At 48.1% G+C, this 126,814-nt stretch overlaps 9 protein-coding genes across 20 annotated transcripts; 4 read left to right on the top strand and 5 right to left on the bottom strand.

Annotated features, from left to right (window-relative positions):
• Window positions 1-3,838: 3,838 nt before the first annotated feature.
• On the bottom strand, window positions 3,839-6,694 carry LOC125701515 (uncharacterized). The gene is made up of 2 exons (XM_048963628.1): window positions 4,813-6,694; window positions 3,839-3,921 (listed from the first exon to the last, which is right to left on the bottom strand). The coding sequence occupies exons 1-2, from the start codon at window positions 5,900-5,902 to the stop codon at window positions 3,845-3,847; spliced, it is 1,167 nt and encodes a 388-aa protein (XP_048819585.1). The 5' UTR covers window positions 5,903-6,694; the 3' UTR covers window positions 3,839-3,844.
• Window positions 6,695-9,575: 2,881 nt separating this feature from the next.
• On the bottom strand, window positions 9,576-36,686 carry SSH1 (slingshot protein phosphatase 1). 3 transcript variants are annotated; one of them, XM_048963622.1, is made up of 15 exons: window positions 36,433-36,686; window positions 33,663-33,703; window positions 23,519-23,622; window positions 22,081-22,145; window positions 21,371-21,492; window positions 19,254-19,322; window positions 18,859-18,924; window positions 17,421-17,615; window positions 17,073-17,166; window positions 15,987-16,115; window positions 15,077-15,123; window positions 14,070-14,216; window positions 13,164-13,364; window positions 11,652-12,267; window positions 9,576-11,249 (listed from the first exon to the last, which is right to left on the bottom strand). In XM_048963622.1, exons 1-15 carry the CDS (start codon window positions 36,496-36,498, stop codon window positions 9,972-9,974), a joined length of 3,240 nt encoding a protein of 1,079 aa, XP_048819579.1. In that variant the 5' UTR covers window positions 36,499-36,686; the 3' UTR covers window positions 9,576-9,971. The 3 variants fall into 3 exon arrangements, with proteins under 3 accessions (XP_048819579.1, XP_048819581.1, XP_048819580.1); XM_048963624.1 differs by lacking the exons at window positions 33,663-33,703; window positions 36,433-36,686 and adding an exon at window positions 25,049-26,698; XM_048963623.1 differs by lacking the exons at window positions 33,663-33,703; window positions 36,433-36,686 and adding an exon at window positions 24,461-25,022.
• A 1,152-nt stretch (window positions 36,687-37,838) lies between these two features.
• Window positions 37,839-45,363, top strand: DAO (D-amino acid oxidase). Its single transcript, XM_048963629.1, has 11 exons — window positions 37,839-38,115; window positions 38,954-39,158; window positions 39,517-39,631; window positions 39,802-39,878; window positions 40,151-40,216; window positions 40,457-40,511; window positions 40,861-40,965; window positions 41,044-41,126; window positions 41,986-42,103; window positions 42,293-42,391; window positions 43,231-45,363. Exons 2-11 carry the CDS (start codon window positions 38,965-38,967, stop codon window positions 43,351-43,353), a joined length of 1,035 nt encoding a protein of 344 aa, XP_048819586.1. The 5' UTR covers window positions 37,839-38,115; window positions 38,954-38,964; the 3' UTR covers window positions 43,354-45,363.
• A 107-nt stretch (window positions 45,364-45,470) lies between these two features.
• LOC125701513 (SV2 related protein) lies at window positions 45,471-66,907 on the bottom strand. 2 transcript variants are annotated; one of them, XM_048963625.1, is made up of 16 exons: window positions 66,617-66,904; window positions 63,675-63,835; window positions 62,100-62,185; window positions 61,319-61,417; window positions 60,683-60,754; window positions 60,050-60,174; window positions 57,615-57,678; window positions 56,276-56,401; window positions 55,757-55,885; window positions 54,465-54,538; window positions 54,069-54,145; window positions 52,907-53,014; window positions 51,362-51,473; window positions 50,696-50,777; window positions 50,390-50,479; window positions 45,471-49,870 (listed from the first exon to the last, which is right to left on the bottom strand). In XM_048963625.1, exons 1-16 carry the CDS (start codon window positions 66,649-66,651, stop codon window positions 49,664-49,666), a joined length of 1,647 nt encoding a protein of 548 aa, XP_048819582.1. In that variant the 5' UTR covers window positions 66,652-66,904; the 3' UTR covers window positions 45,471-49,663. The 2 variants fall into 2 exon arrangements, with proteins under 2 accessions (XP_048819582.1, XP_048819583.1); XM_048963626.1 differs by lacking the exon at window positions 50,696-50,777 and having other exon boundaries at window positions 49,760-49,870; window positions 66,617-66,907.
• A 1,980-nt stretch (window positions 66,908-68,887) lies between these two features.
• Window positions 68,888-77,339, top strand: USP30 (ubiquitin specific peptidase 30). 4 transcript variants are annotated; one of them, XM_048964142.1, is made up of 13 exons: window positions 68,888-68,953; window positions 69,135-69,244; window positions 69,718-69,900; window positions 70,449-70,552; window positions 71,386-71,484; window positions 72,221-72,263; window positions 72,524-72,618; window positions 73,346-73,405; window positions 73,910-73,996; window positions 74,552-74,632; window positions 75,610-75,829; window positions 76,000-76,108; window positions 77,075-77,339. In XM_048964142.1, exons 2-13 carry the CDS (start codon window positions 69,145-69,147, stop codon window positions 77,337-77,339), a joined length of 1,446 nt encoding a protein of 481 aa, XP_048820099.1. In that variant the 5' UTR covers window positions 68,888-68,953; window positions 69,135-69,144. The 4 variants fall into 4 exon arrangements, with proteins under 4 accessions (XP_048820099.1, XP_048820096.1, XP_048820095.1 ...); XM_048964139.1 differs by having other exon boundaries at window positions 68,925-69,025; window positions 72,224-72,263; XM_048964138.1 differs by having other exon boundaries at window positions 68,925-69,025.
• On the bottom strand, window positions 71,981-82,322 carry ALKBH2 (alkB homolog 2, alpha-ketoglutarate dependent dioxygenase). Of its 5 annotated transcripts, none has more exons than XR_007380341.1 (5): window positions 81,986-82,322; window positions 81,552-81,750; window positions 80,988-81,425; window positions 80,251-80,349; window positions 71,981-72,282 (listed from the first exon to the last, which is right to left on the bottom strand). XR_007380341.1 is itself a non-coding variant. In XM_048964144.1 (3 exons), the coding sequence occupies exons 1-3, from the start codon at window positions 82,200-82,202 to the stop codon at window positions 81,110-81,112; spliced, it is 732 nt and encodes a 243-aa protein (XP_048820101.1). In that variant the 5' UTR covers window positions 82,203-82,322; the 3' UTR covers window positions 80,646-81,109. The 5 variants fall into 5 exon arrangements, 1 of the variants encoding a protein (XP_048820101.1); XR_007380340.1 differs by lacking the exon at window positions 71,981-72,282 and adding an exon at window positions 77,224-77,328; XR_007380339.1 differs by lacking the exon at window positions 71,981-72,282 and adding an exon at window positions 79,981-80,093.
• Window positions 82,323-82,412: 90 nt separating this feature from the next.
• Window positions 82,413-86,781, top strand: UNG (uracil DNA glycosylase). Its single transcript, XM_048964143.1, has 7 exons — window positions 82,413-82,566; window positions 83,138-83,338; window positions 83,421-83,516; window positions 84,022-84,119; window positions 84,843-84,931; window positions 85,094-85,272; window positions 85,747-86,781. The coding sequence occupies exons 1-7, from the start codon at window positions 82,477-82,479 to the stop codon at window positions 85,885-85,887; spliced, it is 894 nt and encodes a 297-aa protein (XP_048820100.1). The 5' UTR covers window positions 82,413-82,476; the 3' UTR covers window positions 85,888-86,781.
• A 277-nt stretch (window positions 86,782-87,058) lies between these two features.
• Window positions 87,059-107,121, top strand: ACACB (acetyl-CoA carboxylase beta). Its single transcript, XM_048963701.1, has 53 exons — window positions 87,059-87,256; window positions 87,996-88,404; window positions 89,743-89,875; window positions 90,021-90,159; window positions 90,296-90,405; window positions 90,801-90,882; window positions 91,099-91,197; window positions 91,464-91,573; window positions 91,785-91,895; window positions 92,068-92,277; window positions 92,573-92,743; window positions 92,916-93,077; window positions 93,254-93,417; window positions 93,952-94,102; window positions 94,181-94,284; window positions 94,869-94,950; window positions 95,407-95,552; window positions 95,622-95,772; window positions 95,853-95,987; window positions 96,383-96,529; window positions 96,635-96,823; window positions 97,037-97,137; window positions 97,211-97,299; window positions 97,376-97,500; window positions 97,892-98,005; window positions 98,088-98,201; window positions 98,581-98,670; window positions 98,769-98,887; window positions 99,065-99,202; window positions 99,291-99,390; window positions 99,491-99,598; window positions 99,674-99,730; window positions 100,287-100,328; window positions 100,399-100,614; window positions 100,698-100,853; window positions 101,421-101,624; window positions 101,719-101,874; window positions 102,175-102,297; window positions 102,493-102,762; window positions 103,056-103,153; window positions 103,267-103,387; window positions 103,482-103,592; window positions 103,994-104,137; window positions 104,222-104,342; window positions 104,500-104,596; window positions 104,772-104,868; window positions 105,100-105,235; window positions 105,325-105,502; window positions 105,733-105,845; window positions 105,947-106,101; window positions 106,221-106,391; window positions 106,659-106,795; window positions 106,900-107,121. The coding sequence occupies exons 2-53, from the start codon at window positions 88,004-88,006 to the stop codon at window positions 107,024-107,026; spliced, it is 7,125 nt and encodes a 2,374-aa protein (XP_048819658.1). The 5' UTR covers window positions 87,059-87,256; window positions 87,996-88,003; the 3' UTR covers window positions 107,027-107,121.
• Window positions 107,122-108,028: 907 nt separating this feature from the next.
• Window positions 108,029-124,384, bottom strand: FOXN4 (forkhead box N4). 2 transcript variants are annotated; one of them, XM_048963694.1, is made up of 10 exons: window positions 124,343-124,384; window positions 123,863-123,948; window positions 114,329-114,492; window positions 113,352-113,467; window positions 113,158-113,268; window positions 112,901-113,028; window positions 112,368-112,464; window positions 112,082-112,289; window positions 110,725-111,108; window positions 108,029-110,122 (listed from the first exon to the last, which is right to left on the bottom strand). In XM_048963694.1, the coding sequence occupies exons 2-10, from the start codon at window positions 123,943-123,945 to the stop codon at window positions 109,872-109,874; spliced, it is 1,542 nt and encodes a 513-aa protein (XP_048819651.1). In that variant the 5' UTR covers window positions 123,946-123,948; window positions 124,343-124,384; the 3' UTR covers window positions 108,029-109,871. The 2 variants fall into 2 exon arrangements, with proteins under 2 accessions (XP_048819651.1, XP_048819650.1); XM_048963693.1 differs by lacking the exons at window positions 123,863-123,948; window positions 124,343-124,384 and adding an exon at window positions 119,232-119,338.
• Between the last annotated feature and the right edge of the window lie 2,430 nt (window positions 124,385-126,814).

The following is a 126,814-nucleotide window of genomic DNA, read 5'->3' as shown; positions in this document are numbered from 1 at the left end:
GGCCACGCTGTTTTTACCATACATGGCCAAAACCTGAGGCTGCACGGCTTCCTCGTGTGTTTCAGCCAATATTGGTGAATCTGTTTGCATGTGGTTAAGGGGCCTGGCTGTGCAGGGGAGCGACACGCCCGTGGCTTCCTCTCTGTATGGCGCAGAGCTGGGTGAGGTGGCTGTGGGGAGATGAGAGCCGCTTCTTCCCATGTGAAGGGCCTGCAGAAAGCCTCCGAGCTGCATGTGTGTGAAGCGAGGAAGCGACATATGCCTCGACTACAAATTCAACCAGCAAACGCCATTGAATGTTTGCTAAACTTCTACACAAGTCCAACAGCCAACCAGCAGGAAAATCTCCATTTCATACCCAGCAACATCTTGGGACAAAACGATAGACCTGGAGATCAGAGCTGCATCCCGGCCGGCTCCCACCCTTGGCAGCAGTTAACATGAAATTAATGTCTTCCTCCCCAGAGCTCAGCCCTCATCACACAAATAATCTCTTGAAATCTGAAAAAAGAGGAAAACAAAAGCAGCGTGGCAGCCCTACAGGGGGCAGACCTGTAGGTAATCTGCAGTTTAATGGGTTTGGATGGTGATTCATGTTTTCCATCCAGGTACGTGACTCAGTGAAGGTCATACAATGAGTCAGTGACCAGCGCCGGTCCCGCTGCCATTGCTGTGCTGCGCCTATTGAGCATCTGGGGTAAAAGTTGATTGAAGCTGCTCATGCAAGGGGATAATGGTACTGATAATAACATGATCTTGCATGCGTATAGCTCCTTTTAGCTCAGGATGTGGTGTTTTAATCATTACTCTGGTCTGAAATGCAACAGGCAAGGTGGAAGGTACCCAACACCACACACGGCTTAGAACAGAAACCAGGTGAGGTGTTGGCATCTACCTACAGTTTGAAACTAAAAGAGGGGAGATTCAGATTGGATATAAGGAAGTTTTGGCACTGAGGGCAGTGAGGCACTGCACAGTGTGCCCAGAGAGCTGGTGCTGCCCCATCCCTGCACACAGCCACGCTCAGGGCACGGCGCTGTGAGCACTGCTGGAGCTGTGGGTGTCCCTGCGCACTGCAGGCACTGGGAGCAGACGGCCTTTCCAGCACTAACCATTCTATGACTCTATGATGAGTGATATGCAGAGGGGACAAAGTGAAATTTGCCCTGAGAAACCCAACCAGAGCACAGCCCTTGCAATAACCGCCCTGAGCGACGTGTTGTGCGCTCCCTGTGCAGGGCAGCTCACTCGACACATGGCTGGAAGAATCACTCGCTCTGACTCAGAAGGAAGCGATACCTGTTGGATTTTCACTGGTGTTACATTAAGAGTTTGGGTGAAAACGCTCCAAAGATCACTCGGCCCCTGACCTGTGTTAATGAGCCGTGTCAATCCCAACAGACTACCATAGAAGGCGATGAAGAAAAGACAGACATTTCAGGCTGAAGCCTTCAGCAACAGGAAAGGATGGCCAAGGTTCTACAGACGCTCTCTGGTTCCTCTGTAAACAGTAATCTTCATCACTTCAGCTGAATGAAATCATTCTAACAAACCGTACATAAATTACAGCCGAGCCTAACAGCTTGTCAAAATATGTCACAAATTCTAAGTTTTCTAAAGGAAAATATCCTATTACCAGCTACAAGGGATCTGACAACAAAGTTTGTCCCTCTATTTTAGAAGCTCCAACACACCCAGTAATTAAATTTTGCAGGAAAAAATCAGAATTAACTCAGATTCATGTTCTGCTGCTTTCGGCCATCTCACCTATCCTGCCCTCTGCTACATGGATGCACAATTGCTGCCGAGTCTGTCTCACAGCCTTTATACGGAAACAGCACCGTGGCTCCAGACTCCATCTCTGGAACTTAGGTCAGCAGCTAAATTTAGCTTGCTTGCAAATATGCATCAATTCCATGGGTGCAATAAATCACCGCGGCGATCCCGACACGCCTTATAAGTAACACATTCAATACAGCCCACAACGCTCCTTGCCAGCGCAGCGATGCTCGTTTTAGTTCAGAAAAGGTGAAGAAAGCAACAGCAGGAGGCACACAGGGCTATTTGCAAAGCTCTGAAGCGTTGCTCCTCATCATCTGCCCAGAGCTGTGGCTCTCAGCGCTGCTGGAAAATTGCTTTGCTCGCAGCACAGCGCGGAATCAGCTGCAGCATCAGGAGCAAACCTCAGGAGTGCATCTCCCCCGGGCATCCCACTGAAAGAATAAGTGCTTAAGACAGCTATAAATGAGACATTAGAACATGGAAAATAGGGTGGCACAGACTGCCTGCTGCCTCCACGGGGGCCTGAGCTGCTCCTAAGGGCAGGGCAGGGCAGAGCCATCCCTGATGGACGCGGCCCAGCCAAGCAGTCTCTAGGAAGTCACTTGGGGGATGCATTTGTTACAAACATTTCAATTCGCCCAAATCCTCGTGGCTAAATATATTCTGAATGAAGGAAAACGGCTTACGGAGGGTTTAGAGAGATCAACAATTTAAAAGTCCCATTTTTGCAGCTTAACTGCTAAGTCACACAAAATACACCAGACAGGAGAGTTTGGGACTGTGGGCATCCCAACTATACAACTTGTCCAGGACATTTGTGTCCACCATATTTCTTGAAGCCTTTGGACTTCCCAGAGACCATGGGCACACGTTGGCAAGAGCAGCTCTAGCCATTGCACAAGCTTTATTTTTAAGGGACGCCTCAACGGCCACCCAAAGCAGGGCACAGTGGTTCTGAGGCATTTCTTGGTGCTGGCCCACCCATCCCAGCTCAGCCTTCAGACCTCGGGACCATGCAAGCAAATCCTTTTTATTCAGTCCTCGGCCAGAAAGGGGAGCTGTGGAATCACAGAGCAAAGCTTACATGAACAATGTGTTCTGTCAGGTTTGTGGAATAACAGCTAGGAAAGGGAGAAATGTGAGAGCACATCAGTGATGCGGACAGAAGGAAAGGTGAATGAGTGAGTGAAAGTAGGGCTGAGGAGCTACAGCCCCCCAGTTTTAGCTCTGCCCACCTCCGCGTGGCCCCATCCCTGCACATGAGCATTAGGCCATGGCATTATCCATAATTCATATTGCCTCTATGAATGATTTAACACACATTTGATAAAGCACATCTATTACTACATATGCACGCTCTCACACACGTTATGTGTAGCCATAGAGATGTCACAGCCATCCATTCCAGCAGCTCCATAGGAAAGGCACAGAACACAGCGCTGCCCAGCTTTACAGCCAGAGCTGATCTTTGTATTAAATCTGAGCTCGGCTTTCTCCTCCTACAGTTTTCTTCTCCATCCAGGATCACTCAAAGACCCGGACCTGCAGACACCCAAGGTCAGGGGATGGGTCTGTGAGCACTGCTGGAGCTGTGGGTGTCCCTGTGCACTGCAGGCACTGCGACCAGATGGCTTTGGGGGTCCCTTCCGACTCAAACCATTCTATGGTCATGTTATATATTTTCCTTTTTCCTCATTTCTTTTGCAATAAAAGACTGGTGGTCCCTGCACCGAACTAAACTGTTGGGACACCAAATAACCACAAAGCAATCGGTTGCAACAGATGGGATTTTTCTTTGTTGCTATCTCCACTACTCCAGATGACTGAACATGGGAGAGAGACAAGAAAGCAGAACACACACACACACAAAAAATAGCAGTAATGAAAAAAGCAAGCTGTATTTTATTTACAACATGGATATCCCAGGACTGACACTTCCTATCGTTCTGAATAGCAGGAAAAAATCAGGCAGGCAGCAGGGAGTGAGCGGGGCTGTGAGCGGGGCTGGGCGCTGCGGGTCTCCGCGTCACAACATCCCACAGCCCAGTCTTGTCCTCATTAGTCAACCAGTTTGGAAGCCTTTTGCCATCTCGTTCTGTTTCTCTCCCTGCTGTCTAGGATCAAGTTGGGCCAAAGGTGCTGGAAAAATCAGAGGTATAAGAAAGGCATCACACGGCGGTACACAGAAGCGAGATGTCCTTGTGCAGCGCGAGGCGTGGGAAGATGTGAGCTCGGCAGCAGGTTTGCTCAATGGGCTGCAGGAACAGAACTCTCCCCCCTGCTCTCTACCACCCCAGGAGGGCTCTCATCTCAGTGTGATTGCCCCCTACGGCGCCCGGCCCTGTGGGGTAACAGCCCCTGGCTTTTAATAACAGCGTTACTCCATTCCAAACCAGCACAGATTTCCTGCGCCCTGACATTTATTTTCCTTTATAAGGAAATCCCCAATCGCAGACTGTCAGTACGCCGAAGGTGCAGCTTCACCATCACGGTCCGACACGTCCTCAAGCACACTCACTGCTAACCTCTCCCTGTTTCTGTTTCACTGCTAAAATCCCAGCACAGCTCACTTATTCACAGCTTCGCAGGGGGACGGCTTCCAACTGATGTCATTCTCCTGCACTCACCCAGCCAAGTCCCAGCACAGGAAAAAAGAACCCGAAGATGACAATACCTGCTGATTACACCATAATTAAACTGGTATCAGATCACCCAGTGCGCAGAGAGACAAAGAAGGACAGGTGAAAGCGTGAAAAAGTACCATGCAGTCACTCTTATGTTAGATCTGTTCATGAAATCATCTGAACTAGACGTGGCACTCATTTACTAATTGCACCAAAGGCTCCAGGAGAGCCATGACATAGCAAAACCCCATCTCACTCAGCAGTTCCACTGGCACCTGTCAGAATTCCATCCCTGATACAACCACAGCTCTGCAGGATGGAGCCTTGCCCCGCAGCCCTCACCCCACTGACCCCTTTCCACCCATTTTGCAGACCTGTGCCCCACTCCCCCCGTTGTCCCCCTCACCTTTCCGGGCACTGCTAGCTGCTGCCTTCCCCTCTGCTTTCGCCTTCTCAAAGGTTTTCTTCGCATCGGCAACTTTGAGCACTTTCTCCTCCTCCTCTTCCTCCTCCTCCTCGCTCTTCCTCCCCTGCTCCTTTGGGCCCCCTCCTGTTGGCTCCTTCCCCCCTGGCCGGGCCGCAGGGCTGCAGGGCTCCAGCAGTGCCTCGCTCAGTGCTACGGTCTTGCTCATGCTCAGTGCCAGGCTCTCCTTACTGTGTGACCTGGCCGGTGGGGCCGGAGGTGACTTTTTCTGGCTGTATGACTCCAGCATCTCCATATCCACATCTGCTCCAAGCCATTCCTTGTTCTCTGGCATCTGGGTGCTGTTCTGCCTTGTAAGCTTACCAGCATCTCTCGCCGCCCGGCTCTTTGTGAGCTGCCCATCCTCTCCGTTCTGGCACGGTGCAAAGCCCAACACCTGCATGAATCCGTCTCGGGGGCTGTGGGACAGCGGTGCCCCCGCCTCCTGCCTGCTCTGCAGGATGTAATCCATCAGCTCAAAGCTGTCTGACCTGGCAGGGACGCGGGGTTTGCCACCCTCCGTGGGGCAGTCCGGTGCTTTGCTCGCCACCCGCAGCTCCACGCTGCTCTCCGAGTACGAGCGGATCAGTGGGGCTCCCCGCAGGACATCAATCCGATGGAGCCTGGGGCTCGCCGTCACCCCATTCCCTGGGCAGCCCTCCTGCGGTCCGAGCCCCTCATTCTCAGGCTCCCAGTCCTCCTCGGGGCCTTCTTCTGCCTCCTTCAGCAGCCGCCGATACTCTCTCTCTTCCAGCCTGTACACCACCGGCCTCACCGTGCGCCCGCTGCCGGCCCGCCACTGCCCCACCTGCATCTCATACACCTTCGGAGGGCTTTCTCCTTCCATCCCCGCAGAGCTCATGGTGGGGCAGTGTGCCCGGATCGTGGCACCCAGGCCCTGCTGGAGAGGCTGTGGGCTGCACTCCTGCCGTGCTACTGCCGAACCTCCCCGGGACGTGGCGCAGTCTGTGCCTCGTGCCTGGCTTGTGTCATCCCGTAAATATCCACAGGACTGCCAGGTGGAGGCTGCCATGCTCAGCGCCTCGCTTCCACCAGGGCTCACTGCCTTCTCCTTGCTCAGTGCTGGCGCTGTGGGGGCTTCTCAACCTCGTGGCTGCCCGCTGGCATGGCACAGCTCCTAGCGCTGGGCCCGGGGTCGCTCCTTGCGCAGTGCCCATCACCGCACCACGTGCTGCCCCATGGTGCTTTATGGGCAGCGCTCCTTTCGCATCCTCCTCCAGGCTCTCTCCTCCTTTCCCCAGCAGTCACAGCTCCTCGCTCCCCTCTGCTCTCAGTGATTTTGGGGTCAGGCCCAACGTCAGGGCAGGGTCACCCTTTAGCAGGAGCACTGGGTTCACCCCGTAGCTGCCGCCCGCCTGCTGCTCGCTGGGACGCAGCAGTGCTGGCGCAGGGCCCCCAGGAGGGCCGGGCCGGCTGCAGTGAACGCAGGGACGGCTCAGTGCTAAGGGAGTTTCTGTGGCATCATTAACAGCGGGGCTCAACGGCAGCCACACTCAGAAACAATTTTCCTATAGGAGACTCCAAAGCATAACTTCGCAAAAATCCCTACGGATGTGCTGGGTGCTTCTCTAAACAGTGCTGTGAGCTCAAAAGTTCTTCCCTTCGGATGTGGCTACCGTTGCCAAGCGGGCTCCAGGAGCTCGGCCACGGGGGGAGCGGGTGCCTGGCACTGGGCTCCATCCCAGCACGTCCCCAGCGCTTTGCCTTTTATGGTGCAGTGCTGCCCTGGGGCGGGATCCCAACGAGGGATGCAGAAAAACTCCCAAATTGGCCCAAAGGGCACTGAGCCGGTGCTGCGCTCCCACTCCTTACAGCCCTTCACAGGGACGTGGCAGAGCATATCAAAACCATATCAAAAGCAAACTCATCATTTTCTCTCTCCTACAGATAAGAGTCCCCACCCTGAGCTTCGGGCTCATGTCCAGCCCACAGGAGATGCTCAATGGAGGCACAGCACTGCTACCCAGCTCTTCCTGCACAGCCAGGGCAAGGGGCTAAAAATCTCAGGCCCCACATAAGGATGCGCTGGGGCAGAACACACTGAGAAGTTTCAGCCCCGTGAGCCGCCGAGTCCTCACGTCACTGCAGATGTGGTTTTGCCATAGCAACGTCCCAACAGGATGCAGCACCGACCACGGCCAGCATGGCGCTGCCAAAAGTGACGCTCAATCAGAAGAGGAACAAACTCACCTCCACTCCCAGTGCCTCCCCAGTGCACAGCTTCATGCGTGCAAAGCACTGCCGTGGAGATGCCACGAGCCCAGGGCTTCCTTTCCCCCCCGGTGAGCTCTGCACGCACATATCAGCGCCTCGCCCTGCACGCAACTTCCAGCCCGCAGCAAACGCGGTGCAGAAAACCTCCCCAAAGCGCCCGTTTCTGGTGGGGGTTAAGGACTTATTGAGGCACTCAGCACAGTGTGCCAAAGCCAGAGAGCATCTCCAGCCCTGTGCTTTGCTTCCCTGCCAAGGTAAACACTGACATGTTCCTCCTGATGCAGCTCCCAGAGCGAGAGCAGCACCCGGCTCCTCGCAGGCGTGCGGCACCGCTCTCTGTTTGCCTTTAAAGGCAAAAACGCAGTGGGTGCTGGGGAAGGGCTGCTGGCGTGGAGCAGGGCGGAGGTTTTCCTGGGGGGACCCCAGGGCAGCTCCTCGCACCCAGCCCAACAGCTCTGAAAAGAGAAATCCCTGCCTTGTACCCCTTGTTTCTCCTTAAAAACCCACAGTCATGCCCACGCCGTAGCTCAGGTGTGTTCCTGACGCTGCACCCTCGCAGCAGGGCAGGGAGAACGTAACCAGCACAGTGAGGATACAGCTGTGCTCGTTCTTTCTCCACCTCCACAAACACCGCCAAGCTTATTTGTAAAAGGGGGGAAAAAAAAAGTTTATTTTTCTCACAAGAAGGACATACAATATACAGAACGTTTGTACAAACAAAAGTAAAAAAAAAAAAGTGCATTATGCATCCCCTACCGTCAACGCACAGTACAAAAGATACGGCTGATTTAAATACAAAACCAGACTTCAGAAATACAATGGAATAAAAAGAATGTTGTTACGAGAGAGGACAGCGGTGCACTGGACGCGGCACAGCGCCCACCCCTCGCTCTCCTCCCACAGATGCTGAGCCAACCCAATGGGGATCAGGTGGGAGAACAGGGCCCCGTTTGGGGTCTTCCATTGGGATGGGGTTGGGTTTGGGTTGCGGCAGGAGTTTGCTGTGCGCCCCCTGGGCAGCAATGAAATGGGGAAGGGCTGAGCGGGGCTGGAGGAAGTGGCAGCAGTTCAATGCCGCCGGATACACCGAAAGCACCAAGAAATGAACAGCAAACAGCAGAGTCCAACAGCTCAGCGTAAATACACAGTATTTGTAAACTAGTCGTAAGGCACTCCATTGTAAAAGAACGATTACGATACGTGGAAAACAAAAGCAAACCATCTACCTTCTCATGCAAACACATCCAAGCCTGTGAGCATCACGGATTTGGCTACAAACCCCCCCGGGATGGCACAGTGCACCTTTCTGATGGCAGTGCCATTGGTGGCACCACCAAGCTCTTGGTGATGGCAGTGGGCATCAGCATCTGTATAAACCCGTGTTCTCCCAAGCCCTACAGGAGGCAGAGCCCCACGTGTCTCCTCCAGGGCCCCACGCATAGGAGCTCTGCTTCAAATGATGGTTTGTGGGAGAAATAGGAAAAATGCCCTTAAAATGCATGGGGAATTTAAGACCCTTTAAAGAGGGACGTTTATTCACTGATTCCCAGTCCTTACAACTCCTCACACTGCTAGTATAAAAAAGTACAGCCTTGAAAAAAGGTAATTCTGGGCATGTAGGACAGCAAAGCACACAGCTCCCTTTTCTCAAGCCATTGAGGTTTTGATGAACATGGGCTGAGAATGACAGTTCACAGTCCTGCTTTTCCCTCACCTCAACGAGAGGATCGTTAAGAATGGCTTTGATGGGGCTCTACAGGATTTTAGAGGTTTGGGGCTCACTCTCAGCCTGGGAGTTCCAAGAGCATCTGTTTGCCATCTCAGCCCTGTGAGCTCTGGTCTGACCCCAGCCTGCTCCACACTGCAAAGGGAATGCAGGCAGCCAGGCAGCCAGGCGCTGCCCTTCCCCACCAGGTAGGGAATAACTTCACTGTCCTGTGTGCCACCAGCAGGCCAAAAAGGGTCCCCACGACACCAACACAGCATCACACATTGAGAATCACTACGGTGCACGGCCACTCACTGGTTGGTCATCATCACTGGGACATCACAAACCAAGACAACAGCAAAAAACACCCAAAGGGCACAGCACCTCTCCAGCTGAGCACGATGAACCTTCCACAGCAACACAACCTGGATGCACTCCATCACCAACAGGAGACGACGACAATTCACGTGGTCATGCAGCAAAGGTCAACGCCAACGGATCACAGTCGGTACGAACACAGCTTCACACTCCTTCACTTGACATTACAGCAAGAGCACACAGTGCAGGACAGCCCAGCACTGCTCCTCCAGGAGATCACAGCTAACAGTAAGGGAACGCCTTCAGGTAACAGTCAGTATGGTGGGAAAAGCCTTTAAATACCCAAACAAGCCACAATTACAAGCTGGCAGGAACAGAGGTAGTGTTCGTGTCACTGCTTTAAAGGTTTTCCCACAATTGCTTGTTTTAGGAGACATTTCAGTTAAAAAAAATTAAAAAAAAAATGAAGTAATGACTAATTGTTTTGCTGAGACTCTCAATTCAGCATTTTATACAGGTAGATGGAAGTATCTATCCATATACAAAATGCATTATTATACTTGGCAAACATATGAGAAACAGCATCCTGCAGGACAACAGGCGGATTCACACACACGGTCCTCTTCTAAGCCATGCAAAACATTTTATTTTTCCCTTGTGCCATCCATGACCCAATTACTTTTTTCTCCCCACTTAAGAGTACAAGGAAGGGAAGAAGAGGTGGCATCAGATGATGGGTGCAAGTCAGATGATTGGTGCAATGAATAAATGCCTTAGAAAAATAACAAAGAAAAAAAACCAACAACAAATATCCAGCCCCCCACTCCCCGCACAGAAGGCATCAACTTTTGCCAAGCCAAAGCGGAGTCTTCATGTTCCCAAGTGCCGGCTTGGCTGACATCTTGGAGCCAACATCTGCACCCCTTGGGGCAGAGGGTGGCTCACAGAGCCCGGAAGACTCGCTGGAAACGGCCTCCTTGGAGCCCGTGATGGTCGACACGTCCACGTCGCTGGACAGGTCCTCGGAAGACAGGTTAAGACACCCCAGCTTGGCAAGAGAGTTGGATCTCTTCAGAGGGGAAGAGACAGTCAAGCCGGCCAGCCGCAGCCGGGTCTCGATCTCCTGAGTCCGCTGCTTCACCAGGCCTGGCTTGCCACGCACGCTGTGGATGCTGTCACTGCTGGAGCTGCGCGTCAGATTGGAGCTGCGGGAGGACGAGGGGGTGTAGCAGATGGTCTTCAGGAAGTCCTTGGTGAAGCTGCTGGTGTGTTCCAGCCTGCACACCATGGGGATGGAGGCTTTCTGAGAGGTCCCCCCGTCCAGCACGCGTTTGACCTCCAGCTTCTCCAGGTCGCTTTCAGCATCTCCGGGTTCAGGTGGTGAAGGCCTCAGGAGGGGCACGAGGCCGGGATGCGGAACCAGCTCCTCGCCTTCCTCTGCGATGCTGGGCTCTGTCCTGCCCAGGGCGCTCTCTCGGAGCAGCACTGAGGTGTCTGAGGGCAGGCTCCTCAGCCGCTCCAGCTCTTTGGTGTGCTTCCTGACCAAGCCTGCCTTCTGCAACTGAATAAGGGACTCCTGATGCTGCATCAAGTAACTGTTAGCACTTGGCTTTTCCAAGTCTTTACTGAACAAGTACTTTGGATCCTTGGTAGGTTTGCTATCTTTTCTGGTCAGAGACTCTTCTTTCACCACTTCTGTGCTAAGCAGGCTCTTGTCACAGTGCGAGTTCCTCCTGGGCTGCAGTGTTCTGACAGGGATTTCTGGTGCATCTTTTCCTTTTTCTGAAAAGCCACACTGATGAGCAACCATTGATTTGCAAGCACCGGCTTCCAAAGCACCTCCTCCTGCTGACAGAGGAAGCAGTGCCTCAGTATTTCTAGTCCCAATTCCCTCCTCCATGCGTGCCCTGCTGAGAAGGTGCTCCCCCAATGGGGGGAGGTGGGAGAGGAGAGCTGGCTGCGTGCAGATGGTGGAGCTGCGGTGTGCAGAGCTGGAGTTCAGCTTCTCACACTGTTCCCCAAAGGAGTCTGGAGCCAGGCTGCCCGAGGAGTACATGCAGTCAGCACAGGACTGGTAGGAAGGCTTGACTTTACTGAGGATCCCAAACACAGCATCATGCTGCAAGAAAGAAAACAAGGACAAATCAATGGGCACAGAACAGTGAGAGGCAAAGGTCATGAGATCTACGCAGCTTTGAAAGGCTGCCCACTGCCCTGTCTCTTCATGCCCTGCAGCAGGAACAAGAACTCCCAGTGGAAGGACACCTACTGTCTCAAGTGATGGTCACGCAAGCAAGCTGCCCAGAGCAGTTTACAGTGCACTCATGTGCGTGCTCTGTCTGGCATCTATATCCATAGCTTGGGCAAGCAAAGCCACGTTCAGAAGCACTTTGAAAAGGAAGAAGCTCATCATGGAATGGAAGACTTTATCCAAGTCAAACGAGACTGTGCTATGAAGATGAGTAGTTCTGCTTGCAGTAGTCAGCCATGCTAATCACCTACACATCAGATCCATACGCACCTCAAAATCCTCTGGGCAACTCCTTTTGCTGTTGTTGTTATTCAAGTTCTCCCTATTAAGCCTGCTCTCCTCCTTGTGCATGGACAACCGCCGCTTCCACTTCTCCACCGGGTTTTCCTCCCTGATACCATCCTCCCCTGCTTCCACGGCGCCCAGCACCATCCTCGCCTTCCGAGGGCTGAACTCTCGTTTCTTCTTCACCTCCTTGTCACAGAAGCTGCTCAGCTCTGCCAGAGGCTCTGCTGGCTCCAGGCCTTTGGCCATCTCCGGAGGCACAGCTGGAGGCTGCCTCGCCAGCGAGGCCGCACGCTCTGTGAGCGCATCCCGTTCCAGCTGCTCCACGTGGCAAAAGCTCCCCCTGTCCCCAGGCACCTTGTTCTCCAGCAGCGTGTCCGAGAGGCGGCGGAAGCAGTAATTGAAGCCCATGGGCAGCTCGGTGCCTGCTCGGTTGTCCAGGTAAGCTGACTGCGATGGGGTGTCCAGGTCAGCCAGCCGGTTTTCAAGGTCGATGTCCAAGCTCTCAAGTAAGAAGTCACCTGACCCTGCGGTGCCATCTGTGCTCTGGGGGAGGTTGCTCTCTGCCTGCTGCTTCCACAGCTTGTTGTGGCGTTGCTTGCTGGAGGAAGGACAGAGATACAAGTGAGCACAGAGGAGCAGCTGCTGATGGCTGCGGCACAAGCTGAAAGCGCTCAGCTCCAGGAGCATCCCTCCCTCTCTATGCACAGAGCAGATTCACAATTCAGAACAGACTGATTGGCAGGTCCAGCCCCACCAGGGCAAAGCCATCCTGAGCACTGAAGGAGTTTGCCCACTGCACCTGCTCCAGCATCTCTTTGGCCCAGCAGACTCATAGTAGGGTCCTGCACTGCAAACACAATGGGTACAGAGACTTCTGCCAGCATCAAATGCTCTGAACCAACATCTCTGCATGTTTCATGGCACGGCTTTTGCCAGAGTGGAAAATTTTCCTTCTCTACCTCAGCTAGAGCAGAGGCCAAGTGAAGTGTGGAGCATACAGAAACCCTTATTAGATACCACAGCCTTTGCAACGACAAAGCCTCATGATTGGCATGGTCACCCAGAACGCTCCAACACTGCCCAAGCTCAGTTCTGCCTCATAAAACAAGAACAATGTTTTGCTGAACAGCCTGGCTGCTGAGAAACACCAACACAAGCACAGAGAAACACTCAATGAATTACACCAGAGCTGAAGACAGCTAATTTCCATCTGGGGTGGGCTGGCAGAGAAAAGGTTTAGAAAAGTGCAGTTAGCCCAGGCTCCTGCTTCTGCCCTTCCAAAGAGCCCCTCTGCACGGTGGTGTGGCCTTCAGGCTGCAGCACCACACACGCTGTCACTGTCTTTGTCGTGTTCATTGCAAGAAGGGTTGATTGCCTGAACAGAAATCCCTGGACCTCAGTATTTGATGATATACTGAAACTCTAAAGGTGCTGCCAACAATGAGGTCCTTTGATTTCCTGCAGATCACCTTTCCGTTCATTCTGTCACCTTACCTTGCATCTAAAATGCCTTCATACTCCAGAAGCTGTCTCATGAAGCCTGCATTTGGCCTTGCAATGCTGCGTTTCTGCTTCACGTAGTTATAGGCCTTTTCCAGTGACCAGCCAAACTCTTTCATTGCATAAGCTATCACAGTGGACGCAGACCGGCTCACGCCCATTTTGCAGTGCACCAGGCACTTGGAGTGATTCTTCCTGCAGAAAGATGAAGAAAACACCTCTCTAATGTTTCTGCTTATCCTATGTGGTGTTGACATTTTAAATGGTGGAGGGGCAGTACTTTGTTCTGCTAACCACTCTAACACCACAGCTCTGTAGGTCATGAATGTTTTAGACTAAGATGCCCACGAGAAGAATTCTCCTCCAGAAAAGGCAGGAGGTGGGAAGGCCAGTCTCAGCCATGCTGTCACATCAGAGGCCACCATGAAGCCTCCCACCCACTTGCCCAATGCTTTGGGCACAGGGATAAGCAGCAGCCTGCATGTGACAGCAGCAGGGTGTGATGGGCTCTGTGACCATCTCTTGGGCTCGTTCAACAAGGACACACGTTGGAATATTTCCAGAACATCTCAAGTAGAGGAAATGCTCTCGTTTCCTTTTAGAAGCAAAACAAAATAATTACTATTATTTAAAAAAAAAAAACAAAACAACCCCATGGGTTAGAAATGGGTTAAAACCAGCACAGGAAGACACAAAGTACACGGAAGCTCCAGGGACACAGAACTCCTGGCAGCAGATGTAACACAAAGCCCAGCTGCCACCTCCAGCTGCAGAGCTGGCTGGAGCACGTGGGGCAGTGTCACCTCCTCCAGACCTCAGGCAGCTTCTGCTGTGGCTTGGATTGGATGCACTCTGCTTGGACGCACTCTCACATCAAGCCACGTCCCCCAGCCCACTTACTTGGCCTTGTTTATGAAATGATACGCCTCATTCCAGTGAGCCAGGAGGTCAGTCGTCTCCTCATCATACACCCGGATGTTGTGATAAGCAAACAAGCCAGGGAAAAAGTTATCTATTTCCCTGGTCACGTTCAAAATGTAGTCAATGCTGCGGAGAACAAAAAGAAAAATAGAGTTGAACTGCCACGGCCAGGAAAAGGAAACTGATGCACGTTGTGAATCTCCTGATTCCTGCCAAGCACTACGGCAGGGTTTACAGTGTCTCTAGGGAGAATGAAGGCCTGTATTGATTTACTATTTCATATCATTCAGATAAATCAAGGCTGCAGGATATTTGTTTCAGTTTGCCCAGCTTTGACTTCTAGGCACCGCACGTCAAGATGCCCTCATCATAGATCAGAAGCACTGACACGCTGGTTGATCCACTTGCTCAAAGATGTTCAGACATCTGTTCCCAAGGATTCCAAATTAAACATTTTTAGTCATGCTGTTGAGCAATCATTTTCAGTTTCTCACATCAGAGGTGGTGCATGCCTTGGGAAAACAGCAAATATTATACGTAAAATTCTCACTCATCTAAAAAGCCTGAAAATAAATCAAGCCAAGAAGTGGTGTGGTGATGACAGTGTGGTGAAAGACAGCCCTGCAGCTGCCTGTCCAGGCAGGTGAGGTGGGGATTGCTCATCCACAGCAAATTCTGCTCCATTTAGATGGAGTTTTTCCTGAATGCTGCACTGTAACATTCGCTCTTCTGCAGCCTGCAGGAATTTACACCTGATGTCTGCTTCATACTTGGCTGCTACACACTGGGAGGGTGGTTAAGAGGTCTTGAAGTTTTGTTATTCCCACTTCGTATGTGAATATGTGATGGAAACAAGACAGGAAGGCTTTCCTGCCCAAAGTCTTGATATCAGTTACCCACATTGCTGGGAACTCTTCTTACCATCTACAAATGCCACATGGCATCTCAAGAGACCTGACTCACAGCCTGGAATGTTCAGTACTCACCCTGAGCCCTGCAGCTCCTCCAGGTTAGAGGCATTCCACTCCGACCCCTGCAACAGTCACACAGATAAAAACATCTTTCAAAGGAGCTTCCCCATTTCTAAGATTCTGAACTGCCCCAGTCTCAGCACTACTCCTCAGCTGCCAACTGCAATGCTGCTAATGGTTTCTAAAGGGCACAATTAGTACCACCAGCTTCAGACTGATGTGAAGAACCATCAGATGCTGCCTGAATCATTCTAGCAGCCAGACCAGGCTTATCCTAACAGCCTCAAATTCAGGCATAAGGAAGTTCACAGTTCCTCTGAAATCAGAAGAACTGTGGATAAAAAGTCATAAGGGCTGTACAGCAAGAAATCCTGTAAGATGCAAGAGTCAGGGGTAAGTTCAATCCCAGATCACTGTGCCCTGGCCATTCTGGATTTTTAACCACTGTGATCATAAGTATATATATATATATATGGGGAGCATGAGGCAAATCCTGCAAGTTCTAGAGGTGGCTACACTGGATCTCACTGTATCCACATAACAGAAAGCTAAATTGGATTTAAAAAAGCAGGATTTGCCCTCAGACATCAGCACTTCCTCTGACTCTCTCCAGGAAAAAAAAACTAGAAGTGACCCCAGCATAACAGGCACAAATGTGCTCATCTCAAGCAAGTCTTTGTTCCAGATGGCAGCGTCTGGTTTTGCCTGGAGTTCCATCTAGTGGCAAAACATTACATAGAATACACATCTTTGCTTCTGCTTAAAGTTGAAGGACACAGCACCTTCATCCAGCCTTCCTCTTCATACAGCTTTGGCCACGCACGCAGAACTTGATACCAAATGCAGATCCCCACAGCCCAGTGACCCATCAGGTCGCTCTCACTGAGCCTTCAGCTCTGCTAGAGCTCCTAACAGGGCAACTCACCAGATACAAGTGATCAAAAATCAGAGAGGGTTTGTCCATCTGACCCAGGATAAGCAGCATTTCATTGTCTATGAATTCCTTGAATTCTTTCAAGTTGCAATTCATGTGTTTTTCCAGCTCATTCCGGATCTGCAGAGCAGAAAACAAAGGATGCCACCTAGAATCATCTCTGTTCACTAGCAACATTTACTGGCACTCTTTCACAAAGCACTTTTTATGTACTTCATTAAAGACAGCAGGAGGGATTCAGCCTTTTGGAGACAAAGAATCTCACTATGTGGCATCTTAGGCCCCCATGTTTGAGATCTGTGAAGAAGACTTCAGATAACATCCAAGTAAAACACACATATATCATGCACCTCCTTCCAAAAAATAACTTGAGATGAACAAGACCCAGGAGAGCAACTAACAAACATGAAACTCAAAACCCAAACCTACACAGAGCTATTGCCATTTGCTCCAAGTACATCTGCACTGTGTCCCTGTGGGACAGATCCAAACTCGTTTTAGCCTTGACTTGTGACTCTTCATCCATAGACATAGCAGCAAGGTCTCACCAGTGAGCCTCTCTGACATTGCTCAGGAACAAAGAAAACAGAATCTTAAAGTGAAGCCAACAAGGAGAAAGGAAAACACTGCTTCTTAGCACCCTCTGTGTCCAAAAACAAGTGAAGATCAGCATGCTCCTCTAAAACAGCCATGTATACTCACAGCTGGGAGGACACAAAGCCACTAACTGCAACTTTTCAGAGAGCTATCTTTGCTTACAGCACCGTGAGGAATAAGGGGCTCCAAATTCACTGCTTGGATATGCCCATAAGTGCTGCAAGTTGGAATGAAGTATCACCTCTGATGCCACTCCGGCTTGTTACTAAGATCTTGAAAAACGTGCTCTAATATTGGCATTACTCTGTTTTACAACTAGGGAAAGAGGTGCAGCAAAGCCAAAGAGCAGAACCTTTGAGGATGAGTTGGCAATACACTCAACAGTCAATGGCACCTCATCACACAATGTCTCTTTGTCAGTATAACATTCTCTGGAAAAGGAGTCTAGCAGGAAGAATAATGAGAAGTTTTTCTATTTACCTCCTTGGAAGTCACATTTTCCAGGTCTTTGCTCATCATGATGCTCCGGAGCTTGGCTTTAATCAGGCGTTCTGTCCGTTCCCTTTCAGTTGGCCTGGAAAGGAAGAGGGAGAGGATGTCTCCAAACCAGCAGTAAACACTCCTGAGACAATGCAACAGACACACAGCACACAGTGCTGGTGGGAAGGACTTGCATTGAAAGCATCTCGACCAGGAAAATGGAAGAGAAACATTTGAAGGCATTTAAAGTAGAGAAAGGAAATTAACTGCCAGGAGAACAAAAGAAACAAAAAAGGGGATTTCTCTTGTGAACAAAGTCAACTTTTCATAATAAAACTGAGAACTGACTTGTCAACAAACAGAGCTGGAGAGTCGGGGCGGGTGGACTCCAGGTCCTGCATGGCATTCCACTCATTGATGCAGCTCTGGTCAGAGCTGATGCAGCTTTCATAGTACGTGGCCCAGACCAAGGCCATCCCACCTGGGAAGTAGTTGTACCTTCTGGCAACCTCACAGGCCTTATGGAGGATTTGTAGAGCAGACCTGCAGGATTGGGAACAAAATTGTGCAGGCATAAGTACACACACATCAGGATTAAGAGATTTTCATAGAAGACTTTTGGCACTGTGTTGCAGTCACTTTTTGAGAGCTGCAGCTTTACTGCATCAGAGTTCAGTGGAGCATCTTGAAGGTTTTCTTAAGAGCCCATCTGAGATGGAGGCTCAGATCTTCTCCTCATCAACTGACAAGCACGAGGCACAGCCACTCCGGGACCTAATCATTAGCTAACTTGTAAAGTCAGACCAAAGAAAAACAAAAGAACATGGACAATTTTCAAACCACCTTCAGCAAGGAATCAAATACATATTTACAGCATTCTTGGCCCCGACACGCTCCAGGGACAGGACCCAGATTGGGTCATTTGTTTTTGTAAATCTTAGCATTACTTTTTCTTTCCTCCCTTCCCTCCTCCATTATTTTTTTTTTAAGGCCCTGCTCTGCTCTGAAGATGTCACTGTAGTGAACATATTAACCACATCTAAGGCTGCCAACAGGAGGGGCTGAGTTCAAAACAATGACAGGATCAAGTTTGGTTTGTTTCTGTACCAAACCATCCCTGACATTCTCTACACCTTTATCTTGTCCCTACCAGCTATGACAAGCACAGGAGTTTCCTGAGGCTCCACAAAGAACTCAAGGAGAGGCATTTGCTCTGTTTGGGGCAGGATAAAGCCTCTTCAAGAAGGCATTTGCTGGCACAGCTGCTGCTGATTCAATCGTCTCTGCTTCAGCGTTTTGGAATCCCTGCACATGGGAGGGGTGACAGGAGCTGAAAGGTGAGCATGATTGCGGAGTGGCACAGAAAGTTTCCATGCAGAAGCAGCCCCAGCCTGGCCCCAGGAATGGGGCAGAGTTGGAAATGCCATCAGTTTGGCAATGGGTCACAAGACTCCCTCATACTTGGGAGGTTATGCATGGAGAGGAAAGACCGGGTTGGCACCCTGATGAATTCACACTGGGCTTTCATGTCCATACATCTCATCAGTGCCATTTCCCACTGCCCTCATGTCACAGAGCACACAGCTCCAGCAGAAGATGCTGGCTTTGGATCAGTGCTCCCAGAGCCCCTTTATAACATTGCTGCCAGCTGACACAGGGAAGCAGCATCTCTGCTGCAGCTCGCTGAATATCAGCTATGGAAAATGCTAAAATGCAGTTTGTTTGTTGTTAATTTATTCACAGAAATTACAGCCTCTTTCTCAATAAAGCTAATTAGCACACATACCACATGGCTTGCACCGACACTGGCTTGAAGATGTGCATTCTCCCAGCAGTGCTCACACTGAAGCCACTAAGAAAGAGGGGGAAAAAGTCACAAACTGCACTTCTCTGCTTTCAGGCTGCTGCAAGTTAGCTCTAGGAGCACCCACAATCAAAAGGAATAAGGGATGAGAATTTCCATCACCAATTTTCCATTATCCCCCCAAAGAAAAGTGACAAGTGGACACCTGCCATACAGCACCAGGAATGGGAGCTCCACCCCTGGAGCTCCCTGAATTAAAGGACTGCAGCCACGAATCTGAAATTGGGACTTAATTTGTATGGTGACAGAGTCTCTCTCCCACAGCAGCCCCAGAAGGGAAGGCCACTCACATCCATGCTTTCAATGGGGCTTCTTACCCATCGCCATCAAGATGGATCTTAGTATCACTCCACAGACGAAGAACCATTCCTATAGTGCAGCTTTTACTGGAAGAGAAATGTTATGGATGTTAAATATAGGCCACAATGCAGTCATGCCAATATCCTCAATTATTAATAGTCTTTAATTTTTAAAATCCTCTAGCCTTGCTTTAGTAATTCCTCATATCATCTTCAGCTATTTCATGTGTAGCACATAAGGAGATGGACAACTAAAGTGTAAAGGTCTTCTCTGATACCAGCTGGAGAACCAACAGCACAGAATCAAGAGTCAGAACCACCATAGCTGCCAGAATGCACTGCAGTATTTGTCTCATCACCTCTCCTCCTCTCTCACCTTCATAAGCTCAGTGCAAGGAACATCCCTAACAGGACAGAAGAACAGGATATAATCTCTGAAAGCAGAGATTCAGCTTTCAGCAAGTGCTGGCAGATGCTTTCCTTTCTGCTCTTTGCAGAGAGGATCCTGAGGGCCTTTCAAAGGTTTGTGTGCTTGGTTCTCACTTCATTGCTTTGGCTGATAGAAAAGAAAAAGAAGCATTTTATGGGTGTACCTCACCCAGAAGAACACTTCTATTTCAAAGATGCAATTTGGCAAGGAAACTACTATAATTGGGGGCCAGCAACTTTCAACCACTAAATAATTCAGTTGCTGAGATATTAAAGTTTTAAAGGAAATCAGGACGCATCCAACAACCAGCAGCAAGAACTCAGGATTGTTTTGGTTTCTTTTATTCTATTATTTTTAAAGCCTTCAGCCACTGCCTACAGTGAATCAAAGGCTATTACAAAGCCAGTTTGAACTCACACATAGACAACATAACACTCTCGAGCTCTGTGAGAAAAAAGTTTCTTATTAAACACACATATAAGGAATAAAGCCCACAAAAGCCCAACCAGCCCAACTCTCAGCAGCCAGCACACTCACAGCTGAGAAGTGCCATTTCAGCCTCAACATGGAGCCTTGGAGTCCCTCAACGAGTCATTAATGCCAACAGACCTCTTTATGCATGACACTTTTCCTTAATTAACAAATCCCTAAGTTTTCAGAGGCAACTGAATGAACCAGCAGAACCTCGCAGTTGGGATGGATGTGCCTTTACTTTTCCATCTCTCCTCTTGTTTCACACCAATCACCTCCAGGAGGAAATCACTGGATGGTCACCTTGGATTTGGAGAAGACAAGGCCAATGCTGCCTGCTGTTGCAGATGTGCCAGGAAGGAATGTAATGTTGGAATTTCCTCCCTAACACCAACAGCAGTAATTTAGAGCAGACACAGAAGCAGCACCAAAGCCAAGTCAATAATCTCCTTAGGAAGGCACTGCTAGGAGTTCACCAACAGGACTCAGCAGTGCAAAAGCTCTCCCTTCCCACTTCAATCCACAGAGGTTTAACCAGACAAAAACACAAAGCCCCATTGGCTGTGTCAGCTCAGCATGGCAGCATGCTCAATCTACCCAGGGAACAGAAACAAATCTGGAAGTCTGCCTTCTAACTCTAGCTCTGCCAAAGCAGCCTCACCTATTCCAGCCAAGAGCTGTTCTTGGTTTCCTCACCTACAACTGGAATTATGTGAGAAGGTCTGCAGCAACGTTTTATTTTCATTTCAAAACATTCTGTGCTCTTATCAGTCAGACAAAAGGAACAGCTCATTACTAACACATTTGTTTGTTGGTTTTGGAGGTACTTCTGCACTATTGTTGTTGATACTATTTGGCAACTAACCTACCTGAAACAGCTCCATTGCATCATGCCACGAACAGACTTGAAGTCTGATGGAGCAAATAAGTTCCACTTCAGGAAACATTTCCACAGAAGCATTTTGTTGTGAGGAGAAAGCAAGCTACCACAAATGAGTTAGATACCACAGCCCTCCAGATGGATTACAAGTGAATGCTTTGCCCACAGCTGCATAGAGTGCCTAGAGATTCTAAGGAGACTGAAAGTTCTCTGGAACAAAAAGCGCTCTCACAACGGTCAGAAGAATTAACAACTATGTCTCTTCTTTTGCTGGAGTACATGAAAATTAACTGCTTGGGGACAGTTGTTGACAAGCTTTCCAGAGAAGGCCGCCTGCCTTTGCCCTAGACATACCTCTCCTTGCTGGAAAAATCCACACCCAGCAAAATATTCTCTTCTGTGTCCTGCCTCCCGTTGCTGTACACAACCACCATGTACCGCACTCTGTCCGTCCATACGCTTTCCAAACGGACAGCCTAGGAACAACAACAAAAAGACATCAAGCTCTGCACAACAGCTTTTGGACAATCTGCACTTCCATTGCTGCCTAATATTTTACAAGTGTAATTGTGCCTCAAAGCTTTATTCAGCTGCAGGATGAGAGACATTGAGAGAGGTAGTCCCTCATCCAAGCAAGGCCAGTTTGTCTTGGAATCAGGAGAGGATTAGAGATAAGAGCAGTCTAGATGACCTGTCCCACGCTGCAGAAGCATTACCAAATACCATCTGAAGGTTTCCTCTGAAGATGTTCAACTTGAAAGCAGGTAGAAGTACTGATTGTGCACTAAGCTGGAGAACCTTAGAGGGCTCTTCCACACTGACAAGCCTTCACTGAAACATTCTATCTAGCCATTCCAGAGAGGGTAATTAACACAGACTCAACTCATAACCTGGATGTAAGGATCAGCCCCAAAGTTGCATACGGGGAAGCATGGTGGGGCTGGCAACCAAGTGCAGCAGTCTGAAGCTAACCATGAATTTGCCAATGCTTTCTGTGACCCTGTAGAGATCTGGTTCAAACTCCTCCAAGAGAAAGAAGGGCAGGAAAATGCACCTGTTCTTACCAGTTTGATTCTATCCTCACAGCGAAGGAGGTTGATCATCACCTGGAGGTGCTGGGGCAAATCACCTGCAGTGAGAGCAGAGAAAACATCAGAAAAGGTCATCCGAACATAAGCAGCTTCTGAGGAGGAAGGGCTGCAGGAGTGGCTCTATTCAGGTGATGCATCCCTTCTGCAACAAATAAAGATCTGCTCATGCAACTACTCCAAAGCGGTGGGTATATTTCTGCTCAGCAAAAGGAACAAAGAATCTACAAGAAAACAAACCAAGTTCACATCTAATAACTTGGTAACACACTCATAACTTTCCATAGAAGATAAAATTCCTTCCGTAGGATGTTTGCTGGGTATACCAAATTGCTGACAACTGAAGAAACCCAAAGCCACGCTTGGCATTCAAACAGCCTCTTTGTGCTTGGAGTGTTTACTAAGCAGCAGGCACACAGTACCACACTGTGCCTTTCCCACATGCTTCTGCACTCAAAATGCCCTGATGAGCTTAATTCTTCTTGCCCCTTAACCACTTATTACAAAACCATCAATGACAGAAGGCATAAAAATACAGGATGAGTGGGATCCAACTTCCTCAAACCCCGTCTGCTTATCAGTCCTTACAGACCTTCACCACACAACTCTCCTCCCACCATTTTGGAACACTGGAGTGTGCCTGGAGGAAGGACAAGCTGTTCTCAAACCACGAGAAATGCCCACAGGCCAGATTTAGATTGGTTAACTGAAAAGGGGATTTCCTGAAACCAGAAAAGGGGCTGTAAGGAGATAAGAAAAGGGTGTTTGTCCAGAGGCTCAAATCCCACTGAAAGCGTACCTCACTTTTGAGAAGTAGCACTGAACAAAACCAGCAACAGGTGGCTTAAAAATAATAATAATAAAAAGAAAGATGCTGTCATATGAAGTCCCAAGCTTCAGACTGTGGGAGGATGGGAGAGCACTCAGGAGAAACATCCCTGACACACTGAATCAGGAGCTCAGTAACCACAGAAGGGGTGCTGGAGCCATATGACTCAACCCATTGCATTTTCCTCCCCACAGGCCAAAGGAGAAGGCAAAGATCAAACTACTGAAGCAGAAACAAGTGACATTTCTTCACTGTAGGCTGCAGAAAATAGGGACACACATACAGCACAGACCCTGGCTTAGAGGGCTTTCCTGGCTACAGAATGCCACAACGTCTGCAGAGAATAAACTTCTGCTCCAGATACACTTCCAAGCAGATGACAAAAGTTTAAACAAAGACAAGATCACCATATGTTCCCATTCATGTCAAGTGGACTGAAAACCTGCTTTTCCCCAGCAGGTTGTACAAAACCCCCTGTGACAGAGGAGCCAACCACCGCCACACCTGCTGTTGGGCTGCCAGTATGAAGGAGAGGAGTGGGGAAGAAAGAGGGAAAGGAGCATCAGGCCATGCTTTAATCCATACCTGCATGTTTGTGAGGATGCTGGAGACTTCGCTGGCCCTGGGAGCTGTTTCCTTGTTGCAAGAAGAGGGCTGCTCCTTTCACCATGAAAAAGCTCTCGCTTAGGCTGGAAAACAAAGGACACAGGAAGTCAGCTCAAAGGAAACAGCAGCAAAACGTGTGCTCCAGTCAGTGTGCCTGGAGAAGGAAGGACTTGTACTCATTAAAACACAGCAGGATTTGCCACAAGAAGCTGCTCCCAAAGGTAGATTCTGCCACTTGCAAGGCACGGCTCCAGGATTATTCATGAAGAATGGTGTCATTTTCCACCAACATTTTATTGCTTGGCCATAGCAGGGTATGCTTGCCTGAGCTGTCATGGACTGAAAATGACTTTATCACTTGATTATCAAATTCTGCAACTTAAAAACAGTAGAGGGTAAGAATTCCTACAGGCATAGACCTGTAAATAACTCCAGATCATCTCTTGAGTCAATCAGTCCCTATTAATTTCAGTTCTTGAGATTTCTTTGGAATGCAGAAACAGGAACACAGAGCTATAAATCACAGATATACAGGGCAGGGAGGGAAGGTGAAAAACCTGCACAACACAGCAGAATGAAATGAAACTTCGGGGCGAAAAGCAACAGGCACAGCAGCAAAGGCATTTCTCTGCTCTGCTGAGACACAACTGACCTGGGAAACAGTGCTGATAAGAAGGGAGGTCACAGCGTAAGCACACACAAAGCTGCATTCCCAGATCAAATGAAACATGGCTAATGAGAAAGCCAATCAAAACCAGCAGTTAGAGCAAGGAGCAGCACAAGCCTAATTACACAGTCCTGTAATGCACTGCGAGCATTTCAGAAACAGACAAGGACAGAAGTGGTAAAGTTGGCGTTTCCCACAGGGCTGGAAATGAACATCTCCTAAGCCACGTTTTAGTTGCCACAGTAAGTGCTTACCTTGCACTTCCTACCCCACTCCAAACATCAGGCAGGAGCATCACAAGAGACATTCCTTGCTACAGAGCCCAACTTTCTGCCATCCACACTTCCCAACACAGACAGCTGTTCGTTACTGGCTGCTATCAACTAAATATAAAAGCTCCACTATGAGGCTGTGTGCCACCAGAGTTACTTATGCTACAGAAAATGATCCCATAGCAGCTGCTGCTCCCACTGCTCGTCTGTTCTGTGCTCTGTCCCTGAGGTCTTTGCCCCTGGCTAGCAGTGAGAACCAGCAGTGTGGTAAAGAGCCATCAATTCAAGCCTTCCCAGCTCCTGCTCCAAGTCAGGTCTTCCCTCCCCCAAGGACAGAGCCAAGGTTTGCAGTTGCTGCCTGAATTTACAGCTTTCTTCAAGGCACAAAGCTCCCAGAAAAGCTGGACTGGGTTTACATTTGAGACTTCAGTCCCCCCTAAAAAGCAACCTAAATTCATAGCACAAGCTTCAGGCTCCCTCAGCCCCATCTCAGACCAACAAGCTGTCGGCAGGACAATTGCACTGCGATGAGAACAAAGCTCTCCCCATTTCTGCTCCCACAGCACTCACCCCTGGCTCACCGGGAGCTCCCAGCGATGGCCCCGCAGCCCTCACCACCAGCACCCACCAACAGCAAGAATCCCTGCAGGCAGGCACTTGGTCCATCCCATAAGCAAGGCAGGAAGAGCCCTGTTTCCTTCTTACTCCAGATCTAACAGGAAAGCATTAAAAAGAAAAGGACAGAAGTGACATCAAAGCTGCGACACCAACACAATGTATAGGATGTTCACTAGATTGCAGCCTCGTGCATAGCCAGCTGGTTTATCAGCAAGAGGAAAGGAATGGTTAGATAACATGCAGCTCCTAACGCTCTCGTTCACAGCAGGCAGGAAACCTTCACAATAAGGCAGAACGTTCCCAGTCAGAGAGCTGTGCTGGGGGAGCAGAAGTGCCCGCAGGCAGAGGTTGACACACACAGCACACGTTTTGCCACCAGGTATTTATCTGCATGGCAATGAACTGAAGAAGTGATTGAGAGCAAACTTTCTGTTCTAGCTGAAAGTGTTCTAGCTGAAATGCTTGCGCCTCCATCTGCACAAAGCACACTGCTGAGTAAGTCAGCTTGTGCTCCCCAGCACTGCAATTTCCCCCCAGCTGCTGTTGGATGCAATGGCTCAGTGCTGCACAACAGCCACCGTGAGTTGTCCTGGAGCACCAAAATGGTGAGGTTACCCAACGCTGACCCTTAACTCTGCTCCAGGAACACTTCACCCTCAGCCACTCCATGCGAATCCTCTAATAGCTAACAAAATAAAAGTGAGAAAAAGGCATGACGTGACATCCCATGACATCCCAACCCAGCGTTCCAACACTCTGAAATCCTGCAATCCCAGTAAACATCCAAATTCCAGCTTTTTTTTTTTTTAAATCTCCCAAAAAGCCAAAAAAAAAAGTCCCATCGTTACAGAGCCCCCCAGCTCCCTCCCCAGCAGCAGTGCTAAATGCCTTAGCAAGCAGCGTTTGTTAGTGACATAAATACGAGTGGTTTATACATACTAATTTGGACTGGTTTTCTTTGAACAGCAGAAGCATTGTGCTGGCCCAAGAGTCAGGCAGAAGTCAGTAAATTCAAAAAGATTCATAACTAGCTGTAAAACTCACATCCTTTTGCTTCTAAACCCATACAAAAAGAAAAAGAAAAAGAAAAGAAAGAAAAGGTCGGTCGTATATTCTGTGCAGAGCAATCGCATCTGTTGATGCTACCCAGGAACTGGATGACTTCTACAGAACACTGTGTCTTCCACTGATATCCTGGCTTGAAAAAGCACTTGTCCTAACATATCCTGATGAAAGAAGGCCTTTCAGGAGGGGAAAAAAACAGCTGAAGCTCGTCTAATCACTTCCCTCCTACAGACTGGTGCGAGCTGTTTGTTTCCTCCCCATGCTCACAGAGCAATGCAGGGCAGGACGAGGTGAAAAGCACTGCACTGATGCTTACTTTCCATATTGCCCAGTGCCTTACTGATCTTTACATTTAAAGCCCTGTAATAGAATGTCTGTGTGGCAAAGGCATCGCAGTCAGATCGGGACACTTCCTTGCTTACGGTGCGGCCAGGTGCTGGTGTGCTGCTGAACAAGAACCTCTTTCAGGTGGTTTGCAATTCCTCTGTCAGGGACTGCCTGTAACCAAATTCAATGAGGACTGATTTCTTACTGATCCTTGGTTAACTCCTTCACCACAGTAACACCAGTCCCCCCAGAGGAAGAAGCAGCTTTCTGTTCCTTTTTTGCCCTGCCCCACTGGCACACACACAGCACAACCCACCGATTTGCTGGATGCCCTCCCAGAAATCCCAGCCAGCATCACTGCTTTCCAGCAGCCCCTTTTGGCTCTCAAAGAAACACTGAGCCCAGGGATTTTGCTGTGGCATGGGATCTGGGCGCTCCAGAAGGGCTGCAGAGCATCTCCTTATCAAATGATCTCAGTGGAGCACATCAGCCCCTTAAGAGGGGTAAAACCTACACTTACAGGCACCTGGGAGCTCCAAGTGTCAGCAGGAGGATGCTGACAGAACAGCTGCATTTCTTTGCTGGCCATAAACCAGAGGTCCTGCTGTGCCTGGAGCTCTGCAAGGAGAGGATGGTTCTTGACTACAGCACCTCTTTGCTCTGTCCGTTGGCTCCACGCTGCTCAGCTTTAAAAGGAAATATTTCTTCCCCTTTGGGAAAGCTCCAGAAGAACGTGGCTGTAACGCACATCAATTACACTTCAAGTTGCTTCAGAACACAATAGGCAGTGCCTCATAATCATTTCAAAACACCGTTCTCTGAGTCTGCAAAGGCAAACAAGCAGTGCGCAGTCATCCTCCATCCTCAGCAGTGCCCACGCTGTGTGCCCTGCAGGGTGCTGTGCTCCAGCAAAGCTCTGCAATGGAGCCTTGCTAGGCACAGGGCCATGCCATGCTCTCCTGTCACTAGATGTTTGTCAAATTAAGTCTCTTAATTTCTCCCTTGTTAACAGAATGACACACACAAGTGGCATGAGGGCAGAGGAAGGCATCAGTCCATTGGGGCTGAGCTAGAGCTCTCTGGGGACAAAGGCTGCTTCCAGACTTCAGCAGCCACACCGAAATAACACCAGCTACACTGCAAAGGAGCACATCAAACAGAAAGGAAACTCTGGGAAGAGAAGGAGCAGGAAAAATCCCAACCCCAACACAGCAAAGGTTGTCCTACAACAATGTAGAGATCTGTGACACGTTGATGAACTGACCTGAGATGGGAACTGCAGGCATCTAACCACCTCCTGACGCTGCACTGCTGAGGCAGCTGCCTATAGGGTAACTAGGGAAAATGTTTGCCTTCTCAAATAGTATTTTATTACCCAAAAATGTGAGGCAGGAAGGTTCTTTCCATATTTGTGGCTACATTAGGGTGTGACTCTGATGGGTTATAAGAAGCCATCACTCTAAGCTGAAGACATAGAATTGACCAAATATCAGGCAAGGCGCTCCAAGAAGAAACCCAAAACACCAGAATCAAAAACACCAGCTGCAAATCACAGCACAGCCCGGAGCTCATCCCCATCATCCCCACAGAGCCAGGGTATCCCGCATCCATCCCATCCAAGGAATGGTAAGGAAGGCAGAAGACTCAGCAGGACTCGTGTTTTTAAGGCTGTGGAGACACAAGGAGTCTGAGCATGCATTGTTTGGCTGAAGGCGTGGGCCACATTCACAGCACAAGAATGCTGAGAAGGGCTGGAGACACTGCAGGCCATTCACAGCACCAGATACTAACTCTCCTCCGGCACAAAGAGGAAAAAGAAAAATGAAATCAATCTTGGAGCCCACAAAAGCTGATTTCCTAAGATAACTAGATTGCTTCCAGCCACTCCTGCTCACTCCATGCAGCCTTCAGTCCCGCTCTGTGAAGACAGTGGGGACAGGAGGGGACATGGCAGCTCCATCCCCATTCCATGGCTTTGTGCTACTCCTGCTCAGCTCCATCCCAGCACCATACTGGCACGGAGCAAGACCCAGATAACAGCTGGAGCCCTGCCTGAGAGAGGTGCAGGAAGAGGGAAGTGAACACAACTCTCCATTTCAGCAGAGACTTGCGCAAAATAAGTTAGCAGAACAGCTCCCAATGGCCTGGGGAGAGAAAATCTTAGGAATCCCTGGTACGTGACGGTGAAAGGCCAAATAAAACAGAGATTGTTTCACAAGGAAAAAAAAAAAAGATGAAATCCTTTTTGCACATCCATTAATTGCAGAGTTCGGAAAGGCACGGGGCTGAGCGCAGCATCCCCAGCTATGCAACATGCTCTGAGCAAACTTCGAATGGCAGCAGGCATTTCTGAGATTCCCACTGGAAAATGAGGTCACTGTTGTAACAGCCGTAGGGCCAAACCCCCACAGACCTCAACCCATCCAGCAGCTGCTTATTCCCCAAATGCTGGTTCCCTTCCCTTGCAATGACAAGTCCCAAAGCCCCGTGTTGTCCTACCCATTCTTTTCTGTTCTTTTTCCTTACAGTTCTGTTCTTCTTTCCATGCTAAAGCCATAGCTCTTCCAACCTAAACCACTCTACGATATGATTCTACGAGGGCAGTGAGGCCTTCTTCCAACCCAAGGCACTCCATGATATGGTATGAGCCCTCCAGGAGTAGCTCCTGCCCAATTCCAATCCCATTCCCCAGGTGAGCTGGTGGAAATGGCCCCATCCTCCTACATACCTCCCTGTCAGCTTATGGGCTGAAAACAACACGCTGTGTCATTAAGTCACCCCAGTTCACCCACTGGCAGCGTTTCCCAGAGACAAGGAACAAGTGGGAACTTTCCAGCCACACTGATGGAAAAGAAAAGGAAGGTGAAGAATGCTTCCATGGCTGGAGAACGCAGACCCCAAGCAAAGGTCAGCCAGGACACAGCCAGCAGCATGGGAAGCAGCAGTGGCACAGCAACACACAAAACAGCTCAGCTGCTGCATTTCAGAATGACTCCAAAAAAGGCAGCGGAGACCAGGCAGTACTTGACACATTGGTAACGTGTCAAAAGGAAATAAAATAAATCTTGATGGATCACGCAGGGCAAAAGAAGGGCAGGAAAAGTTCTAACCCAACACAGGCACCCCCTCTAGCGTTTGCTGCAGGCTGCCTTCACCCATCGAAGCCCAGGGACTGGGGTGAGCAGCACGGTTTTGGCAGGGAAAGATGAGTGCACAGGGGCTGGGTGCAGCCCTCAGGCCTTCCATCTGCCCTCTTCATGGGGCAGAGAGGCAAAGCAAGCTCTGCAGAGGGGTCCTTCTGATCCCACTCACAAGCACATGATGTGCTTTGCACTGTGATCCATTCATTTGAGGCTGCACTTATGCCTGCCATACTTTGCTTTTCAGCGTGCCATTAGAGAGCTTCCACATCACAGATCTGAGCACTGTGTGAACGCTGATGAAATAAAAACCTTTGTGCTTTTCACTGAAAGTGAAGCCATGCCTCTAAAGGTGTCCTGTCCATTCCACATCCTCCACAACCTCCCAAGGGCATTTGTCAGGCTGGCAACAGCCCCATTTGTATGAGAAATCCCTGACTTGCAGATCTTGGCAGCTGATTATCAAAGATTAAGGTATTTAAAAAAATCAGGAGGCATTTGAAACCAAAATATTTTTCTGACCCGGCTCTTAGTGCCTAAACAAACAGTAACCACATTGGCCTTTACAGGAAAAAAAAAAGCATTCAGCACGCAGTCGGTTCCTTTGATAACAGGGCCAGAGGGTTTATGCCAAACTGCTGAGGTTCTGGGGGGAGGAAAAATAAAAAGAAAAAAAAAAAAAAGGGAAAAAGATTTTTATATAATTTCTAAATCTTCTGATCACTGCATCTCCAAACCTGCAGCCTCCTGCTGTCCAAGCAAACTCATCCTGCTGCTCAGCATCGAGCCTGCAGTAGTTTCCTGGAAAGGCCAAATCCCAAAGAAGTGGGAGAGAAGTGCAAGCTTCCCCAGCTCTCCCTGATATCCTCACAACTCACTGCAGCATGGCGAGGCCCAATGATATCCCCATGGGCTCACATGGCCACACCTCAAGCCAGAAGCACCAGCAGGTCACCAGCCTGTCACTTTGCTGCTCCATTGTACAGAACAGGGCAGGATGCTGCAGCCCGGCCAGGATGTGATTCAGCGTCCTGTTTTGAACAGTGCACAAAGCCAGGAGCTTCTGCCCCAAGACCTCCCTTCAAACAACTGCCATGCAGCTGCTCCAGCCCCAGGTACCCCCAGCACCAAAGCACAGCTGCTCAGCTCCACGCCGTGCTGCCACGCACAGAAATCCCTGCAGGAGTTAAAGGTTAAAGCATTAATAAAAAATGGTTGTGCATTAAAATCCAAGATACAACAAAGCACAATAAGATCCTCCCAGTGCAACACGTGGCTCAGAGTTTCCCTAACCAAAGCAGCCACAGCATCAGGCAGAAGCCTGCTTCATTACAATGAATTTAACCTAACGAGCTCCTCCTAACGAGGCTGTTTTGGATGCCAGCAGGACCACGCTCTGCAAGGAGCCTGCCTGTGGTGATCCTCCTCTTGCTGGGCTGCAAAGGATTGGGGTTGGGACTCATAAACCTGTAGGCTCCACCTCATTTCCCACTGAAACTGAGCTAATGCACACCCCTGTGTGCTTGACGAAACCTCGCCTTGGTTGAGATTTCTCAAGACCACGTGGGTGCTCTGCAGGAGAAAAAAGAATCAGGGCACAGCATCCCATGGCTGGGCAGCATTTGGGAAGGAGGATTGCAGCAGATGATGCAAAGAAGGAGCGGAGGCTGCTGGAACGCCTTTGGGAGGATTCCTAAGCACAGTAATGTCTCTAAAAATGCAGATAGTGAAATCTTTGGAGGAAAAGCTGAACATATTCCTTCTCTCTTTTTTAGCATAAAAGCTTTTTCAGGGAGAAAACAGAAAGAAAGGCATTTTGGAATGACACAAACCATACAGGAACTCAGAGCAAAGTAAAAGACACAGCCAGTTCTAAATCTGGGACACAGACCACTTCCTCCAAGAGTCAGAGAGAAAGTCTGATAGCTTCACATCACCACATCCAAATGCACAGCCCAGAATGAAAATCCTCAAGTTTTTTGGACAGAATGAAAAGCCTCTGTTCGTGTGGAAGAAAAAGCTATGTGATAACTGAGCACATCCATTCTGTATCCATGAAATCCAGTCGGAGCTGGCAGCAGGTTGGACTCTTGTTTCCAACAACTCTTCCTTCTACCTATCAGGGCCTCTGAGGTCTGCAAAGCTGTGTGTTGGAATGCTGACCCCTGTGCTCAGGGCAGATGTGACAAAGCACAGCTGACACCCAAGACTCCAGCAAGGCTGCTCCAGGATTTAAAATCCATCAAAACCATCCCAGCCCACTCCTAGGCTTATTTCAGAGGACCTGTTCTCTGCTGCTGCAGAAGCAGCACGATGAAGTTGAGCAATTCTGCCACCCCATGGGCACCGGGTAAAGTTTCAGGAAACTGATCCAGAGCAGCTCTAGCAGGAGGGGTGGGATTCATCCAACCCCTGCACAGAGCATGTGTCATCTATCACCAAAACTGCATCTGCATCAGTGCCACAGATTTCCCACATGTCCTCAGTGCTGTTCCCCTGAGCATAGCAAAGGCTCAGCACCAGAGCCGACCCATTCTCCAGGTCTGTTTCACAACCTGGTTACCAGATTCTTAACCTAAAAACTGTATAGGAAAGAGCAACCCAAGAGGCTGAAGGACAGGGGAAGCTGTTGGGATCTCAATTTAACATCACTTTTCAATGACGTGCAGAAAAGCATTTGGATTTTAAGCTCAGCCCTGTGCTGTCCATCCCCACAGGATCACTCTGGTCAAAGATGGGTGCACACTTCTGGCTTGCAAAGTGGTCAGTCAAAGGTGGCCCTCAAATTCAGCCACTTCCCAGCCATCCCTCTGTGCTTTGCCATCAAGCTGACTTGTAATGTGAAGGAATAAAGTTGTATTTCTTCATTTGGTACAAATATCATTCACACAAGCAAAATATCAGCCTGCTGTATGTAGACTGTTACTATTCAAAACAACACAGAAGAAAGCACAAGGAGCATAAGAATGTGCTGCTGCCCATGATGTCAGTGGGTTCCTGCTTAAGTTCTTGTGTAATGAGGCCATAATCAAGATGGGAACAAAACCAGGAATCCTGAATTTTGCTTTAACATCAGTTGCACCCACGTCACATCACCTCCTACCTTCCTCTCTGAGTTCCCTTGCTGGATAATCACAGTTGTGCTCTAACATCCACACACTGCACAACCCTGCTGGGTGTCACAGGATCCAACCCCAGCCAGCTCTGTCCTCAATACAGCCAATCCACCAGCCTGCAGTAGAAAGCTGCCACCACAGTCCAGGTTTTACATCACTGCTGCAACACATCTCAAACCACACAATGGAATGGAAAGAACAAGAGCAGACTCAAAGCAGCAGCATTTGTGGCTTTGCTTTTCTCTCAAGTAGGAAGTCGTAACGAGAAGCACAAGCACTGTTGTGTTTTTACATTTTGCCTCTCAGATGGTGGTTGACAGGTTAGAAGGTTATCTACAGCAGCTGGTTTTAGAGTGAGCAACCCACGTCATTACTCAGAGCCCCGCCAGGTTGGTGTCCCACCAAACTAACTGTGTTGTTACTGCTCTTGTGTCTGCACAGTGTCACCAAGGGAAGCCTTGTTCTTTTCCAGCAGGGCATCTCAGCCTTCCCCTCCTCCTATAAGCAAAATCAGTACAATCCCCAGAACCCAGGAAGCAAAATTCCCTTATGGGATGGCTCTACATCCAGGAAAGCTCAGAGCTCTGCTCCCTTCCCTTCTCTACTCAGAGCTCCAGAGCAGCAGCAAAGAGAACTGCTGAGATAACAGCTAAGTGTTGTGACCAGAATTGATGAGCAATTTTCCAGTTTCTTCCCATCAGGAACAAAACAAACTCCCTCTTATGCTTTCAGTTCATTAAGCCCTTGCCTCAAACCCAAGCAGATAAGGTGAAGGCTGTGTCCAGTGCAGAGCTCCCACAGGGCTGGCCATGAAAGGGGAACGAGAAGCCAGAACTTTGGGTGGGACTGGGACTCCAATGCATGGCACACAATTAACAACAGCAAAAACAATGCTTACAACCAAACAGCTCTGCTTACCTCACATTTAATTTGCGCTCCTCATCACTGCCAGCCTCCAGCTGAGGGAAGAAAAGGAGACAGAGAAAGTTACACGCTGGTTGTTTCCACAGGACTAAAAGAATACATTCTTTAAAACCATCCTAACAACAGTGGGTGGTTGCACCCCATGTTTTTGCAGTGCTGGGGATAAAGGAGACACTCTGGCAATACATGCCTGCTGACAAAGGGGCTCATGGGGGCTTTAAGGCTATTAGGCCCTAATCCTGCAAGCTGGTCCTGCAGCGTGCACCACTCTGAAGCACAGCAACCTGTTCTGTGCATACAGGAGTGCTGGGAAGGGCTGGGTCTGCTTCCACCTCCCCACCAGCTCACAGACCAAATTCCGCATTAAAGGAAAACAGAGTTTTGGTTAATTGCATCCAGAGCTGACTGGAAGAAAAAAGCTCAAAGATCTCTCCTTTGCTTTGCTTCTGCATGACCAGAATGAGGGCCAGCAGCATCCCTCTGAAGGGCTGGCTGTGCTGGAGATCCAGGACCTTGTGGATTGTGTTGCAACAGGGAAACTTCTGCTCAGACCTGCAGCACACAGGACACCAGAGCCTGGATAACTCAGAGCATGCTCTCCTGTGTCTGTGTCTCCCCAGTAGCACCAGCAACGTTTTCTTATTTATTAACACTGCTTAAAACCCACATCAAACAGGGTCCTGGGAAGGGTTAGTTGTTTTCAGGTGGTTTCTCACAACTCAAAAACAAGCAAGTAGTTTCACGCCACACATTTAAGCTTAAAATTTTGAGAGTGTGCACATAGGGACCAGGTTGTTCTGCATCCTCCTCCTATTATGACTCAGGGATCAGAGTCTGCAACCTGCAAGAACCACACGACCACTCAGTGTGGGTACTGAAGTACAGCCACGGGGAGTAGAAAGAGGCACAGATCCCATCTCAAACAACCACAACGGACGACGATCTGGAGGAAAGCATACCAGCTCTATTTTTAGTTTGTTTACATGGCGTGGCCAGAGGCAGAGCCAGAGGCAGCCGCAGTGCTCACAGCACCCTGAGCCCCTTGCCCACGGCCCTGAGAGAGCTGCAGGGTCCAGTGAGGTCACTGCTGTGTTTGTTTGGGTCAGTCACGTAGCAACAGGATGGAGAGCAACGTTTTTTAAACAAGCAGGACTGCAAAATCCCAGATGAGGTTCAGCAGCAGAGCTGGGCCTGGAGCTGCTCTGAGCTCAGCTTTTGCAGCCACTGACTTGGTTTCAAGTCTACTTTCCTTGCTGCAGGAAAGAAACAATGGAAGAGAGAAGCAGCCCACAGCACAAGCACAGCATCTATCCACATTCTGAGGCATTACCCACAAGGGGTATGGAATGAGCAAGTGGGGCCAGAACACACATCGTGACGCCACCACTGCTCTGATGGATCGCCCCTATGGATTTATGGTGTTACAACAGCGAGTCTCGTGAAGGCAGCAGCATCCATTTCCTACATTCCTTCAAGCTGAGGAGTTAAGAGAGGCTGCAGCAGCTTACTCACAATTAGCAAGAACATTTGGTCATCATTTTCCATTTTAAAAAGATCTATCTTCTGGTAATTAATCACCATACGCTAAAAACCCTGTGAATCCATCCCTGGGAGAAGGGGGAGAAATGAGGCACTTTTGGGGGGGGATTTTCCTTTGAAATCTGCTATCAGGCTGAATTCTGACGGTTTGTAGCTCTGCAGGGCTGCATGCCAGGAGGGAACATTCACATGGGAGAGGGGACTCCTCCAAGCGCCACCAAGGCACAGCCAGGAAGCAAGCTTGGTGAAAAACCAGGGGTCGCATGGTTACCCCACCAAGAAACCACTGGTGGGCAGTGAGCTGCATGGCACGAAACCTAACCCAGGTGTGCATGGGCAGGGAGTGAGCAGCCCACCTGGACCTTCCCTCCCAGTTAAACCCAGCCCAATTGCACCAGCTGCACCTGGTGGTGGCCATCTGCAGAGACAGGATGGTTGGCAGGTTTTCATAGAATCATAAAGCCCAGAAAAGGCCTCTAAGACCACCAAGTCCAGGCCCAACCCACCACTGCCAGGCCCACTCAGTGCAACATCTCCATGTTCCTTTAGCAGCTCCAGGGACAGTGACACCACCATGTCCCTGAGCAGCCCGTGCCATTGCATCACCGCTCTTTTGGATAATTTTCTCCCAGTATTCATCCTGACCCTCCCCTGGTGCAAACTGAGGCCACCACCTCTCATCCTACTGCTGTTACCTGCGAGTAGAGGCCGACCCCTCCCCACAACCTGCTGTTAGGAGTTGTAGGTAGCCATGAGCTCTCCTCCCCTGAGCCTTTCTCCTTCAGACCACACTGCTTTGTCCCGTTCTGCAGCTCTGAGCAGCAGGATCCGTGCCAGAACCCAACACGCTCCTTCTGCAGGGCACAAGCACCATCCCCACATCCCTCAGCCAGGGCAGGGCTGCTCCGGGCCCCAACCACCGCACGGAGCTCATCGCCGCACAGCTAAACGGGGGCCAGCGGGCCCTGACAGGTGACAAATAGGATTGCGCACCTGCGGGGCCAAGGGCAGGGAGGAGAAGGATGGGGGGCGGGGGAAGAAACAGCTTTTTGGGGTCACCAAAGAGAAAGACGGGAGGAGGGGAGCGGTGGGGTGCAGCAGGCGGCAGCGGGAGAAGCGGAGCCAGCAGAGCGAACCGCCGCTCGGCGGGGCCGGGTGCATCCCAGGGACGGCCGGGCCCCGCGGAGGCCTCGTCCGAGGCCCACCCCACCCCTCCCCGCCTCACCTCGCTGGTGCTGGCCGAGGAGGCGGCGCTGGGGGTCGGCGAGCGCTGCAGCGTGACCAGCGCCATGGCGGGGAGGGGGCGGACCGCGGCGACGAGGGCCCGGCTACAACGGCGGCTGCGGGGCTCCGGCCGCCTTCATCCCGCCTGGCGGCTGCGCAGCACCGAGCCCCGCCGGCGGCCACCGCGCTGCGGGGAGGAGCGAGGGCTGAGGGGCGGGGAGAGGGCCCGCCAGGGCGGGGCCGAGCGGGCCGGGAGCGAGAGAGGCCTGGGGCCGGGCGGGGCCTAGCGGGCTCGGAGCGGGGCAGGCCTGAGCTGGGCGGGGCCTAGCAGGCCCGGTGGGGCCTAGCGGGACGGAGTTGAGGGCGGGGCTGGGGGGTTCAGGGCCTTTGAGGGGATGGAGCTGCTGGGTGCTCGAGGGATGGAGGAGCTGTGCGATAGGGACGGGCTGAGAGATTGTGGGTGCGGCCCGCGGGAGGGAAGGCTCTGCAGTGCTTCTCTTTGTGGGGATTGTAGTGGTGGGAGTAGGAGAGCAGCTGTAGCCTAGCAGAGGTGGGTTTAGGTGAGATGCAAGGAGGAAAATCTTCAATGTGGGGCTGCGGAGATCATTCTGAGAAGCTGTGGGTGCTCTGTCCGTGGGAGTGCCCGAGGCCAGGCTGGGTCTGCCTGGTGTTGTTCGGTCTGGGTGAACTCGTTGCTCCCTGCGGCTCCCTGAAGGCACAATATAGCAAGGGGGGGGTCCCTGCTCCCAGCTAACAGCGATAGGACGTGAGGTGATGGCCTCACGTTGCACCAGGGGAAGATCAGGCTGGGTATTAGGGACAATTCCTTCTCAGAAGGAGCAGTGATGCAGTGGCACAGCTGCCCAGGGAGGCGGTGGGGTCACCGTCCCCAGAGGTGTTCAAGGGATGTGGAGATGTGGCACTGAACGATGTGGTCAGTGGGCATGGAGGGGGTGAGTTGGGGTTGCACTTGGTGATCTTAGTGGTCTTTTCCAAACCTTAATGATTCTGTGATTTTATGCAAAATGTTCCATGGCAGAGAGTAGACCTGAATGAGTTTTAAGGCCCCTTTCCAACTCAAACCATTCCATGGTTCCTTGGTTCTATGAAAAACCAGTTGGCTGCTGCATCTACATGCCCCGGCCATCCTGAGGAGGTGCCATGGGGATGAAAGGGCATCCATAGAGCATCTGCAGAGCCTTCATTTCCAGGTACAGCATCAAGGAACCATACTAGAGCCAGGCTGAAGAAAGTGTGAAGGGTCAGCAATGCCAAAAGCAAGAAGCAGGCAAGTAATAGGTAATTAGTTTAAGAGGCTTTGCTGATTACATGTAAAGCTTTTAATAATTTAGGCCTATGAATATCTCTTTTTCCCCTTTTTTTCAGCACTGTCTGCCTATCGCCACCTTTCCCCTGCCTCCTGTGGGACTATATTTCTGCTGCTGGCTGCTCTGACATGGACCACTGTGACCCTATGGGCTTCCAGAGGATGGACAATGGGGCACCAGAAACTCCACCTCCCAGGTCAAAAGCAAAGACTTTGACCCCGTTGCCCAGCACAGGGTACAGCTGCAAGCTCTGGACACTCAGACCTTGGACTGTGAGGCTCCAAACAAGCTACGCTGCACCAGGGGCTCTGCTGAAGCCTCCAAAACCTATAGAGGCTGCCTGGAGAACTCTGCAGGTAGGTCAGTGGAAGGTTGTGTTTCTGTTATTTATTGACCAGCTGAAGGCTCACGGGGCAGATGGATGCCTCCTCAGGGCTGCATTTGGCAGAGGTAGCCCTGATTTCTGCTGGCTCTGACCTGTGAGTGGCAGCAGATGGGAAGCAGCATGGCCCTGTCCTGCTGCCCATCGTCTCTGTGACTCATCCTGCAGCCCAAGCAGACGTCAGTCCTGCTGTGAGCTGAGCAGTGTCACAGGGGTGCTGTGCTTCACCTTATCCAAATAAAACTGGTGTCAAATTAATAATCTTGCCCCAGACCAGGTCTGGCATGCTTCTGGCAGCCTAGTGCCCACGGCTGTACCCAATGCTTTAAAATATGAATTAGATAATCCTAGTAGTCTTTTCCAATCTTAATGATTCTGTAAAATATGGAGGTGTAATACTTAGGGATGTGGTTGCAATTGGTGAGCATTAGAAGTCTTTTCCAACGTTAATGATTCTATGATGACTTCAAGATGATCTTGCTGGAGGCCAACCCCAGGTCCATGGGCAGAGCCAGAGCTGTTGGCAAGAGCTCAGGGGCTGCAAGCAATGCTTGAGAAGTTTTCCTGCCACGATGGCACACTGCAAACCTACATTCATGATTTCAGTGCCTGCACAGTGCAGGCAGGTGTTGAAGAGCACTTTGGAGACTCTGTGGGGAAAACAGTGTTTGCATGTGAAGTGCCCTTCACAGCTCAGCCCCTGTGCAATCCTCCTGCGCTCTAGCAGCCAAACTGGCATTGTTTCGATACCAGGAAGCCCCATGCCACCCTGGCCCCAGTGCCTTCTTCCAGGCCTTTTTCTCACCATGCAGAGCCCAGAGCCATGCGCATCGCTGTCATCGGGGCTGGAGTGATCGGCCTGTCCACCGCCCTGTGCATCCATGACCGCTTCCATGCACTGGTGCCCCAGCTGCAGCTGGAGGTCTATGCTGACCGCTTCACGCCGCACACCACCAGCGATGGGGCTGCAGGCCTGTGGCAGCCCTACCTGAGCGACCATGGCAACCTGCAGGAGACGTGAGTTGGGGGGTCCCTTTCAACCCAAGCCATTCTGTGATAACTGTGCGGATTAGGGGCTGAGCTGTCGGAGAGGAGCTCTGCAGAGAGTGACCTGGGTGTCCTGGTTGATCATGAGCCAGAAGTGTGTCTTTGTGGCTAAGAAGGCCAATGGTACCCTGGGCTGCATTACTAAGAGCACAGGTGGCAGGGTGAGGGAAGTTCTCCCCTCTGCTCTGCCTGGGGGAAGCCATATCTGGAGCACTGGGCCCATTGCTGAGCTTCCTGTCTGTCTTGAGCTGGGGAGCCACTGAAGAGAGTCCACTGGAGGGCTGCAAAGATGGCCTGGAGTGTCTTCTGATGGGGTTTTTCCACACAGGCTGTGGAACAAGGAGACCTTTGAGCACCTCCTGGGGTACCTCAACTCACCAGAAGCAAAGGAAATGGGACTGTTCCTGATTTCTGGATACAACCTGTTTAAGCAGCCTGTACCGGTAAGGAGCAGGGCACAGGGGAGGCAGGAAGGGCTCCAGCTCTGGGCAGTGTGCAGGTTTGAGTTTCTGGGCTGGAGCTGGGCAGCAGGGACGTCTCTGTCACTCCTGCCCCTGCAGTACCACAATTGATTACTGTCATTTGAGTGACATCAGTCCTTCTCCCCTTGCAGGATCCATCTTGGAAGAACATTGTCCTTGGCTTCAGGAACTTGACACCGAAAGAGCTTGAACTCTTTCCTGGCTACAGGTACTTTGAGGCCCTTTTTCTGAGAGTTTCTGGGCTCCATCACAGTTACTTCCCTTAAAAGTAGTACAGATCACCTCAAAAAAAAGTGGTAACAATGCATGAAAACCATTTCAGCTTCCTCTCTCATTTCACTGCATACCATTGAACTTGAGAAGAAAATAGCTATGCAGTAAACGGGGAAAAAATAAAGCCCTGGCTCTGCCCGTGCATGAGGCAACCACCCTTGGGCAGCTGTTGTGGTCTTTACTACTTTCTATCCTCATGTCTTTCAGCTATGGCTGGTTCAACACGGCGCTGATGCTGGAGTGCAGGAGCTATTTGCCCTGGCTGACCAACAGGTGAGTACTAAGCCCTGCTGCTGCTCTTCCCTGGTTGACCTGGAGGGCTCAGCAGGGCTTTTGGCCATTAGGGAAATGAGCTAATAATGGCTGGAGAGTATTTAAGAACTGCTGAGAAGACCATGGATGTTTATTACAAGGAGCAACAAGCCATACTTACCCTGTGAATAAATTACAGGCATTAATTTGAATGGTACATTGGCTTTTATGTGCTGGTAAGAGATGAACTTGCTCTTCCAGGCTGGCACAGAGAGGCGTGAAGTTCTTCCACAGGAAGGTGGAGTCCTTCGAGGAGGTGAGCTGGGAAGTGGGGAGCATGAGGCTGGAATTTCTGCTGCAGAAGGTTCAGTGAGGCCATCCACCCCAAAGCACTACGCTTCAGCAGAGCTTAGGGCTGGTGGGGAGCCAGGATGCAGTCAGGAATCAGCAGTGGAGCTTTGCCTTAAGCTGCAAACACTTTCTTTGCCTGTACACTTGGGAGCTGTGCTGAGGAAGTTATGCCTTGGGACTGGCCCTTCTGTTCTATTCAGTACCAGAGTGCTGGACCAAATGCGTGGTTTGGTGTTGATGCAGGAGTCTCGTGCTCACTTGGGTAGCATCACTGCCTGCATGCTGCACACTGCACCACCTCTGTCTCTTGGTAGATGTTTTCCCAGGGAATTGATGTTGTCATAAATTGCACTGGGATCCGTGCTGGGGAGCTGCAGCCAGACCCTGCTCTGCAGCCTGCCCGTGGGCAAGTCATCAAGGTGAGGCTGCACCCTGCTCCATATGCATCCCGTGTCCTGCCTGTCACCCGATGTCATCCTCCTGCTTTCTTCCCCCAGGTCCTGGCCCCATGGGTGAAGCACTTCATTATCACTCATGACATGGAGTCAGGGATCTACAGCTCACCCTACGTCATCCCGGGGTAGGTAGCAGCAATCCTGGAGCTAGCAATGATGTGCACTCAAAGCAACCCCCAGCACTGCTCCCTGTTGACATCTGCACACGAGCTCTGCCTTCCCTGCCTGTCTTTTACTGTGGAGCAGAGCTCAAGGAGCAGCAGTGCCAGGCAGAGCCCAGCTGCCAGCACTTCTCCAGCATCTGCTTCCCTCTGGCTGCTTTCTTAGAGATGCTGGGATCTGTCTCAGAGGGCAGCAGATGCATGTACCCAGGGAGCTAAGCAGCAGGGTACATAAATCCATGTCTGCTGTGCATCCCTCCTGCGTCCCCCTGAGAGCAGCCATCCACTGCACTTTGGCAACGGAGAGGTTTTTGAAGCCGTAACCTGAATGCTGCACGTCTGGCACTTCCATTGTGCTAATATCTCAGGATTAGGCAAGAAGCCCTGATGTAAATAGGAACTTTGAATGCTCACAGCTTCCAAGTGAAGTGCTCCAACTGATCTCTTATCACAGTCCCAACCCCACAGAAATTCCTCTCTCCATGTGTTTATTTTTGCTAGCTGTTCCATAGCTGGGTATAGGCTAGCTATGAGGGGAGCAGAAAACGGTGGGAATCTGAGCTCCTTGCCAGGAGCATTCCATTCCCTCACCCTGTTGATAGCAGATGAAATCAGCCCTTTTCTTTGCCAAGGCCTTTCGGGTGCTGATAGTGTTTTTTAATGAACAACTTTCCCATGAGCAGACACTCGGGCAGACCTTCCTGCCTGCTTGGCTCCCGAGGGTGCCTCAGGCAGGAGCATGCTGCGGGCACGGCAGGACCCACATGGAGTGCCTCCATCTGGTGGCACCAGGACCATTTACTGCCCTTTGCTCTTGGTACAGGAGTGAGTTCACAGTTTTGGGAGGCATCTACCAGCAAGGCAACTGGAACGAAGAGAACAGTGCTCAGGACCACAAGTCCATCTGGGAGAGGTGCTGCAGGCTGCTGCCCACACTGCAGGTGAGTGACCCCAGCCCAGCACCAAACCCCCAAATCAGCAGCACATGGTGACTGCCTTCAACAAACCCTGAGAGCTGGAGGGTTTTCTGTGCACCCCCTCATTGCTTGCACCTTCCCGGTGTGGTTGCTGGGAGGATTTTGGCTTCTGTGAGTCAGAGCAATGCTGGGCTGATGGGATTCTGGTTTCAGAAAGCAGAGATTGTGCAGGAGTGGAGTGGCCTGAGACCAGCACGTCCCAGCGTCCGCCTGGAGCGGGAGAGCATTGGCCATGGGCGTTCGAGGACAGAGGTACTGTGCTCATCAACTGTGGTGCTAATTGGGTGCTGATGGCTACAAACTTGGCTGCTGCTCTGCAGCCACACTGCCAGCGCTCAGCTGTCCTCGCTCCATCTCCCCTCTCCCAATGGCAAATCCTCAATTCAGTTTCAGCCTGGATCAGAGATAAGTGTCAAAAACATTGTGATGGATTTTATGGGGAGAGCATTCCTGCCAAAGGAAAACTTGTAATTGGAGCTTTGTCCTTCACGGACAGAGAAAAATTCTGAGGCACCAAGCCCTGCCTATTTCTCTTTTAAGAGAAAGGAGTTGGGAATGGTACCAGCTGCTGCGTGCCACTGTCCTTGTGGCAGACAGAGATGGTGTTGTGCTTGAGGCTGTTCAGCATAACACCATCCATGTAGGATCCCATCACTCCTCAGCTCTTCAGCCTGAAGCTCATCTGCAGTCCTACAAAGGGAACTGTGGTTTGGGTATGTGCCTCTGTGCAGCTCTGAAGAAAAGATTAGAGCTCCAAAGGGGATGTGACTGCAAAATGTAATTAAGTGTAATGAAAATAGATTTAATTTTTAGCTGGAAAGCTTTGGAAAGAGCTCAGTGTATTTAGGCAAACGTGGTTCAAAGTGAGGCTGTGTTTGAATTGCTGTTTGGATCATTCTGTTCCTTTATCAGCATGTCATATCTGTGCAGCTTTGGCACAGGAGCAGTGCAGCCATCGATCCCAGCAGCAAGTCGGGCTCCAGCCGAAGCACAGCCATTTACCTTGTCAGGAGCAAACCCTGCATGCTCTGAGGAGCAGGGTGGTGAGCTGCTGCAGTCTGACTCCGTCTGACTCCCTCTGTCCCCAGCAGGTCATACACAACTACGGCCACGGTGGCTTTGGGATCACCATCCACTGGGGCTGTGCCATGGCCGCAGCCCGGCTGCTCGGGAACATCCTGCAAGAGAAGCAGCAGCCCCAGTCCCGCCTGTGAGTTGCCTTCTCAGCTGGGATTATTGCAATAGCAGTAGCTTAGAAATCACAGCAAAAAGATCCAAGCAACACTGGTGCACGTGGGCTGTTGACACTCCTGCTGGCTTTGCTGATGCTTCCTCCTGTCTTGTTTTCGGGTTGCTGCCAGTTCTGCTGCTGCCATTTGCCAGACGGCCGAATTTCCTCCATCGTGGCCTCGCGCAACCTACCCAAAGGAAGTGCTTTAAAACATGGACTAATTATCTGTGACAAAGTGCACTTCTGTCTCAGGGATCAGTCTGCAAAGGGCAGGTGGAGTTCAGTTGAAGCCTTGGCAGTCCTGCAGTTTATCTGCACGCTGAGACAGGATCTGAAAGCGAGCTGGTGCCGTGCGAGGTCTCCACTGGCTGCTCAGACACCCAGCATGTAATTGGATTTGCAAGCTGCCCCCAAGAGGCAAAAGCTCCTTAGTAGGAAGAAGCTCCTGGGGAAGTGACAATGGCCTCACAAGCACGTGCTCCACTTGCAATTGCTTTTCTTACGCTCATGCCAGGACAAAGCACGGGTCTGCGGCACCTGGTTAGTGTATCTGGCAGCAGACAGCAGTGGTTACCTAAAATGGCTTTCCAAATGATGGTTTTAGTAACAAAAGCAACATGTTCCAGCCCTGTGTACTTGCCAATTCCTATATATAGCACAGTGCATATGCCAAATAGCTGTTCTTGTCCCTAAAACTCCCACGGGCACTTTGGTTTCTCATTTCCCTCTGCTGCGAAACGTGGCTGGAGGAAGCCTTGGGGCTGTGCTGATCAGAGGAGGCACGGACACCTCCCAGGAGGGTGACTCTTCTTGGAGAGAGGAGCTGGAGGTGGTCAGTGTCACTTCCAAGGGGCCCAGGCCTGGTTCTAGAGATGAGCTTTGGCCTCTTGTTCTGTGCCACGTGCCTTTCCTGCTGTGAAGATTTCACAAACAGAAAGGTGCTGTGAGGTCAGAAAGCATCAGCCTCAGATCCAAAGTGCCGTACTGGTAAATGAGAGCTGCTGCAGTGCAGCCAGGTTTGTCTCACCTCCTGGGGAGCTGGATTCAACAATCCCATGGCCCCTGCACCCTGTCCAAGGACCTGTTGTGATGCTTACCCAAGAGTGAGCGCTCAGTGCTGCAGGAAACAATCCACACACACAAGACCTGCTGCCCCAGACACGTATGAGCCTTGTCTCTGTTTCCAAAGTGCTGTGGAGGTCACTGTGCCAGCACAGCCCCAGGAGACCTCCCCATGACATGGTTCTCCACTGAGCGCTGTGACTGTTCACACTGTGAACTTAGCAAGTTTTACACGCTGTGAGCAGTGGGAACAACCTGAGCACCTTTGCTGAGCATGAGCTCAGTGTTTGCCATTGTACAAACGCAGCAGTAGTTCTCACCATAAGGGCCAGGATTTCTCAGAAGTGCTGCTCTGTCCCCTCCCTTATTTCTCCACCTTTTGCATCCTTGATGCTTGCCTGTGCTGTGATACCTGCAGCACCATTGTGTGGAAATAGGAGCTCCTGTCATGTCCAGTCTGTCTGCCAAAGGGTTTCCCACTTCATCTGGCAGCTCACCTGATGTACTGCAGTCACATTCAGAGGCTTGTCATGCAGAAAAGAACAGTGAAAAGAAAATACCCAGAGAAAATTTACCATTGATGGATGCTAAACCTAATTGTAGTTGTGCTGGAGTAGGAGCTGTTAGGTGAAGTGGCATCTGCTTGAGTTCACTTATTCCAAATAGATGAGATATGAAGGACTGTATTCTCCTCACATTTGTGCTGGTGTAACTCCAAGCGACGAAGCAAGCTGGCAAAAAGCAGTTGATTCTTCTGATCTCAGAGCCTGTAGGAACAGCTGCCCTGCATGGGTCAGGATGACAAATGCAGCTCTATGTGGCCTCTTAGAAAACAAACAGAAATGACTGGGTTTTATTTGCAATTTCTACGTTGCTTATTTTCTAAAAGGCTACAATTTAATGTGTGCACAATAAAGATCATAGCCAACTACCCTGTGTGATGCTTTTTGTAACAGTACCATGGATTGGACTTCAATTGCTGATTTGACAGCAACATTCCAGCAGATCACCATTCCTTCTCCCAGTGTTTAATGCTACGTGTTTCCTGGATGTTTCCTCCTGCAGAAGGAACAGCTGTCATTTCACTTTCTTAGTAGACAAACAAAGCTGAAACAGTGCAGTGTGAAGCTGTTTGGGTGGCTGCATGTGGCTGCCTGTAGCCCTCAGACCGCTAAGAGCTCACAGACAGAACCGTGTGGGGTTCTGCCATTGGGCTCAGCTGGGCTCTGCTTGGAGAGCAGAGCTACAGGAGCAGTATTTTGCACTGCTGGAAGCCGTGGAACACCATGGGGTGGAAGAATCATGGAGAGTTAAGTTCATATTTTGTGGCAACAGTAAGAGAACCAGGAGGGAGCCTGGACAGCTACTGCAAATGTGTTCTGGACAAGCAAAAAATGTCCTCTCCAGAAGCAGAGTCAGCACAATTCAGGAACTCACAGCGATGGCCTGTGACACAAAACAAACCTGGAAATGCACCAAGTATCAGTAAAGTTATCCTCTGTGAGCCAGCGGCAGCTCTGGCATTTTGGAAAGCAGAATGAGCTTCAGGAATGGCTGAAGATGCCAAAAATTCACAGAAGACACAGAACAAATACTCTCCCAAGTATTGCTGCCACCATGCAAATTCACAGCAGTGAGAGCAGAGCTGCTGCACGCTGAGATGGGAGCACGCTGCGATAGCGGATCATCAGCTGTGGTGGCTCAGATACAAACCTCTTTTTGTTTGTAAATCACTGGGCATCAAAACGCCATTGGAAGAGCAGAGGAATGCAGTCAGAGTTACACAGTTATGTCTTACAGTAATGAGATGAGTAAAGTTTACATGAAGAAGTAAATTAATAGAAGCCTCCCTGCCCTGAAGGCATCCAGTATCTGACCATCATGACAAACCCCACTGAGGCTACTTACCTTTGTAACAGCCCTATGGAACAGCCATTTTTACTGAAAAAACTATTTATTTGTCCAACATAAAATATCTAGTGTGGAATTAAACGATCCAATGTTGCATCAGTAACAGAGGAACAAAAGGATTATTTTACAACAAGCTCCATATACACAAAGTTTTTAAACATTAAAACGTATCCAGCTTAGAAACTGTACATTCAAACACAGGAAAACATTCAATGTTCTTTCTGCAAGCATTTAGGAATACGAAATCATTCCATCAAAGCACACTTGGAGAATTATTTTTCCCACAACAGCTTTGCACATTAATATATTGAACAGATAGCAAAACTCTGAATCCCACAACTCTCTTTGCTCTCAGTTAGAATCCAAAACTATGTCACTTCATTGTTCTCAATGAACTAGCTCTATTCATTCCTTCATCAGTGAAAAATACTCAGTGTGTAAAAGGATCTTTGGAAGCTTATGTACATCAATGGTGTTGCCATACTGACCATATGACACGTGGTTATAGGCTGCAGTGTATCAAGCCAAACATCCCTTGGTTTTTCAGTGAGCTGTCTACAGTGTCCTTCCTTTCTTAATAACACTCGTGTTGTCAGATACATTCTCAGTTGCAGAATTTGCAAAAAGTGAAAAGCAAAAATGCCCTCAATTTTTATTTTAATACAGGTTAACACTGAACTCAACAGCATCCAAAGGCTGTGTGTTACCTACAAGTCTTCACGTGGGCCATATCTTGTTTGATGTTTACTCGACATCTCTACTTCCCTAAACCCTCTGAATGCACGTTTTGAAGGCCATTGCAATGCTGTTGAATATTGGCTCAAAAAATAACAAAGTGCCCTGTGAACATTAACACTGGAAAAGCAGAACTTTAACGAAAAGGCTTTCAATAACAAACCAAGGCAGCAGCCAGGCTGCGAGGTGGCATTCATCCAGCCATGGATTTCATTTCATTCACCCTGACCTCTAAGGTGGGCTCACACCCAGCTGGATTCTCCTATAGGCACTCCAGTTTTGGGGTGTTCACTGAACTGTAAGCATCCAGGAGATGCTTCCTTCTTCTGCTGCACCACGTCCATCCCTCGTGCATCCAAGGGAAATGAGTCAGTGCATCTCTGAGGCAGCACTGAGCTACCCCAGTTGCATAGTATATTAGAGAAAGCTATCCAACTACAGCCTGATAAAAGGTGGCAAAAACAAATTACGTGCACTGGTTGTCAGCTCCATGAGAGCCCTGTCTGTTTACTGAGGGCTGACTGGAATTTGAGCTTGCTGGAGACCGAGCACACAGGATAAAGACACAGCAGAGACAAAGATCAGAGATAACCAGACCCACACCAAGCAACAGTCACTGGAACAGACAGTGCATTCCTACATCATCCACCATATCTACAGCAGGATCCCCTGCGAGCTCAGCTGCATTTTCAGACAGCCACAAAAAGAAAAGAGCCTGCTTGCACCAACTGCTCCCAGAATCTCTCACTGCAGCCACCATCAGAAAGCAGTAAGTGAGCAGACAGACATTCTGGTGCCATGTCAAACTCCAGCTTTTCTCAGCAGAAGACACTCAAACATGGAATATCAACAAACTCTTTGGCCTTTTCTAAATTAGTCTGAGTTCCCTCAGTTTCTTGTCTAATTCTCCTTCGACGCCATAAACAAACAAACAGCCCAACATGTCTCAGAGCATTACACAGCACTACAGTGCTGCAAATCCCTAAGTGGAAGGTGAACCCAACAGTGTTCATTTGTATTGCACCCAAAAACACTCAGCGACCTGTTATTGCCCCACAGAAGAGGGGCTTGGTTCCCAGAATACTTAAAATACTTTATTGTGCAAAACTTGTTGCACATTTACCTATGTTTCTGTGAGACAACGGACCACACATATTAGAAAAAATGTATTGCTTTCCCACAGCCTGTTGATTAGCATCTAGTCCATCTCATTCCACTGGGTCATGTGTTCTATAGTGAGGAATTCAGATAGCAAACTGAGCCACAGATGCTCAGACAGGTCTCAGTTTCTGTTTGTATTTTCTTGCTGCATATCCACAGGCTCTGAATTCTGACTCCCTGCAAAGACAAATTTCTGACAAACAAGACAAACTTATCCTCACCTGAACTCTGTTGCATTCTCCACCAAGAGCAGGGATCATCAGCCTCCACGGACTGGTTACGTCTGAAGGAATGAAGTTCCTCTTCTCAGGAAGATTGTGGTTTAGCTCTTCCCAGGATTTTTGTTTCTGACACGATGCCAGCTACATTCCTTTGTCACCTGCTTACCACTGCAGTCATGCAATCTGCAGCTATTGAGAAGTCCAATCCAGCTGTCAGGAGACCAGCTTCTGTTGGGAGACACTTCAAACAGGCACCTTCCAAACTGTTCCGTGTAGCCATTCAGACTGAGGCATCTTCACCAAACATTCTGGGTACACCACTGCAGGAACACACTTAGGCAAATTGAGCAGAAACAGACCTGAGCCCATGCAGAAAACCACAGCGTGCATCTCCACGCACAAAGAGACACCAGCACAGCTGAAGCAGTCTTCACCAAGCAACACAGTGCTCAATGTTCCTGGCAATGGTAGAAAAATCATATTCTGCTCCAAAGCATCAAGAGTTACAGAGTACATACACCTCTCATATGAGATCCCATCTCTGCAGCAAACACCACTCCTCACCAACTCAAACTACCTGCCTCGAGTGGGAGAAGCATTCAGGAAATAGATTCCAAGCAATCTCCCTCACAGTGCCTGTTAATTCTCAAGGAGCAGAACCCGTAAGCAAGGGAATAGTAAGCATTGGTTGGTTTGCTTTTACTGCATTGTTGTTGTTGATGATGGCTAAAAAGTGCAAGGCAGGCATCTAGTTCGTAAAACCTATTTTGTAGTGTATGGAATCCACCATATGCTATACCAAGTACACAATAAATATTAATCTTTTGTTTTTAGGCATCGAGAGTACATTATTTTAATTACAGCTTATACCAAGTGGCATTCAGTTAATTATCTGCTTGACACGGGACATTGTAAGCTGAGTAGCTGACCATGCAAGCACAACAGACTTAAGAAAAACCCTTCCTGCTAAAATTCAAACGACATCTGGATCAAATGCCTTTCAGCATGGAAGTGAAGTCTTTATGTGTGTGAGCAAAGAGCAGTAGTGACACAATTTACTGAGGTTCAACCCAAAAGTTCCTGCAGTTTGACACATGACGTTGGCAGTGACAGAATGGTCTGCTTTCTATGCTTCAGAGTTGGCCTTTTTGGGAACTTATCTTGCTTATTTCATCCATTCCTCCAGCAGGATTTCATGTCTCATCACTCCTGTGACCCAGAGTTAGACCTGGTGACTCCTGGGGAATGAGATCCTCTCCCAACCATCTCCTGTCCCCATTCTCTGTGGCTGGACTCCTGTAAGCCACGACCTTTTGTTTCAATGGGCAAGAAGAAGGAAGCCACAGCAGCCAGCAGGCAACATCCACTGTAAACAGCCAGTGTTAAATAGACTGAGGATTCCAACATCACCTGCAGAAAATACAAAATATTACCACCAGGAGGATTTTTAGGGCTGCATACTTTTCTTTCCTCAAAGACTACAGTCATAAGTTTTCTACTTAGCTTTTTGCAGAGCAGCAGTTCCTGACACAGCCTTCTTAGTCCTGTCCCACAGAGCCTGGCTCTCCCAGACCTCCTGCCTAGCATTCCACGTGTGCTGCAGGTTCACATTCCCTAGAACTTGAGGTCTCAAAGGAAAAGCAGCACTGCACAACCCACAGAAACCTGTAAGCCCCTCACAGATCCCATCTCCTAGATGGGTGCCTTCCGAGGAGCCCCCACATCCATCCAGCAGCCTGCTCTGTAGTTATTTATCTCCCATCATAAGACCCTTGAAATAAGAGATGAGCCTGAACTCTCTTCAGGGACTGGGCAACAACTATCCTTCAACATATCACGCACAGACTGACCTTGGTGTGGCTCTTACAGAGAGGAGCCAGGTTCTCCATCACCTTCCCAGGCCATCAGTAATGAGGGAAGGGTTTTTACCTGTGCAATGAATGGCGTTATGAGGGCTCCCACTCTGGCCATTCCACTGCACGTTCCCAGGCCCAAAGCACGTGTGGCTGTTGGGTAAACCTGTGGAGAAAGCACCAGCCCATTAACTCAAGTGAGCAGCTCCCTTCCAACCTCCTTAATCAATGGAAATAGCACTGCAACGAGTTCTGCAAGACAACATTGAGATCATGAACTCACATCTGGGGTTTGGTCCACTGTGAAGAGGTCATAAAAATGACTTTCCCACCACGCTCTCACTCCCCTTAAATAGTCTCATTACAAAACCAGCCTCCTTACCTCTGGAGTGTAAACATAAGCAGCCTGAAATCCTCCTGAAATAAAAGCTCTTGCAATGAAGAGCAGCACAGTAAGAACATTTCTGTGAGAATAAAAAGGAGAGCAGTGTTTGGGATTGTTCTGTACAATCTGTTTGTTTAACTTGGAGGCACGTGCAATTAAAAAAATGCTAATTTCATTACAACCATTTCTTTTGTTTTTTTTTTAATGAACCCTTCTTATTTTTTCTGGGCCCTTAACACAATAACGATGCCAAACAATCTGCATTCCCACAGTCACATCAGCTTTCTAAGGGTATTCATTCTAACTGACAGCTGTGGACTGCAGAAACAAACAGCCAGTGCCTAAGCTTATCTAAGTAAGAAAAATATATTCCATGTTATGAATGGTGCTAACAACAAAAAATTGGCACACACAAGAAGGAAGTCAGACTGTAGCTCATCTGTTTAAAACACACGACCCTACATACCAACTGAACCTTTGCAGCTTTGAAAGGTTTCTCATTACACAGTTCCTGTGCTGTGCCCCAAAAGGTTTAAATGCAGAGAGCTCTCCTCTGCCTATTTTGTACTTCCTTGCTCTTCAGCCCCAAAAACCAAACGTTGTCTCCCACCACGATTAAGAAAGAACACAGAGTCAGCACTGGCATTTCACTGTTTTACTTACCTTCCAACACACAGAAACAGCAGCAGGCTGCAAAACGAGAAGACAAAAAAGGACAGGGCCATGGTTTTCTTGCGGCCTATGCGATCAATAATCCACAGTGTTACTAACACACCTGTAGAAGGAGGCAAGTTGATTGTTGGGAAGTAAGCACAGGTGGAAGCTGCATCAGCTGGCTTTTCACATAGGCTATGTTAGTTAGATTTGAAAATCTGCTCTCACAGTACTTTGCTGGCAGAGGAATGGAGCAGAGGTGTGGAATAGATCGGTGCAATTACTGTTATCACATGCAAAAATGTCACTCTGTGTCCCAGCATGTGAGCTTTGCTCCACATTCACAGTAATCCACCTGCCTGCACGCTCACTGGGGGACACACAGGTGTAGCAGTGAGCAGTCAACTCTGACATCTGCTAAATACTGCCTACTGAGTGCTAAAAATGCCTGCCTTATGTCTGACTGGAATATCTTTTGTTCAGCTTCCAACCACCGTCCCCTACTAATCTTTCTACTGCTTAGACCCAAATATTGTCTAGCCATTGAGTTTTTTTACATGCTGCCATCAAATCACTTCTCACCTGCTCTGTGATAATATAAATGGATCAAGCTCTTTAAGTCTCATATTTTTAAATATTCTCTCTTCTGCAGTTTTTCCAGATCCCTTTAAAAGCAGACGCACAGCAAGAGTGGAGATTATGCCAGTACCAATGTTGCCAGTGTCACATTCAGAGATATCCCAGTTTGTATTTCTTACCCCCTGTCTCAGTATTTGTCAGGACCTGACCAGTCTGTTCAGCTATAGCATCAGTCCAAGACTACGTTCTGTCTTCCATTCACTCACGTCCTTCCCAGACTGTCCTACCTACTCTCATTAGGTAGGGGCTATGCACATTTGCCACAGACTCACAACTTTTCACCTATTAAATGGCTTCTCTTAGATTTCATGTCCCTGAAACTACAATATAGAGCGGTGCAAACATCCCCACTGCTGCCTCACTGCAGTATTTCAAACAGGGTAGTACTGAGAGATCATCTTTTACATCTGAAGAAACACCAGCTATTAAATGCTATCTGGATCATCCCCTGAAAGACTGTCCATTGAAATTCATCTTAAATTGACTGAAAATCACAGCTGTGCTGGACGGAGTGTTATGAAGCAAGTCCTCCATTGATTCACTACATCCAGGATCCTTTTAAAATAGCCTTGGATAGTCACTTATGGATAAAAGTCAAGTGATTCTGCCCCTTTTATCTAATCGTTACTCTTCCTCTGAATGCCTAATATGTTTCTTGGAACAAATCCATAGTAAGACAGGCCATTATAGGTTCACAAAGCAATTACTAGTGATTTGATCTGTGGGGCTGTGAAGGGAGCTACAGCTACTGTGTGTACTGCATGTATCAAACAGTTCAAGCAAGGAGCCCCACTGCTTCTGGAAATACAGTGGCATTAGGCCAAAAGGAGAGCCCACTTTCTATCATACCAAAGTCCATTCCAATTACACTGAGCTACTGGCAGTGAAAAACTGGAGCTTTTTATCACCACTTACCTGGGAATTCTGACAGGGTTGTCCAGAGCAGATCAGTGTAGTCTTCCTCTGTCAGATACTCACAGGTCAGGCTGCACTTTGCTTTAATTTCTTTTCTTCTACTGGAAACTGTAGGAGAAAAGAAAAAAACAAACAAAAAACCTAAACATATTTTAAGTAATCTGCTCTCTGCTCAGCTTCCTTTACTCCTGGTAAAGGAACCATTCTTACTGCTGAAAATAAAGGAAGGGATGTGAAGCAAAGAAATGCTGCTGCACAGAAAGTGTATTCAGAGCAGAAGACACAGCTGGAACTGAACAGCTGATGGTCTTACATGTGGCAGGATGTCTTACATGTGCAACCAGAACGAAAACTTACACCTGAATATCAGCTTTACGAGCTTAGTGATTTCCCAGCCCAGGGCTTATGAAGTGAGCAGAATTAACATTCGTAACACAGGTTTCTCCCTACATAAATTGGGATTTAACCCTTCTTCTGGACTTTGAGAAGACAGAATAATTCCAAGTCCTTGTGGGAAAAAAAACAAAACAGTATTTTTAAGGACTGCGCTGTTGTGGAAGCTCTGATTCCGTGTCTTTTCCAATGCTGCCCATCCCCTTCCATAGTTTTCAAACTACCAGACAGTTTTGACTAATCTCAAACGTTCTGAATAAAGCCATGCCTCCCCTGGGGAATCCAACTTCTTAAGCCTCTTCTTGATGCAGTCAAAGCTTTTTTTTATACATAAAAACCTGCGACAGAAAGGGCGTTGCTTTCCCTGCATTATCTTTTTTCTCCACAGGTCTTCACATCTTAAGGACCTGGGAGCTCCACGGGAGCAGCAGTTTTCTCTATCTCAGAACCAATTAGGCCTGTCAAATCTAGCAGCTTACATTTATTCAATCGTTCTTTACTCAAGAAGAACAGACACATTTCCTAAAAGCTCTCCTTTGAAGGTTGTCTTGCTGTGTTACATTTGGGGCTCACAGACACTGCAGGACCTCTCTGCATTGTGTGGGAAACAAGGCAATGTCTGCCAATAGCATTTAATAAAAAGGAGATGCCTTAAAATTCAGGCTGGCAACCACGGTCCTTTCCAAACTAACTGCTGAAAGTCATCAAATAAAAGATATTCCATTACTTTACAGGGATCATTAAAAAGAAGAGATGGTCTAGTACTCACTGCTGCAGACATCTCCTGCTTGGAAGAACTCTGTAGTTAATAAAACTAACCCATAGTATGAAAAAGCATTGGAAAACCTGCAGGGACGAAAAGAAGAGAGGAAATCTCAGCTGACCACACCTATGATAAACAACAGGAACCACAACCAAACCCACTGTGTGAGGACTTCCACCAAGTGCCACCTCAAAGCCATTTCCTATCAGCAGTTAGAAAAGGAAGGGACAATTAGATCAAGAATGCTAGTGACTGAGTGGTTTAATAAATTACAAATCAATGCAGTTTGGGCTTTTTTTCATGAGGAGGAGGAAGTTGCTGTATTTTAGTGATACTGTTAATCACCTCAATTAAAATCCATTAGAATAGTGCTGGCGCTGAACCATTTATATGTTCTCTTACCATATAAACCAGAGTAACAACGTGGTCCATCTAAAATGGGGTGTAAAAAGGTCCCTCATTTTTCCTCGGTCTTCCTGTTGAAAACAAATGTAAATCAGAGAATCAGGGTGCTCACAGGTCCCAGACTGAAGGAAGTACAGTGGCAAGGGATAACAATATACAGTATGATGTACTTGGGCAAGTTCAGTGTGAATCTGGGACTCTTCAGGTTGGAGGAGCCACAATGAAGTAAGGAATTCCTCTGCCAAGTGGAATTCCCTAGGAGCACAGCGTTCTCAGAACAGTTCACGCACATGGAGCAGTGCTGCTTCATGAGGAAGGTGAGAATCTGAGAAAGGAGGGGCTGGAAAGTGGAACAGCAGAACTTTGCCAATGCACAGCTAGCATAGGGTTCACGTGGCCTTCAGTCAGCTCTGCTGAATTAGCACAGCCCATTGAGACCCAGGGCAAGGTGCCAAGGAACTACAAGCAGCCTACCAGCAAGCAGACCTCTTTTCAACAGAGTGTTTCTAAAACAGAGTGGCAGACACAGCTCATAAACCTGTGGTTAAGGAAAAGTGCTTTCCCACCCCACCCTAAAAACAGAATCTTCCAAAACTTGCAGAGCATTCCTGCACAGCCCATCATCATTGCCCTGACTGAACCAAGTATTGGTGAAAGGCGCAAGAGCTCCAGTCCTCACCCATCTGGGCTGCAGAAAACTGAGCTTGTATCTCCAATTATTAAGGCCATTTCTAAAAATCTCCTGCTTCATTCTACAATTTTGCTGCTGTTCGAACCTGCAGGTTTGCCTCTGCTGTTCCTGCTAGCTTCGTAACATTTTTTATCTGTGAAAGTCTGCTCTGTGTTTTGTAAACATAGAGCCAATTTATATGTTGACAGGGGTGCTGAAAAGTTGGCCATGTAACACTAAAGTGAAAAGAAATCCAATGTAATTCATGCAGTAGCATACAGTTCAGAAGTAACAACCTGAATTGCTCCATGCAATAGGACTGAATTGGAGCTTGTAGCATTCCAGCTCCACAAGACCAGGATTAAATTCAAGAGATGCACCTAGAGAGTCTGATTCCACCTCATCCCATGAGTTCAGATCCTGGGAGGTGTGATATTCTTCAAAAATAGGGTCTTTCTCACTGTGGTTTGGGCATATATGATCATCTCTCTTTTTCGGTTAGTGGCTGAGACATTAAAATTAAAGTTAACAAGGATTATTTGGTTACATAAATCCCTATGCCTACAGTACAGTTTCACTGTTATCCCAAGTGATTAATGTGTCAGTTACCCATACATACCTGCCTGGAAATAATTAATTTTCCTAGAGGCATCGGAGCTCCATTTTCTGTTGCTATCCGCTTCAAAGTAGCAATTGCTTTTTCTTGATTTCCAGATAATACATCATACCTTGCACTTTCTGGCAGCCACTATGAGAGCAAAGCAGATCATATGCATAATGATGTCAAAAACACAGCAACCAACAAACTGCAGACTTTATTGGTGAGCTTACAGTGGGAAATCTAACATAAGACATGACCACAGAACTGGTCTTTAACAAATCAGAAAACCCCCTTTGTGTCAAATGTCAAGTTCCTCTCTAGGCTTTGAGAAACTGCCAAACAGCTTTTTTTTGCCATAAAGTCAGAACTCCAGAACTCTGTTTTCTCTTTCCCATTCTCAAGAAATGTTGAGCATTATTGCAGGATCTCAACATTATCCTTTCTCAGTGGGGAAGGCAAAGCATCCTGAGCAGACAACGAGATGCTTTAGGCATTCCAGAATTTGCATTTTTAAACACACTTTAAGAGAATACCTACAAAACATAGGACAGCGAAGAGCAAAAGTGGGAGGGCAGAAAGAATGAGAAGCCACCGCCAGCCAAGAGTGGGCATCACCAGCACTGCTAGGAGCACTTCAAACACAGTTCCAATGGCCCAAAAGACCTGCCAAAGGGAAAAGAAACAGTCACAGATGAGAATGCTATTAAGCATTCTTTGAAACATTCAGAAATGTGCTCTCCAGGGACAGCTGAGAGAAATGCCAGAGACATTTCAAATATACACCACTGCATGCAAACAGAAATCCAGAGATGTACTGGGGATCTGTGTACATGTTGCAGAAGCTCAGCTCTGAAAAGCTAATGTCAGCTTTCTTGTGACACTCCTGTTTAACCAGAGGCAGCTTCTTACAAGGAACAGACTCATCACATTCTGCTTCTTAAGCAAAATGACTACTACCACCTATGTATGGGTATTGTACCCACCTAACACTGCCACATTTACTGCATTTGTCTTCCTTTGCAAAACCAATCCAGCAAAGCCACACAGAGTTTGTCCTATGAGTGAAAGAAGCAATTGATACCTTCCTAGCAAATAATGGAGCTGGCAACCTGTTGCATGTCCTAGCCATGCAGGATTATTCTCCTCTGGATTATGAACCCGTAAAAAGATAATCTTCTTTTTCTTGACAGCTCACTCTTTAATGCTCAGAATATATTTCTTACCCACTATTGCTCTGAGGTAGCCAAACTGTGGCAGAACAAAAATGACACAGAAGGCAGTGATTCACCTGCTGAACTCTATTTACAAAAACTTAAGCAACTGAAAGTAGGACTAGCCAGCAGTTACCTTGGGAAACTGTTTGAGTAACTGAGAAGCTGTTTCAGTGTAGTGAGGTTTGCCACAGGGATGCTCCTTCCAAAAGGACCACGTCAGACAAGTAACAGCACTGCTCTCTGCTTAACTGTCTTCTACTGGCACACTTCAATTCAAGGGCTGCAAATTTTGCTTTTAAAGTATTTATAAGGCAAAATTCCTCTCTGTGTGACTTTGATACATTTGGATTGAATCTGGAGAGCTGAATTTAGCCTTGCACTTACTGTACAGTCACCTCTTCGTTATCCATTACTGAGCTGTACATCAACTTCACTGCAGCATTAGGTCACCAGAGGGATCTCTGCATGCTGCCTTCAGAAATGCTGCATACTTGGCACTGTTCTGGGACCACTGGCCTCAGTGCTGGAGAACTCCACGCTAACTTAACAGTCCAGACCTGACTGCTGCCATGTCTGACATTATTAATCAATAGAGCTGAATGGTTGCAACCAACAGCAGAATTTGTCCCCTGTGGACCAGCACACATAGCTACACTGCTCACCTCTATTAATAAAATGCATTTTGCTCTGGCTTTCATTGGAAGGAATTCGGCATATAAGGTTACCCTGTAAGAGTGAACATTGAGAAAAACATCATGTTAGCACACTGAGAGATGTCAGACACTGTGCTTGCCTTTTATTAACATTGCCAAAACCACAGGAGTAACAAAAACCCTTCCTAGTCTTCAGAGGCAGGGAGGTGTGCACACTGGTTCAGACTCTGCTGAACCACTCCACTCTATTTTAGTTCATCACTGCAAGAGAAGGCAGAATTTGCTCTGCTCACGTGGCTTATAGTTGTTAGCTAAATGTAACAGTTCTTGCTGCACACGTTGCTTAACACTGCTTTGATCTGGGACAGGCATGATGTCTGCATTTTCAGCATGGTCTATCAGCAGTCCATGCAAACTCTTGCTAGTTAAGTTCTTACTTACACCTGGCTCAGAGAACATCACATTGGCCTACTCTGCCAGGTTTCAACTTTCTAAGACATAATTATTTTCAAGATCTGATTGTGCTATTGGTATAACATAATTCCCATTCTTTTACAACGAGGAATCAAAAAGAAATTGTCTAACTTTGCAGAATTGCCATTCCATGATTGTGCCAGCAGTATGGCTTCTGCGTGGACAGAAGGCAGAACCAAAGGGGCAGCAGACAGCCAAGGCTCTCTTGTCATCTTCAGTCTGCTAAGACTCTTGGCTCCTACTCTCTTTGGATTCCACTGGCTCATCCTCAGCTTTGAAAGAATACAATATCTTTGAAAGACTGGATGTTGCAATATGAGTGAACAATCATACTTATGGTGACATACTGTCTCACAGGAAATTCCAAGAGGCCTCAGGTGCAGGTCCAACATACGCAGAGGGAAAGGGACATCTGCTATAGTTAGTTGATTTATTACTGCTGGGTGTATTCCTTTTAGCAGCACGTTTCATACAAATCTTTCTCCCATACCAACTATAGAATACAACAATATAATTATAAAGATGCCAGTGTTATTTCCCTGAAATACAGCTACTCGTAGCCAAAGTAATAGTGTCTACTTAATACTAGGAAGGAGCTATTTCTCATGCCAGATATATATTAATTCTTTTTATCAAAGGTATTGCTGTTATAGTTGGAGCAAGAAGCAGACTCAGCAGCAATGGAATCCCCTCTGAGCTCTGTAACCAGTTCCTCTTTGTCCCTCATTAAGTCATGCAGCTCTTATGCTTTATCCACCTCTCTGCAAAGTGGTATTAGCTGAGCTGTAACTGTTCCACTGGGGCTCTGTGGAACACCATTAATATGAGTTTGCAGTATGAGGCATTATTAATTCTGATGCTGCGTCTTTGTTGTTCTCCTGCCTCATTCCAGTTGTGCTCAGTTGGAACTGCATGGCAGAAAATGCCTCACTGCTGCTCAATACACAGCAGGATAAGAACTTTCAATTTTACATGCATGTTGTGCTTGTGTGCAGCTTCTAACAGGGAGCAGATGAGCAGTAAGAGAAAATTAATAAAACTGTGAAGCTCCATCTCAGCTCTGAATCTTTTATCTGGGAATGGTAATAGAAAAGACAGGATATTGACTTGCCTTGTCAAGAAGTCTATGAGCCATCAATCAAAGTTAGGCTCTGATTACTCTGAAATAGCACCTCCACGGGGCAAAATATCAATTATTAATAAGGATGAAAGACTACATGGAGAAAGACTAGATATACTCATCCCTTTCCATTTATAATTAAAAGCCAAGAACAGATTTATTTATTAAAATGGAAAATTTAGAGATCCTCCTCTTCAGAATGGAATGATACAGTCCTAGAGAAATATCCTGACACTACCTTCGTACCAGAAAGTGTCTGAGCCACAAAGACATCTGAACTGCTCCAGGTTTGGGCTACGTGACTCTGGAACTCCAGATCAGGTTCCGATGTAAAAGTTGAGGCTCTGATTGAACAGTATTTTAGAGCTTTACAAAGCAGCAGCAGTCGAGGCTTCACTAAACCTCTAACTGCTAGTGTTTAGATCATCATCTATCTTGCAACAAGTCCATGGCATCCCTTATTGACCACTCCCAGCACAATTTGTTAATGCAGTGTTTGGGCACGGCTACAGAATGCTGTCTATTGCACTTAATCCACTGCTAGCTGGGCTGTTTTGGGCCTCTCCTTTTCACCTGAGGGAATGAGAGGAACTTAATAGGACTCAAGGCATACAACATATTACATTTAAGTACCTAGTTTTTTCACACAGAGGTCACTGTAGGCTGATAGATCACCTTAGTGATCTATTAGATATCTTCAAAGGCTTATCAGAATTTAATATATTAGTTCCAAAAAACTAAAAGGAAAGTGGGCTTGGGATAACTAAACTGAGGGAAGTCTTCAATTGGACATAAGCATTAAAAAAAAGTAACACGAAGATAGAAAAGAGACTTGTGAATATTTACTTACGACTGTGGCACTCCTCCAATCCCAAAGCCCACCAGGCCCCTCAGCACCAAGATCCAGCTGTATATCGGTGCAAAACCGCTGAGGATCCCATAATACAGAGTCCATAACACACTAATCTTCAGGCCCTGCATTTAACAAACAAGCAAGGGAAAAATAAAGTCTCTGCTGTAACACAACATGAACAACATGTAAACTAGAGCTTCACAGCCAGAAAGTTCAAGTGTTACTTCTCTAAGTCCAACAGCTGAAGGTTTCCTAAAGGCGAGTCTAAGGTGGCACGGCTGTTACCAGGACACTAACACCACCAGTAGGTGATGAGATTATCAACCCGTTCACACAGTGAGCAGAGAATTCCTCCATCTGTACAAGGATTTGCTGTACTGCACCCAGAATTTCCCAGAGGCTTTCCCAACAACAAAATGCTTCACGCCACCCGGCTCTTATTTTTCTCACTTCTTATTTTCTGCTTTAGTCTCCCAGACTTCTTTTATTTCATGGGAGATCACTTCTGGCTCTCCTTAATTCTGCTTAACTCTACATACATACGAGCTGTGACACCTGTAAACATCACTCACTAAAGTATGCACACTGCTGCACTACTTCCACATGTTCCAGTAGGAGCTGAGCACTTACTGTTTTTCTCCCATACTGATCTGAAATGTTTCCCCAGAGGGTGGAGCTGGACATCATTCCCACAAACACTACCTAGGAAACACCAGAAAAAAAGTCTCCTCCTTAACAACAAGACAAGTGACAATTCCCATTCAACAGCAAAGAAAACACAATTTCAAATGAAACTTGAAAACTTCAGCACTAACAGCAGACCAAAATTTTCACGTGTTCTGGGTTCCTCTGCAGTGAAGACTCTTAAAGGCAATTATTCATACAGTGAGATTATTCAAAATGCACTCCAGCCCTACTTTACATCTGTTGAGATGATAGGGAGTTTGTTGTCCAGGAATTGGGGTGAATTTCAGCAGACTGAATCTCTGCAAGGCTACTTGTCTTCGGAGAAGAATGAAATCTTGCCCATTTAAAATAATGGCAATTATTCTGAGTCAATTCATATATTTTCCTGGAAATTACATGAAACAATGAAGTTAAAGCTTGCAAATTTTCCTCATTTCTCACTGAGTTTCCCTTCTTCAAGCTCTGGCTTTTAAGAAAGGCCATGAACAGATTTAACTGTGGAATATAAAGCATAATGTCTGAATAACAGTGAGTGGAAAAACCTTACAGAACACAGGAGCTGTCAGTTATTTTTCCTACCGATGTGAGCAATGCAACCTGCCAGCTTGGTAATCGCCACTCACAATGAAGCTGAGGAGCTAGGATACTTAAAATCATCATTTCCATAGCATCTGCCATCTAGAAAGGTGAGAAAGAAACAAAAATAAAGAACTGCCTGTAAATTAGATTGATGTAACAGTCATTAATCCTCCTTCTTGAAGCTAACTTTGCTTCTTCTCTTGACATTTCTCCTCTGTAAGTGAAACAAAACACTTGTGCTTGCAAGGTACTGGGGGTGTCCACAGTAAACAAGGGCTCCAGACATCATTACCCAAAAATACACCACTGTGGATGTAACATACAGTGCTTCAAAAATAGCAGAAAAGTGAAAGCAAAGTCTGTCTTCCTGTTCTTGATATCAAAGTTTAAAACTAGAAGCACTGAATTGGTGTTCATCTGAAGCAGACATTACAATAATATTGAGTAATACAGCAAAGAGAGGATGTGGCTGATGGGATAAATGTGGTGAAATCACCAAATGAAAACTGAGATCTGTAGGAATAGGATTGTACCCTTTCCATCTGAAATAAGTATTTTAAGTAGAGAATTTCAGCAAGAGAGAAATCAATCAGTTATTCTTTACCTCCACACAACAAGTTTGAGTCCAGCTGTCACTCTAGAATTTCAGGCAAAATTCTTCCTCCATTGCATATTTATCTGTTTAGAGACTTTTTGTCTACAGAGAATGGCTACAGAATTTGAAATCACTGGGATTCTGTAACGGGTGACCATGCAATTCATCTTGCTAACAATTACTTGCCCATGCTAATCCTGTAATAACAGAGAGCTTCCACTGGAACTTCCCAAATCCAATGGCTTCCACCGCATCTTCCACCATGAAAGTATCTAGAAAGAAAACAATCTGAGTGCAGAAACGTGCTCCTTTCCTCGTGACATGCATCCCTTGATGCAGCCTTTTCTGCCAGTGTAACTATGCATTAACTGGGTAATCTGCTTAGATTTACAACAACGACCAGAGGGCCACTTTGCTTTTATGCAGCTCCTACCCAAGAACATCTCCATGTTTTTCAGAAATTGTCTTAGAGCCAAAACAATTCTAAATATTTATAAAACGTTTTCTTGACAAAGAAATAAATCAGAGTCACACCAATGACTTCAGTGCATTCTCAGCCTGCTACTCCTTGGAGACCCCACCAGCCACTGACTTACAATTTCCTTTGGTGAGAGGTATATATAACAGCACAGAGCAATACTATACAGGGGCTGGAAAGTGCAGAAGGATATTTTATTGAACTGAAAGTCAAACTGTAATTATTTGAATGAAGAATTTGTCCAGGACATCTATATCTTAATACAGTTCTGTTAAAAATGCTGAGGGTTCTTGTTTCATTACCTCGTTATTTTGTGCCATCTAAACAAGCAGTGATATCTCAAATTCCTTTGCTCAAACAGAAAATGAGAAGTGCAACCAAAATATCTTTTGATCTTCCATTTGTTTAAAACAGTTCAAGTCTCCAGGCTTTAACACTTCCAGCTCTTAATGAAATACATTTGCCACAGAAAAGCTTTATCTAAGAGTTGGACATTCTCACAGAACAGAAGATCGAAAAGAAATCAAAACCAAACCAAAATGAAAGCAAACAAAAACTAAGTGATAAAACAGAAATGTCGTGGGACCCCAATCTGTGACTGCAGCACTGAAGCTCAGCATGCTGGCATGTTGCATCGCTTCCACCTTTTTGGGTGACATGCCAACTGAACCTGTCTGCAGATTTGCATTGATGCAGTAAGGCTTTCAAGAAACTCATCCACTTCACGCCATTCGGCTCCTCCTGCATCAATATGTCAATAAATGAGTCCCTGGGAAAACAGCTGTTCTACAGAACTTCAGTATGTTTTGTGCTAAGACACAATTAGCACTTCTCACATCTTCCTTCAGGACAGCCTGCTCTTTTCTCTCAGGCAGAAAGCAGAGGCTGGGATATGAGTGCATTCTGTGTCCCTCTTGTCCTCTAGGTGAGTGGCAGACAGGAGCACTGCAGAGGCTTTGTGCTCAGCCCTAAAGGAGAGCCAGGTGTAACTGTTCCAGTAAACATGGTGATATTTAGGAGTACTGATCAGTTGTAAAGGAAACTTAGCCAAACTGCCTATCTGAAATAGGTGCTGACAACTGGATCCCCCCATCAAATGAAACACACAAAGAAATCCTCAGGGGACAATGTAACTAAATCCCCATGTTTAGGTGTGTTGCCTATGTTGCTGTTTTCTTTTTTGATCTGGGGATCTCTAACTTCTCTAAACCCAATGCACTTATCCTGGCTGAAATGAAGAGGCCACGGCTTTTTCCTTGAAGGGAAACAAGAAACCTGCTCACCATCAGTTGGGTTGGCAAATTCTTTTGGCACTGCAGCTCCATCCTCCAGCTCGATAGCCTCTAGCTCTGTCCGAACGCCCTCAATCTGAATTTCATGCTCTCCTGAAATGGCATCCTCCTCTGACCTTGAACTTTCTCCAGTGCGGCGAAACTTGACTACCCTAAGAAAAGAGAAATGAGGATGAATGCTTTGGTGGATGTCTTGTGGATTGCTGTGTTCTGTTAGTCTTAAGAAGCTATCTGGTCAAAGAGGCGATGGGCTGATCTCTGCAGTGAGGCCAGGGAGAGAACAGGACATGAAAAGAGAACTGCTGAACTGATCCAACCTTCATGACTTACTTAACAGTGACTTTTTGCAAGGCTTCACATAACAAGGAGGAGCTCCACCTGCCATCATTGGACTTTCATGTGACAAAACAAAGATTTTAGAACAGGTCTAACATAGTTAGTGTAACACATCCCTCAGTCCTCCTTCAGTCTACCCCAACATCAGTGGAACTTTTCACCTTGGTAACTGACAATTTCTTGGACTTCAGTGAAGCTTTTTGTTGTTGTTGTTGGAAATAGATTAAATTATTCTTGCTGCTACCTTTGACTTCTGGTACTTAAACATTTTAATTCTATGATAAAGATGAGCAGAAAGTCCCTTGAACTTCAGCTAAAATCCTCTGCTTTAAAGGTTGCCAAAACTAAGCTAGCAGCATCCTTGCCAGATGCAGCTGCAGCAAACTGACATGCATGCATGTCATTTCTAAAGGTGACCTGAAAGACTTTATGTATTTGGCAATCTTATTTTGTCTTACAAGTGCTGATGGTGCAATCCATACGAATGTAAGGGCAAAATGACAGGCAATCTACACGACTGCTGCAAATGGCTTCTGGTCCAGTAAGAGGATGGAAGAATTAAAACCTCAGTCTCCCATGGGTTGTCTACAACTGAAGGAGTCCTGGCTGCAATGAACCACCCAGTCCAGCTCAGGATTTCTCTGTGGTAGAACCATAAAGCAAAGGGATCCAAAACACTTTCCAGTTTCACAGTCCTGGCACATAATACAGCTGACCACATCCCAGCTGGGGAATTGCACGCACTCACTGATGATATTCTGGCAACAATCTGGAGAGAGAGAGGTACAATCATCATTTTGTGAGGCTGTCACACACAAGCAGTTGGCTGTGAGATGTTTTGGGACTGCTTCTCATGTTCATAGAAACAGGACAACTGGAGAGATGCATGGGGTAAATAGTTATGGGAATACTGGGATTAAAAACGTTCCTGAAGATATAATCCTCATACAGTCTACAACATGCAAAGTCTTAGCACTCACTGATGTTGCACACCTGTGAGATGATTTATTTTTATTACAAAGGGCAATTAATAGGAGAATGCCATTCATGTTGTACTTGCAAAAGCTCTGCAAGCAACTGGTTTAACTATACAGAAAGGAAACTAGATTTGCAATTTCTTGTCATTAAAAAAAGGACTATTACCATAATTTCAGTAACCCCAAAGCCTGAAGCAAAACTCACTGAAGGATTTTGGGAGGTACAAAAAGCCACTGCTCCACGGGGTTATGACTGAATATCATTCATATCAACTATACTTGTAATAGACCATGTTTCAGCAAGCTACAAGCCACGTTTCTTATACTAAGAAAAACCTTTCCAATGTAAAACACCACAAAACCCATGTATTACTTCTGTTTCATACTGTATAGCTCAAGTGGGCTTTTGGAACTGAGCATTTTGGGGAGTTCCAGGTGCTATACAAAGGCACACTGATTGATCTGAAAATCATAAACTCTCCAGTGGCAATCCAAGTACAGAGCTCACATTCCTCATCACAAAGAATCAAAGAAAACGCTTTTCATTTGAGAACACACGAAGCAAATTGGCATAAATGAAGAACAACACGCAGTGCCACTGGCCATCCCACACTCTCAGAGAGCTGCATTTGTTTGCAAGATCCCACAGTACTGAATAAGTCTAATTATACCTGCATTGAAAAGTACATCAGGACATTTATGCCCTCTGTGCTTAGTTTTCTAAAACAAAGAGACTGGGGAAAATGGCCTAATGTAAATGATGGATCATTATTTTTACTTTTAAGGTGATTACAGCTGAGCTGAGCACTTGAAAATACCTGCAGCTCATGTCCACCTCCTCAGCTTATTAGAAATGTTATTGGACAGGTTGCTCTGTCATTGAGATGAGCTCATTAATATTGAAAATCAACTTTAAGCATTTATTCCCCGCCTTGCAGAGTGAATGATTTCCAAACAGGAATATATTTCAAACCACGTGATAATGGAGCAACTGGGAGAAACGCATTTATTTGCAAAGCCAACATTTTGCAGCCGTGAACAGGAAAGGAAATCTTGCCGTTAAAATCCTTCTCTCACCTTTTTGCACACATCCAACAACCACATCCCAACAGTTTGTTATGAACAGCAGCGTTCTCCCTGTGCAGCACTGTGTGCTTTACTGCAACATGCACTTAGCAAATATTAACGACACTCAATGCAAACACACCTTGGCAAAAAGAGGTTGTGATCTGCCATCGGCTCAAAGCAGGAAGCTGAGGAAGATGCCTTCCTTAGCCCAACGTTATTTACAGATGCAATGCACCTTGCAAATGCAATAGGAGCATTTCCTCTCAGAACATTTTTTTGGCACTTCCGCGGTTTTGTTCCAGCCCTCCTTATTTCCACCACCACCAGGTTCATGCAAAAACATAAACGCATCGGATTTATGTAACAGCCGAATCCCTGCATGCCCCCAGGATGCTGAAGCCAGGCAGCTGCACAAGGAAAATGGCCTGCTTCCCGGGGCCTGAGACACTTCCTAAAAGCAATTCTCTTAAAAATCGCCAGGATGTACAACATCCCTGCAGCCCGTTTAGAAGGAACCCTGCGCATCCTCGCTCCCCTACCGTTGCTACTTACGGCAGCTGTCTCAGCTGGAATAAATCATCCTCCATTGCCAGGCTGCGTCTGGAGGAGCTGCTCTCATCGCTCTCGCATGGCGGGGATGGATGCAGCTGTAGCAAAGCGGGCACGGGCGGACGGAGGGCTCTGGTGCTCGCAGGCACCGGGACGGTGCGGCACCGCACGGCACAGCGCGGCGCGGCTGGGCTCGGCACGGCTCAGCACGGCACGCCGGGGAGGGCTGAGTGGCTCCCTCCCCTTGCCGTGCTTGCTGCGGGATGTGCTGCCAGCCTGCACCGGCTTTCCCGGCAGCCGTGACCAGGGATTCGTCCGTTGCGAGGCTGGGGCACAAGGGATGCTAAAGTGGCAGCAGAAAATGAGCTGGGCAGCACTGGGACTTCCGTAAGGAAAGCCGAGCAAAGTTATTTTGGGTGATCCTGAAATGATAGCAAAGGGTCTTTTGGGGGAACACAGCGCAGTCAGGTAAGCTGTTAACACTCCACTTTCATGAGGGTCTTTGCAGAAACTACGTCGTTGTAGTGCCTGTTTCAGATACCCAGGGAAAGTTTCCATATTTAATCTCTTCTGGTGACCTGACAGGGTTTCTGAGTGTGCACTCCACAAACTCAGAATGAAATCGCTTTGTAAAAAATCTCAGTCATTTAGCTGCAAAATATGCTGTCAGCCAGGTGCATTCCCCCCTGTAGACTTTCTTCTGCAATTGGAAGAGAAAATTTAGCTGTGCATTTACAGAAGAATCCTTTCCAGAGAAAGGCATGCAGGAGAAAATTAAAAGAAATGTGCTAGGAGACTTTTTTACGTGATTAAAATGTAAGATACATTTGACTAATTAAAAAATGGCCTGAAATCAGCAAGGTGAATTCAGATGAAGACAGGTGAAAAGTATTATCGTGAGGAATAAGTCAGAAGGCGTGCAAATTCTGACCAGAGAAAACAGATGATGCCCAACAGAGAGTTGGCCTGGCTATGACAAACCAAGCATGCTTAATATGTGACTGAGAGTTGTTCAGCTATCACACAGATTCGGTTTATGATGCTAAATACTGAAAATGTGAACAGTTTTTAGTATTTATAGGAGAGGTCTCAGAGGCGATGTAGCTAGAGCTTCCGCTGCCTTAAAAGTAGTGAGAATAATTCTTTAATTTGTGCCTGGGAGTGGAATCCTGATGCTCACACTAAGCTTCATTTCAATAACTGTGTGTGTCCTGCAGTCTCCATCCGTGCACTTTGTGTAGCACCACACTGTACAGTTGATCACAAAAGACCTCATGGATGTCTCAGGTACCTTAGTGTCATTCCATGTGGATCAAGATGCATATATTTGGGTAACTGTCACCTCCCCTGACATTTTTTGCTCATCTTTCCCAGACACGCAGATTTGCACAAACAATGTGGCTCTTTCATCGTGCATCCTTGTTGTCTTTGATTTGGGTGCTGCTGTGATTTGGGTAAAGAATGGCTGTTTCAGTTGGTTGTTCTTACAAAGGGGCTGAGCAGTTTATTTGGAATAAAAGGCAGCCTGGCCCATAACATAAAAAAAAATGAAAGGCTTTGGCAGCTAACCCTCATCTATCCACACATTCCTCTTCAAAAAACACGGGTTAAAGAAACCATACTTCAGTATTTTATATAATCTGAAAAGTCTGCTCTGTCTCACGAGGTGAAACATCGTAAAGCCCTCAAGAGGAAGGTGGGAATTTTGGTCCTCTCAGCACCCTGGTGCCTTTTGTTCATGTATTCAGTGTGTTACGTCAGCGTTGTACATCTCACAGGAGTGCTGGAGCAGTCAGGGCAGCTTCATTTGCCCTTCTCTTCCACCACTTCCCCACCTCAAGCAGCCTCTCGTTCCTGTGCTCTCTGGGCTCCCCTCTCCCTCTGGCACATATGGAACAAGGCCAGGCAAACCAGGACTAGGCTGAAAGGTGCACCAGGCATCCTGTAACACAGCTCGATAATTAGTTTGGGAAGGTGTAAAGAGGAGGACGCTGCTCCCTGCCAGGCCCACAGTCGGCAGCTGCCACCTCGAGGAGCTCCCAGAAGCTGCACGTATGTCTGCGTTGATGGCAAACGCTGCTTTCGCTACACAACCCCTAGAGCACCTCGGTTAAAACAAACAAAAAAAGTGACAGCGCTGTGTGCAGAGCGAGGCCTCCGAGTCAGGCACAGAACCCTGCACCACGCTCGGGACTCTGCAATCCTCGCCCAACGCGCGGCCTTAGCAACCGTTGCTAGGGGGCGGACCGGCGCGGAGCGTGCTTATGGCGTCACTTCCGGCGCCCCCCTCGCTACTTCCGGTACCCCGCGCTGCCCGTCCGTCGCGCCACCCGCCCGCAGGTCTGAGTTCCGGGGTGCGATGCTGCCCGGCGGCGCCGTGCGGCGGGCGCTGAGGGCCGGGGCGGGCGGCAGGTCAGCGGCGGGGCCGAGAGGGGTGGGGACCGGCAGGCGAGGCTCGAGCGTCGCCCCGAGCCCCGTTGCGTGGCTGCCTCCGTCACCGTCCCCGTGTCTCCCCGTGCAGGTACAGGGCGATGCGGAGCTGGGGGGTGATCGGGGGGCTGGCGGCCGCCGTGGCGGCGGGGATCTACGTGCTGTGGGGGCCCATCGCCGAGAGGAAGAAGCGGAGGAGAGGTAGGGAGCGGCGGGGGGAGGCGGGCGAGGCCGTTGCTGAGGGCAGAGGCCCGGTTTGGGGTTCCCCGGGCACCCCGTTATCTGCGTTCGTCGTTAGGAGCTGTTGGAAATGGTGGGCTGTCACTGAAGTTAAGGTTTGGGCCGCTGTCCTTGCCTTTAAAATGTCACAGGTTACAATCTGTGTTGAACAGAGGACTTTTGTTCCTTATGTAAGCTATTAATTGTATCTATTATTAATAATTGTGACTTACTGAATATATGCTCGCGTCTTCTGTGGTAATTTAATTACTGCTGCAGGTCACGGATCTTATTTTATTTTGCATTTTGGGATGCAAAACAGCCATGTGAGAACCTTCTAGTTTTCAGCACCAAATGAACCGAAATCATGTAATTTCCATACCAAATTCACTTGCCAGTGAAAGTAGTAAGGTTTTTGCAGCCCGCAGTGTCAGCTCTTCCATCTCTGTTGGCAGGCCTGGTGCCTGGCCTGCTGAACCTCGGCAACACCTGCTTCATGAACTCCCTGCTGCAAGGCCTGTCTTCGTGCCCCTCGTTCATCAGGTGGCTGGAGGAGTTCACAGCACAGTACAAGGCAGAGCAGAACCAACCCAGCGAGCAGCAGTACTTGTCGCTCACTCTGTTGCATCTCCTAAGAGGTACCAAACTCATTCACGTCGTGGTAAGCCAGGAAGAAAGCACTTAGCATCAACATTAATCCTTCTCAAAGAAAGGAAGAGCAGGCGGTGCTGGGTTCCTCTCTTTTTGGTTTAGTGTCTCAGGATGTTGTTCACACTAAAACTGTGCTTGAGCTTGTAAGTTCAAGTGATAAAAGGACAGTGAGATGTTAACATTGATGGTTTTGTGGTATCTAGAGATCCTCTTTTTACCTAATCCACTCGTAAAGTGACCTTTTCAGGCAGTGTTTATATTATTGCTTATTCTCTCTATGTGTGTCAGTTGGGAAACGCTTCACTTTACAAGTATATTAGACAAAGAGAATGTATGCAGTCAATGACACTGTCAGATGAGAGTGGCAATTAATACATGCTAATTTGGTTGTCATTGTTTACCTGTCTTAATCAAGAATATCTTTATGGTAATCAATTATATTGTGCCTAAGTAGCATAAATCCTAAATACACAGACCTGTGTTCTAACCATGCTTTGTGGCTCCTTCTAACATGTTAAAATGCAATGTCTTTAAGCTTTATCCTGTCAAGAGGTAACAGAAGATGATGTCCTGGATGCAAGCTGCTTATTAGAAGTGTTAAGAATTTACAGGTGGCAGATCTCGACATTTGAAGAGCAGGTGATTACAAAATTCAAGTTAGACTGCCTGATGTACAGTTCAGTGCTTAGATCTGGAATAACCAAAAACTGAAGCAATAGCACTAATAGCACTGGGTGTCAGAGCTGAATCTTTGCTGTAGGAAAAAGTTTGCTTTAAAAAAAATGAGAACAACCGTGTGATTTGTGATTCATGAATGGTGTTTTCAGTTTGCTTAGATGTCTGTCATGGAAAGCCTGGCTGCTTCAAAACCTCCTACTTAGTATGTTCAGATTTGGTTTGACATATTAAAGCAGAAGGGATGCAGCCCTCACTGCCCTGTATCTGAAGGGCTTCTGCTTGCAGGGATGGACTCAACTTGGTTACTATTTCCAAATTCAGTCCCGTAGGGGATTTCTAAGACTTATTTTCAGTATTTCTAACCCCTAAGTAAGTGCAGCTGGTCGATAAACTCAATCAATTTTCTCATTCATAAAATATGGTGGCATTCTTCTTTTATGTTTCAGAGCCAGACCAAATAGCACAGATTTCAGTGATGGCTTTTATTGAAACTCAGGAAAGCAGGCATTTGTGCATTCATTTTTTTCTTCAATGATTTTGGTGCCTCTTAAATTTATCCAGCCCAGAATGTTTTTAATAACGCCTGCTGTTATGAAATTCAGTTTTATAGAGAACACTTCTTACTAAACTTGAATTGGATGCACAATTGATGACTATTAATACGTAAGATAAGCTCTAAGCAGTGATTTTCCCCTTTAATTTCATAGTGCAGTGGACTCTCAGCACTCCTGGTGTATGTTTGGATGTTTCTTTTTTGTTTTGCTTCCTGTAACCCTTATGCCTCTGTTTAATAGGATGCTCATGAACTATTTCATGTCCTTACCTCTTCATTGGAAGATGAACGGGATCGTCAGCCACGTGTCACACATTTGTTTGATGTGCATTCATTGGAGGTGACGACTTTACCAGTGTTGTTTTCTTATCAGGAGGAGTTTCCATATGTACTTGGTAGTCTGCCTAGATTCCTAAGTGTGTCAAGTATGAAATGCCTGTTGAGAAACTGAAGATATCAGCATAGGGTTTACAAAGCTGCTCCTTATTGCTGTGAGAGAAATGAATCAGTAGCCCAGGTAATGAAAAGAAAAAAAAAATGTTTGAAGGCAAGTGTACCTCAGTCTGTTGTGACTCTGCTTGCATGAGAGCTTTTGCATTCCTAAATCCATTGAACATAGGGACTGAAAAACTAGCAAAACTAACACAGAGCAGCAGTTGGTGCAATCATTTACTCTTATCTGTTAGACCTGATGCAACTAAGGGCAACTGCAGAATGGGTGTTTATAGAACAGTGCATTTGGAGGTGAAGTTTTAGCTCACCCTTCAGCATTAATCAGCTTAATGCTGATGGAAGATTTGTATCTTTTTGCCTAAAATACATACAAACAGTCTGAAAACTTGTTGAGCTTTTATTTCAGTGCTATCAGGCACAGAATTCGACAGGTTAACTGTTCATTGTATTAGAACTGCTCTATTTGTCACTTAGAACTTTGTTCTGCACCAGGTTTTTGGCTTTCTTCAATCACAAGGACACTTAAACTCATACCTTTGTTCTGAAATCAGGGATGAAATATATATTTAATATGTAAGCTTCTCTAAGGTGGGGCTGATGACATCTTTTATCTTCCTCTGCAGCAGCCAGAAATAACCCAAAAGCAAATTAGCTGCCGAACCAGAGGTATGTTTTTTCTTCCATCCTGAAACATGAATATTAAGTCATAGTGTGGTCATTTGGTTTATTAAGGGGATAAGAGCAACTGATCTTTGTCTTTATTGGAGTGACGTGCATCTCCTCATTTGTAAAATACCATTTGTTATTTGTTAGTGGGGCAGACCGTGTTTTACAGCTTTTGTTACAATAGGCCAAACAGTTGGAATTACAGTGATGAAACGTGGATGTTTTGAAAATAAAAGGACAATTTCATCTTTGTGTTTCAGGATCTCTTCCTCCTATGTCAAATCACTGGAAGTCTCAGCATCCTTTTCATGGAAGGCTGACCAGCAACATGGTTTGCAAACACTGTGAACACCAGGTATACAAAAGTGTGCTGTGTGTAGGTACACGTGAAGAGTGATCCCTGATATTCAGAGTGCATTCTGAGGTGAAACCACCATCCTTTGTTTCCAACATAATTGGTTTAAGCTCAGTAGTTTGCAGGAATAAGAGCTTCAGCCATTATTTTTTTCAGCTACTTGTTGTGGCATTTTGTATTGAACAAGAAAATATTGCTAAGCATCCCAAAGAAAATGAAGTGTGATTCACTTCCTGGGGATGACAGCTATCTTATCGGGTAGAATAGTTGTTTAATTACATTTAGTATCCAATATCACAGGGATCATATGCTGAAAATCCACTTGCATCTTAAGACTGGCTATTCATTCAGCATGCAGTATTGTGATTGCACATGCAAAGGTTGCAGTCATCCAGAGTGAGGAGATGAAGATAAGCTGAATGAAGCAAAAATACAGAAAATAGATGGAATTCATACACCCAACTCTAAGATCACTTTTCAAAAACTTGCAAACAAGTTTAGAAGCAAGCAGGGGCAGCTTCAGCAGGAACAGGCAGAGCAGTACCTGTATCAGCATCTGCATCAGGTGTTTCCTAGCACTACAGCTGTGGGGAAAACAAGTGATTTAACAGACATACACGGTGTACTTGTTCTGCATGAGGCTGCTGGGAGGTAATGGTTGACCTATTTGGTTTTTTAGACCATGGTGGATTTTGTTGCTCACTGCATTTGAAATATTTTCTTGCAGAGTCCTGTGAGGTATGACACATTTGACAGTCTCTCCCTGAGTATTCCAGCAGCTGTGTGGGTATGTATCTGCCTTTGATGGGTGACCCAGCCAGCACTCTACTGCCTTGCCATCAGGGCTTTATCTTCACTGTTATCCTTTTACAGCCTCAGTAGCACCTCAATGAGGGGTTACTAAATGAGTAACTGGAGTTGCCTTTATAAGCAATCCTGCTGTGTTAGCACAGGACCTTACTACTAAGGCAATGAGGGAAATGAGCAATTAGCCTGGTGGGTGTGACTGTAGGCACTGAGTTTTCTTTTTCTCCTGGTGGATTATTTGGTGCTTTTGGTTAAATTGAACAGAGCAGATTGTATCCTGAGGGCTGTGTATTACAGGCAGACTTAGATGACCTTCAAGTGCTCTGTCTCTGGTTACATTTCAACTGGAAATAGTTTCTGTGTCTCACTGGCTTTGTGAAAATCTTTAAATGATAAAACATTGTAGATTTGGGGGTAAAATGTGCAGACCTTTGTATTGTAGCCGTTACCTTATGTCTGTAATTGTTTTTGCTGTTGTTCTAAGGGTCATCCTATGACACTGGATCACTGCCTCCATCACTTCATCTCCTCTGAATCTGTGAAGGATGTTGTGTGTGACAACTGCACTAAAGTATGTCATTGTAATTTATGTAACCTTTGAGCTCTGTTTCAAGCCTGCTGACAGAATTATGGCTTCGGTTTTCTACTCCTTTCTTCATGACTTCAGGAAAGCCTCTAGCTTGCCTGGGATTTATTATTCTTAAAATAGAGTTATTACCCCACAGTATTTTGAAGCTTTATTTATTGTTAACATAATAAAATTTACAACTGCTTTATTGGGTATTTAGATCATATTTAGAAGAACAAAACAAGAATTAGTCCCCTTTTGAAACATTACTTTATATTTGCCTGTACTTTGATGACAGAGAGCCAAAACGGATTGTTTGATACCTAACAGAAATGGCTACATGTAAACTAGGTTTGTTCTCTAAGAGCTGTTTCTGCTCAGTTCTGTGTTAAAACATGGATCCATTGGAATGGGCCAACAGCTCTTGAGAGAGGAAAATTGTAGAAGAAATTCACGTCCCAAGGATAGCTTGGCATGCAGCATGCAAACCTGCAGCAGGATTATTGTTTGTAATTTGATACAAGTGATCAAACAACTCTGTTTTCCCTTTGATTTCAGATTCAGGCAGAAGGGACTCTGAATGGACAGAGCATAGAAAACCAGAAAACAACATTTGTTAAGCAATTAAAGCTAGGGAAGGTAAGGCGAGCTAACCCCCCAAATCCACTTTTAAATCCTATTAAATAGTAATCTCTTTCTTTGACCTGTTTGCTTAATGTCTACTTCTACTACTTATTGCACTTCTCTAATGTTTTCTGAAATAGAAAAAAAAAGCTTTTGTCAAATATTTGTAGACATTGAAATCTCAGTTAACAAAGCTCTGAACTCTTTAGCTTAAAGAACGTGAGTACTCCACTGCTATTCAGCAAAACACTTGAGTTTGGCTTAGGTGCAGTTTGTTTGCCTTGTGTTACTTTTTTATTCCCTTGGTCAGTAAAGCAGCTGATATTTACAGCCTATTTGTAGGATACTTTGTGCATTTCAAAGTTAACATATTCTAACTACAGAAGGTTTAAACAAGAGAACGCAGTGCTAAAGAACTGGAAATGTTCATAGTGGAGGTGCTTACAAGTTTCTTGTTCTGTATCAGATAATGCAGAGGACAGCAGGGCCATTCCTAATAACATTTCCTTACTGACAAAGGCTAGCCTCGGCATGACTTTGTCTGACAGATATTTATAACTCCTTGACCTTTTTCCCTGGGTACTCTTACTGTGTGATGCCATTATTTATGGAATATTAGCAAATGTCTGGCAGCAACATACTGACACAAATTCCAGTGCTCATTTCTACCTTGCAGATCATCAAGCGAAATGAGATGGGCTTTTTAGGAACGTGTGTGATTTTTCTTCTTTTCCTTCCCCCATTTGCAGTCAGTAATTAACATGCTCTGTCCTACAGCCTAGCAAGCAAGGTGGCACTATTAGAAATCTCAACAGTTGTGACTCAGAAATAGTATTGCAGTAAGCTTAGATACAGAAATAGCACATAAAGGAACAGTTCAGTGACTTAATTCCTTATCTACTGGACTTACTAGTTCCATTAGAATGCTTTTAGCAGCTGTTTCTCTTCACTTAAAATGTATTTTGACTTCTCTTTTGTATGGAACTTTGAAGCTCCCTCAGTGTTTGTGTATCCATCTGCAAAGACTGAGCTGGTCAAACCAAGGGACTCCTCTGAAACGTCATGAACATGTACAGTTCAATGAGTTCCTAATCATGGACATCTACAAATATCACATTCCTGTTCATAAATCAACTCAGAATGATCTGAATCAGAAAAGCTCCGAAGAGACAAAGCCTGGAACAAGGGATGGGATAGCAGTAAAACCTTCAGGTATTTACCTGTATTTACCTCTTGCCTTTAGATATCAAGGGACTGTGATATGTAATGAATTAAAATAAACTGCCTTCACATTCTGTGATGACAGACACTGAAACAGAAGCAGTTAGCAATACTTGTGGCAGCACTGAAGTTAAATGACCAGTGCCTGTTTTGTTTTGCAGATGCAGAGCAGACATGTGGTACCAAATCTCTCCTTATGAATGGAGCCTGCTCCTCTCCACTCTTAATGTCCTCGGGAACTTTCCCACTCGCTGCATTCCCTGAGTGCAGGTAAGTGAGATGTGCACCCTGTTTGTATTTCCATCCATTTGAGTTATGTTTTCCTTTATTGTCTTTATCAAAAGGCTGTGTAGTCGTAGAACTTAACATCTATCCTAGTTCCTGTGCAGAAAATTGTTTTCTGTTTTCCTTGCTGATTGTCTTTGGCTCCATTTCTCTCCTTCTAAGAAAGGGAGTTGAGCTTATTACAGGGAGAACTCGGAATCTCCTTTCTTTGGTTCAGCATGCAGCAATCATCCTTCTGGATTGCCATATTCTCATTCATGCTGTTTTTCCTACTACCCCTTCTTTGACTTTTAACTGTTCCTGTGAGAGCTGTTAGGTTTCTTCAAACTCCTGCAAGAAATTCTTACAATATTGGAAAAAAAATCTGTAAGAATTCTACTTAACAATCTCAATTGCAGCTGCCATGATTCTACTTAATAAATCCAGTCTTGATGTTTATGATGATGACTTGTTTTTTGAGAAAGTTCCCTTTTCAGTCCTGTGACCAACGTTCTGTTACAGAACTGTTGGTTATCATCCCATGGGGAGCACATTTCCCACAATATTTGGGAAATGAGAAGCGAGCAAACGCTCTGTGCCAAACATTTGTTATGAAGACAGTTGTAGAGCAAGTCCTTAAAGTATACCTGTTTTTATCTATGGATTACCCACCATAATTTGACCTCTTTTTAAGAAAGATGTAATAGCTGTCTGGTGCATTAAACCTTTAAAATGAACGGTTTGCTTTCTTCAGTAGTCAGGCAGCATTGCAGTGCACTTAAAATAACAAAAAGACTTAGAATAACGAAAAGTAATTGCACAGCAACTGCACACAGTAACTGCAGCACGTCTCTTAGACACAATTACTTGCTCTGGAAAGAAATTGCAAGCAAAGACAAAGCAAGTGGAGCTTCCTTAGGTCCATGTGAGACACACGAGGTCTGCTGACCCTTTCTCTCCTCTCTCTCTCAGTCCCCCTGTGTACCTGTACCGGCTGATGGCGGTGGTTGTGCACCATGGAGACATGCACTCTGGACACTTTGTGACTTACCGCCGCTCTCCGCCTTCTCCCAAGAGCCCACTCTCTGTCAGCAATCAGTGGCTATGGATTTCAGACGATACGGTTCGCAAAGCTAGCTTGCAGGAGGTCCTTGCCTCTAGTGCTTACCTGCTGTTCTATGAGCGTGTTCACTCAAGGGTACAGCACCAGAGTTTGCAGTTGAGGCCTGAAGAGTGATTAAGAGAGATGGAGGAGGACAAAAACTGACCAAATTCCTCTGCTGAGATCCACGTTGCACCTCCTGTCTGTTATGCAAATAATCCACCACAGGCCCTTTAACTTTCCCCTCCCTCCATGGCAGCAGCTGGCTCTTGCTGGGAGTAGTTTTGTACCAAAATTAAGCTACCCAAAGTTGGTCTGCTAACGTCGTGCAGTCCAAAGTGTATTTGTTTTAGAAGAGCATTTATTCTGTTCAGTAGCAATTCTGTCGGTATCACAGCTCCGAGACAGACATCTCAAAACAGACTTTCCAAGGCTGATTTCCATATTCTGAACACATGTATGTTTTCAAGGGGAGATGTGGAATCCTGTACACTTCAGTGCAGACGTTTCTGAACAAGGGAGCCCCAGGAGCAGTTGTTGGGAAGCTACTGTTATCAAAGGCAATGATTTAAGAAACAAAGTGCCTTGAGCCTATTTGAACAGATTACCATTGTCTGAGTCCACTGCGTGCCAGCTGTGTTCTGAGAGGTGTCTCAAGATGATGGGATGAAAAGAATGACAGCAGATTTCTCCTGGTATCCCAGCCAGTGAATAAAACAAGGCCTCCTTACAGAACATGCATGACCAAAAAATTTCCTTCCCACTTCCTAATAGTTCAGTTCTCTATATGTCATGGAATTACTGATTCAGGCAGCAGTTTCCTTTTTCGAGGAGAAAAGATCAAATTCTTTTATCAATTAAGAGCTGACACCTGACTTATTGCTCTGTATCTTTGCACTACAGGTGACATGGAAAGACAGAAGAGTTTGCTAGCTGTCAATATTGTAATTTTCTTGGTCACTCAAACTGTTGAATACTAATGCTGGTAGTAAGGACTACAGCTTTTAATACCATTAACTTTAAGGCTATTGTAATTGGTGTTCTAGATGTGCCCTTCCTATTTTAATGCTAAAAACTGTCATTTGTCATCAGCCTTTTGGATGTATGTTGTCAGGCTTGCAGCTGAGCATTAGAGCTTATACTGGCTGTGACTGTGAGCTGAGATAAACAGCAACCCAAGCATCCTTGTAAAATTTGAGCATACAGAACTGAATCTGGACCAATGGGCAACTTGTCTGGTAAGGCAGTCTGCAAATTCTGGTGTCTCTGCATTAGACATGCAGATTTCCATATAAATTGTACTTTGCTGCTCTAGGTTGTCTAATGTGTTAAAAATAATAGTATCTCAAAGCATGGATGGAGAAGGAAAAATTACTTTTGACTGCTTTTAAATTATCAGGAATAAAATATGTAGACTGTTTTTAGCTCTTTTCTATAATTCTAACGTGGAGGAAAAAGACCCATTCCTCAGACTAGATTTTCCAGTGTAAAACAACAACTAAGTTTTCAAATCATTACTGTCTTCATAGCTTTTTTTTAGGTAACTTTGTACCTCATGTATTCATATCACTGCCTGAAGCTCTCAGGCGTTCAGAGTTCCTTAATGAAGTCTCAGAACCAGCTGAAATAATAATAGATGTACATAAGAATCTGTTTACTACACTCACGTTGTTCCAAAGTAATAATACATAAAACACTCTTTATAAATCTACAGAGATACCAGTTAGTGAGAAGCCTCCCTGTCTAGGTTAGGCTACTGGTAGCATGGTTTTAACTTTTATATGTTAAGTTAGGGAAAAACAAGAGGGGGGAAAAATAAAAGGGTTGCAAAATGCCAAAAATGTCCTGGCCATTCAGATAAAATCTAACAGACTTGCAGAATGTGAGAGGAGAGGAAAACCCCCTGTTCTGAGCAGCATGGGAGTGCAGGAGAAGCTCTGTAAAGCGTGTTGTTCCAGCAGGGCTACAATTTGACCTGAAAGCTTCCAAACATTTCCACCAGCCAGAGCATATATTCTGCAAAGCCTGTTCTCAGTAGGGGCTGTTTATAGAGGTTTTGTGAAGTTCTTCTTCAGGTAATTTTGTTTAGGAAGCAGTAATGCTGGAGCTGTGTCAGAACACATGCACACCACAGGCTAACAGTCTCAAACTTGTCAGCCCCAAAGCGTTGCAAGCTTGCACGTTCAGTACTTTGCATAGAACTGCTTTCTGTCGGGTCAGTTGGACCAGAATGGAAGCATGACTGCGTGACACTGATAACCTGCTCACTTTCATTCAGCTGCAGGTTCACTCTGCAACCTTCCTCAAAGGCTGCAGAGATGAGGGCTGAACAGTCAGCATTTGCTGTAGGTTTTGCTGGTGGGAAGGAGCAGGCAGCCTTGGTTTAGCCCTCAGTGTGAGGAAGGAAGCAAGTGACAGAACCTCAGGCCCAGTCCTGTGCTGGACACTCAGCCTACTGCGAGCTCAAAGGCTTCAGCAGATATTTGCCATCTTCACCTTTTGAAGTCACTGGGCTTCATCCAATATTGTTACTTGTTAGAAGCTTCCGTGATGGAAAAGTTGTTAATAAAATGCAGGAGCTTACAAACATCAGATAAGGCCTCTAGGATGACATCTCTGTGTTTGGATAATTGTTTTATTTTGTGTATTATTTTAAAAAAGTGTGATGTGAGTCACAGCACCGCACTGCTGTTCGAAGTTGCATTTTCACTTCAGGGTATTTTTTGTAACTGTACAGTAGCAATAAAAGAACTTAATAAAAAAAATAACTGTCCATATTTGCTGATTTCTTCAAGGCCAATCTATCAGATATATACACAGTATATCTGATAGAAGCAGCACTTCTCCTTCTCTAGGTGCATTCCTGGGATCCAGGTTCCCAGCAGAGCCCTGCTCTTCACAAGAAATACAGAGGATAAGAATTTCCAATTCCAGCTTTTCTAAACTGCTGTTAATTCCACAGCCCCAAGAGACTGCAGGCTACTCATTCACATGCTCCTAAGCACGGTTACACAGGGATCAACTCGCATTTTTGCTCAGCACTTACCATTGCTTGATTCCTTAAGACCTGGTGCACACTTTGGACACTCTTTCCTCATTTCAGTAGGATGGAGCACGGATGGGAACGGCTTTCAGAATGGATTCCCTAGAGATAATTGTTTAGAAAAACAGGTACTCTCAGAAGTGATAGCTTTTCACACTGTGTTGCCCATATAAAACATATTCCCCTGAAAGTCACCTTATGCTCCCTGGTTTCTGCACAGAGGACTGAGTGAAGAAGAGGTGCCTCTGATGCCTTTCTGTCCCACCACACCGCTGCCCACAAGAACCCACGCAAGCAGAGGAGGTAAAGCAGCAGAGAAAATAGTTGCAGACAAATCATAGTGACCGTACAACATACTGCAGCCACTGCATTAATATCTTAGCAATCATCTTCTCATGTCAGTCTCATTTGTGTTTTATTTAGATAAAACCAAGCAAGCTGTAGCTCACTGATAGACCATCCAAGAAAGTGTCACCCACTGAATACCACCAGCTTACAGGCTCACTCTAAACGATTACACCTCACGCTTTATGGTATTTATAAATTATCTCACTATTTCAAGGATGAAGAATATTTTGGACTTTCTAAAGAAGTGGCTCTAATTAAGATTAGGTGAGAACAAATTTCATCCTGACCAAAACAAGAGTATTACTTGATAATAAGTGGTGTATCAACAGCTGTTTACTGAAAGCATTCCTGGCATTTAAAATCAGTAGCTGCAGAATTTATTAGCAAGTTACCAAGCACGCTATCTTCTACTTTAATGCCTTGGATCATCAAACACAGCTTGATTGAGGAACTGACAGCTATATCGAGGAGGAAAACTTCAGTATTCAGGGTCTATGGTCCAGGTGCTTCATTGCTATCTCGCTTTTTTGTCAACAACCATCATTTTCCGAAATGTCAGGTTGATTCTTGGAGCAAGCACTCTCTTGCGGATGGGCACGCTGTGGTACCAGTACACATTAGTGGGGTATTTTATCATCAGCAGGCTGCCATGGGCTAGCTGCAGTATGATGGGCTTAATGTGCCGCGTTGCATTCTTCCCTCTGGAATCACAGTGCCTGAAAACGAAGTCTCTGCAGGCTCCAAAGGACACTGATGCAATAGGGCTGCGTGGAATCAGCTCCTTCTCATCATCTCGATGTTCACCTATGTGGTCCTCACCGTCTTTATACCTGTAAACAGAATAATTAGTTCACCTGTCAGTCCAGCAAAATGAATATCAAACTACTCCTTGGTGATCTGTCAGTACACCAAGCAATAGGAATGAGCTGCTTTGTGTGACTGGAAATCAGACATACCTGTTAATAACAACAAAATTAAAAGCGTGTCCCGTTTCCAAAACAAGGCGATCTCTGATGTGGTTGAGAACTGGGATCCACGGCTTAGGAGAAAAGGTGACACCTGAGTAAGTGTACGTTAACTCGGGGTCTCCGTAGGTTACCTGCTTCCTGGGGATGTTATGCCATTTGCCAAACACACGCAACTTTGTCTGTTCACCTGTTTAAACAAGATGGATCAAAATTAACTCAGTATTCTCCATTCAGAGGGCAGTGAGATCGTGGCAGTGCTACCCAGAGCTGTGGTGCCCCATCCCTGGAGGCGCCCAAGGCCATGGATGGGCAGCCTGAGTTGGGGGCAGCCAGCACACGGCAGGGCTGGGGGGGCTTTGGGGTCCCCTCCAACCTAATCACGCTGATTCCAAAGATCAGACCCTCCCCCTCAGCTGCTTTACCTTCGAAGTACTCCACCTCCTTTTCCAGCTGCTGGAAGATCTCGTCAGCCTCGGCCCGGCCGAAGAGGAGGCGGTACTCGAGGCTCAGGCCTTGGGCGCGGATCTGCCGACTGGGCTGTGAGGGATGGGGCAGGCCGCCCACCGCCTCCTCTAACCGGGGCCTCTTGCCATCACCCCCAGGTTCCTCAGCAGAACGTTTAACCACGAATCTGTCCATGCGCAAAGCGGGTAATACGTGGCACAGCACCCGTATGGGGCGGGCGCTGAGGAGCGGCCCCCACTGAGGGAGCGACTGGAGGCGGGAATCTCTCAACCCCTCCGTACCGGAAGCAGTGCGCACGCGCTTCCCTAAGCCCCGCCCCCTGTCACCACCAGGCCCCGCCTCCGGCGCCTGCGCGAGCTTTTGGCGCCAAATCGTGGCCCCGCCCCCTTCGACCACCTTTTCGCGCCGGTCCTGCTGCTATTGTTCTCCCTCCGGCACTGCCGCAGCTATGATCGGGCAGAAGACGCTACATTGTTTCTTCAGCACCGCACCGCCGAGGAAACGCAGCCGCTCTCCAGAGCCTGGCGGTGGTACTGAGGTAACTGTGCGGTGGAGGCTATAGGGGTAAAGGAGCATTCTGGACGCTGGAGGTGGCTGAGAGCTGCGCAGGGCACTGGGGGCTGGTGAGGAGGGGGTTACCGAGAGCTGGCAAGAGCTGCCGAGAGCTGTAGGTTGGCTGTTGAAGGGGCGCGGTGCCTGTGTGGGGGGTGAGGTGCTAGCGGCCGTTGGGAGCCGCTTCCAAAATCCCGCGGTTCTGCACGCCTGACTGAGCAACCAATAACATCCAATAGGCGTTGTAGGCTTGTTTACGTCACGTTTGCTAGGCAGACTAGCACACTACGCCCGTCGAGAGCCAATAGAAATAAGGGGATGTTTTTACTCTGGCCAATAGGAGAGTGCGGGATCAGAGCCGCGCTTGTGGGCGGGCCCTCTTAGGGCGCGGTGACCAATCGGGACAGATCTGTCGCTGTTTTGCCGCGAGAAAAACACGTGTGTTGTGGGGAGGGCCGGATCGTGACATGGCGGTCTCAGGGCTGCTGCTGGGCAAGCGGCTGGGCCGCGCCTCTCTGCGCCCGCTCTGCAGCGGTCTTTTCTCTCGCCGTTTGCAGGACGATGCCGCTAAGAGGCAGAAAACCTCGGATCGTGAAGCGGGCAGGGCCTCAGCGCTGAGCCCTGAGCAGCTGGAGCGGATGCGCAGAAACAAAGAGTTGGCGCTGCGGCGGCTGAACGAGCGCAACGTTCCTCCGGGCTTCGGGGAGAGCTGGCGGCGGCAGCTGGCTGCAGAGTTCACCAAGCCCTACTTCGTGGACGTGAGTGTCTAGGGCTGGCCCCGCACCGTGCTGCTACCCCTGTGCTGATCCCCCTGTGCTGATCCCCCTGTTTTGTCTGCAGCTGATGGCATTCGTAGCCGAGGAGAGGAAGAAACACACGGTGTACCCGCCTCCGGAGCAGGTCTTCACCTGGACACAGATGTGTGACATCAGGGATGTGAGTAGGATGTGGGTGGTTTGGATCTGAAGTGCCTTAGGGGTGAGGCTCGTGGGAGGGTGGGGCCTGATTTGGGGTCTCCTGCATCTTGGATTTTCTCCTGTCTAATGAACTATAATATAGAGATATGTATGGTAGTGTTTAAGGTAATGCCTTGCTAATAAGCTGTGTGTGTGGCCATCATTTTCCCAGTGAATGTGGCATAGAATTCAAAACTCAGAAAGCTTCTTTGGAAGCATTCATCAAGTGGATTGTGGATCTGTGTAAACTTTGTTGTTGTGCACTCAAAGCATTTCCATAATCTTGGCAGCACAGCTGTGGTGTTAGCCTCTGGTAGGGGCTGTTTCTTAACTTGCATATAGTGTCAGTGATTGAAAGGTGGTTACTGGTTGTTTTTTTTGTCTGCATTTGTTCTAGGATAGAGCCTGTATGCAAGCTTTTCCTTTGTTTCCATTTTTTTGGGGAACAGTAATATGATTCAATACTAATTACGGTCTGCTTCCAGGTAAAAGTTGTAATTTTGGGACAAGATCCTTATCATGGACCTAATCAAGCTCATGGGCTCTGTTTCAGTGTCCAGAAACCTGTTCCACCTCCCCCCAGGTATGGCAGTAACCATCTTACAAAATTCCTTTCATGAACAAATTAGTTTTGGTTCTGTTACTCAGACCTGGGTGTGAGATAATTGATGAGATGTTACAGCTGTGCTTTGACTAGGAGAGACATCTTAAAGGTAATGCTGCAAACGAGTGTGTTATTTTAAATGATTAGATGGGACTCAGTGCAGTCCTTGTTTAGGGGAAGAGCAGTGAGTGATGCTGTCTGCTTGTATCTATAAATGAGTATCTTTAATGGCACAGGTCTGTCTTGTGCTGATTGGCTGCAATGGGTTTTTGATACTTGAATGCTGCTAGAAGTCTTGTATGATTAGGACTCGATTAATGAATGGAAAGGCAAAGGTGTGACTTACCCAGGAGGGATAATAGAAACTTAAATAGAAATTGGACAAAAACTCTCAGATCATAGAGGGGTTTGAGTTGGACCCTCAAAGGCCGTCTGTTCCCAGTGCCTGCAGTGCACAGGGACACCCACAGCCCTGTGCCCTGACCGTGGCTGTGTGCAGGGATGGGGCAGCACCAGCTCTCTGGGCACCCTGTGCTTCACTGTCCTTAGCATAAACAACTTATTTGTATCCAATCTGTAAGTCTAATAAAAAATATATATATATCTGGGATACATTAGCTTGTTTGAGGGTCTAAATACCAAATTGTTTGTCTGTCCCAGGTGCATAGTTCATAATCTTTTGTCTTTCTCCCATGATCTCAGTCTGGAAAATATTTACAAAGAGCTGTCTACTGATATTGAAGACTTCACCCATCCTGGTCACGGTGATCTGACTGGCTGGGCCAAGCAGGGTAAGGCATCCTAAAAAGCAGATCTGTGATTAGGCACAGCCTATCTGTAAAGCAAAATCAATTCTGGGTGCCCTAGCAAGTACCTTGGGATGAAAATATTCCCGTTATTTATTCTCAAGGGAAGCAGAAGGCAGCTAACCTGTGGTTTTGTTTGTGTGCTAGGTGTGCTCCTGCTCAACGCTGTCCTCACGGTGCGAGCCCACCAGGCCACATCCCACAAGGAGAAGGGCTGGGAGCAGTTCACAGATGTGGTGGTCTCCTGGCTGAACAAGAACCTGCACGGTGTTGTTTTCATGCTGTGGGGAGCTTATGCTCAGAAGAAGGGCAGCTCTATTGACAGGGTATGGGTCGTGCAGTGGCTCACTGATGTTTTTAGTTATGGGGTGGACGCTAGAGGGTGCTTTCTTTACAGGGTTGTGTTTTAGTCCCTGCTTGAACTCTGCTGCTGCCAAACTTGATTGCCCTTTTGTTTAGCTTGGTCTTTGCCAGAATTAAGCAACAAAAGTGGAGCAAGAGTAACGTTCTGTTGTCAGAAGAGCCTCCAGCTGATGGCAGAGCTGGTATTTCTAGGAAAAATCTCGTGAATAAGTGCTGTTAGGACAACAGCAATTGAAAAATGGGCTGGGTGTTACTGCTTCTGTGCAGCCTGTCCTCAGTGGGACAAAAGTCTCTGCCTTTATGGCTGAATTCTTCAGCCCTCCTTTCTTGGTCTGATGACTGAGGAAACGCAGAGAGGAAATTAAATGACGTGGAGCAGCCAACCTTGTCCCTGAAAGAGCAGAGATCTAATGAGCTGTTTCCTTCACCCTTCACAGAAACGCCACCATGTCCTGCAGACGGTTCACCCTTCCCCTCTGTCTGTGAACAGAGGGTTTTTTGGCTGTCGGCATTTCTCCAAGACAAATGAGCTCCTAAAGAAGTCCGGCAAGAAGCCCATTGATTGGAGAGCGCTCTGAGCTGTGAGCATCAGCTCTGGGGCCAGATGGGTGCAAACAGCCCCTGTTGGAAGGGCTGTCTGGTTTCTGAGAAACTTCTGCTGACCTGAGGATTGTCCTTTGGATGTCAATCAAGGAACAAAAGGCCTAACTCTAAGAGACTTGGGTTTTATTCCAGAGCAAATTTGAATGACTTGTCTGCTTTTGGAAGGGATCTCAGCCTGGCTTGAGGCAAAGCAAAACAGTTTCATGTTAGTTTGTTTGGTTTTTATTCTGGAATGTTTTTTTGAGGGCCTTGTGAAGGGGTGTGAATTCTTGCAGGTGAAGCTGCTCAGCTGCTGTACATAGCCTGCCTTGCTTCTCCCCTCTCCCCTGCATCCTGCTGTACAAATCTGTCCTGCTGTACAAATCTGTGTTTCTTAGTGGATGGGAGTGGAACTGGAGTCCCTGGTCCCCACTGGAGCCAAGGCCGACTTAAAGGCATATCACCATCAGAGGCTTTATATGGTGTGTCACTGAGGTTTCAGGGTTAACCAGATGAGCTCCATGATACTGAGGGACGTTCCTGCAGATCTCACTGCCACTTCCAGCAGAGATACCGGTCCATCAAGCTGCCAAGTGATGGGCTGAATGTTTCAGAATATTTACGATCTTAAATCTTAATACAGAGATACTTCTGTGCTTTGCCTTCCTAGGAGAAAGTTATTTGCTCTGAGGCCAGAAATCTGTTGGCTCTTCCTGGCTGAATGTGAGAGCTCTGGGTGTCCAGTCCTGCTTTGTTTCCATGTTTTCTTATAATGAAAGTGCCTTGTTCAAAAGTTGCATTTTAAAACCTTGTATTTGCTCCAGGAGGTGGCACTAATTGGTGGAGCTTCCTTCACATCTGTTGGGGTTTGGTGTGTGTTTTTCTTTTTTTTTTTTTTTTTTTTTTTTAAATAAAAATCCTTTTCTTTACATTGTGCTGTGATCTTCCAGGGCTGGAAATGAGCAGAGGAGTGGGTGGTGGGGCTGATGGCACAGGGACGGCAGCAGCTTGTTTTAACCCTCCCCAACCCCCCCCTTAGCTGTCATGGCACCTTTGTCCCACAAGGATCACATGTCCCCGTCTCTGCTTTCCACCCTCTCCTTCCAGCAGAAGTTTTCCAGCCGTGCTAACGGGGAAATATTTATGCTTGACGTGAATGTCACGTGAAGAGCAGAGGGAGATCCTAGTGCAGGCTGCGGGCCTGAAATGTGAAACCCTGCAGCAGTCAGGAGCTGCCCCCAGTCTGCAAGCCCTGCGGGGGTCACTGTCCCAGCCTGGGGATACAGGGGGGGTCCAGCACAGAGCTGTGGCCCTTTAGGTTGGCTTTGGGCTCAACTTGGGACGCCAGCGGGCTCGGAGATGATGGTGAGTGGGATAGTGGTGGTGGCACTGGGGGATCCCTGAGTGGGGGCATGCTGAGGTTTAAAATGGGGAGGTGGGTCCCTGTGGGGGCACGGGGGGGGGGTCTGAGGAGCCCTGCAGCCCTCTTTTAACTAAGCTAGTGTTGGCATTCACCTTGGAAGCGCTGAGATTTCACATTGGGTCGATCTTAATAATTACCTCCAGAGGAAGGTAGGGTGACAGTTTCCCTCCCCCCCCCCCCCCCCCCCCCCCCCCCCCCCGTTAACTGCTAACAGAACCAAATGTTCCGTTTAACAGCCCTTCCACCTCAGGGCACTGTGGGGCTGCTGGCCTGATGGCTGTTGCTCCCTCCTCCCCCCACCCCCTTCCTCGTGGCCGGGTGCCCATTTTAGCCCACGTTTTTGCCATGAGGTGTTTTTCTAACTGAGGTAAAAACTGCTTGACGTGTTAACAGACGGAACAGGGGAAGGTGGGTTGGGGGCTTTGGGGAGTGCTGGGGGGGCACAGGGGCGAAATGGAGGAGAGTGGGCTGGGAATGCTGGAGGGCATGGTGGGCTGGGGTGTGGGAATGCTGGGGGACTGGGCTGGGTGCTGTAGGGAGCACTGGGGGAAACAAAAGTTTCCTGTCTGCTGGGGGCTGGTGATGAGTTAGAGCTCAGAGCTGAGCCTAAAGGAGCCCCTGAGGGTTGAGTTTAGCCTGTGGTGCAGCAAAACTCACGGAGCATCTCCATTTTCTCCTCAGGGTGGTGAATGTTGCTGGCATCCATTCTCCTGATGATCTTTGCGCTGCTCATCTTGAGCAAGATGTCCACCTTGAACGCCAAGAATGAGGATGAGACTCCTGAGCAGAGCCCAGCCCCACCTCCCACCCCAGAGCTGGCGGCCTCCCCAAACCCCCCGGTCCCCAGCCCCCCACAGCAACCTGCTGTGGGGGAGCAGGAGCAGATTGTGGTGTACAACCCCACTGCGCTCCGCAGGCCCACCCTGGCTAAGTTTGTGCTGGGCTCCTTTGATGACAACTCCTCTGATGATGAGGTGATAGCTGCAGCTTTCAGGGTGGGCAGCCGCCGCAGCAGCCTGGCCAGTGCAGGGGGGGCAGGTGCTGAGCCCCCCACCATGGTTGCTCTGCAGGAATTCACTGCTGGCATAAGGTATAATGCAATGCTGTTGGGGGGGCATCGGCACATGGGGGCTTCTCTGCCCAAGGAGGTGAGATTGGTGGTGGTCACAGTGCTGAGCCCACAGGACAGGCAGCAGCAGGTGCTGCCACACAGTCTCCATCCCTCCAACTCACTGTTCTATGCAGGAGCATCTCTGGATACATTTTGTGGGATGGAAATCTGCAAGTTTATCTGAGTTTTTTTGTGCCTACGTGTGCACTTATCCATGCACTTACGTGTGCACATACTTTTGCACAAGCACATGTTGCTGTGCACCCTCCAGGTCTGGCTCAGCTGCACTGAGCACTTTGCTTCTGTAGAGGGGAACAATGTAGTTCTTTGGTGGGTTTTTCTGTGTGTAAGTCAATGAAAAGCAGTGAGTTTTGCTCTGTGAGTAGTACCACAGTGAGCTCTGCCCTGAGGCACTGACTTGCACCTGTGCTTGCTGAGCTACAAACTCAACCTTTTTTATTTTGTCCCTTGGCCAGAAGATGTAGAAATGAGAGAGCTTTCTCCTATATTGTCAATACTGAGTTTTGCAAGACGCCTCTTCATAAGCCTCTGCATGTTTGAGTTAGAGCCTACAGGATGACGTAAGCCTGCAGCAGCAATGCTCTGTGCAGTTTGTGTAAGGGGACAGGAGGTGCTGCCTGCTGGCAGCACTCAGCAGCTTCCCATGCAAGCACAGCTGATGACAATTATAAATAACTGGAAACAAAGCGCTGCTGCACAGCTCCTCCTGCCTGCTCTGCTCTCACCACTGTTAAAAATAAAAGACCTTTGCAGGATGATGAAAACTGACAGCCCCGTAGCCCAGCACAGCCAAACGGTATCTTCTCGTTGAGCTGGGAGTTTGGGAGATGTCAGGCACCTCTGGCTTCCATCTGCACAGGAGGAACTCTTCTGGTGGTGCCCAAGCTGTAGGGCAGAGGTGGTTGGTGCAGTTTGCAGGATGGCTTGGGTGTGTTGGCTTTGCAATGGGGCTTGGGACAATGCTGGTAAACTGTGTAAAATTGTGGCTACTCATAAAATATCTTGAATTGATGGAGAGAATGGAGCGTTTCTTGAGCTCCCAGGGGGCTGTGAGTGTATTTCCCCTTGAAATAAGCGTGCCATGTGTTGATAGTGCAAAAATAGGTCACAGGGGGAGAGGAGGGGTAAACTGTCTTTTTGACTTTGCTTATTTGTAGCCCAGCCATGAACTAATACCAAACAATCCAAATTGCTGCTTTACGTCCTTAGGGATCCCCTGTGCTTTTCCCAGGGTTTAAATGACAAAATGCTCTTTTCATCCCCAATTGCTTCCCCAATTGTTTCACCCCCCCGCAGGCCTAGCATGTCTGGGCTGCACCTGGCGAAGCGCAGCCGCGAGCACCGCAAGATGGACCTGCAGCGGGACTTCACTGTGGCCTCACCTGCTGAGTTCATCGCCCGCTTCGGGGGGACGCGCGTCATTGAGAAGGTGTCTGCCTTGCCTGCTTGCTCCTTGGGCTGCCTCCATCTGGAGCTGCCATCCCCTCTGTTTCACCCTCCCTCGGAGGCCCTGCGTTGCCGTGTTCAGCTCCTGTGCTCCCACGCTTGCTCTAGCGATGCCCCTGGCCCTGCAGGTCCTGATTGCCAACAATGGCATCGCTGCTGTCAAATGCATGCGCTCCATCCGCCGCTGGGCCTACGAGATGTTCCGAAATGAGCGGGCCATTCGGTTTGTGGTCATGGTCACTCCTGAAGATCTCAAGGCTAACGCAGGTAATTCCTTAAAGCCGATCCCAGGACTGATCAGCCCACTGTGGACTCCCCTTCCGTGTAACCAGATCCAGGAATAAATGATTTCCCGCTCCCCAGATGTGTGAGGAGACCCCCACTGCTGTGTGCTGTCTTTCAGAGTACATCAGAATGGCAGATCATTACGTGCCTGTCCCTGGAGGGGCCAACAACAACAACTATGCCAACGTGGAGCTGATTGTGGACATTTCCAAACGGATCCCAGTCCAGGTAACAGCTTATAATTGGTCTCTCATCTCTTTGCTGGGCTTACCCTTATGACTTAGGGGATGACCAGTTCTATGCGGAGAGCAAAGCTGAAGAAAATGATGTAGAAATTGGCAGGGATGTTTCCCTTGACCCTTCTGACCCAGAAAAGAGGGAAAAGCACGAAGCTTTGCTGTCAGTGTGATTTAGAATCATACTGGTGCCTCAGTGCCTCCCTCCTGTGCCAGTGGGGCTTTCACAGACTGTAATTAATTGTTGGGAAGCAGGGATGGCACAAGGGGTGCTCCAAGACGGAGTGATACTCCCCCTGCACAGAGGAACCAGGCATGATGCCAAGGCCTAAGGGAGGATGCTGGGGCAGGAGATAACTGCTCGTGCTGCTCCTTCTCTTGTGCCAGGCGGTATGGGCTGGCTGGGGACATGCCTCGGAAAACCCCAAGCTGCCAGAACTGCTGCAGAAAAATGGGATAGCTTTCCTAGGTAAGGTCTTGCTGCTTTTGCCTTGTTTGTAGGGAGATGTGGACTCTGGGGTAGTGGGAGTGTGTATTCTTGATCCCCAGTGATACCAGTTCCATGTGTGCATCTGCCCATTTTGTGTAGTGCAGTGTGTGCAGTGTGGCAGTCCCCAGGCCATTTTCCTGGAGCTATCCCAGCTTCCAGGCTGGCCCTGTTCATCCCTTCTTTCCCTGTCCACAGGTCCCCCCAGCGATGCCATGTGGGCACTGGGGGATAAAGTTGCCTCTACCATCGTGGCTCAGACAGTCCAGATACCAACGCTGCCATGGAGTGGGAGTGGTAAGACCTTCACTGCAGCTCCATACACCCTCTCTGTAGTGATTTCTCCCTCTTTGCCTCCCTTTCCCCAAAGAAAACACTGACATGGGGCCCCTAGCCCAAGCGGGCTGCAGATACTGGGGATCTCATGGCAGCTGAGCAGCTGTTGGTTTGGGCAGGGGTGCACAGACACACGAAGTGATATATACCACGTGGGGTCCCCAGCATGCTGTCCCCAGGGTGGCCCTACTGCCTCTGTGGTGACTACAGCCCAAGTATGCCTGCAGGTCTGGTGGCCCAGTGGTCTGAGGAGGACCAGAAGGATCAGCAGATGATCAGCATTCCCATCGAGACATACAGACAGGGCTGCGTGAAGGATGTGGAAGAAGGCCTGGAGGTAAAGCTGAGTGCATGAGCAGCCAGTTTTCTCTTGCATGCCATTATTTCTCTTTGGAGACTACAAGCTCCAGCCCTTTTGGGCTCCCAGCCCATACAACAGCGATATAAGGGTGTTTTGCTAGCAAGTTGTTCCCCTGTGCTGGTGCAGCTCTGGGTGATCCAGGTGGGCTCCAGAGCACTATGGCCACACCAATCCTTGTCCCCCTCAGGTGGCCAAGAAGATCGGGTACCCGCTGATGATCAAGGCAGCAGAAGGAGGTGGGGGCAAAGGCATCCGCAAAGTGGAGGCAGCAGAAGAGTTTGGGACCTGTTTCCGACAGGTAGGTGCCCAGAGCACCTGTTCTGTTCCAATCCCATCCCCTCAGACAGGCTGGGACACACTAGGGTTTTGCTCCTACCCCATGCATCCTGTGCTTCCCTGCTGGGCTTTCTGTGGGACTCGGGGTAAATTTCAGAGCACAGAGCCAAAGTGTGAACCTCTCCCCTCCACAGGTGCAGGCAGAGGCACCTGGGTCCCCCATCTTCCTGATGAAGCTGGCCCAGCATGCGCGGCACCTGGAGGTGCAGGTGCTGGCTGATGAGTATGGCAATGCCATCTCCCTCTTTGGCCGTGACTGCTCCATCCAGCGCCGGCACCAGAAGATCATCGAGGAGGCACCCGTCACCATTGCAGCTCCTGCTGTCATCGAGGTGATGGAGAAGGTGGGTGACCCTGGTCTTCAGGTGGCGTGGAATTTACTGAGAAAATGATCTTTGCTGGATTTATTGTGGTTTGAGGCACCTGTGACTCCTAAGGAAGGGAGGGATTCCATGATACGAGCAAGCTTGGACTTGTGAGCACATTGGGGCAGCATTCTTCTTCCCCGTCCTTCCCAAAGACAACTGTTGGTCCTCTTTGTGTCCTTGCTCTATGCAAGGATGTTACTGCCCCGTTGCCTGGCACAGCCCTGGCTCTGCAGCAGTTGTTTCTCACTGCTGTGGTTTCATGGTCCTGCAGTGCGCCGTACGCCTGGCACAGATGGTGGGCTATGTGAGCACAGGCACTGTCGAGTACCTCTACAGTGAAGATGGGAGCTTCCACTTCCTCGAGCTGAACCCACGCCTGCAGGTCGAGCACCCTTGCACAGAGATGATCGCAGATGTGAACCTCCCTGCTGCCCAGCTCCAGGTACCTGAATGCAGCATGGAGGGTGCAGGCAGAAGCAATGCAGTGTCTCTGGCTCTCTGCCTGGAGGAGCTGTTTGCAGCTTAGCTGCTCTTCCTCTAGTTCCAAAAGCTGTATGTGTGATGCTAAAGCCTTGCACTAACGGCTCAAGTTCTCTTCCTTGTTCTTTGTGCAGATTGCCATGGGCATCCCCTTACATAGGATAAAAGACATCCGACTGCTGTATGGGGAGAGCCCATGGGGCGATACTCCCATCTGCTTCAACAACCCTGCCAACCCCCCCGTGCCCAGAGGCCACGTCATCGCCGCTCGCATCACCAGTGAGAACCCTGAGGAGGTGAGCTGTGGGGACAGGGGAACCTGTTGTCCTCATCAGTGGGACAGCACTGATGGGAACTCAGCCCATGGGGTCAGTGAAACCTTCATAAAACACAGAGGGGTTCCTCCTTCCTCTTATTTACACACGCATGGGGTCCAAGACTTCTTTCTCAGTGCCTTCTGCTCTTTGTTTAGGGTTTCAAGCCCAGTTCAGGGACAGTGCAGGAATTGAATTTCCGCAGCAGCAAGAATGTCTGGGGGTACTTCAGCGTGGCAGCTGCTGGGGGGCTGCACGAATTTGCTGATTCCCAGTTTGGACACTGCTTCTCATGGGGAGAGAACAGAGAGGAGGCCATCTCGTGAGTGTGGCAGCTGGGGCTGGAAGGGGAAAGATTCCTAGTAGATGCATAAGCCAGAAAAGCTGGCTCTTCTCTCAGGTGATAGCGCTGCTGTGCTGATCGGCTTATTGGCGTTGTGGAAGCTGTCTGATGAAAGCAGAAGTTTTCAAACAGCAGTGATGTTAAGATCTGCCCTTAAAGATGGGCAGATTTTGCTGCTGTTGAGCAGTAATTAAGCAACATGAAATGGAATTGTCTTGGGTATTTAAGTGCACGGGGTTGTCCCTTCCCTACCCTGCAGGGATATTTTATCTGGATGCTGTAGCATTCAGGGTGAGGTGTTCACCGGTCCCATCTCTGTGTCTTCATCCTGCAGCTTTTGGCTGCTGCGTAACATGGAGACACTTAAACAGTCTCTACAGCCTGTTCTTTGTGGAGGGTGGAAACCAGGTGCAGCTCCTGGTGTCTGAAGTGTTTGGGGACAACTCTGAAAGCAGGGGAAGGGTGCAGCAGTGCCCTGCTCGATCATTAACAGAGGTTTTGTATCCCTGAAAGGAATATGGTGGTGGCCTTGAAAGAGCTTTCCATCCGTGGGGATTTCCGCACCACAGTGGAATACCTGATAAAACTTTTGGAGACAGAGAGCTTCCAGAGCAATGAGATCGACACCGGCTGGCTGGACCATCTGATCGCTGAGAAAGTGCAGGTGGGGGAGATGGGCCCCTACCACCTCTGGGTCACCTTCTGTGGGAAGATACCAAGTCCTTTATCGTCACCCCTCCAGGCAGAGAAGCCGGACACGATGCTGGGTGTTGTCTGTGGTGCTCTGAACGTCGCAGATGCTGCCTTCAGGACGTGCATGACTGACTTCCTGCACTCGCTGGAGAGGTGCAGGGTGGGAGCTGCCCGTGTTGGGTGGTGGGACCTGATATCTGCGGGCGCAGGGGACACAGGGAGTGCTACTGTTGTGCTACTGGAAGCTGGCGTGGCTCCTGCAAGCACAGAGACCTGTGTTCTTCTCTGCCTTGGCCATCCTCTTTCCCTCTTTTGCTTTGCAAATTTGGAGGTGGTGTCTCAGTGCAGCAGTGCCTCAGGACTTGATGTGCTCCCCGTTGCTTTATCTGTAGAGAAGCGCAATGTTTCACGTAGTTGTGAAAGTGGCATTTCAGGGAAAGCAGCTCAGCTGAATGCAGCTTGCTCCTGATTTGCACTTGAACATCAAGGTTATTCCTCGACAAGGACGCCTGGGGCTCCCACAGCCCTTTATCTGAATGTGTTTTGCCTCTGCCCTGCTCTGTAAGAGGTGCACACGTGGGCTGTGTACAAACAGATGCCTGTCCCCTCTGGTCACCCTTCCCCATGTGACCTGACACCAGCAGCACTGCTGACACATGGCCCACTTGGCTGCCTGCCGCTTTGCACAGGCGAGAAATGAAACCCTGGTGGTGCCTGACCTCACTGATGTGTTTTAGGGGCCAGGTGCTGCCAGCAGCCTCCTTGCTGAACATTGTCGACGTGGAGCTCATCTACGAGGGCATGAAATATGTTCTCCAGGTAGGGGCCGTGCTGTGCTCCTCCCAGCAGTGCTGGCTGCTCCCCAGTATGGGCACATGTGTTCTGCTGATGGAAGGAGTATAAGCACACAATGAATACAAGGTTGTCGTTTAAAAATATGCAGCATAGGAAATGAGGTTGATAGCCTTGTTTTAAAAAGGCAGGCATTTGCATACATCCCATTGCCCTGATCTTAACACGATCAAGAAGCATAATAACATGATGAAGAAAAGGGTGGATGTGGCACTGAAGGACGTGGTCAGTGGGCACGGTGGTGATGGGCTGGAATTGGACTTGGTGATCTAGGAGGGCTTCTCCAATGTTTACCATTCTATAAGGAGATCTTTATCTCCTTGGCTTGCAAGGGACCTTAAGGATCACATAGTTCCAACCCCCAGTAAGTTAACTTCATGGGGAAACATCCTAAAAAATGGTGTCTCTGGCTGCTGCCCGCAGGTCGCCCGGCAGTCCTTGACAACGTATGTCATCATCATGAACCACACTCACATCGAGATAGATGTGCACCGGCTGACCGACGGCGGGCTGCTGCTCTCCTATGATGGCAACAGCTACACCACCTACATGAAGGAGGAGATCGACAGGTACCTCCTCGCTGGGCCCCAGGTCCCAGCAGCCTCGGGGCTGTGGTGACACATTCCCCTTTTCTGAAGGTACCGGATCACGATTGGCAACAAAACGTGTGACTTTGAAAAGCAGAAGGACCCAACGGTGCTGCGCTCCCCATCTGCAGGGAAGCTGCTGCAGTACACGGTGGATGATGGTGGCCACGTTGATGAGGGGAGCGTTTTTGCAGAGATTGAGGTGAGTGCATTCCTACAGCTCTGCCACGTGGCTCAAGATCAAAGCAGCAGTGGGTGACAGCTTTGCCCATCCTGGTGCAGGTGATGAAGATCATCATGACGCTGACGGTGGAGGAGGCAGGCAGGGTGCACTATGTCAAGCGGCCGGGTGCGCTGCTGGAGGCAGGCTGTGTCATTGCACAGCTCCAGCTGGATGACCCCACCAAAGTGCAGTCTGTGAGTCTGAAGGACAGCAGGGGGTGGTGGTTGAGGCATGGAGCTGAGCAGCCACATTTTGGGGCATAGGTGGGGATGTGCTGTTGTCCTGGAACAGCACTGCATGCCCATGCTGCATCCCTGGGTGGCTGTGCTGGAGCTCAGGTGGTTGCTCCCCAGTGTGGCACTACATAAGCAGCCTGTGTGTGCTTCCATAAATTCACACTTACGGTTTTTCTGCATCTTTCTCGTGATGAGATACTGGCAGAAACGTGAAGCTGACCATTAGGTGCTTCCTTCAAACAAACAGATGCTGGAGGGGTGATGCAGCTTCCTGTTGGGGCAGCTGCAATTTCTGGGGGCCCCACACAATGCTGGGGGCAATCTAGTACAAACACCCTGTTTGCTCTCTCCAGGCACAGCCATTCACAGGGGGGCTCCCAGCACAACAGACCCTCCCCATTACTGGTGAGAGGCAGCACCAGGTTCTGCGCAATGTGCTTGACAACCTCACCAATGTCATGAATGGGTACTGCCTGCCCGAGCCCTACTTCAGCACCAAGGTGGGTGCCCAGGGCAAGGAGCATCCTCTGCTCCTGGCAATTCACATGCCCTGCAAGATATATGGCACTGGGGCTGCTGGGCTTCACCACTTCTGCTCCTTGCAGGTGAAGGAATGGGTGGCACAGCTGATGAAGACTCTGCGGGACCCTTCCCTGCCCCTCCTGGAGCTGCAGGAAATCATGACAAGCATTTCAGGAAGAATCCCTCTCTCAGTGGAGAAGTCGATCCGCAAAGTGATGGCTCAGTACGCCAGCAACATCACCTCTGTACTCTGCCGCTTCCCCAGCCAGCAGGTGAGCAGCTTGCCTTTGCCTCCCCTCTAGCTAGAGCTAGCCAGGAGCTTCAGCCTGCATTTGTCCTGCTGAGAGATGATATAAAGATGTAAAAGAGTGATGGGTCATATTGCATATTTTGCTTAGGGGAAAGTGAAAAAACAAACTTGAAACCCACTGTGCACTGCAGCACTGTCCCTGAGCGGTGCTAGACCCTGCGCCCTCTCCTTTCAGATCGCCAATGTGCTGGATACCCACGCAGCCACACTGCAGAGGAAGGCTGAGCGGGAGGTCTTCTTCATGAACACACAGAGCGTGGTGCAGCTGGTGCAGAGGTGAGCCTCGTGCCCTCCTTGCCCCCAGCCCATCGCCACCCCTTTGCAGCATGCCGGGCTCTTTGCTGCCCAGGTACCGTAGCGGCATCCGTGGCTACATGAAGGCGGTGGTGCTGGACCTGCTGAGACGCTACCTGCAAGTGGAGACACAGTTCCAGCAAGGTGAGGGCTTGGGACTGTGGGCAGGAGCTATAGGGCTCCTAAGGGAGCTGCAAGGCTCACGACGCTCTGCCCATAGCTCACTACGACAAGTGTGTCATCAGCCTGCGGGAACAGTACAAACCTGACATGACCCCGGTGCTGGAGAGCATCTTCTCCCATGCCCAGGTGGCAAAGAAGAACCTGCTGGTGACCATGTTAATTGTAAGTGTGGCAGCAAAAGCCTGAGACAGGGAAAAGCCCATAAGCCTCATCACTGTGAATGGGACATGGCTGCCACAGTGCTCAGCTGCCTGAAGCCATCACAGCCCCATGCTTTTCCCTCAAAAGCAGGCAGAAGCTTAATAAGCTGGTATTTCTCTACTCAGTGTAAACCCAGGTTTGGGGGGTTGCATTCAAGCATCCATTCCTTTTTGGCCATGCAGTTGCTTGGTGAGGGGTCATCTTGTCCCTTGCTTAGCATTGCTTTGCTGCACTGGGCTCAAAAAGCAGAATTTTGCTGTGTTTCATCCTTGTTCCCCACATGGGATCTCGCCCCTGCTGTTTACATGGGGCAGTAAGGAGCTGAGTCAAACCTTGAGGTGGTGCATTGCAGGACCAGCTGTGCGGCCGCGAACCCACGCTGACAGATGAGCTGGCAGCCATCCTGCATGAGCTGACACAGCTCAGTAAGACTGAACACTCCAAAGTGGCACTGAGAGCCCGGCAGGTCAGCAAGCACCGTGCTGTCTTACCCCTGTTCCCATCTCCCAACCCCATCCCAGTGCTCCCGGTCACCTTTCTTCTTGCAGGTTCTCATTGCCTCTCACTTGCCCTCCTATGAGCTGCGGCACAACCAGGTGGAGTCCATATTCCTCTCTGCTATCGACATGTATGGACATGAGTTCTGCCCTGAAAACCTGAAGGTTGGGAACCTCACTTTTCCTCACAGTGAGAATTTTGTTTTTGGTTAGCTTTGAGGTTCGGTCTGCAAATGGGTTAAGCTTGAAAAATAGCAAAGAAATGCATTAAAGCCTTGCTGCAGCGTCAGCCCCTGTGCAAAGCAAAGTTGGGATGTGCCCCATTGCTGCTGGTTCCAGTTTCCTGCTTCCTGCACTGCTGATGTGTGGGTCCGTGCCTGGATCTGGCAGTGTCCCTATGGTGGGCTGAGCATCCCAGCACATAGGTGCTGATTCCTGTGCAGCCTTTATTAATAGATGCCACTGGGATGTTCCTTCTTCCCTGTAGCTGGGTAAGGAGAGGTTCTGTTCCATCTTTGCCCTAAACGTTGCCTTCTCCTCCTAGAAACTGATCCTCTCAGAAACCACCATCTTTGACGTGCTTCCTTTCTTCTTCTACCACAACAACCAGGTTGTGCGCATGGCAGCGCTGGAGGTGAGGGCTGGGGGCACACAGGGCAGTGAGCCCCCAGGGGTGCAGGTGTGTGCAGACTCAGTGGTACCCACATCTACACCCCATCACCTCCTTCCCAGGTGTACGTGCGACGTGGGTACATTGCCTATGAGCTGAACAGCCTGCAGCACAGGCAGCTCTCAGACGGCACCTGCCTGGTAGAGTTCCAGTTCATGCTGCCCTTCTCTCACCCAAACAGGTATGGCACCCTCACCTTTCTGCCCACTCCCCCTATGAGATCTCTTCTGCAAATTTTCTGGATTTGCTTCCTCAATGCCTGGGAACCCTGGGAGGGAGGTGCTGGATGAGCCTTCTCTGGGTTGTGGTCTCACACAGGATCTATGGTGGCTGACAGCCACCTCTCTGCCCCACGCAGGATGTCTGTCCCCATCAGTATCTCCAACCCTGACCTGGCTCGGCACAGCACTGAGCTCTTCATGGACAGTGGCTTTTCCCCCCTGAGCCAACGGATGGGAGCCATGGTGGCTTTCAACAAATTTGAGGACTTCACAAGGTGGGAATGCAGGGACACTCCTGGCTGTGGTGCTGTCCCCATAGGCTGTGGGACGAAGCGCTGGTTTCTCACCCCACTGTTTGGGCAGGAACTTTGATGAAGTGATCTCTTGCTTTGCTGACCCACCTTTGGAGAGCTCCCTCTTCAGCGAGGCACGAACCACCATCTATGGGGAGGAGGATGCCAAGGTGGGCACAGTAGTGCTGCTCTCCCACTCTGGATGGTGCAGGGATGGTGGCAGCACGACTGTGCTGGGGCAAAAGGGCTGAGCAAGGCTCTCGTTGCCAGAACACCCATGAGGAACCAATCCACATCCTTAACATTGCGCTCCGCCAGGCAGACCATGCCGAGGATGAGAAGCTGGTGCCTATCTTCAGAGCTTTTGCCCAGTCCAAGGTGCGTTTCATGGCACATTCCCTGCCTCCCTGTTGGGCTGGCCATGCTCTGACCTTCTCATCTGCTTCCGTGCAGAAAAACATCCTTGTTGACTGTGGTCTCCGAAGAATCACGTTTCTCATTGCCCAGCAGGTCAGTGCAGACTGAATGCTGACAGCATGTACCTAAAGGTACATTATGCTTCTCACAGAATCATACAATGGTTTGAGTCAGAAGGGACTCTTGAAGACCATCTGGTCCCACTGCCTGCAGTGCACAGGGACACCCACAGCTCCAGCAGTGCTCAGAGCCCCATCCCCTGACCTTGGATGCTTCCAGGGAGGGGGCCTCTGTTTCCCTAAAGCCCATAGTGATGTCTGGAAATACTCTGTACTCAAAGCAGAGAGATAGATGTTCCTGGCACTGGGAGGGAGAGATGGGAATTGATGAACAGAGCATTCAATGAGTGATTTATCTCTGGTGTTATCCTTCATGCTGCTAACATCTCCAGTTACTTGTGGTTCCTGTGTGGTCCCTCCATACCTCTTAATTGCCCTTAAGGGCATCCATTACTTCTAGCATTCTGCCTCCATTGTGGGTGGAGGACTTGCATTGCTTTTTATATCAAGTGACTCCACTACAGGACAGAAAAAGCCACCGCATTCCAGCTTTATTCACATCATCTTGTCTTTCCCCTTTTTTTCCCTAGAGAGAATTCCCAAAGTTTTTCACATTCAGAGCCAGGGATGAGGTAAAGCTGTCCCCCAGCCGGGATGGAGCGAGGTCTGTTTGTACGGCTCCCTCACCCCACACTGCACCAGTTTGCAGAGGACCGCATCTACCGGCACCTGGAGCCGGCGCTGGCCTTCCAGCTGGAGCTGAGCCGCATGCGCAACTTCGACCTGACAGCCATCCCCTGTGCCAACCACAAGATGCACCTCTACCTGGGGGCAGCCAAAGTGCAGGCGGGCACCGAGGCCACCGACTATCGCTTCTTCATCCGCGCCATTGTGCGGCACTCAGACCTCATCACCAAGGCAAGGCTGGGAGCTGCGAGGCCGCCCTTCACTGCTGCCTACCTGTCCTCGAGGAGATCTTGTAACCTCTTCATGCGCTGCAGGAGGCCTCCTTTGAGTACCTGCAGAACGAGGGTGAGCGCTTGCTCCTGGAGGCGATGGATGAGCTGGAGGTGGCCTTCAACAACACCAGCGTTCGCACCGACTGCAACCACATCTTCCTCAACTTTGTCCCCACCGTTGTCATGGACCCTTCCAAGGTACATTTCTGAGTGTCCTGCTTCGCTGTGTATCAGAGTGGTGGGATGGAGGCTGCCTCATCCCCTGTGCCACCCTTCATGCTGTCTATTGGACCTGGTCCTGTCTAGTGTACACTCAGTCTTGGACAGGGGATTGATTTGGAAAGTTCCAGAAGCTCCTGCAGTTTAATTCCACGTTTGTGGGCTTGTTTGCTTTTTGCTGAGATGCTGAGCTTTCACACTTAGTCTTGAGTGACTCAAGACTTGTTGCATGGTTTTTGTAAGCAGCGATTTGCTGGAGGACACAAGGGTGAGTGGTGGGCTCTGCCCTCATGCAGCACATGGCAAGAAAGTGGTGACTGTGTCTGCCAAGGGGGCTGTAGAGGAGTGGCTTTCCCTCTTCCCAGTGGAGAGGCTGAATGACAGCACTGGCCCCTGGTAAGCAGGGAGGAGGAAAGAGAAGGGGATCCCCCAAAGCAAACCTGACGTGGTTATTTGGTGGAGGTGCAATAGGCTGCTTCAATCTTGGCATTGCGTGCACGGTGTTCCCGGGGCTGCAGAGCAACCCCTGTGCTGTCCCACACCCAGATCGAGGAGTCGGTCCGGGCCATGGTGATGCGCTATGGCAGCCGCCTCTGGAAGCTGCGGGTCCTGCAGGCAGAGGTGAAGATCAACATCCGCCTGACGCCCACCGCCACGGCCATCCCCATCCGCCTCTTCCTGACCAACGAGTCTGGCTACTACCTGGACATCAGCCTCTACAAGGAAGTGAGGGACCCCAGCACCGGCAATGTGAGTACTGCAGAAAGTGGGAGCCCCTCCACGACCTCTCTGAGCTGCTCCCATGTCCGCAGGGAGGCAGCCAACGCTCTGCCCTCCTCTGCAGATCATGTTCCAGTCCTATGGGGACAAACAAGGGGCACAGCATGGCATGCTCATCAATACCCCCTATGTCACCAAGGACCTGCTCCAGGCCAAGCGCTTCCAGGCACAGTCCTTGGGCACCACCTATGTGTATGACTTCCCAGAGATGATCAGGCAGGTGCGTCTGGCTGAGCTGAATGAGACTTCAAATTACTGAATTTCCACTTCTATCCCTCTTTTCCCTTCTGAGCTGGCAAAGGAGAAAAAGAAAAGAGCCCAAACTGCCTGCATTTTCAATTATACAAAGCATTTCAAAACTACTTCTAGCTCTTGCAAATTGCCGTAGCTGTACTCATAAAGGATGTGAACTATAAGGCTCTGTGCAGAGTTCAGACACCAAGTTCTCCTCACATCAAGTCCCAGCAGCAGGCTTTGTGCCCCGTTCTTCCAGCCTGTCCCATGCACGGTGTTTCTGCAGGCTCTCTTCAAGCTGTGGGGCTCCTCAGAGCTGCACCCTAAAGATGTCCTGACATGCACAGAGCTGGTGCTGGACTCGCAAGGACAGCTGGTGCAGATGAACAGGCTCCCTGGAGGGAATGAGGTAGCAGGGAAGGGTTTGGGAGCGGGGTGCAGGGAAGCTGTGCTGCCACAGGTGGGATCTGCTGGTGGCTTCCTGATCCAAGCTTTGTTTCAAGCCCAAGGGATTGAAAACTCCTCAACCAGCTTTGTCTGTCGGTTGTGCAGTCTCCAGCTCTGGGAGGTGCCAGCCTTGTGACGTTGTACCATTTTGGGGCAGGTGGGGATGGTTGCATTCAAAATGAAGCTGAAGACCCCTGAGTACCCGAAGGGTCGGGACATCGTGCTCATCTGCAATGACATCACACACATGATTGGCTCCTTTGGGCCGGAGGAGGACATGGTGTTCCTGAGAGCCTCGGAGCTGGCAAGGGCTGAAGGCATCCCTCGTGTCTACATTGCTGCCAACAGCGGTGCGCGTATCGGCTTTGCTGATGAAATAAAGCACATGTTCCAGGTGGCCTGGGTGGACCCTGAGGACCCCTACAAGGTGTGTGGGCACCTTTCCTTTGGTTATCAGAGAGTGTGACAGAGCACTCAATGGGGGAAGGACCAGAGCTAAAAAGGAGAGATAAATCTTGTGGGATCGGCACTAGGGAATGAGAATCCCCAGTGCCAGTGGATGGTTCCCTCCACTTTCCACGGTGGGGTGGTGATAAAAGTACATGTATAGGCATGGCTGCTCTGACCAGCCCTGCTCCTGATCTGCTGTGAGGTTGGGTTTGGAGAGCTGGCCATGTCCCGTGTGAGTGTGCAGCTCATTCTCCTTCTGTATATTTTCAGGGGTTCAAGTACCTGTACCTGACTCCCCAGGACTACACGAGGATCAGTGCCATGAACTCTGTGCACTGTGAGCATGTGGAGGAAGGGGGTGAGTCCAGGTAAGCCCTGCCCTATGTCTCCCCACATCCTGGCTCGCTGTCCTGCTGGCCCCACCATGGAAGTGAGTTTTGCCCTGTCCTACCCACACCACTGCAGCCCTGCCTTCCTGCAGGTACGTCCTCTTGGACATCATTGGGAAGGATAATGGTTTTGGAGTGGAAAACCTGCGAGCTGCTGGCACCATCGCTGGAGAGTCCAGTCGTGCTTATGATGAAATAGTGACCATCAGCATGGTACGACCTGTGCCCTTTCCCAATAGAGCTGGAAAGGATCACTGCTGCAGCCCACAGTCCCAGCAACCCTACATGTGCTTGTGTGTGTGCCCAGGTGACTTGTCGTGCCATTGGGATCGGTGCGTACCTGGTGAGGCTGGGGCAGCGTGTCATCCAGGTGGAGAACTCCCACATCATCCTGACTGGGGTCACAGCTCTCAATAAGGTACTGTGCTGCGGCCCATATCTTCATCCACTGCTGTCTCTTTACCCCTTCCCTATCCTGTGGGAAGAGGTGGAACACCCTCATGGATCCTCATGGAATGTGTTTGTTAAGGAAATGCCACCCTGCCGGTGTTTGGTGTTGCTTTAGGGGCCAGTGCTGGGTTGCAGGGACAGTTCAGCTGTGATGCCAGGAGCAGGACCCATCTCTGGGCACAGCTCTGCGGCCTTGAGCTGATTTGAAACCTTCAGGTGTCTAAAATAGGGTTTAACATCAGCCTGCTAGACAGAGGTGGAAATTCAGCCTCAAAACAGAGGGAATGCACCCAGACAAAGGCAGATAAAAAATGATCTGGAGAGGCAGTGCCTGTGCTAGCAGAGACTTATCTGTATTTCTCTGTTCAGGTGTTGGGGCGTGAAGTTTACACATCCAATAACCAGCTGGGAGGTGTGCAGGTCATGCACAACAATGGTGTTTCCCACATCACTGTCCCAGATGACTTTGAAGGAGTCTACACCATCCTGCAGTGGCTCTCCTACATGCCCAAGGTAGAAGGGTGCTGCAGGATGGTGGCGTGGGGTGTTATGGGGGTACTTGGCTGGTAAGCTGCCCTTTGGGGCTTCCCCTTACAGGATAACCGGAGCCCAGTGCCTGTCATTGCCATAAGTGACCCCATCGAAAGAGAAATCGATTTTGTCCCTTCCAAAGTCCCTTACGACCCCAGGTGGATGCTGGCAGGGAGACCCCATCCAAGTGAGTCAGAGCAACCCAAAGCCCCTGCAGCAGTGTGCCCAAATGCAACCTGTGGCTGCAAACTCTTCCATCCTTGTGCTTTTTGCTGCACACTGATGCGCAAGGAGCCCTTAGGTGCACGTGGTTGTGCCTTTCCTCTTCCCTCTGTGCTCTGCAGCTCTCAAGGGGACGTGGCAGAGTGGTTTCTTTGACCAGGGAAGCTTCCTGGAGATCATGAAGCCGTGGGCTCAGACGGTCGTGGTTGGCAGAGCGAGGTACAGCTGTGAGCAGGGGATGCTTCCCAACCCCTGATGCACGGATGCCGTGAGCACAGTGCAAGTCATCTTTGCCCATGGCACCGCTTTTGGGATGGTGACCAGTGGGGTTGACTTCTCTGGGTGTAGCATGGAGGGGAATTGGCTGCTACTGAGGCTGCCCTGCTTTCTGCAGGCTGGGAGGTCTCCCTGTGGGCGTCATTGCTGTTGAGACCCGCACTGTGGAGGTGACAATACCTGCAGACCCTGCCAACCCTGACTCGGAGGCAAAGGTGAGATCTCAGTGCTGTCATGAGGCAGAGGAAGAGCACTGAGGCTGGGAGAACAAGTGAGGATAAAGCTTAGCACGGCCTTTTTGGCATGTTTTGACTCCCCTTGAAAGCAGTAAGATCAGGGTGCTCTCACTTTGTCTCCTTCCAGCTCTTGTGCACTGTGTGCTGCTGACTGCTGTGCCTGGAGGCTCTGACCCCAGACTCAGCACTGCTGCTCACTGTCTGTTCCAGATAATCCAGCAGGCAGGACAGGTCTGGTTTCCAGATTCTGCTTTCAAAACAGCCCAGGCCATTCGGGATTTCAACCGTGAGCACCTCCCACTGATGATCTTTGCCAACTGGAGGGGCTTTTCCAGCGGCATGAAAGGTATCCAGGGTGCCCAGGTTGCTGTGCTGTGCCACCAGCCCTCCTGCAGCACTCGGGGTGTCCGGCCACTGAGTCCCTTTGTCTCCCAGACATGTATGAACAAATGCTGAAGTTTGGTGCCTTCATCGTCGATAGCCTGCGGGATTTTAAGCAGCCTGTCCTCGTGTACATCCCACCACACGCAGAGCTGCGGGGAGGATCCTGGGTGGTCATGGACCCCACCATCAACCCCCTCTATGTGGAGCTCTACGCTGACAAGGAGAGCAGGTCAGCCTCTGGTTTTCTCCAGTGCAAGTTAACATGCATCAGAGCAAGCTGGAAGGGAGAACAGACAAGAGTCCCAATCTGGAAACAAAACCCTGTCGGGTTTTCTGTCCCAAATTCTTAGGGGATAAAGTTGCCTGAATTGAAATGCTTTCCTATCAGCAGTGACCTCTTTTCCCAGGATTTATTTTCCCCTGCAAATCAGTCCTTGCTTTACCAAACTTTCTTCCCAGGGGCGGCATTCTGGAGCCTGGAGGAACAGTGGAGATCAAGTTCAGGAAGAAAGATCTGGTGAAGACCATGAGAAGGATCGATAAGGTTTATGCCAAGCTTGTGGAGCAGCTGGGTAAGGGGAAAGGATCTTCAGCGCATGGGCCTTGGGGTGGCTAGGATGGGAGCACCAAGCAGGGCCCTTGCTGGGAAACAACAGCTGGTAATGTCCTGCAGGGACACCTGAACTGTCAGAGGGGCAGCGCAAGGAGCTGGAGAAGCAGCTCAAGGCCCGGGAGGAGCTCCTGCTGCCCATGTATTACCAGGTGGCCGTGCACTTTGCTGACCTGCATGACACCCCTGGCCGCATGCAGGAGAAAGGCGTCATCACAGTGAGCACGGAGAAGAGGCTGCTGCAGGGGTTTTACAGCAGCAGTGTGAAGGGGAGGGTACCCCCCCTTATGCATCTTCCTCTGCGAAGGCTTAAGGTGGGCTCTGCCTGTTTCTGCAGGACATCCTGGAATGGAAGAATGCCCGCTCATTCCTCTACTGGCGGCTGCGACGGCTGCTGCTGGAAGAGGTGGTGAAGCTGGAGATCCTGAAAGCCAACAGCAAGCTGAGCCACATCCACATCCAGTCCATGCTGCGGCGCTGGTTTATGGAGACAGAAGGAGCTGAGAAAGTATGTGGGGCCTTGGTTTTACCTAAATCTTTTGCATTTTCAATAGTCTGTGAAGCTTTCATGGGTTCCGATTTCCAAACCAAGCCCTCTCTCTATGGCTGCTACATGGGTTGGGAGCAACATGCTGTGTCGTATGTGCAGGATGAGGAGGACAATGCCATTATCCACTGTGCCATGGGAGGAAAAGCCTGAGAATGTAGCAGAAGGGGGAGGATCAGAGCATGTGAGTAATGGGACCCCCCCAATTCATGGTGCTGCTCTCCCCAGGGATACCTGTGGGACAACAACCAGGTGGTGGTGGAATGGCTGCAGAAACACATGAAGGAGGATGATGGCAGGAAGTCAGCCATCCGGGAGAACATCAAGTACCTGAAACGGGACTACGTGCTCAAGCACATCCGGAGGTGAGTGGCTGCAGGAGCTGTGTGTGAGGGCACTGCCATCCCCTGTGCTGGGGACACTGGGTGGTGGGCTCCCAGGCAGCCACGCTCTTCTGTCTGCCTCACAGCCTGGTCCAAGCCAACCCCGAGGTGGCCATGGACTGCATCATCCAGATGGCTCAGCACATCACTGGCGCACAGAAGGCTCAGGTCGCCCATCTCCTGTCAACGGTGGACAGTGAGAACCCATCCTGAGCCAGCAGGAGGAGCACTGGTTCCTCAGCCCGCCAGCTGAAACCTTGGGCTCTCACTTTGTGCCTAAATAAAGGATGCCAATGTCTGTACCTTAAGCTATGAAGATGCTCTCTCCGTCTGGTGCTGGGTTTGGCAGAGATAAACTTGCTCCAAGCCAAAGCTGGAGTCTGCACCTGGTGCAGAGGCTGATTTTTAGAAGAATTAAGCATCTTTTACTGTGTTTTAGTTGCAAGCCCATGCCTTAATCATTTAAACAAGCACCAGTGCCAGATGTTGCACAAGACTGGCTGGAGCTGGACGATGGGAGAGGTCTCCGTATGACTGTGTTGGGACTGACCATGCACTGGCACAAGGAAATATAAATACTGCTGAGGAAGGATCAGCCTCAAACTGATGCTTTAAAACAAACTCAGGAACTGCAAGGAGACATTTGTCCCCATCCTTCCCTGCGCTGGGGAGCAGTCTGCAGACACGACCACCAAAAGCTGGCAGCCAGAAAAGACATCAAGCTGTTCTGGACTGGCTGCAGTAGGGCTATCAGTGGGGATATCAGCTGACTGTGTCACTCCGTTGCAGGAGCATCACACTGGGCTTAGCTTTGGCTCTGAGCGGGGAGCACAGTGACAGTGCAAGGGGGGGACAACTGCTTTGAGGGCAGCACTGGGACTGATGTGATGGGGTTTTGTTGGCAATTTCTTGGTTGTGTCTATGCTGGGGACTGCAGGGAGGAGGTCTCCTCAACCTCATAGTGAGGATGAGAAAGACACAAGGAGATGCTTTCTGGTATGGAAGGAGTCAGTGCACTGTCAGGGATCTTGGAGTGCTGCTGCTCACTGTGCAGGAGGTGATGGAAACATTCACCCAGACCAACACCAATAAAATGAGCACTGTCCTCAAGGGAAACTTTTCCTTGTTCTGTTCCTGAAACTGTTCCTGAGCTCTTTTGTTGTGTCACTGTATAAACCCAGGACCTGAGAAGGAAGGGAATAGTGACTGCTGCTGTGCAGCATGCAGCACAAGAGAAGGGAATAGCTGTGGTCCATAGCATCCCTCACCATGTATTTAGGTACTGAGATTTGCAGCAATAAGTGACCATGCTGAGCTCCAGCACAGCTTGCTTGCCAGCACAGTAATTACAGTGCAGCACATCTAGAATGAGGCAGGTTTCGTGCTAAGAAATATTTATTTTTTAAAAGATGAAAACAGCATAGATGACACAGCAAATGATCAGTAATCACATTTGTTCTTGGACAATAAATTACGACCTGGACAACCACGGTCTTCTGGAAGAGGCTGACATGGATGCACGCACTTAGAAAGGTACAGGTATGCACGTTTTCCAGCCCCTGGCTCTCCCAGCAGTGTCTTTCAGCACAAAGTACCTGCGCTGCCTTGGTGGGGCTGCTTCAGCATCTGGCTGCCCTGCGGTGGCACAGCTGGGTGCTGCAGTGGTGCTTTGTGCCTGGATGGGGGCTGGAGAGGCTGCGTGCTGTGAGCAGCCCCACTGCATGCACTGCAGGTACGAGGACTGGGACTGCCAGAGCCCTGAATGGAACAGACAACACATGAGACACGAATACGACCGCATGGTCACAGAGCTACAAGTGGACTAAAGGCTAAATTTCAACGTTGTTTTCAGGGTTGTTTTTTTTTTTCAGCTGTTGGATGTTTCATACAATTTCTTTTCTTTGCATCATGTGACACCAAGTATAAAGTGGAGTATGTAAACCTGAAAATCTAAATTAGGAACAATTTTACTTGGGCTAATCAGAATGGGAAGGCGAATTGGAATGGTACAGTTAGGATATTTGGTCTCTGAATTTAAGAAAAGAAAACAAACAGTGAGTTTCACAGTACTGAAAGTGCTTATTTAAGAGAAATGTAGTGTAACAGTGACTGAAGTGGTGTTTTTGAAGGTGAATAACTTAGTTGATGTAAAACAGGTTACTGCAGCATTTAAAAGAATTTGAACAGTGCTCAGTTTACATAGTTTCTCTTCATAACAATAAATATAAATAAATTTACAAATAGTAATACTGCCTAGCACAAAAATGGACAGAAGCACAATGCACAGTACTATAAAAAAGGCAAATCTAATCTTTTTTAAAACAAGTCCTAAAAATAGGCATAATTCCTAAAAGCTTCTAGCCAGTGATCAGCTTCATCATTCAGTAGTACCGGTTCCTTCCTGGGTAAGGGCTTGGTTTTAAGCCCTAGACACAGCAGTTGTCTGCTATGGATTTCTCATTAATAACCTTTTTGCTCCTTTTTTTCCCCCCTAGCTCATAACAATAAGTTAGCAACAGTTACATCAGAAAAGTGTTAGAGGTGCAAATGCCTCCAGAGCCTGCGTGTGATCTTTGTTCAAGGCAGCAGTCATTTGGCAACGTGAGAAGAAAGATGAACGTGGTACCAGATCAACCCTTTCGGATGTGAACTTGGTGCTGATCCAGCCATTGAGTAGTGTTGGCCTCTGTGTGTGTGACAACAGAACAACATCAACAAGTAAGTTTAGATTAGAACGTCAAGCAAACATGTTCTCCTTAACTGGACTAGTTTTCAGCTCAGCTCCATTCTAGTAGAAGTTCCTGCTGACTGATGCCTTCCAAGTCCTTAAGAGCTCACCAGCCCTGCAACACAACCATCCAATCTTAGTCCTGGCATGGATGAAAGGTACAGCAGAACTCCACTGGTTTGAGTTATTTTGGCATTGCGTGCTGTGTCCCAGTAAACAGCCAACATTTCCAAGTGTCTGCAGGAGGAGCTGTTTATTGCTTTCAGGTTGGATTTTAAGGGTTGGGAGAAACTGGCCCCCGAATTCAAGGTCCATGGAATGGTGCAACATTTAGAGCAGAGCGATGGGCTTGTTGCCTTGAGGGTTCATGTACTGAGCTGCTGCTACGTTGTCCACGGAGGTGTAAGTGGTATAAAGGCCTGTGACCTGAAAGTCTGACAAGGAGTGATCGCTGCCACTGGAGATGGGGGTGAGGCCAGGAGTGCCCAGGTCACAGTCTGAGAGGTGCAGGGGAGAGTTGCTGAAGGCACCCAGTGTGTCAAGGCTGAAGCTGTCATCTTTCATTTCCTCCCATATGTTACCTTTAAAAGATTAAATTCCAGTCACAGCAACACATCCAACCTGTTCAGGCACTGTGGGGAGGGGGTCAGTCCTTAACTAAAGGGTTTTACGTGCTGCTCAGAAACAGCACAGTTTGCAGCTCTGGAGTGCAAAGGCAGTGAGCGTCTGTTCCCCCACAGGCCTCTGGGCTCCAGCAATCCAGTCCTTCCTGGACAGCAGCTATCTACCATGTGCTGACCAGAAAGAAACCCAAGGATCATGCTAAGGATCTCCATAAGCCAAAGATTTACAAATGAGAGAAACCACGGCACAAGTAGAGCTATGGTTTCCGAGGGATGGAGAGGTGTGATGTCCCAGATCTTTAGGGGGACATATCTATTGATATCTAGTGCAGTGCCTGAACTTGAACCATGAGGGTAGTTTGCTTTCCTAACTAGCACAGGGTAGAAATGCAATGAGGAAGGCTGGGGAAGTCAAGCTGCACAGGCCAGAACCCAGCGCGAGATTTCATCTCAGTTAATTCCATCCCAGTGAGTCCTGCTGAAGCCCTTGGATATATATTCAGCAACGACACAATCGTATAAATTCTGCCCTCCACTCCCCCAGCTTCCTTCTCCTATACCTTGCAATGCAAAATCCATAATGCTTGGGTCCAGAGCATCCACCTCCGTGTTCATGTCTGTGGTCACGTTCAGGAAGTCGGGAGGGGCACGGCCCATGGGGTGATGGGGCAGAGGGCTGTGGCTGATGTCAGGCAGAGTGTGGAGAGGAGGAGTCTGTGCAGGTGCTGGGGAGTCCGGCGCGATGCGAGCCTGGGTCTGGATCTGGTGATGCAGAGGGACAGACTGCAGAGAGAGCGTCATGATCGGTTGGGGCTGCAGCTGGGAGATGGAGATTCGGCCTTGGGCTGCTGCCATGTGGGTCAGGGTAGAGATCTCAGGTTCTGCCTGCTTACTGGACCGCCTGCAGTTCTCAGGTCTGTCAGTAATCAGCTTGTCCAGCTCCTCTGTGCATGCAATGCCCGTTCCCAAGGAAGAAAAGAGGAAGTTTAACCCATTTGTTCAAGTAGGTTCCTATCAAAGCATTTCATTCATTTCACTCATGAGCACAGCTTTGCACTTTTGCAATAAAACCTAGAAGGCAAGCAGCATCTGTGACTGTGTGAGAAGCAGCACAAAAGGCAAGCTTTGACTGTGCAAACTGACTGTTCAAAGAGCAAAAAAGTGCCATCTACTTCCCTCTCCTTAGCCCATACCCTAGTCAACTTCCATAGTAACCCCTAACACAGCTTGAAAAAAAATAAAGAATCACATGAAGTTTGCACAGAGCAACCCAACCAGCATGGGCAGCATGCTTGGAAGGTCTCCTGCTCCCAGCAACACTCTGAATTCTGCTTCTTTCCCAGGTGAGATTCACGTGAGAGCCTCCTGGCAGTTTCAGTGGCACGATTGTTTTTAAGTAAAGGAGAATGTAATTTATCAGATTGTGTATTAAAGAATTTACAGGAAAACCTTCTGGTTGATTTTTGCCAACACCGAGCTGCTGAAAGCTTCAAAAACAAGCATGCATTTTCATAAGAATGAGAGCAAAGAGTTTTGCAGAGCAACAGCCAAAATAAATAAATAAATAAAAGCTGACACTATAAATGCTAACACTGGAGGCAGCATAACTCTTCATAATGTGCTAGATAAGTGAGTTAGCATGGAGGGAAAAGATAACCATCTAGAATGTGGGGACCAGTTTATGCTGAGAGCTTCCGTGTCCTCAGCAAGGGTAATGACCCAATTCAGTGCAGAGCACAGGGATCATTTTGGCTGTGCAGGTTTAAGGCAGAGGTTGTTGGAAGGCCTGAGAGCTCTGTGCTACAGGACTGTTGTGCAGGACTTGGTTGGTTTTGTTTCGTTTTTCTTTTGTTTTGTGTATTCCTGGCCAAACAGACACTTTTAACACAGGCAACAGAAGTGTAATATAAGCCCTACCTGGGTTAGCCATGCTCCTGTGAATAGCAGCTAAGTCCTTCCGCTTCCACTTCTGCATCTCCTCTTCCATTTTGTCAATCTTGGCAGGATTGAGAGCCCACAGACATCCCTTGCGCGAGGTGCCACTCATTTTGTTCTCCACCTTCTCAAAGCACTTATTCAGGGACAGGTTATGACGCACGGAGTTTTTCCAGCCATCGGGGGCTGTCTAAAAGATGCAGAAAGATGTCAGGGAAATATGCTGAGAACAAAGTAAGTGATGTTCTACTCCCAGCTGTATGCATACCTTGAAGTAGGGAAAGTGTTCCTTCATGAAGCTGTAGATCTCACTCACAGGGAGACTGCCCGTTTTGCTGTTCTTCAATGCCATTGCAATTAAGCAACTAGAGGACAGAAAAACATTTAACAACAGGTTGCATATGCAACAGGTTGCATACATCATGTTGTCTCCTGGTCTAGCAATCTCAGATCCATCTCCATTCGGATACAAACACCTGGCTGACCACGGGATTCCCCTGGTAGTCTGTTTCCCCCTAAGGATCTATAGTCAGTGAGTTTTCAAGTGCTCAGAAGGCATGCTCTGATCCTGCAGATTTTACTTCCCTGTGCTGTTTTTTTCTACCTTTATGCCGATGGCCAGGAACTAGTTTGCTTGTTCAGTCCTGCTACCCCCTAGAGGCAGTTTCCACAGAACTCTCGGGTGGCTGAATTGATCTGTGTTCCCTTCAAATGGAATCAGATGCTCTTGTGCTGTCCCACCTGCAGTGAAGTCATCCCACAACAGGCTCTGAGCAACATGCTGTGCTGGTATCTACTCACCTGTATGAATAGATGGGCTTGGGGTAATGTTTTGGATGCAGTTCTTGGGCAGAGTGAGGAGCCAGGCGAGGTTGAGGGTAATGTGGCTGGGTGCCATACGATGTGTTGTAGATTGCTGCTGGGTTACACTGTATGCAAAGGAAAAGAAGAAGAGCGTCCACGACTGTGTGTAGGCTTAGGGCTTTTTCTTTTGAAAGAGTTCTAGAGATGTTCTTAGAAGGCACTCTGAGACACGGACCACAAGTAAATAACAGTACCTGCTGTGTATTCTGGGCTATGGCAAACACTTGCTGTGGATGAGGAGGGAAGAGCTGCTGCTGTGTCTGCAAACTAGGAGAGGGCTGCCCACCTACAGAGTACTGGCTCATCTGCAGAGACAAAGACAACAGACGTGTCAGTCTTCAGATTACCAATATCTTTTCCTAAGAAGTGTTGCAAGGGTTGCTCTTACATTGGCTCCATGTGATGAAATAGAATTCAGTCCCAGGACTCCTTGTGGCAGGCTGGCCTGGACATGAATCATTGCTCCAGGTGCTCCTGTGGAGTGCATGTTGCTTGCCACAGGACCTGTTTTGAAAAAATCAAGTGTAATAAATGTTCACGTGAAAGTACACTTCAGAAAAGAGAGCTGACATTTATTTGTAATAGGTGCACTTCAACGCAGCTAAGTGTGGAGTGGATAATCACACCTCTCTATGGCTTTCCATCCCAAAAGAACTCTGAACCTTTCACAGATTGCAAAGCTGACTTTGGCTGCTTCCAAAACTTGTTATATAGAGACTGAAAGATGACAGGTGTTTAACAGTCCGCAGTGCTCTTACAGACACAGTATCTTACAAAAGGAAAAAAAACTATCCAGAAACAAAACACAAATTCAGAGCTCTCTATACTCCAGACGGATTTCTGCTCTAAAGCAAGCAAGATGATATGCTCGGCAGAATGCCTTGGGGAACAAGTGTGTTTGCCTGAAGGATGCTCACAAAGAAAGGTGTTCAGTGAACAGATGCTGTAAGTCTGTGTGAAGCAAACAGGTATGGGGTAAATAAGATACTCTTAGTTTTATCGGTGTTGAAACAAATGAGAAAGATTAATTACCTAATTTCCAAGCTGTTGAAAACCTCTGAAATACAAGTATTAAATACCTTGGCCCAATTTCACACATGGCATTGGCAACTACAACGAGCAGAGCAGTTTGCTGGATCCTAAGATTGCTGCTGTGACAGCTAGGACTCTGCCTCTTGATGTGAAAGAAAGATTCAGCAATGTTTCATAAGAAGACAACAGGCTCCAGGTCTTCTGTCAGGAAGCAAAAAGTAATGTACCTAAAACAAACCCACTACTAGGAAAGCTGGAACGTGTGGAGGGAAGTGAAAGGGGCAATAGGCTGGGTCAACTCAATAGCAGTTATTTACCACCCTAACAGTTTACCTGTCTGTTGTAACATTGCATTCTGGGCACCAAGGCCAAAATCCATTCTTCCACTGGCCATCTGTTGTAACCGAGGAACATCAACAGATGTCAGCCACGACAAGGACTGCAAGTCACTGGGGAGGTCATCTTCACTCAGCTGGGAGGGATCAGAAGCTAAGAGCCTGCAAAACAGCACAAGAGGTTAGAAAAGAGTAGAGATGCTGCAAAACTGCTCCTGGTAAGAAGGGAGATGTCTGGGATGCCTGAGCTCATGGAGGTCAGCGGGGAAATGCATCAGGCTGGAATTCTGCTTGCAGAGTTCGGATGTGACCTTTTGTTTCACAGCTGGCTTGTTACTGACATCCTTTGCTTTATAATCATGTGTTCCTTTGTACAATTTGAAATGTTTTAGTTAAGAAAACATTCTGTGCAGTGTTTATAGGGGAAGAAGTCATGAGAACCTGGAAGAGAAACTGCCTAGAAACAAAACCCAAACTGACTTGTCATTTTCACTTTTGTCTGAAATCTGTTCTTGTAGGGCCTTGATGTAGAAGAAACCTGTTCAGACTCTTAACCTGACAAATCTGCATTAGCATTAAAAGGCAGTGAGCAGCAAGCCTTGGAAATGTTTCTGTGCCCAGATCCACCACAGCCTGCTGCTGGCTTTAACACCTGGGGAGAGCTTTTCCCAGCCCCTGTGCATCCCACTGGTGGGTGCATAAGTGAAATTTCACATAATGAATCATTGATCTTTTCCATTCAGAGATATGAAGTTACTGATCATTAACAAGGAACCATGAAGCTTAGAAACAATCTCTCTCACAGATGTGTTGAAGCCAGCTGTGTGGCACTAATGCATGTTTATTGCCAAATAACGATGCAGAAGTCTGGTCTCTTGCTGAACCATCTTTTACCTTCCATATGATTCCAAGGCAGCTCAAAAGAACAAGAACAGAACTCTAATGCCTGGCAGCCCAGGGGCATTCAGCCCCTCTGTTTGTGATTTCCTGAAACACACATCAGAAGTTCCAGAAATTGTTATCTGGGAAATCCTGAAAGCAGAATGTCATTTGTTTGTTTGTAAAAAGGCTTTGAAAAGAAGGAGGAAAAAAGAAAAAGCCACGAGCAGGAGCCAGAAGTTAAAATCCTGGCCAGAAACATCTTCACATCTCTCTCCTAGCCTACCGCATTTTCTTTCTCGTACTGTAGTTAAAGTGCAATAATTAGCATTGCCATGGTTACCACTGTTCAGTTATTTTGTGAGGCCTGGGACTTAAATACAGGAAAAGAATATCAGGTGACCACTCTCCCGGCCCAGAGATTGGCTGGATTGGAAGAAAACAAGAGCATTAAATGATTTGAAAACTGGGCAGGCTCATGTCGTTTGCAACAGTTGGGCCCATTCATTGTAAGCCGATAACCCATTGTGGAGCAAACGACTGTTGCCCAGTGGCACGTGGCCTCCATTGTTTTTGGGATTCTTGCTTAATTGTTTTTCTCCCCCCTCCTCCTTTTTACCAACTCCACATTAATCTGGCTGAATGACAGCCGACACACAACACGCATACACATGCCATCTGGCACCCCGGTCCCTGCCAGTCCTCCCAGACAAGTCAGCCCCCTCAACAAACAGCGGGGTCAGATGGGCGGCGAGGGTCAGCACCCACCACACACGCCTCCTGTCAGCCCATGAATCCTCCACATGCCCTCTGCTTCTCTGAGCATCTCCGTGCAGTGGGCCTGGGGCTGTGCAGCAGCCTTCCCTGAGTGTCTTTTAGTGGAGAGAAGGTCCCTGTTTCCCTGCTTATCCTGGTGGAGACTCGCATAGCGCTTCCCAGACGTGCAGAGGTTCTGGTGATATGCTCTGCAAGATTGGGTGCTATCCAAAATTGGATGATCCTCCCCCCAAGATCACACTGCCTGCCCCTCAGCATCACTGGGAGACATGCAGCTCCCTCATAGAATCATACAGCATTTTGAGTTGGAAGGGAGACCCAAAGGCTGTCTGGTCTGCAGTGCGGTGCACAAGGACACCCACAGCTCCATCAGTGCTCACAGCCCCGTCCTCTGAGCACGGGTGTCCACAGGGAGCACCACCACCTCCCTGGTCAATCCATGCCAGTTCTTTGCTGCCCTCCTGGTCAACAACTTCCTAATACCCAATTTAAACTCGGTGTCACACTCACTGAGCTCCATTTCAAACAGACACCAAGATGCAATGGTAGAGGCAAACAACAAGGCAAGGTGTGTGAGCCAGTTCTTTGTCCAACACAAAGATGTCTTCCTTTCTCTGTGCTAGCATGGAACAGCTGTTGGGATTCAAGACTTTTAAAAGCACGCCTGGTTGCTCACTTACATGTTTTCACTGGTAGTTGTCGGAATAACTGTTCTCATTAATCATAGGGGAAAAGAAAAAGTTTTGTCAGAATGAGAAAAAATATTTCACAGTTGAAGACTGAAGCAATGCTGAAATTTCATATACCTTCAAGAAGGCAAGGCTGCTTAAAGTGCATCCATTTGTTCTCCAAGGTGTTTTAAGCGCCCATATTTATTCCGCAGCATAAACCCAGCTTATCTCACAGTACACAGGCTCAAGGCTTTCCTGATTTTAGTGAAAAATGCTCATCTGACTCTCTCTGGAAAGAGAGTAATACAGTAATACCTACCACTGTAATGTCATAGGGTTCAACCTTTCTGACCCGAAAAAAGCACCAGTGCCAGGCCAACTACTAATGCAAAAACACACACTGTAATACCACGTGCTCAGATTCCACTCCCCTCCGCCATCCTTTCTGTCTCACATTTCAGGGTAAACTTCAGGAGTCAGAGATCCTGCCTGTAGATGGGTGTTCACAGCTCCTGGCACAATGGGGCACTGTAGTAAAAGCAGCCATTTCCTTTCAATGCATGTAAATGAGATAAATAGTGATACGCTATAATTAATGCACGCTGCCGAAAATGTCCCCAGCTGCACATTCCCCAGGGCTGTCTGGTGCATAAGCTCAACAGCTACGTCCTATGCAGGAAGGTTCCAGTTGCACCAAAGTTGTTACAAACATAATATTATCTTTTAAAGGTGTGGTGAAATGATGTAATTCCATTTTCAGCCCTCTCCTTTCAACCCTCTGCAGGAAAAAAAACCTGTCTATGTGTTTCTACCCTAGAAAGGTAACTGCATTAGTAAGAACCCATGTGATATTGAAGATTTATGCCCCAGCTCTCTGTGTATCAGAGGATGCTGGCCTTCTTTGAAAAGCACCCTGAGATCTACAGTACGTGACACAGAAGTGCTCTGTATAGCACTCATCATTGCTATCTGCTCTATTATACGTTGCCCAAAATATTTATCCACTTGAGATAAGCTCCAACAGAGCTTGGCCATCAGCCAGCCTGCACAAGGTTTACTTGAATTAGGATGAATAACACGGAAAGGAATCCCCTTATGCTGACCTTATAGACTTTCCTGCCAGCAATCACCGTGGAATTGGACTCTTGCATTGGTTGCACTTATGACCAAGACCACTTGAGTCTGTTAGCAGTGCAAAACACTGCCACGTTTGCTATCTGAAACAGCTCCTATACAGGTAGGAGACACCAACTGAACAGCTAGCTACATGGAAAGAAATTCCTTCCTGACACAACCCTGCAGGAGCCTGGAATGCTAGAACTGAATTTGGATCTACATCCGTGAACCTCGTGTTGAGCTGGATCTACTGAGCTGAATCTCATGCAGTTCATCAGTGCAGGAGCAGCTGTGCAGGTGATCCAGCCACTTCTACACCTGCAAACTCTGGTGCATGAGGAATTTGACTTCGGAGAACACAGCAACCATCTCTTCAATGGTGTTATAGACCAGCCTGCCAAACACCCCTGCTGAGGCTAAAGAAATGCCTGGCAGTGACAAGTATGCCTTCAAATATTTTATCTCTAGGTGGTTTAGCCAATAACTGGGGATTCTGGTTTACAATACAGCATGCAAAGTGACATATTTCTGTAGGTATTGTGCCCTCCACCCTTCAGAGGACTCTGCCTGCATGGAGTCTGTCTCTAAAAGCTGCAAAGCACTCAAACTGGTTGATGTTGCACGGTGAGTCTGGTGCAAAGGGATTTGAGCGTGGCAGCAACTCAGCATTGCCACTGTTCTAAACAAACCCAGACCAAAACACCACGGCTGTTTTGCATGGCATATTCAACTTCAACCATAGTGTTCTAATGTCTCTCAATGGAAAATTTTCATTATCCCTGCCAGCACTGACACTGAAGCATAAGTAATGCAACTTCGAGCAGAGGCAGTCAGCAGTGATAGATTCTTAATTAGCTGCTTGCAATGGTTTATCCAGAGAGCGACAATTCAACAAGAATCCTACAAAAACTTTCTCTTGAATTGGTTCTCAGAAACTGTTTTCTTTTGTCTGGGATTATGTAACGGCCTCAGAACAAGCACAGCAATTTCTGATACATAAAGCAACACAAGGAAAACAGAAGTGTTTTGTGACTCTTCAGCTGTCTCCATGGTGAGAATTATTCTGTTTTACTGAGTCAACCTGTCTTCTTTCGCTCTTCACTGATGGTTCTGCTCTTCCCTGCTACCTACACTTCTCTTCCCACCTTCCCCCTTTCCCTGCACCAGGGTTTTCCACACTGCACAGCCATCAGTCCCCTTTCTCCTTGCTCTGTCCCAGCTGCTCTCACTGCTGCTTTTGGTCTGCAATTCCACTCTGCCTTTTGAAATCCCACTACCCATCCACTCCAAAGTGCCCAGCCTGCCTTTCTCCTCCCTGTCTTCAGAAATTTAGTAATTTCTGGCCTTGCTGGAAATGAGAAATTAGGCAGTGGTCCAGGAACAACCAGAACATCCCTCCTCAACTACAACTGGGGAAACTTTAGATTAGATGAACCAAAGCAAAAAGCAAATAATTACCCTGTCAGGTGTTGCTCTTCTCCTTTTCATAACACCATGGCTCAGAAGAGAAGGTGATTCTCCAAAAACCTTCTGCAAAGATATTTATCCTCTAAAAGAACCAGTTATAGAAGTGCTGTAAGAGACTTTTATACATCTCAGCTCAGAGTTTCACAACACCCCGTTACCTCATTTTGGTATGGGATGAAGGGAAACTGAATTACAAGTGACCTACATGATTTGCTTAAGCCTAACAGGAAGTGAGCAGCAGTGTCAGCAGCAAACCCAGAGCTCACTCCTTGCTCTGCTTCACCCACACAGTCACTCTTTCTTCCTGTAGGTTAAGATTTCCCAGATGCAGCCTGTATGTTAATCTACAGTATGTTTTGTTGGGGAAAAAAAAAAAAAGAAAAAAAGAGCTGTAACTAATGTCAAAATAAGTCTCTTCTTGATGCAAAAATGTGTTGAAGCATCTGATGCTACACGAATGTTCTGTGTAATGGTCAGCAGCGTTGTCTACTGGGGAAGCTGTTTTTTCCTTTAACATTGCTTCAGCTGCTATTCATTAGCAAAGAACTGATTTACTTGCCTGGGATCCTGTGCAGATAGTTAATCCAGTGTAAAAGGGACATGAAATATGCTGTGCTTTGCGCTGCTGTCAGACCTGTCTCCCTTGCAGAAGTTGTGCTGCGCTTTCCGCACAGGCGAGATTTTCTCAGTGGGCAAAACAAGAGCGGGGAGCCCTGAGCACGTGAGGTTTCTCACAAGAATGCTGGAAAAAAGGCAAGTTTTCTGCTTCCTTGTCTTGAATTGAAGGTCAAGCACCTTTTATGAGGTAACACAGGAGCTCAGTTCTGGTTTCATTGGAAACAGAATAGCCTCGGAATCTTGCTAGGTACTGCCCAGCTACAACCAGTCCTTCCCAGCTCTGGCAGCAATTGCAAGACAATATGAGAAGCAAGGGCCACTATTTTTTTTTTTATTAATACTGATTAGCACATTTCAGGAACTGCATAGGAAACAGTTGAGCTAATCCACTTAAATCAATCCACTGCAGCCTCAGTTTGACTGATTCCTAGGAGGTTTCTCACATTTTTTTGAAAGAATGAAGCAAGTCCTGTGATGAAATTCCTCCGACACATCGAGTCATTATCTCACTCCCTGTCAGACACACATGGTGTCAAGGGAATGGACACTGACATTTTCTTCAGGAACAATTACGGTGTTGTTAGTTATGCATCTGTAACCTTTTGTCTGCAGAAATTTACTTCGTGCAAAGCCCAGCCTCCATCTATCCACAGGATTGATGGTGGAAAACACCCAACTGTAGCTCGCTCCAAAACCAGCTATGAGACTACCACTTAGGAGAGCCAAAATGTCCCGAGTGCCATAAAAGATAAAGACTGTCCACCATTTTCACCTCTGTAACGCCATGTCATGTCTAGTCATGTCTAGAACATAGGGAACGTAGTGGTTACGTGTTGGTTGTCTGTGAAGACTGTAGACATGGCAATCCAAGGCTCATGGGATTTGCTGCCAGGATTAAGCAGTCGCTGAATCAATGGTTAGAGAAAGTAGAACCATAACTGTTCAGGACATGAACTAAAGGTCAGCTTAACCCAAAAAGCTTTTAAAGCACAATTCGATGCCAAACTGTGTGTGTAGAAATTCAAGGTTACAGAAAAAGAACTGAATTAGATTATCTGATCAGTTAAATATCGGTTTTTAAATACTGTATTTAAGAATCAAAGGGACAGTTAAAATGGGAAGAAGAGGAAGGACAGTCTTCTAATGTATTGAATACTTCATAGTCACGTAAAAGCCTACTTTAGCCAAGCCAGAAGTAAACTACTGTAAATCTGTTATTTTCCCTTCATCTGCCTCAGTGGGGCTCCAAATCCTAAAGGTTTTCATGTTAAATCCAATTCTGCACTTGTATACATTGCAATAGATCTTCTACTTCTCTTGCACCAGTTATTAATGATCAGCAAAACCAAACTGCAAGAAAATGAATTGCAAATTTTAATACTGCTTATATTACTTATATTCAGTATTTCCTGAAGCAGTCACAAAGCAAATAAATAACTAAAAGACCAGCTCCAAGCCCATTGAAGATTATGAGAGTTCTCCATTGGTTTAGAGTCTTTGAGTGGGCTCCTATAACTCACATAGCTTTGTGCTGAAACAATACAGGAGCACCACTACAAGGTAAGCATGTACTCTGATTCCACATCAAAATACTTACACTGCAGCACAATATTCAGTTATTCATTAGAATTAGCCAAGTGTTGAAGTCTTGAAAGTTTAACAATCCCAGTGTTAGGATTCTCTGCCTTTATTCCCCAAAATGTGAAATGAAATCATCAGCAATTCTTGTCACTGCTACAGTTATGAAAATACTGAAGGTAGCAGTATTTTCTCTGGGAAAGTTGATAGAGGCACTTTTTGGCTAATAGGCAGCTTTACTTTGCATTGACAGCCCGGCAGTGACAGTCCCAGAGAAATGTAGGAGCTGGGGAAGCTGCCATGGCCCTAATCATTCCCAGACAGCATGATGTTTTACATCTCACAGAAGAGATGTTTGCCCAAAATAATTTTATCAAGGTGCAAACAGCCCAGGTCTTTGCACAGAGTAGTTAGGAGGATTAGGCTGCCATGTGCTGCGTCAAATATGCTACAGATGCTTTAGATCCAGAGAATTCTAATGTCTGCTAAAATTAGTGATGTTTTTTCCTCTTCTTTCTTTTTTTTTTCTCCATTAAAAAAATCAGTCATTTTGAGATCTATGCATACGTGCATGAAAACGTGTAGGTATTCACTGCTTTGATCCCCAGCTCACATGCACACACGCTCTCCCCCTTTTCAGCATTTTCTGCTGCAGCCTCACAGGAAAGCCTGCTCTCCTCTAAGTCCAATTGCCCAATTGAAAGATTCCAAGTGAGACAGAAGAGCATTCTCAGCCCAGACCCAGCCTCCCACTCACTAATTGGAGGCCATTCCCCATTTTGCAGAGCCTTGATGCTCCCCCATGGAGCACTCGGGACTGTGGGTTCCAGTGCTGGACTGTGGTGACAGCAGGAGAGTAAACAGAGCTGATAGAATTTGACAGGTCTATTCTTTTCTTAAAATCATTCAGTCTAAAAGATTTTCTTTTACATAATCCAAAGTGTTTTCTCATGAAGTAGGACAAATACTGCTCTGCATTTATGGTGCAGTTCAGATTTTATGCATTTTTATCAGAATTCGCCACTATTAAATGAGGTCAAATAATTCACTTTAAAGCTGCAGTAAAGAAATCACAAATGGGTTAAAAACTTCAGAGAACTCTGATCTTCGAGTTCAGAATGTTTAACAGAGATTAAAAGTAGTTTTTAAAAGGAGCTGACTTCCCAATAAAGGAGAAACTCTTACAATTCCTTTATTGGCACTAAGATAAATCCAATCTTTCTCAAAGGAAAAAAAAAAAAAGGGGGGCTTTTTAAAATGAGTTAAAGAATAATTCTCCCCATAATAAGGGTCTTTGTTAGGGTGGTGTGCTCTTCAAGGCACTGATACAGACTTAAATGTAAGCACCCAGAAAGCTCTCTCATACACACCCCTCATTAAATACTGAATATTTCTTTACAAATATTTACACAGCCAACAAAACGTCTGGAGCAAAGAATGCTTTAATAAACAGCAAAACAGAGTTCCACAACCCTTCTTCCACAGTGGCTGAGGAGGGTATAACAAATCACTTGTTGAGCTGCAAGGGGCTGCAGTGCAGTGTTTGCATTTTGAATAGAGAGAGGCTGATAGAAGAATACCTGCGTCTGAGCACTGGTACCCACAGAAATGTGTGAAAACACCCTCAGGCTGGGAGGGAGGAGAGAAGCTCTCACTCCTCATTTTAAAACAACAACAACAAAAGAAAAAAAGGAAAAAAAAAGAGATCCTTTTCTTTATTGTAAGAGCCAGATCGTGTTATTATGTGTTTCTTGGAACTTGGCATCATGTGACAAGATGTAACCTAACTTAACCCAGCGCACTGTAATTCATGCAGAACTGTCCCATGACTTCTAACAATGCCTTTGCATGATGAAAGATGTGTGTTGGTGTAGAAAAATTATCAGAGGCTGTTGGCAAAACCAGATTTGCTCTCACCAATATTAGTAGAACTAATATATATATAAACTAGTGCTTTGGAGTACTATGTATGTATGTACATACATAAGTACAAAGTATGTATTTTGCTTGTCTTAATGGAAAAATTATCTGGTGCTTATTGCATGTGATTCAGTCTTTGCACAATAATGCAAAATGCAACCTGAAAGGAAACTCTTAGATAATTCTAAATTAACAATAATTGATCTACATGTTGTCTGATAACACTCATACAGGAGAGAGAGAGTGGGAGGTCAGCCCGTGGCTTGGAAGGTGCATTTAATATGGCTTAGCATCAAATTGCTTTAAATAGGAATCACTCTAAGTAAGCAATGAATTATAGCTGCTCTCCACTTTGTTCAGCTCGAGAAGAGCAAGAGGAGCAAGAGAAATGACACAGCTGGCTTTTTAGAACAGGGTCGCATAAGGAAACGGTGAGAAACATTTGTGTGCCATCAGTTGGCAGGTTTTGGTGGTGCTGTGTGGTTCTCCATCAATAAAGCCCTCACCTGTACTCCTGGGCAGCGTGCTGGCTGTGCCCTGAGCTCCGGATGAGTCCTGACATCGTGGACGGGAGGTCGCTTTCTATCATCTCCTTAGGAAATTAAAAAAAAAAAAAAAAAAAAAAAAAAAAAAAAGGGGGGAGGGGGGTGGGAGAGGAAGAAATAAAACCGCAGAAAACATTTATGGGCACAGACGCAGTAGCTATCCAGCACTTCAGCACGGGGAACGGACCGACAAAATTCCAACCGAAAACCCCAAGCGATGGGAAAGCAGAACCAAAGGCGCCACCTCCGAGCGCGCTGCCCGCTCTTAGGCCACACAGCCAGCTAAAAAAACGCTGTCATAAGGGCGAAGCCAACGCGCTCGGCGATTCACCGCGAGCTCTGCCCCGAGCACCGCCCGGCGCTGCGGGCCGCCCTCAGGTGAGCGCAGCCCCGCGGTGCCCCAGGGCGGCCCCGAACCCGCGACCCCCGGATCCCACCAACCTGGCGGCCGTCAGAACGCGGCGCTGCGCGCCCTCGGGGGGCGGTTCGGTCCTCCTCGGGCGGTTCGGAGGGAGCCGTGCGGGGCCGGAGCTCCCCGTGGGCGCCGCGGCACAGCCGCCCTCCTGCCCCGATTTTAAATTTCCCTCTCAGGAGCTGTCCAGCCTGGAGCATGCGCGGCCGGGGGTCAGGGCCGGGGCAGGGCTGGGGAAGCGCGTTTCCTCAGAGCCCCCCTCAGCCCCCCCCCAGCCCCCTTCCCTACGCCTCCCCTTGATCCCCCTCCGCACGGCGGGAGCGGGTCGTGACGAGAGAGAGAGGAAAAAAAAAAGAAGCGCAAGACGAACTTCTCGCAACTTTCCAGAGGGTTAAAAAAAAAAAAAAAAAAGAAAAAGGAGGAGGGAGAGAAGAGCGGGGGAAAAGAGGAGGAGGGGGGCGGCATTCAAACGTGCGGCGGCGGTTTGAGTGTCAGGAGGGGAAAATGAAATCTCTGAGGGGAGAACCGCCCGAGCCGGGCTCGCCCCGCCCGATGCCGTCCTGCTTTCCCCGCCGCTCGGCCCGCCGCCTCCGCCACCCCCCATCCGAGCCCGGGAAGCTGCCCGGGAGCGGCCGAGGAGGCGCGCGGAGCCCCGCGCGGAGCGGCGGACGCGGGGAGGCGCCGTGAGGCCGCCGCTGCGCGCGCCCTGGGCCGCCGCCTCACCGCCCCCGGTGCCAAAACGCCCGCCTTTATCCGATCGGCATCTCCCCTCTCTTTTAGTTTGAAGCCGTTTCCCCTCGTCCTGTCACGGCAGACCATCAGAGGGACAATCCCGGGAAATGTTGTCCAAATGTCGGCAATACACCTGATTCGTTTCCCTCGTGCAGGTGATTTGCGCCCCTCCTGCTTCCAAGGGCCGGATTACCACAGGTATGGAGCAGGAAGGTGGTTGATAACCCATCTTACTCGCTAGGGGAGCTTAAACTGAAATGTGAAGGGATGAAGGGCTTAGTTCTGCAAACACGGAGTGCTTAGCAAGTTGCAGCAAGAAAGGTTCTGGTTGAATGTTATGAAGAAAGTTTTCACACGTGATCTCTAAAATAACACGATCTTCAGCAGTTAAATTCTTTCCTTCTCTGGAGTAACAGATAGCAGAAGAAAACTACAAAGAAAAGCAAGGAATTCACTTTGTAAAGGCATTGACTTCCTTGTCTGTGAATTTATCCTAAAATGAGCTTTAATTTCTGTGAATTATCATCTGAACTGTAGCAGCTTGCTTTGGACGATGAACTGAATCCGTTTTGCTATGAAGTGAGGTCACGATAAAACGGTTTTGTTTTATTTTCCCCACTCTCAAGTGTACTTCAGATGATTCAGTCAAAACTAACAAGAGAGAGTTGTGGAACCCTCAAAAGCCAAGATTTAGGATAACTCTGCAAAGACTTCGATCACTTCTGCATTCCACATGGTCAGCCTTTAAAATCAAAGTGTTTCCCCTACCTCAGACCTGCTTAGACTGCAAGCCACAGCTGCCACATTGACGACAGCAGGGTTGGAAAACTGCTCCTTGTTAATACATCATCATTTTGATACAAGGATGTTGACTTGTCCTGACCCCCAGTCTCTTACTGCTCACATGGCATGTTTTCTGATTACAGTTTTCTTCCACCTTGGCCAAGCATCTGAAATGTTTTGAGAAAATAATTGTGTGAGTCAAGATCAGTGCCCTCTGCTTGGTAAAAAGAGGTGCTTCTCAAAGCAGTCGGTGCTGCTTAAAAAGGAGACATTTCCTTGCACGCTTAAAGCCAGCTTTGTTTCGTGTGGAAGAGTGGATCCTTTTGCCCTCCTTTGTCTACTTGGTGCTTTTACATCCCTCCTCATATAAAACTGAAATCTTCTATTTATAATACAAACTGCAACTTCACTGTGCAAATTCTCAGTCCCCAGACAAGATTGCGAGTACTTTATCCTTCATCCCCTGCTCAGTGCACAGATTCTGGGTTTGGTTTTGTATTCTGTCCCTCAGAAATAAAAAGCAGCTATTGCAGTTACCAAGATCTTTTCATGTCTACATGAAACCAATGTGAAAGTGGATTCTGTAAGACCCATTTTAACGCAGGCACTTTACAAGCTTCCTCCTCTCATTACAGTGCAAAAGCACTGACCGTTTGTTGTCGTTTGTCTTTTTTTGCTTTTTTTTTTAATTTCTTTTAGAATACTGTATTGTAACAAATTACACTTAAAAATCATTTAGTGTGAAATTGCAGATTAATCCCATAGGGATGGGGTTTTAGCACTCGCCTGGCCACTTGGGAGCGTACAGATGGTGAATCTGAGTTCTACAATAGGCACAATCACTGATTACATGCATGGATGTAACGGACAAAAAGGCCCTTCCTCATGGCTAAGGTAAGGGAAACATTCTGGAGGTCCTGGTGCCTGACTTGCTCATTTTAAGATGCCTTTGCTGCTAGAAATTCTGTGTCCAGGTTAGTTAGGGT

Source organism: Lagopus muta, chromosome 17 (genome assembly GCF_023343835.1).
Source record: "Lagopus muta isolate bLagMut1 chromosome 17, bLagMut1 primary, whole genome shotgun sequence".
Classification (NCBI taxonomy): domain Eukaryota; kingdom Metazoa; phylum Chordata; class Aves; order Galliformes; family Phasianidae; genus Lagopus; species Lagopus muta.
This window is presented reverse-complemented; position numbering and strand designations above follow the sequence as displayed.

What these genes read in the sequence shown, in the direction of transcription:
- LOC125701515 (XM_048963628.1), bottom strand. Translation starts at nt 5,902, where the DNA reads ATGGCAGCCTCCACCTGGCAGTCCTGTGGATATTTACGGGATGACACA. An exon ending in AGCTAGCAGTGCCCGGAAAG is followed by an intron (nt 3,922 to 4,812) that starts GTGAGGGGGACA and finishes TGATTTTTCCAG; the next exon opens with CACCTTTGGCCCAACTTGAT.
- SSH1 (XM_048963622.1), bottom strand. Translation starts at nt 36,498, where the DNA reads ATGGCGCTGGTCACGCTGCAGCGCTCGCCGACCCCCAGCGCCGCCTCC. An exon ending in GAGCGCAAATTAAATGTGAG is followed by an intron (nt 23,623 to 33,662) that starts GTAAGCAGAGCT and finishes TTTGTTTTCCAG; the next exon opens with CCTAAGCGAGAGCTTTTTCA. An exon ending in GCATCCTCACAAACATGCAG is followed by an intron (nt 22,146 to 23,518) that starts GTATGGATTAAA and finishes CTCTCACTGCAG; the next exon opens with GTGATTTGCCCCAGCACCTC.
- DAO (XM_048963629.1), top strand. Translation starts at nt 38,965, where the DNA reads ATGCGCATCGCTGTCATCGGGGCTGGAGTGATCGGCCTGTCCACCGCC. An exon ending in GAACTCTTTCCTGGCTACAG is followed by an intron (nt 39,879 to 40,150) that starts GTACTTTGAGGC and finishes CATGTCTTTCAG; the next exon opens with CTATGGCTGGTTCAACACGG. An exon ending in AGGTGGAGTCCTTCGAGGAG is followed by an intron (nt 40,512 to 40,860) that starts GTGAGCTGGGAA and finishes GTCTCTTGGTAG; the next exon opens with ATGTTTTCCCAGGGAATTGA.
- LOC125701513 (XM_048963625.1), bottom strand. Translation starts at nt 66,651, where the DNA reads ATGGAGGATGATTTATTCCAGCTGAGACAGCTGCC. An exon ending in TCTTCGCTGTCCTATGTTTT is followed by an intron (nt 55,886 to 56,275) that starts GTAGGTATTCTC and finishes TTGCTCTCATAG; the next exon opens with TGGCTGCCAGAAAGTGCAAG. An exon ending in TTGTTACTCTGGTTTATATG is followed by an intron (nt 54,146 to 54,464) that starts GTAAGAGAACAT and finishes TCGTCCCTGCAG; the next exon opens with GTTTTCCAATGCTTTTTCAT.
- USP30 (XM_048964138.1), top strand. Translation starts at nt 68,973, where the DNA reads ATGCTGCCCGGCGGCGCCGTGCGGCGGGCGCTGAGGGCCGGGGCGGGC. An exon ending in AATTAGCTGCCGAACCAGAG is followed by an intron (nt 72,264 to 72,523) that starts GTATGTTTTTTC and finishes TTTGTGTTTCAG; the next exon opens with GATCTCTTCCTCCTATGTCA. An exon ending in TGTGTGACAACTGCACTAAA is followed by an intron (nt 73,997 to 74,551) that starts GTATGTCATTGT and finishes CTTTGATTTCAG; the next exon opens with ATTCAGGCAGAAGGGACTCT.
- ALKBH2 (XM_048964144.1), bottom strand. Translation starts at nt 82,202, where the DNA reads ATGGACAGATTCGTGGTTAAACGTTCTGCTGAGGAACCTGGGGGTGAT. An exon ending in GGAGGTGGAGTACTTCGAAG is followed by an intron (nt 81,751 to 81,985) that starts GTAAAGCAGCTG and finishes TTGTTTAAACAG; the next exon opens with GTGAACAGACAAAGTTGCGT. An exon ending in AATTTTGTTGTTATTAACAG is followed by an intron (nt 81,426 to 81,551) that starts GTATGTCTGATT and finishes TTCTGTTTACAG; the next exon opens with GTATAAAGACGGTGAGGACC.
- UNG (XM_048964143.1), top strand. Translation starts at nt 82,477, where the DNA reads ATGATCGGGCAGAAGACGCTACATTGTTTCTTCAGCACCGCACCGCCG. An exon ending in CCTGTTCCACCTCCCCCCAG is followed by an intron (nt 84,120 to 84,842) that starts GTATGGCAGTAA and finishes CCATGATCTCAG; the next exon opens with TCTGGAAAATATTTACAAAG. An exon ending in GACTGGCTGGGCCAAGCAGG is followed by an intron (nt 84,932 to 85,093) that starts GTAAGGCATCCT and finishes TTTGTGTGCTAG; the next exon opens with GTGTGCTCCTGCTCAACGCT.
- ACACB (XM_048963701.1), top strand. Translation starts at nt 88,004, where the DNA reads ATGTTGCTGGCATCCATTCTCCTGATGATCTTTGCGCTGCTCATCTTG. An exon ending in CCAGTGAGAACCCTGAGGAG is followed by an intron (nt 93,078 to 93,253) that starts GTGAGCTGTGGG and finishes CTCTTTGTTTAG; the next exon opens with GGTTTCAAGCCCAGTTCAGG. An exon ending in GCGTTTTTGCAGAGATTGAG is followed by an intron (nt 95,773 to 95,852) that starts GTGAGTGCATTC and finishes ATCCTGGTGCAG; the next exon opens with GTGATGAAGATCATCATGAC.
- FOXN4 (XM_048963694.1), bottom strand. Translation starts at nt 123,945, where the DNA reads ATGATAGAAAGCGACCTCCCGTCCACGATGTCAGGACTCATCCGGAGC. An exon ending in TGCAATGTTACAACAGACAG is followed by an intron (nt 113,468 to 114,328) that starts GTAAACTGTTAG and finishes TTTTCAAAACAG; the next exon opens with GTCCTGTGGCAAGCAACATG. An exon ending in TTTCATCACATGGAGCCAAT is followed by an intron (nt 113,269 to 113,351) that starts GTAAGAGCAACC and finishes TTGTCTCTGCAG; the next exon opens with ATGAGCCAGTACTCTGTAGG.